The sequence below is a fragment of the Nyctereutes procyonoides genome, unplaced genomic scaffold (assembly GCF_905146905.1).
Source record: "Nyctereutes procyonoides isolate TBG_1078 unplaced genomic scaffold, NYPRO_anot_genome, whole genome shotgun sequence".
Taxonomy (NCBI): Eukaryota; Metazoa; Chordata; class Mammalia; order Carnivora; family Canidae; genus Nyctereutes; species Nyctereutes procyonoides.
In genome coordinates this window covers 13,766,709-13,888,242 of record NW_026575052.1, presented here as the reverse complement: position 1 = coordinate 13,888,242, position 121,534 = coordinate 13,766,709, and the positions used below count along the sequence as shown (strand labels likewise).

Genomic DNA, 121,534 nt, shown 5'->3' with positions numbered 1-121,534 from the left:
CCTGATCAATCCCTACACCAGTAGAGGGCTGGGATCACAATGGATGTTCAGGAAATACTGACTAAATGAATAAAAGTCCCAAGGGGGAATAGAATGGGACAGTATTGGGGTTCCCAAGCTCTAGACTCTGGGGAGATGCTCTTGGCCCTGTGAGTGGCCTTTCACTCACATCACTCTCCAGCTTGAGTCACTCAACTATGTGCAGGGCTCTTTCCCTTTCTCAGAAAGAACAAAGCCAGGATTCCTAAATTCACCCTCCTCTTTGTTCTCTTTGCCTCTCCCAGCTGCTGTCCAAGCCCTTCTACCAGGTACAGCAGACTCCCATCCCCAAGGCTTTCCCACTCAACCATCTAAGGACTCATCAGATAGGCCATTTTTTTAAGGTTACTTTTTTTTTTTTTTTAAGTAAACTCTACACCAACATGGGGCTTGAACACTTGACCTCAAGATCAAGAGTCTCATGCTCTATGGACTGAGCCAGCCAGGTGCCCCCAGATAGGCAATTTTTGTTCTGTGTTTTGTTCACAAGCATTGCCAAAACTCTCCCTTGTCCCAAAGGGCTTGGTACTCTGGTGCCAACAGGCAGAAATTGGGACGAGAAGGAAGAGGGCTACTTTATTAGTGTCCCCCTTTCTACCTCGCCAACAAGCCAAAATTTTTCCTACCTCAGGACTTTTGCACACTCTATTTCTTTCACTTGGAAGGCTCAGCCAATTCTCCAGGCTAAATGCTATCCAACCCTCAAGTTTCAGCTTAAATATTACTTCCCCCACGAAACCTTCACTGACTAGCCCCCATCGACTAGAGTCGGTGCCCCTGTTATTTGTTCTTGTGGCATCATGTACCTCTTCTTTATAGAATATCCACATATTTATTTGTGTGATCATTGGATTTTTGTGTTACACCTTTACAACAGGTCTTGTGTGCTTTTGTACCCCACCTTAGTACAGTCCCTGGTGATCATCGTTACTCGATGATTATTATCATTATTATCATTATCATTATTCAATGAGTAATTGAATAGAAGTCCAAGTCTCAACTTTGGCAAACTCCCATTTTGATGAGGCAAATAGATATTGCTGAACATAGGACCTAGGATCCTTTTAAGTAATGAAACCCTTTGCATACATTCTGCAACCACATCCGATTTGGAACTGAAATACTTACTAGTTGCCAGCTCCTCCACCCCGCCTCCCCTTGGCTTTTGGCTATCACCAAGCAACTCTACCTAACTCCTTGGCATTACACTTGCCCCCCCCCCACCAAGTCTGGTCTCAACCAGGATTTATTGCTGCCATATTCTGACTTCATCCCTATCCCCACCCTAGCCCATACTGGGCTGAAGGGAATTTTTAAAATCTGCATTCCACAATGTTTTTTGAGTTCCTCCCAGGTACAGAAACGCTATGGTGGAAGCAAAAGACAGAGAAAGAGAGAGAGTCCCCTGGGGCTCCTGGATGGCATGGTCGGTTGAGTGTCCGACTCTTGGTTTTGGCTCAGGTAGTGATCTCAGGGTCCTGGGATTGAGCCCTGTGTCAGGCTTTCCACTCAGTGGGGAGTCTGGTTGGGGTTCTCTCTCTCTCTCTTTCTCTCTCTCTCTCTCTCTCTCCCTCTGCCCCTCTCCTGCTCCTGTTCATGCTCTCTCTCTTTCTCAAAAACATAGATCTTAAAAAAAAAAAAAGAGTCCCTTTAACCTCTCTGAGCCTTAGTTCTCTCATCTATAGAGATATAGGATTGGGGTGAGGGTTTGGTGAAACAGCAGATGCTCTGCCAATTGAGAAAGGCTACGTGAGCATGAGTTGCCAAAAGGAGATGAGTAAGACCATTGCTCTCTTAAAGGAGCTCACAACCAAGAAGCTGGAAAGATATGTAAATGACCAAGTGCATGAGCAAAATAATTGCTAGGAAAACGTGTGCTGTTACAGACTGCCCCTTTTAAGAGTTTGCTTGCTGTCTCTGCTCTCTCATGTGAGAATACAAGTCAGCAGTCTGAAACCCAGGAGAGGGTTCTCACCAGAACCCAACCATGGTGACATCCTGATCTCCGACTTCCAGCCTCCAGAACTCTGAGAAATAAATTCCTGTTGTTTATAAGCCACTCTGTCTGAGCAGCTCAATCTAAGATACATGCCAGGTGCACATGAATTGCCCCCATTGAGGACATTGAAATAATGCACGGAAACTTGAAAAACAGCTAAAAGGGTGTCCCCAGTGGCTTCCCAAGGTGATTACTTTGAAGAGATCACTCTTAATTGGATGTGAGCATTATAGTCTATCTTTAAAAGGCAGTCTCATTTCTGTGGCCTCAATTCATAAATACTCCTATCGGCTACCATTTATAGAGAGCTTACTATGTGCCAGGCAGTGGGCCAAGTGCTTTGAGGAGTATCTCATTTAATCTTCAACAACCCTCTAGGTGTGAGGTTCTACTATTAGTGTTCCATTTGCCAGAGACTACGTTAGCCACCCAGGTCAGAGCTGGGATGCCATCCGTGTGACTTCAGCCAGATCCGTGTGACTTCAAAAGCCAGACCCCTGACCACCACACCACACTGCCTCTCAGAGTGAAAACTAGAAACCACCCCCCCCCAAAAAAAAATCCCACAAGAACCCATCACTCCTGTCTCTTCTCAGCAGAATTTCCCCACTGTGGAGGGTGATGAGTCACTCGGAGCTCAGGAAACTCTTGAACCAGACCCTGCTCTTAGAGCAGAGTAGACACAGCCTTCCATGCTTGGGTTACCCAAGGGTTTGGCTCTGCTTGGGGCTTGTCCCCATCCTTGACCTTATGGGAAAACAAAACAAAACAAAAATGGATGGGAAATCCTGAGCCAATCTAGGGCATCAGCAGGCGTCAGCAGTGGAGAAACAGAAACCATTGAAGGAGTCAGAGCAGAAAGGAACTCCCTGGGGAAGCTATTAACAATTTAGTATGTGGGAATGTGGCTCCCACCTGCCAAAGAGACAGATCTGCCTGATGGAAAATACTGTGAGTGAGCGAGTGAGCGAATAAGCGGGCAGCTCCCCTGGGCTGCCTTTCAGCCTGGCTTCATCTGCAAGCCCCAGGAGGGCGATGACCTTAACCATAACCATAAAATAATAACCACTTGCATTTGCAAAGCACTTCTGACTTTCCAAAGCACCTCCAGATTGATGACTTCATCTTAATCTTGACACCATCCAATTACAAGGGGGAGGTCAGGTTTCATTATCTTCCGTTTCTGCTAGGAAGACAGACATCTAGAGAACCTGGGTTAGATACCCAAGGATACGCAGCAGACCAGTGAAGGAACCAGGATTGGCACCATCCATCCAGTTGCCCAAGCCAGAAAGCTGTGAATCCTTCATTCCTCTCTCTCTTTCCCTATAAACCCCACCTCTAAGCAATCACCAAATCCATTCTTCTAGATGACCCATGGAGCCTGCCTTTGTTCTTCATTCTTACTAGCATCTTCCCAGCCGGACGTGTCACAGAAACTACTGAAATGGTTCCTGAAACGGCCTCCCTGTATCCAGGCTTGCCACCTCTGAGCAGTACCATGGCTGTAGGCACCCCATGCCTTCACCTCTATCTCACCAGACCCTTGTACCACCTTCCCCTTCACATGCCATCCTTCAGCCAACAGAAGCTACTGGTGGTTCTTCAAATAACCTGCTTCTCCCACCTCCAGGTTCATCTAAGTAGTGAAGGGGGAGGAGGGCTGCCATTTGGGGTCAGACTGGTTGAAATCCCAGCTCAGCCACTTACTAGTTGTACGACCTTGGGTAAGTCATTTAACTTCTTCCATACGCTTCATAAAATGGGGACAACAGAAGCACCTGCTTTACAGCACCCAGCATGTAGGCAGTGCTCAATATGTGTTAGCTACTGCTGTGATGACGGTTCCTCTGCCTGGAACACTCTACAGCAGGCTCCCCAGCCCCTTTGTCACCTAACCCACTCCTACACCCCCATCATGTCTCAGCCGAGATGTCGTTCCCTTCCTGGCTCCCCCAGATCAGTTTATATCACACGTTGTCTGTTCCCCAGAGGCACATCTCCCTCCTGGAAGCGCAATCAGGTCCTGGGTTCCTAGACGACTACCCCACCCAGATGTTGCTGGAGAGTCCTGGGTGTGTCCAGAGGAAGAGGGAAAGGAGTGGAAGAGGGAGGGTGGCCACAGCAGGAGAGGGCTGGACCCCCTGAGAAGGAGAGGACGGAGGAGGTTGTAGGTTCCCTGAGTAAGGGCTTTGATGGGCGGTAAGTAAAAGCCTGGAAAATTTCTGCCATAAGTTCAGAGTCAAGACAGCAGAGCTAAAGGCTCCTGCTTTCACATGGATGCCTGGACCTTGGACAAAGCTCACCTCAGAGGTGATCCAGATGGACAGAATACCAATGCTTTGCCTCGTGTTTCCTGGATCCTGTAAACCTCAAGGCCTACAGGACCGCTCCTGTCCGACACCGGATTTTCCCACAACCCTGGTGGGTGGTGGCAGGGGTGGGGGTGGAGTTTCTTTTATTTATTTATGTATGTATGTATTTATTTTAATGATTTTATTTATTTGAGAGAAATAGAGGGATTTCAGAGAGAAGTGGAGGGAGGGGCAGAAGGAGAGGGAGAAGAAGCCTCCCCTCTGAGCACAAAGCCAGATGCCGGTCCTGATTCCAGGACTCCCAAGACCATGACCTGAGCAGTGGTCAGACACTTATCTGACTGAGCCACCCAGGTGCCTCTTATCTATTTTTAAAAGCATTTTTGCAGCACTGAATGTCAAGGATGAAAAGCGTATACCTGTTGGAGGAAACATCACGACAAAGGTCAGATGAAAATCACAGTCTTCGGAAGAAGGAAGGTGACAGAGTAAAGCTGCAGAATCTCCCGTCCCCTCCTTGCACCAGGGATCAGACCCCTGTGCAGACACTGCGGGCCACCTGCCCGGCATCCGTGTCTTCTGCTTATTGTGTGCAGCTGAGCTCCGATCAGGGGTAGGTGTGTTCCCTTGATCTGGGGGAAAGGGAGTGCCTGCCCCACCTCAGGGGGTGAACTGACCTAAATAAATTGTAATCTGTGGTAGGCTGCAAAAACGGTCATGATACTTCAGCCCTTTTTGTGTCTATACCCTTGGCCATGTGACTTTACAGCTCTTCCCATCAAGCAGTGGATCCGTTTCCTACTCCTGTACTTGGGCCAGCTTGTGACTTGCTCTGCCCAAAAGACGGGATGGAAATGACAACATGCCAGCTCAGAGTCTGGGATCTCAAGAGACCTTGCATTCTTCCATCTGATCTCTTGGAACTCTACCGCTGCCATGGAAACAAGCTTGGGCTAGCTTGCTGGATGAGGGACTCATCACCCCATCACCCCCTTTGACAACCAGCCAACACTAGGCATGTGAGTGAGACCATCCTAGACCAGGCAACCCCCAACTGACCCTTCAGTGGACCACAGGCACAATAACAAGACCAGCCAAGATCGGGTTGGGGGGCTGACTCAGATCACAGAACTCCTCAGCTACCCACAGACGGCTGATGGATAATAAATGATTGTGGTTTCAAGCCACTAGGTTTGGGGCTGATTTGTTAAGCAGGCGCCATCATAATACATACTTCCCTACATCATCCTGCATTCTAGGGGTGGATGTGTAACCAATGAGATGTAAAAACGAATCTGCCGATAGACTTTCTTTTTCCAGAATTAAAAACCAAAAGCCCATCAGGAGAAAACTGTTTGCCCAAAGCCCTTTGGAATGCTGATATGATGCCTGGAGCTGTAGCAGCCATCGTGCAATCATGAAGCGGTAAACATGACCATGAAAAGCCAATATGGGTGAGATTGTCAGTGGAAAGACAGAACGAGCCTGCATCTTTGGTGATGTTGTTGAACTCTAAGTACACCAGCTCTGGCCTGCCTGCATCAAGACTCCCAGCCATGTCTTTTTGTTACTTAGAGATTAAAGCATTCCTAGAGGATGCACCCATGTGTGGGGAACACACCAAGAAGAAAGACACAGAAATAAATGAACATGGCCTACGGGCATGAATACGTATTTGTTTTGAGTCTGGGAGGTAGAAATCTTGATTGAGAGCAGGGACTTTGCATTTGAACACTGAGTCTGCTACGTGTGAGTTATGGGACTCTGGATAAGTTTACCAACATCACCAAGCCTCCATTTCCTCGTCTATTAAGAGGAATTGATAATATCACATTTTACAGGATTATGAAGAAGATAAGTGGGGCAAGGCAAATACGGAGCTTGTTGCAGTGCCTGACACATTGGAAACGTTTGCTAAGCTCCCATCCTAGGGAGTACTGTTATCACAATAACCGTGTTCACATCAACCTTCCCTTCTCAGTGTGAAGCGGAGGGACCCCAGACTGAGACAGAGCCATCCCTGGGATTTGGCCAACGTCAGGTACACGTACTGAAGAGTGGGCTGGGTCCTGCCTGGAGTTGATTCGCAAGTGTCACACTGCAGGATTTGCTGGGGGGGTGAAGTAGAAGGGACCTTGTGTGAGGGCGGCAGGGAAGGGACAGTGGCTGGGAGGACAGTGAGACAGGCTGAGTTCCCAGCCCAGAGCCAACAAGAGCTGTGTGAATCGAGGCTGGGGTGTTGCAGGCGGCGGACGACGGGCCTCTGAGACATGGGGCTCCGGCAACCCAGGCGGTCAAGTGTGATCTGGTGGGGAGAAAGGCCTTCTGGAGACTTCTTTAAATTTATTTTTTTGGGCAGCCCGGGTGGCTCAGCGATTTGGCACTGCTTTCAGCCCAGGGTGTGATCCTGGGGACTGGGGATCGGGTCCGACATCGGGCTCCCTGCATGGAGACTACTCCTCCCTCTGCCTGTGTCTCTGCCTCTCTCTCTCTCTCTCCCCTCTGTGTATTCTTGTGAATAAATAAATAAAATCTTTTTTTAGGGATCCCTGGGTGGCGCAGCGGTTTAGCGCCTGCCTTTGGCCCAGGGCGCGATCCTGGAGATCCGGGATCGAATCCCACGTCGGGCTCCCTGCATGGAGCCTGTTTCTCCCTCTGCCTATGTCTCTGCCTCTCTGTGTGTGTGTGTGTGTGTGACTATCATAAATTTAAAAAAAAATCTTTTTTTAAAACTATTTTTTAATTTTATTTATTTATTCATGAGAGACAGAGGTGGGGCAGAGACACAGGCAGAAGGAGAAGCAGGCCCCATGCAGGGCGCCCAACATGGGACCCGATCCCAGGTCCCCAGGATCATGCCCTGGACCAAAGGCAGGTGCTAAAGCACTGAGCCACCCACACTGCTCTTTTGGAGACTTCTACTTGGAGAACATGCACGGTGGCTCCGTGGCCTGCCTCCTGGGGGGCAGTGAGGGAAGCACAGGACAGCAGAACAGACAGGTTGCCTGTCTCCTGTTTTTTCTACCAAGCTGTCATTTCCTTCGACAACAAATCAACCCTTGCCTTGCCTTTCTCTACTTTTTTTTTTTTCCTCTGCTCATTCCCTTCAGCTTCCTGCCCCATCCCAAGCTTCCTCCTACCTCCATCTGGAGTTCCCATTCCCTGCTACTGGAATCCCTAATGCCACCTCTGCCTTCCGTCCTCCTCCACCACCCGCAGCATCACCCTCGGGAGCGTGGAGGCTGCCCATGTCTCATCTGCACGCTCTGATGCTGAGAGTATTAATGACTGCTTCCGGGTGACCTTGCAGATCACTACTCCCTACTGGCAAGTCCTAGTCTCCTTCTTCCACAATATCCTTCCCCCTCTTCCCCCATCCATCCCTGACCTCCTTGGCCTCTCTGGCCTCTCCCCACAAAGCCTGAACAAAACCCTGAACCAGGGGGTGCAGGGGAGCCAGATGAGTGCCCACAGCCACAGCCCTCATGGAAAGTCCTACCCTCAGAGGCATCTCTGTCTCCTTAAAGGGCCCTCCGGCACAGGGTGCTGGCCTCCTGGCTAGGCCCCAGAGCCATTCTGGTAGCCAGGCAGGGTGGTGTGCTGAAACAGACAGCTTTAGGGGCCCTGGGACTAGCATCCTGTCACCAGATGTACAGAACTGTAGAACTGGGGAAAAAAAAAAAAAAAGCTTAGGCATCATCTAGTCCAACCCTCCTTGGGTTTAGAGAGAAAGATGCTGAAATCCAAATGATGTAAAGGGACTGACACACAGCAAGTGAGTAGCAGAGTCAAGATCAGAACCCACATCTCCTAGATCTGGTAACAATCCACTTTCGCCCACCTTGGGAGGGGGAACCTTGGGTAACTGCATCATTCATAGGTCAGGCCCTTTGTGAAGCACTTTTATGTATATGATTTGATTTAACCCTTCACATAACTCTCTCCAGGGGTGGGGGGAGGTCACGATTCCTAGTTTTACAGATGAGGAATTCAGGGCTCAGAATAGTTCAGGAGTTTGCTTGCTCGATGTCGTATAGGGGCTGGACTGGAACCCAGGTCTCTCTGAGTCCATAGACCTTCATGGCCAAGGCACAAAATCTCTCAGTGAAACTCCGAACACTCTGGGCCTCAGTTTCCTCACCTGTGAAATGGAGCAATTGGACTCCATGGCCCCCAGACCCACCTGTGAGGCACCGAAAGAAATTCTGAGGAGAGGCAGACTGTTTGCTAGTTGCCCGCATTAGTGGGAAAATTTCTCTGTTTTCCCCATTTGCTTCAAAGCAGCTCGCCCCCAGGTTTACACTGAGAGGAGCCTGGGGAAGGTGCCATGGCAACCACAGAGGCTCCTGAGAGCCGAATTCACCAGATTTGGCCAGACTAGCAAACTGAGTGACCTGAGGCCTATAGTACCCAAGGGGGTCAGGGCAGAGCCCCAAAGGGAGGGGCTGAGCAGCCTGAGATCCTGGCTGAGCAGAGAGAAAATGGGTCTGCAGCCTGAAAACAAGGTTCTGTGGTGCAAACTGTGACATATAAATTCAAGGATCCTGGGCCAATCACTTCCTCTCTCTGAGCTTCAAGGTATTTTTTCGTCACTTAGCACACACAATGTACTCAAGATAAATCGCAGCTGCTATTATTATTACTAATATCCAAATTTTGAAGAGTTGGATGCCCATCAGATAATGAACTTGAAAATGCTTTATAGACTGCAGCACCACACAAGTGCAAGAGATGGTCCCTCAGTAAGAATATTCACACTCCCCTGGCTGTGTTAGAACCCCTGATTTGCACATAAGAATTGAACCAGGGATCCCTGGGTGGCGCAGCGGTTTGGCGCCTGCCTTTGGCTCAGGGTGCGATCCTGGAGACCCAGGATCGAATCCCACGTAGGGCTCCCGGTGCATGGAGCCTGCTTCTCCCTCTGCCTCTCTCTCTCTCTCTCTCTCTCTCTCTCTCTCTCTCTCTCTCTCTGTGACTACCGTAAATAGATTAAAAAAAAAAAAAAAGAAAAAAAAGAATTGAACCAAGCACTTTCTTATACAAAAGACAGGGTTGACACTATGTTTGGGGAGAAATGCAAAGATGAATCATACGGGAATTTTTACAATCTAGAAGGTAACATGTAAGGAAGGGGGGTGGGGGTAAGTGTATGAAAGAGGGTCAAATAAAGTTGAGAGAGACCATCAGTAGACCCCTGCAGCTGAGCCAACTAAGGAGATTCATTTTAAGGGAACAGGGGTGTCTGGGAATTCATGGTCAGGGATGTTGACTGCCTCTGGGAAGACCATGGGACCAAGAATAGAATCCGGGAGCATCTGGGTAGCTCAGTGGTTGTCTGCCTTTGTCTCAGATCATGATTTTGGGGTCCTGGGATCGAGTCCCGACTCAGTCTCCCTGTGGGGAGCCTGTGTCTCCCTCTGCCTATGTCTCTACCTCTCTCTGTATGTCTCTCATGAATAAATAAGTAAAATATTTTTTAAAAATTAAATTTAAATTGGGACGCCTGGGTGGCTCAGTGGTTGAGCGTCTGCCTTCAGGTCACGGCATGATCTCGGATCCCTAGATTGAGTCCCACATCAGGCTCTCTGCAGGGAGCCTGCTTCTCCCTCTGCCTCTGTCTCTACCTCTCTCTCATGAATCAATTAATCAATCAACCAATCTTTTTTAAAAATTAAATTTAAATTTAAATTAAAAAAAGTAGGAATCTGGGACTCACTCTGTGTTTCTCCTCCATTCTTCTCTCTCTGCACACTGGCCTCCTCTGCTGCTCCAGCCACAGGGACAGGTGTGACCACCCCGCAGTTCCTAAATTCTCAGTTTTAACAGTCAGCCTGGCACACAGCAGACAGCGTGACCAACCATCCTGGTTTGCCTGGGACTCTCCTAGTTTTACCACAGAAGCCTCTCAGTCCTGGACAATCGGCATGGTTGGTCACCCTGACCACAGCTGCCAGAGGCAGTTTTATTGAGTTAATAAATGTTCTAGCACCAACCACAAGCAGAGGTAGCACCTGAAGCCCCATTCGGGGGTCCTGGGAGAAGGAAACCTGATTGGGCCTGTTGAAATCAGGTGGTTCCTGGTCCAGTTGGCCTCAGGATTGGCTTGCACGCCACAAACGTGACTGCCAGGGACCAGCAGCCCTCGATGGGGAACGGAGCAGGTGGAGTCATTGACTTATGGTCCAGGTACATCCCCCAAAAGATGCCAGCTATAATTTCTGCCTTGCCACCAAAATAATGAACTCTTCGGAGAAAAGACAGTGTCCTATTGATCCTTACAGGCACATACATTCCTAACACAAATCTGTGTATTTGCTTTCTCTGTTCTTCTAACCCATCAAGCTTGCTCAACCCTACGCCTTGGCACTTGCCTCTACCTAAAACGTTCCTCCCCCAGGCCCCAGGTGGCTGGGGGCTCTCCTTTAACATCAACCCTGAGCTCCAATCTACAAGACATCTCTCCCCCACCCTGGCACTATCTTCCACATCAGCTTGTCGCAACCTGCTATTACTTCCTGGCTTTCTTCCCAGCGCTAATCGCCACCTGGAATCATCTTGTTCATTTACTGGCTTGAATTGTGTCTGTTTTCCCAATACTAGAATGTGAGCTCCGGAGGGGCAGGCACCTTACCTGCCTTGCTCATCACTCTGTGCCCAATGCAAAGAGAGCACCTGCCCCCTTTAGATGCGTGAGAAATCTTTATTGAATAAATAAATAAATGGATGAAATGTAGGGGGAGGTGCATTCCAGGTATGGTAGCAGCACCAGGGGAAACGGGGAGAATTAATTGCAGGGTCTGCCCAGGAAACAGGAAGTAGCTTAATTTGGCCAGAAGGCAAGGAGCACCAAGGGAAGTGGGCAAAAATTTGCTGAATGGGTTAGTGGGTTAGGGCCAGATCTCCACACCACAGTGCCCAGCTCTTTGCTTATTCACTCCTGCTGGAGATTTTAGGTGAGGCTCTCCTTTTTGTAAGATAATAATTTTTTAGTTGCTTCAGGTAACACAGGTGAACGCTTCTATCGAAAGGCCTCCTTGGTGATAATTCTAGACAGGAGTGTTTTGTAATGATGCCAGACATGAGCATAAACCTTTGTGGAATGTCAAGAGCTTGCAGGAGAAAGTCTGTGCTCTGGCAACAGCCCCGGGCACCACACAAGGCTGGCTCTGGTCACTGTTCAGAGAAGCCTTGTAAGCCTTGTTGAGGGGTGGCGAGAACAGCGGCCTGCCTCAAGTATAGAAAACCTGCACCTTCATTTTGCCAGCTGTGTGACTGGGGCAGGACTCTCACCCTCCTTAAGTTCATTCGTTCATTTATTTATTCACTCCGCCACTCATTCAATGAATAGTTATCACATTCCTATTGTGATGGTTGATTTTATGTGTCAACTTGGCTGGGCCACACTGCAAAGATATTTGGTCAAACATTATTCCAGACATTTCCCTGGGGGTGTTTTAGATGAATTAATATTTAAACTGCTGGACTTTGGGGGCGCCTGGGTGGCTCAGTCAGGTAAGCAGCTGTCTTTGGCTCAGGTCATGATCCCAGGGTCCTGGGATTGAGCCCTGCGTCAGGCTCCCTGCTTAGCAAGGAGTCTGTTTCTCCCTATTCCTCTGCCCCTCTGCCTGCTTGTGCTCTCACTCCATCTCTCTTTCTCAAATAAATAAATAAAATCTTTCAATTAATTAATTGTTAGACTTAGGGTAAAGCAGATTGCACTCCAAAATGTGGGTGGCCCCCAACTAATCAGTTAAAGGCTCACATAGAACAAAAGACTTGACCTCCCACAAGCAAGAGGGGATTCTCCAGCTTGACAACCTTCAGACTTGAACCACAACGTCACCTCTTCCCTGAATGTCTAGCTTGCCAGCCCACCCTGTAGACTCTGGACTGCCAACCTCCATAATCACATGAGTTAATTCCTTAAAATGAGTCTTTCTCTCTATAAATACACATCCTAATGACTCTGTTTCTTTGGAGAACCCTGAATATTACAGTCTACTAAAGTGATTAATTCTGAAGACAGAACAGTGAACAGAACGGACCCAGTCTATGACCTCACTGAATTTACATTCTAGTGGGAAGAGTAAACAATAAATAAGAAACACACACAACATTAAACATGCCATTGAGAGGTGTTTGCGAGTGTGTGGAACCCCAGGGCACAGATCTGACTGGCCGGAAGGCATAGCTGGATAAAGATCTGGGCAGAGCTGCTTTCAGGCAAGAGCCAAGGCTTCATTTCAGATCCTCTTTTGTAAAATGGAGGAAAGAAGCTCAGCTCTGTTGTTATAGGGAATGTTTAGAATGAGCTCATTTTTGTTTAAAAAAAAAAAAAAACGACATGTCTAGCAGGATAGAAGGAATTGTCGCCTTAGCAGATGGCAGCAGGCTCCTTAGAGAAAGAGTTGTCTCTCTTTAGGATTATGCTTTGATAAACCACTCGAGGGGATAATGCTATGTACCCAAGGGCATGGCTCTCAGACCAGCCTAGAAGACAGGTACACTTGCACTTGGATGGGAGCTAAAAGGAAGGAGGATGGTGGCACGGGCCCTGACAGAGGACCCAAGGCCTTTTCCCAATAGCAGGTTCATTTTTTTTAATGTAAAGTTTTATTTATTTAAGTAATCTCTACACCCAATGTGGAGCTCAAACTCACAAACCCAAGAGTCACAGGCTCCATTGACTGAGCCAGCCAGGCATCCCAAGTCAATCTCAATTTTATCTGTTTGGTTTTCTGTTTTTGTTTTTGTTTTTAAGAATTTATTTATTTGGGCAGCCCAGGTGGCTCGGCAGTTTAGCGCCACCTTCAGCCCAGGGCCTGATCCTGGGGTCCCAGGAGAGAGTCCCGTGTCAGGCTCCCTGCGTGGAGCCTGCTTCTCCCTCTGCCTGTGTCTCTGTCTCTGTCTCTCTCTCTCTCTCTCTCTCTCTCTCTGTCTCTCATGAATAAATAAATAAAATCTTTTTAAAAAATGTATCTATTTGAAAGAGAGAGTGAGAGAAAGCAGAGGGAGAGGGAGCGATAGGGAGAGGGAGAAGTAGACTCACCACTGAACACAGAGCCCGACTCGGGGCTTGATGGGCTCATGACCTGAGCCAAAGGCAGACACTTAACCAACTGAGCCACTTAACCAACTCTTCTCTGATGAAGAGAAGCCCTTCAACCTCAATTTTAAAAAGTTTGTATTCCTGTGACATAACCTCACTCTTTGTCCTTTTGACCTTAAGAATGTTTAAATTCACACATGGCTTCTTGTGAATGGGATTTTTCTGGAAATGGAAGAAAAGAGCTAAGATTCTGGTCTTAGCTACTCCCAGGCCATATTGCCCCAGGACTTAAGCACCAGACAGCCAAAAGGATGCAGAAACCAAGAATTCAGTGATTGGCAAATAGGAGCCAGAGGGGACTGTACCTACTTATGCCCTCAGAGAAGCTCATTTTTGAGGAGAGAGTGGAATTTCCATTGGGTACAGAATAAAGAGTTCAAACCCATCTTAATTTAATCTTAAGAGCCCAGCTGACTTCTGGGTCATGGATTCATAAGGATACATAAGAAAACAAAACATAGGGCACCTGGGTGACTCAGTGGTTGAATGTCTGCCTTTGGCTCAAGGAGTGATCCTGGGGTCCCGGGAGTGAGTCCCACATCAGGCTCCCAGCAGAGAGCCTGCTTCTCCCTCTGCCTATGTCTCTGCCTCTTTCTGTGTTTCTCATGAATAAATGAATAAAATCTTTAAAAAAGAAAAAAAGAAAGAAAACAAAGCATGGGAAGCTTGACGCCAGATGCCCACAGGGTCTACCTCTGGATGATGGAATGACATGACTTTGTTATATATGTGCAACTGTCTAAACTTTTTTTTAAAATTTTTTTAAATTTTTATTTATTTATGATAGTCACACACACACACACAGAGAGAGAGGCAGAGACACAGGCAGAGGGAGAAGCAGGCTCCATGCACCAGGAGCCCGATGTGGGACTTGATCCCGGGTCTCTAGGATCACGCCCTGGGCCAAAGGCAGGCGCCAAACCGCTGTGCCACCCAGGGATCCCTAAACTTTTTATAAGTAGAAAATATCCAAAGCTATCTTCACTTTTTTTTTTTTTTTTTTACAAATCAATAAATCTCCTCCTGCTGCCAATCCTGCCCAAGTGGACAAGACAGGGGGTCTCTCCTCACCAGGAGGGGACCTGGAGGGAGGCTGGGTCTCCTTTCTCCACTGCATTTGGAAACATGGCTCGCCTTACTCTTGAGGGTTCTATGAAAGTGAAAAGAGCTTCGAGACTTGCAAATTGCTTCTCTCTCTCTCTCTCTTCTCTTTCCACAGTGAGGATAAGAGGAACCCAACTGGCCTGCTCTTATCTCCAGACAGCTAACCCCTGGCATTTGGCTGCCAGGCCAAGCCTCCCCCTTAGCCCTCAAGGCCAAGCAAGGTAACAAGGTAGGAGTTCATTTCTACTCTTTTTTCTCCCAGCTCCATAGCTAGACCTGGGTTCCAGGGAAAACCTCCAGCACCTTCCTGAAGCCTCCCAGAACTTTGCTGCTGATAGGTTCTGATGTCAGAAGGGGCTACAGGCCTCAGAAGCAGCCAGGCCTAGGACCTTCCGCCTCCCTCACAGGGACTCCTTTTCTTCCACAGCCCAGGTTACATAAGATTTCTCCTTACCTGCTTCCACAGGACCAGCCTCCTTCTCAAATTATGGTCCAGGTAAAATTTGGTTACAAAGGGCATTTGGGGGAACCCCTGGCTGGCTCAGTCGATAGAGCATGCATCTCTCTCTCTCTCTCTCTCTCTTAAGATTTTACTTATTTATTTGAGAGAGGCATGAGCAGGGGGAAGGGCAGAGAGAGAGGGAGAGAAGCAGACTCCCCACTGAGCAGGGAGCCCGACTTGGGGCTCAACCCCAGGACACCGAGCCAAAGTCTGACACTTAACCAACTGAGCCATCCAGGTGCCTGAGCATGCAACTCTTCATGTTGGGTTCATGAGTTCAAGCCCTATGTTGGGCATACAGCTTACTCAAAGAAAAAAAAAAAAGACATCTTAAGTCCCCTCCTCTTACCCAACTCCTTGCCACGTTAGCAGGGCCCATCCCAGCTCAGATTAAAGTCATCTGTCCCTGCCCTTTCTTCTTGGTTCCAAACCCATTTCCTGGGTCCCTGGAGGATGGAAACAAAAACAGCATTTATGACCAAACAGAAGCAAAACCTAACCACCCCACCCAAGGGTGCACAGAGCTCAGCTTCTCCCACCTCATTCATTCCAAAACCTGCTTTGCATAACTGAAAGGCCAAGTAGGTATGTTGTCCCAAAAAAGGCAATCTTCCACCAAGATGCCTGGCTTACTCTAGAAAATGCTGCCAAGCAGTTTTGTGTATTTGTGTGGGGCTTTTTTTGTAGTTAAATATACATAACATAAAATTTACCATTCCAGGCAGCTTTTTAAAATAGCATTTTTCAGGGAGCTTGAGTGGCTCAGTGGGTTGGACAGCTGACTCTTGATTTCTGCTCAGGTCTTGGTCTCACTGTGGTGGGTTCAGTTCCCCAATTGGGCTCCATGCTGGGCATGGAGCCTACTTCAAAATTAATTAATTAATTTTAAAAATAGCATTTTTCTTCTTCCCTACAATGTTATGAATAAAATGGGCAAATGAACTCTGAGAAGAACATGAACGACTAGGTGGGGAAGGGTTATCCTTTAGCCAGGCAAGTGGCCCCAAGTGCCCAGTAGGTGACATGCACTTCCCCCTGGGCTCCCCTGAGTCACTGCCTGCCTGCCCAGTGGCCTCACTACTCAGAGTGACCAGTAAGGAGACTGCAAAGTTGGGTTGAAGCCCTGCTGTCAAGGCCTGAAATGCTACATTTTTAATCATAGGGAGCCACTGAAAGTTCTTAAGCATGATCAGAGCCACACTTTACTAAGATTCATCCAGTGTAGGAGTGAAGAATAGCAGAGGGTGTGAGGAACCAGAGGGGAGCCTGGCTGGCTCAGTCAGTAGAGCATGTGACTCTTGATCTCAGGGTCCTGAGCTCAAGCGCTACATTGGGCATAGAGCTTACTCTTAAAAAGAAAAGAAGATAAAAGAATAGCAGGGGAAGATTCTCAGGGAGGGGAGATGAGTCAGGAGATGGCAAAGGGGTGGTCGGTCCAGGTTCTAGATAGGGTAAGGAGATAGAACTGAAACCTTCATATAAACCGGGACCCTCGGGGATCCCTGGGTGGCGCAGTGGTTTGGCGCCTGCCTTTGGCCCAGGGTGCGATCCTGGAGACCCGGGATCGAATCCCACATCGGGCTCCCGGTGCATGGAGCCTCCTTCTCCCTCTGCCTGTGTCTCTGCCTCTCTCTCTCTCTCTCTGTGACTATCATAAATAAATAAATAAATAAATAAATAAATAAATAAATAAATAAATAAAATAAAATAAAATAAAAAAACCGGGACCCTCAAAGGACTATACCCTCAGTAAAAGAGCCGATGAGTAAACTCTCTCCTCCCACACAGGGAAACAAGGAAACTTGCATGTCTCAGCCTGAGTTGGAGTGGGAGGGTGGGTATGTCCCGGGGAATTTATAATCCAAGCTCAGATTTGGAGTTGGATTTTACACTACTCACATGGAATGAATCCAACTAAAGAGTTAACATAACATGTGACCTGGACCACAAGTCTGGTCCAGAGAAACTCGAGTTCAAGCCGGGCCTGTGTAGCCTGGGGGCAGTGCTTGAATTCTCCTCAGAGGTGAAGGGATCCCTAGGGGGACTTGCAAGGAGTAAAAACTGGCTCATTGCCTTCTGTCTGGGTCCTCCTTATTTTCGTGCTTTCCTGCCTGCACTGCCTTGGGGGATGGACTGCACTCGGCACTCTCTGCAGGTCAAGAGGCAGAGCCAGGTGGAGAGCCCTGGGCTCCTGACCTACATGGTGCAGCCTCATGCCGAGCTCTAGACTAGGTTCTGGAAGACACACCAAGGACAAGGCAGTAGGTCTCATTGGAAGACAGCACCAAATGAAGAATTTTAAATGCCCCTTGGAATATGCCCTACAAACTGGATGCATGCAAACCACAGAATAAACCAGTGAAAGGGCTCAGTCAGGGACAGCTTCTCAGAAGAGACAGGGTAGGAGAGAAGAGCCCTGGATCGAGATGAGATGGACTTTGGCTACTGGCTCTGCCTCCCCCTGGCTGTGTCCTTGGCAAGCCCCTGCCCCTCCCCAAGCCTCCACTTTTCCATCTAAGGTCTCCTCAGATGCTAAGATTCTATGTCCTGCTGAGGGAACAGAAGGGAGGAGAGCGTTCCAGAGAGAAAGCTCAGCTCTGAGGCAGGTGTAGCTGAGGAAGGGGATGGGGAACCTGGAAGCAGCTGAGGGCAATGACAGGCCAGGGCAGGAGGTGGAGAGCTTGGACTGGAGTCCCTTGTTCTCATCTACCTGAAACTCCATGTCCTCGGCGCCTATTGAGTCCCTAGCTCTCTGAAAACCCACCCGGCCTCAGCATGCTCTGGAAACTGCTTTTTTTCATGGCTTGACAGTGACCCAGGCCCAAAGCCCTTTCTTGGCCCTCCTTCTCAGTCCGTCAGGAGCAGTTGAAACTGTTGCTCACTATGTCAGCTGGCTGTGGTCCAGGCTTCCTGCTCCACACAGTCCTCTCTCGGGTACCAGCTTATTATTCCTAAAGGACAAATAGAAAAATCTCATCCCTTTGCTCAAAAACAAAAGGCAAAAGGACCCACCGGTCTAAGTACAAACTCATCACCCAGGCATGCAAAGCTCTCCACCAGCCCTCAACCTGCTCTCCCAGCTTTACCTCTTCCCATTGCCTCACCCAAATTGCAAAACCCCAAGCCCTCCCTCACCATCCTTTCCTACCTCCCTGCCTTTGACATGCAGCGATTCCCTCCTGGAATCTCCTTTCTCTACAGGTCAAATCACTTTCTGTCATCCCTGTCCATGCTACTGCTTTCTGGAAAATCTGTCTTGATCATTCCCAAATGTAACTGAAACAGCTAAGCTTCTGAAACAAAAGCTCCCTAAAATAACAGGGGCTCGAGTAAGTTCTCCCTGATTCCTGTCTGTTTTCTCACCCTCGTTCTCCAGTTGTTGTTGTTTTTAATTCTCTGAGCCATTTGATAACCTCCTAATACATTCCTTCTCTGCTTAAGCTATTCAGAATTGGTTTCTGTTGCTTGCAATCAATAATCATGACTGATACCCCTGTCTCCCTCCTGGATTGCTATCGAGTGAGATGCTGTGTACACAGGTGCTTTGTGAAAAGTAAAGCCCAACAGAAAGAAATGTGATTTATCATTCCACTCTGTATTCCCCATCCATAGCCTCCCATCATCCAGCTGCCTCCGACAGAAGAGAACCAGAAAAACAACTTGCAATCACATTACCGAAAGGGAATGAAGGGCCAGAAGAGCTAGCAATGAAGCCCGAAAATAGAACACTCATGTTACACTTGATAATTACCTCCCTGAATATGACTTTTGCAATTATATAATCCTAAACTTTTTTTTTGCATTGTAAACAGATAGCAAATAATCTCCAAAACCACTTAATGATGATTCCTGACTCCATTAAGGTAAGTTTAAGTGCTTTGTTTAGATCCTGTGTTACTGAGCCACCAAGAGAGAGAAAGGGACCATTTCCCCCCCGCAGTTCCTTCTCCAGGCCACGAGGCCTTCACTGTCCACTTAAGCTGGAAGACATCACTCCCGGGGTGCCTGGGCGGCTCAGGCGGTTGAGCAGCCGACTCTTGATTTCAGCTCAGATCATGATCTCCGGGTCCTGGGATCGAGCCCCACATTGGACTCCCTGTTCAAGAGTCTGCTCCAGGATTCTTCCTCTCCCTCTGCCTCTCCACCTGATTGCTTGTGCTCTCTCTAAAATAAATAAATACATCTAAAAAGAAAGAAAGAAAGAGAGAGAGAGAGAGAGAGAGAGAAAGAAAGAAAGAAAGAAAGAAAGAAAGAAAGAAAGAAAGAAAGAAAAAGAAATCACTCCCTTTTCTAAACTCCTCTGGCACAATTTTTTTCAAATATCATTTACATACAGTAAAGTGCACAAATCTTAAGTGTACCTGTGGTTGAATTTTTACATATTTTGTGTATGCCCAGGGTTCCACTACCCAGTTGAAGACACAGAACATTTCCAGAAAGTTCCTTCATGCTTCCTCCCAGCCAGTACCCTAGTAGGAACCCTTCTTCCGACCTTTACCACCATAGATTGTTTTGCCAGTTCCAAAACTTCATAAAAATGGAATCATGTTATATATACTCTCTTACTTCTAGCTCCTTTCATTCAATAAGTTTTTGAGTCTTCTGGCTTTTTTTTTTTAATAAAATTTATCACTTTGCACATGAAATCTTCCTTGCTTATAGACATGTTTTCTCTCCTCTACCAGACTTGGGAGTGTCTAGTGTCAGATGACACCTCTCTCAGCAGCCTCCACAAATTAGATGATAAATAGTTCCCAAATGAATTCACCAATGAAGACCAGAACCATGGGCCGCATTTCTCTGTGTCCCCTACCATCTCTGCCATGATAACATGCACATATATTGGGTATTTACCATGTGCCAGGCTCTGGGCTGAGTCCTTTATACACACTAACTTCATATTAGTGCCCACCACAACCCTATCTGCAGGTATGACTATCCCCATGTTCTACATTAGAAAACTGAGGCTCGGATGTAACATTACTTCCCCCATGGCCAGCTTACTAAGAAGTGACAGAGCCAAAACCCAGACCCTGGTGAATCTGACCAGTACCCAGACTGCTAACCACAAACTTGCACTCATGGGTAGGAGAAAAGCTAACAAGAATGGTCCACATGCAATTCGTGACACCTCGCAAACCCCTCCCATCAGCCTTGCAATGCACGGATCATGATGCCAGTCTTCACAAGGAGGAAGGCTGAGGATCAGAAACGCTGAATGAGGGGATCCCTGGGTGGCTCAGCAGATTGGCGCCTGCCTTTGGCTGGGGCGTGATCTTGGGGTCCTGGGATCGGTCCGTGCTGGGCTCCCTGCAGGGAGCCTGCTTCTCCCTCCTTCTGTGTCTCTGCCTCGCTCTCTCTCTCTCTCTCTCTCTCTCTCATAAATAAATAAATAAATAAATCTTTAAAAAAATAAGATGTCATCCTCAAATATTTTGAAAAAAGCAGATCCAAATGAAAAGGACATGTGCTTTTTTTTTTTAAAGCTTTTATGTATTTATTCATGAGAGACACACAGAGAGAGACAGAGACACAGGCAGAGGGAGAAGCAGGCTCCTTGCCGGGACCCCAATGTGGGACTCAATCCCAGGACCCTAGGATCACGACCTGAGCCAAAGGCAGATGTTCAACCACTGGGCCACCCAGGCATGGGCACCCGGACATGTGCTTTCATTCAAGGAGTATGTACCAAGTTTATGGTATGAGCCCAGCATACAGCCAGGCACCGGTGAATGTGCCCTAGCTTTCTGTCTCCTGGAGCCTCTGGTCCTGCAGGGAAAACAGACATGAGTAATGAAGAACAAGTTCAGGACCATGGGAATCTACAACAGGGATTCCTAACTGAGCCAGAGAGGTCAGGGTAAGCTTCAGAGAAGAAACGACATTCAATTTTGGCCTGAATGATGAACTGGAGCTAGAAGTTGTTAAGGGGAGTAAAGTGTGTGTGTTAGAGAAGGAAGTTTGGGCAGAGGGAGCCACATGGGAGAAGAGCCTAAAACAGGAAGAGAAAACACAGATGCTTCATGAGGACAAAGGTATTCACCTTGTCCACACCCAAGAACCATATCTGGCACAAATGAGGCACTCTATAAAACCTGGTTGCCTGAATGAATGAATGAATGAATGAATGCTTAAATGAAATTCAAACTGGTTGAAGTAGAGTGGAGAAAACAGCAACATGAGATGGAGCCTGAGAGGTGGGTGTCACCCAGATTATGCAGGATCTGGAAGGTCATGGTTAAAGGTCTTGGATTTAATATAAAGGAAATTGGAGAGTATTTGAAGAACTTTGATATATAACATGATCTTATTTGCATTTCTAAAAAGTCACCTTGGCTACTGAGGAGAGAATGGCCCCCAGAAGGGGCAGCTCCAGATAATGGCAGTGGTAGGGATGGAACAGGGTGGAAGGATGGGAGATATTGCGGGGGTGGGATGATCAGGATTTGAGTCAAGGGTGACTCACACAGGCTCCTGGCTGCAGGGATGGGCTGCATGATGCGGCCGTGCACCATGAGAGGGACCCCAGAGGGGGAGCAGGTGGGAAGATGAGGGGTTTTTATACAGTTGAGATTAATATGTCTAAGAAACACCCAAGTGAAAAAGTCAAGTCGACTGTTGGATGTGTGGGCTGTTGCTCAGAGAGAGGGCTCGGGAAGGAGCTCTGAGGACTGTTGACATCTAGATGGTAATTGAAACCTTGGGAAGAATGAGCTCATCCAGGGAGAGGATAAAGCAGAGAAGGCTAGGGCCCAGAACTCAACCTTTAATGCTAGAGAGAGGAGCCAGAGAAGCTGGCAGATGAAACCAAGATGAGGAGGGAGGCAAGTGGCAGACTGAAGAGCACAGGGTCACGCAGGTAGGAAGGAGAATGTCTGGAGAAAGAAGCAGTCCTCTGAATTAAGTAAAAATGAGGGAGGAAATGTTTCTAGTTGATTTAGCAACATGGAAGTGATGGATACATCAGCTATAAAAATATAACTGGTGATTACTGCCATCTAGTCTGAAGGAAGGAGACTATGATCTAGGGACAGGTCTTGGGAATCTTTTATAAGGCTATGGATGCCAGAGAGCTCACAGGCATTGAAAGCTCATTGCAGCCCTTTTACTGACTCCCTTGGGATCAGGATTTCTTATCTTTGGAAGAAAGAAAAGCTGCCCGTGAAGAGCATTGGACACAGAGGGAGACGATCTTGGAAAACAAGCTGATCCTTTAAAGGATCAGTAAGAAGATGTGATTTAGCAAAGAAAACACCCAAAGTTCCATGATTCATTCACTCAACATGTTTATTGAGCCTCTACTATTTACCAGACACATAAACCTCAATCCATTGACTATTTCTTGAGCCTTTACTGTATGTGTTGTTTTAGTTAATCTCATGTCATTTTTTTAAAGATTTTATTTATTCATGAGAGACACAGAGAGAGAGAGAGGCAGAGACACAGGCAGAGGGAGAAGCAGGCTCCACACAGGGAGCCCAATGTGGGACTCGATCCGGGGTCTCCAGGATCAGGCCCTGGGATGAAGGCAGTACTAAACCACTGAGCCACTGGGGCTGCCCCAGAATTTTTTTCTTTACCCGTTTATGTCCCAGCAAACTGGGAAAACCCAGCCATCCTTGTCAATTTGCCATTCTCCCAATTCCCCATGAGTCTATTCCCCATGAGTCTATACCTAGAATGTCCTCCAACTGCATAAATCCTTTCTTTTAAAAATATATATATATATGTATTTTATGTATTTATTTGAGAGAGCATGTGAGTGTGATGAGGGGTGAGGGGCAGAGGCAGAGAATCTCAAGCAGACTCTGCGCAGAGCCCATCACAGGGCTCAGTTTCACAACCCTGAGATCATGACCTGAGCTGAAACCAAGAGTTGGACATTTAACCTACTGAACCCCCCAGGTGCCCCAAAACTCCTCACTTTCAAGACTCAGTTCAGATGTCACTTCCTCTGTGAACCTTCCCCAAATGACTCAAAAAAATTTTAAATGTCCTTCTCAGGGCTCATAAGGGTCAGAATAGCACTTGTCTTCCTATGTAGCATTGATTTCTGTGTGGAGCCTCTATCTCTCTGTTCCAGCTGTACCTCTTTTTACAATCCCTGGTTCCTACCGGAGCACTTCGGAAATTTGTCAAAAATCAGCTACCCCCTCCCTTGGTCAAAACAAGGTTGCGTGTTCCACACTGAAAGGCTCAGGCTGGGGCACCTGGGTGGCTCAGTTAAGTGTCCAACTCTTGGTTTCAGCTAGGGTTGTGACTTCTGGGTTGTACATAGAGCCCCGCATCGGGCTCTGTGCTAAGGGTGGAGCCTCCTTGGGATTCTTGCTCTCCTTCCTCTGTCCCTCCCTGCTTGCTCGCTCGGTGCTCCCTCTTTCGTCTCCCCCCCCCCCCACCCCAATTTAAAAATGAAAGAAAGAGAAGAAAGGAAAAAGGAAAGGAAAGGAAAAGAAAGAAAGAGAAAGAAAGAAAGAAAGAAAGAAAGAAAGAAAGAAGAAAGAAAGAAAGAAAGAAAGAAAGAAAGAAAAGAAAGAAAGAAAGAAAGAAAGAAAGAAAGAAAGAAAGAAAGAAGAGGGCAGCCTGGGTGGCTCAGCGGTTTAGCACCGCCTTCAGCCCCAGGGCCTGATCCTGGAGACCCAGAATCGAATTCTGCGTCGGGCTCCCGGTGCATGGAGCCTGCTTCTCCCTCTGCCTGTGTCTCTGTCTCTCTCTCTGTCTCTCTGCCTCTGTCTCTCTGTCTCTCTCTCTGTTTCTCATGAATAAATAAATAAAATCTTTTTTAAAAAAAGGAAGAAAAGAAAGAAAGAGGCTCAGGCTGTTTAAAAAAAACACTCCTTTAGTGCCACCTGCTGGCTACATGAGGTATGATAGCTCCTGATTCCAGGCTTTCCTAGTTCTTGGGAATCCTCTCAACTTCTATTCTGTCATTCATTCATCTTTTGTCCATTCTGTGCCAGGCTCTGAGTATAGTATACTGGCAAGCAGGACAAGTCAGTTCCTGAGCTCATGGAGTTTAGAATCCAGTGCAGAAGACAGTCTCACAACCGCAGCTGCCAACCCCAGAGGCCATGACTGGGGCATGATCTGAGCAGGATATTGCCCTCTCGTGGCTACCTGGGCTCTCACCTGGAAAGCACATCTGTGCCAAGAAGGTCCTCCACATCCCACCCTCCATATTCTCCCGGTTACTTTATTATTATTATTATTATTATTATTATTATTATTATTAACCTTATTGATCGAAATGAAGAAAAACAGTACACCGCACCACAAACCAGTGTCTCTCTCGGTGCCTCTGAATGGCTGGGTCCTGGAATCCATGTCTTATATTCTTGAAGCCCTAAGGTTGGAACCACAATGTTAGAACTGGAAGAGATCTTCATTCATTCATTCATTCATTCATTCATTTGTTCATTCTGTAAATACTGAGTACAAGTAAGTGCCGGGTATCGTTTTAGTGCTGTGGACATAATAGTGAACATGAAAGATGATGGTATACACTCTCATGACGTTTATATTCTCCTTAGGGAGATAGGAAACAGAGCAAGTACACAACTTTTAAATATTCACTTTTTTTTTCAAAGATTTATTTATTTATTTATTTATTCATGAGAGACACAGAGGGGGGGGGCAGAGACACAGGCAGAGGGAGAAGCAGGCTCCCTGCAGGGAGCCCAACGTGGGCTCAATCCAGGGACCCCAGGATCACACCCTGGGCCAAAGGAGGTGCTAAACCGCTGAGCCACCGGGCTGCCCTAAATATTCACTTATTTTTAATAGGTAGTAATGTATGTGATTCAAAATACAAAAAGATGCACAGTGAAAAGCCTCCCACTCCTCCCCTAGCCTCCTAGTTCCCTCCACTGAGGCAAGCAACGTTAATTTTTTTCTGCACCCATCCAGAGATAACATATGTGTGGACAAGCAAATATATTCTCCCCTCACCCTTATTATACAAATGGTGGTATTCTATAGACTCTCTGTACTGCACCTTGGGCTTTTTTTTTTTCATTTAACAATTTATCTTAAGACATCATTCAATATCAATACATAGATTTCCATCTTTTTTACAATGGTATGGTATCCCACCGTGTGAGTATTGAATGAGTGAAAATAATGTTACATTGTGATAAACGTTAAGATGCAAACAAAATAAGCAGTGAGCTGAACTTTATTTTTTTTTAATTTTTTTATTTATTTATGATAGTCACAGAGAGAGAGAGAGGCAGAGACACAGGCAGAGGGAGAAGCAGGCTCCATGCACCGGGAGCCCGATGTGGGATTCGATCCTGGGTCTCCAGGATCGCGCCCTGGGCCAAAGGCAGGCGCCAAACCGCTGCGCCACCCAGGGATCCCTTGAGCTGAATTTTAAAGTAACAAGAGAGATCTGGCATTAGATAAGATAGTCAGGAAAGGAAGTTCTCACTGAGGAAAAGACATGGAAGCAGAGTCCTAAAACATAAGAGGGAATCCACCAGGGAAACACAAGGGAGGAGCAAGAACAGGGACACAAAACAGAGGACTGTCAAGGCAGGAGTGAGCTGGGCTTATTGACGTGGCTGCAACCGGCTAGAGGAAGCACAGAAACAGAGGCGGAGAGAGCCTTGTAAGCCAGAGCAAGGAGCAAGGGCAGGTGGGATTCCAAGTGCAACAGGAAGCCAATGGAGGGCTCAAGAGAGAAATGGGAATTTATATTTGGAAGAACATTTCACTTAGGCAGCTACGTGAAAGGTGGATTAGAGGGCAAGAGTGAACGGGGAAGATCAGTAAGGAGGCTGAGGCACCATCCGGGGAAGAGCAAAGCAACAGCATGGAGACAGGGAGGTGGCTGCAGAGGATGGGAAATGCTGACAGTGCTGGCAGGAGAGTTCTTGGGATTGGAGATGGGGGGGGGAGCCTTCTAAGTCACTGGGGCCAGTATCTTCCCTTCCCAAACAGACCTAGCCTACTGCCTGGCTTGCCACAGGTCACAGAGCTCCTGTCTCAGTGACAAGTCCAGGCCTAGATTTCAAGATTTCTGGCTCCCTGGTAGGCGCTCTAGGAAAGCAGGAACTGGAATTTAAGCATAGAAATTACATTTTTAAAATTCTGTTAACCAGCAACTACTGATACATTCAATTTTTAAAACTGCTTTGACAACTTTTTATTAGCTTGCTTGCTTGCTTGCTTGATTTCTTTCTTTCTTTCAGAGACAGGCAGTGTAGGAGATGGGGATACCGAATATAAACAGGGTAGTCAGGAGAGACCTTGCTGATAAGATAACCCTGCTGAAAAACCCAAAGGAGGTGAAGGAATGGGTCTTGCAAATATATGAAGAAAGGTATTCCAGGTGGAAGACACAGTTGGGTGAAGCTCCTCTGACAGGAGCCTGGCATGTTTGAAGGGTCTCAGGGAAGCCAAGGTAAGTAGAACAAATGAGAACAGAGCATATGTAAGCCCAGAGAACTGTGAGATGAATGTGGGAATGGAGGTCAGATGGCATAGGCTTCGTGAGCCTCAGAAGGCTTTGGCCTTTACTCTGAATGACATGGGAGCCAGGAGAGGGTGTAAGCTGAGAAATGGCATGATCTGATGTGCATGTTCACAGGAGCTCTGTGCTGCCATGTGGAGGACAGATAGGAAGCAGAAGTGGAAGCGAGACCTGCGACAAGATTGTGGCAATTAAGGTGAGAGGATAGTGACTTGGCCCATAGATGTGGCAAGAAGTGGTCAACCAATAAGATGTGCTGACAAATATGATACAGAATGTGAGAAAGGGAGTCAAACATTACTCCCAGGATTTGGCCTGAGAAACAGAAGAGATGAATTTGTTATTAAATGTGATGGGGCAGATGAGGAAGGAAGGGGTTTGGGTTTGAAAGTGTTGAGTTTGAACTGCTGGTGAGGCATCCCGTGGAGAGGCTGAGCTGGCAGTCTAATACACCAGAGTTCAAGAAGATACATTTGAACTGGTTCTAGTTGGGAGTTGTTGGCACATGGATGGTGTTCAGAGACAGGACTGCATGAAATCTAGTGAGTATAAAGGCTCAAGGACGGAGTCCTGGGTTACTTTGGTGTGGAGAGGACAAAAAAGCAGAGGAGGAACCAGCGAAGAAGACTATGTAGGAACACCCAGTGAAACAGGAGGAAAATCAGAGGAGGTATGCTGTGCTAAACTGCAAGTGAAGGAAGTGTATCAAGGAGGAAACAACATCACATGCTGTTTATAGGTCATGACCTTGACAAGACTAGTCTACTGGGATGAAGAGGATGAAAGCCTGATTGGAGTGGATTAGAGAGAATGGAAGGAGAAGTGAAGCCAGGGAGTAACAGCTTCCTCTTGGGGGTTTTGCTGTAAAGAATAGAGAAATGGATGGTAACCGACAGAAGAAACAGGAGAAACAACAGCATGTTTGTATGCTGACAGGAATGATTCAATAGAATTCAAATTGGGATGTGAAAAGGGAGTGATTTGATGGACCCATGTTCTTGAGTTGGTGAGAGACGAAGGTCTGGTGCATAGCTGGAAGGATTTTCTGGGTAGAAACATGCATAGTCCAAGAGCATTGGTTCTCAGACTAGAAGGTTCATCAGAATCACCTGGAGCACATATTAAAGCACAGCTTACTGGGCCCCATCTCCCGTATTTGTAATTCAGTAGGTCTGAGGTGGGACCCAATAATTTGCCTTTCTGACAAGTTTCCATAGGTCCTGATGCTGCTGGCCTGAGATCAGGCTTCAAGAAACACTGATGTATGATGATGTAGGAGTACATGAAGTGGAGGGAGGCTGTGATGTTTCATTCTGATTGCTTCCGCTTCCTCAGTTAAGTAGGAAATCTTAACTGATGTAAATGTGGCATCTAAAAAAAAAAGTGGCATCTGAGGTGCTGGAGATTTGAAGAAAGGGCGAAGGCACAAAATGGTTCATCTTCTGAGTAGGCAAATGAATAGAAGGGGAAATGTTGGTGATTCCCCTCCTAAGACTGAAGATCATGAATTTAAAATAGGACTCTAGTTGCACATTTCTCTCCAACCACTCTGAATGGCACAGGTGCAACGTTGTATGTAACCCAGATTATGGTTTGTCAGTTAAAGTCAATGAAGTGAAAGAAAGGGGCAAGGAAGTTGATGGTGAATACAAGGTGGGAGGGGGATTATGGTCAACCATGGAATGTAAGCTGGGAAAGGAAAGATGTGAGGCATGGTGAGGTAAAATGCAAAGTGGATATACTTTTGTCAAAAGTGGGTACTTTCTTCTCAAAGTCTTACCCAACTTGTTTTTCCCTCTCACTTCATTGGACTTCTGCTGACATGTCTCTTCCAGCATCAGATGTTTATCTTGTGTTATTTTCTCTGAAGCATTCATCACCTGACAAATTTGTCTCTCCATCAGAATTTAAAGTCCCGTTGAAGGCAGGAGCTTTTCATTTTCTGCTGTTGCCCCAAGTGCCTAGCACTCTGCCTGACATAGAATAGTCCTCCCCACACTACCCTCCCTATTCAACCCTGGCCAGTTTACTCTTCACCCACCTGACCAGAGTATGTCCTATACTTCCTTTGATTTGGAATGTCATTCATTTAAAAATGGAATGCCTAACTCTTCGAGTTGAAAGGCTTTGGGGAAGAAGAAATCTGGAAAAGTTTGAATTCCAATGCTTCAGAGGAACAAGTTTAGGAGGACAGGCTTCTGCCAAGTTGCTTTTGGTGACAGAGACGTAGGCCCTTGGAGTGCTAGTCACCCCAGGATGCTAGAAGGCCATCTTTATTAGATTGTCATAGAAGACCTGTGTCCTTCTTTAGCAGACCAAAATAAAAAATTCATGGAATTGTGACTGGGGGAGGGAGAGCAAAGGAGAACCCTGCAGATGGTTTGGTATTATTCTATTTTTATAAAACATCTTAAAATTATGGGGAATATATATATATTTAGGAATACATACATGCCATATATATGTGTGTGTGTGTGTGTGTGTGTATTTAGGAATATATATATTTAGGAATACATACATGCCATATATATGCCACATACAGACACACACATTTTTATGTCATAAAGCAAAATTTTTTTAAAGTTTAGAAGGGTAAATAGCAAACCGCTATATCAAGATCTACATCTTTTTATTTTATATATGTAACTGAACTGGTTATTTCACTTCTTTCATCAGAAAAGCACTACTAGTTAAAATGAATTTAAATCCCTGCAAAAATCATACATCTATTAGCTTCAGAAGACATTTCCTGTTTTCAACGAGAAAATGTGCACTGAGCAATTCACTGATTTGCTTGACATCACACAGCTCACTGATACTGGAGCAGAGTGCCCACCGAGTGAGAGCTGCTGCTGTGAAACAAGATGAAAAGGCTGGGGCTCATGTGGTTTCCACTAAGAAAAAGGAAGGAAAATCCAGTACAGAAAGGGCAGTCTTGGGGATCCCTGGGTGGCTCAGCGGTTTGGCGCCTGCCTTTGGCCCAGCGCACGATCCTGGAGTCCCGGGATCGAGTCCCGCATCGGGTTCCCAGCATGGAGCTAAATTGAGTGTCTTCAAGGAGCTTCCCCTTAAAGGGCAATTCTTTTTTGGGGGGTGGAGGGCAATTAAGTAACTTTTTTCTTTTTCGAACAGGGGAACAGAGCCTATGGCCAGCAGGTGGGTCTGAAGTAATAGTTTCCAACCGTCAGTTGGCAGCCACACATTTGAGCATTATTTTATTTTTTTAAAGATATTTATTTATTTATTTATTTATTTATTTATTTATTTATTCATTCATTCATTCATTCATTCATTCATAGAGACAGAGAGAGAGAGGCAGAGACACAGGCAGAGGGAGAAGCAGGCTCCATGCACCGGGAGCCTGACGTGGGATTCGATTCCGGGTCTCCAGGATCGCGCCCCGGGCCAAAAGCAGGCGCCAAACCGCTGCGCCACCCAGGGATCCCCTTGAGCATTATTTTAAAAGGTAAAAGAAAACAATAAAACCATGCATGACACTAAAGTCATCTGCACCGTTTGCACTGTTGAGTGAAATCCCTTTTCCCTCAACCCCCAGGCTACCTTGCTCACCACCTGTGAAGGTAATAAGGGGTTTAGCTCAGGGAAACAGAACCCATTTCAAACCCAGTTCCTGAAGCTCTTCGGTCAGGAAGAAGTGTCTACAAAAACGAGGGTATGCAGAGCGGCCCCTCATATTGTTGCAGTGAGCTAGAGCCAGCAAGGTCACAGGAATATGGATTCAGGTTATAACAGAAGTTGTCCCTCCCGCAGGCCATGAAGCTGGGGGCCAGCGCTGAGCACGCACCATTCAGTGTCCTAACCCAGCGGCCGGATGGGGCAGAGTGGGATGACCTGCCCTAAGCTCCCCAGGCAGGCCAGATTGCAGAGCCATTCTCAGAATCCTTGATGCAGAGCCATGAAGGCTGAGAACTTCTCCAACCTACTTAATCTTGCTGTGGATGTTTTACCCCACAATCACGTCAGGTTTCCACATGCAAGCCTACCTATAATAAATATTACCGTTCTAAAGAAAGACTTCTCAAAAGTAAGGAGCCTCACCAGCTGCCCAGAAGCCACTAGCGAGAAGTGACACACAGTCATCTGTGGCATGACTTCCAGGGAGGCGGGGGCAAAGGGGAATCAATTGCAAACTATCAGATCTGAATCCTACATACATGATTACTCTTTATCAGAAGGGTCCTACATTGATGACACAAGCCGCATTTCAAATGCACATATCCTTCAACTTAAGATGGGTTTGGGTCCTAGGACACCTGGGTGGCTCAGCAGTTGATCATCTGCTTTTGACTCAGGTAGTGATCCTGGGATCAAGTCCCACATCAGGGTCTCCATGCGGAGCCTGCTTCTCTCTCTGCCTATGTCTCTGCGGGTCTCTCGTGAATAAATAAAATTCTAAAAACCTGATGAGGTTGGGTCCTGATAAACCCATGAAGTTAAAAATATCCTTAAGTTGAAAATGCATTCAATACACATAACGGGGAACATCTGGCTGGCTCAGGCTGTAGAATATGCAACTCTTGATTTCAGGGTTGTGAGTTCAAGCCCTACACTGGGTTAAGACAGATTACAAAAAAAAAAAAAAAAAAAAAAAAACTTTAAAGATGTATCACACATAATCTACCAAACATCATAGTTTTGACTTGCCTACCTTAAAAGTGCTCAGGACATTTACATTAAACTACAGTTGGGCAATATTATCTAACATCAAGCCTATGTTATAATAAAATACTCACTAAAAAATTAGAAAAACAAAATTTTCACTGAAAGTGAAAAACGAAATGGTTGTGTAGCACTAAATGATTATAAGTGTTGACCCTCCTGATCATGTTGATGGGACTAGCAGTTGCAGTAGTCTTGCTATGTCATGAGAAAATATCTTTGGGCATACAGCTAGCCTGGGAAAATGATCAAAATTCAAAGTTCAGTTTCTACTGAATGCATATCACTTGCACACCAGCATGAAGTTGAAAAATCTTAGATCAAAACATCATAAATCAGGGACTGTCTGTGAAATCATATTTCAAATAAAAGTCAAAAATAATCAGCAATACCCAAATGCCACATTAATTCTAATGAAAAACTGAAAACTTTAGCATATGACCATTTGTTTTCTTGCAGGTTGAAAAACCTCTCAATCCCTAAAAGTTCAGATGGGGTAAAAGCCAGGTCTTCCAACATTTTGGGTCTTATTTATAAAACTAAAAGTAGAAATTCTGGAAGGGCACAAACCAACCCACATTCACTGGGCCTCACTCTAGGTGAAGCATTATGCCAAGTGGAAGTCCTCTCCACAACTCCACAAGATTCATATGACAGGGCTAGAAGTGAAGAGTAAAAGAAATGAAGTGGTTAGGTGTTTGATGGGCTAATTCTCGACCTACATCAGTAATAAAAACTCTAATAATCTTGTGCAATTTAAAGAATTGCTTTAAAAAAAAAATCAAGGGATGGTTTCTAAATACTCTCCAATAAAAGGAATCTTTATTCCTTGGGAAAATGGGGCTGGGGCAGAGAAAATACAAGATTAACTGGGATCTAAGTATATTGAAAGTAAGAAAGTAAGGAAGGGCTCCAAAAAACATTGAGGACATGCCAAAAAGACACAAAAGCCAACTTAAAGCAGCAGCTCCCAATTGCCAAGTCTGGGACAATCTGAACAAGAAAATAAATGATGCACTGACCCATGGAATTATATATCCCTGAGTCCACACTGGTACAATTTTTTTAAAAACGGGAGAAGGCACAGTTCCTCCTTACAGGATTCTAATTTGTGTAAATATAGAATAGACCTACAAATAAACATTTGGCAAACACCACGGTAATACTTGTTGTAGGCAGTAACAATTCAGATGTCAAAATTAGTGAACCAAAGATTGAAGTTTTTAAGTATACCCCTCCACGAGTTACTTATTATAAAGGGAAAATCAGTAACTATACAGTGGAGAAATCTGGCAGACACTACCTAAACACCAAGTGACCAAAGTCAACATCACCACCAGTTAAGACATATGGACACCATGTATCATGATGTAATGCAGTGAGAAGTGTACAGGACTCTTGTGGTAGTCTTGCCAAAAAATAACCTCACTCTAACAGTGAAAAATTTGAGACAAATCCAATTCAAGGGACATTCTATAAAATACTTGGCCAATACTTCTCCAAAAGTGTCAATCATAAAAAGTGAAGACTGAAGAACTCAGTAGTTCTTCTGAGGCTAGAAGAACTAGGCTAGAAGCCTAAAAAAACCAAAATGCAATATGGGATCCTAGATTGGATGCAAGGCCAGAGAAACAAAAGGATATTCCTTGAACAATTGGCACAATTCATAGATTAGTTAGTAGTACTGAATTAGTATTTAGTGTTTTTGATAATTGTACCATGGTTACATAAATGTTGACATTTGGGGAAAGGGAAGTGAACAGTGTATGAGAGAACTCTATACTATTTTCACAAAATGAAATTATTCTAAAGTAAATTTTTAAAAAACATGTAAAAATAAAAACGTTAGGGGAAAATAGCCCATCAAATGCGACTAAGATTAAACTGAGTGACTTAAACATTTTGTTCAAATCTTAAAGGTTTAGAATGATTTGAATTGACAATGATGATATGTGGTAATATTGTTCAGTTTCCCCTCAACAGAGGAGAAAAGTAAACAAACATGGCTATCCAAAGTCTTACATTCACAAAATAAAGAACAAAAGTACAGAGGACAAATAATCAAGTCAGCGGTTTCCACTGGCAAAGCAGTCACTGGCAAATAAGAGAACTAGTTTTATTTATTCATTCATTCATTCATGAGAGCCACAGATTGAGAGGGAGAGAGAGAGAGAGAGGCAGAGACATAGGCAGAGAGAAAAGCAGGCTCCATGCAGGAAGCCCATGCGGGACCCAATCCCAAGACTCCAGGATCACGTCATGGGCCGAAGGCAGGCGCTCAACCACTGAGCCACCCAGGCGTCCCCAAGAGAACTAGTTTTAGCTGCTCTGGGAGATCACCAAACCAACTTTTGAACCAAAAACTTAGGGAGAACATAGCCTAATTTTTTATACTACAAAAATACCTCTCTGTGCGTGTTATTTTTAACACAGAAATTCAACATCCTGACACCCTCAATCTCCCCCTCAAGGGAGAGCTAAGTGAACAGCCTTGTTAGGGGTTCTAAATTCTGTTTGCTCCCAAAGCTATACCAGTATTTTCTGTGACGTGAAAAGAAAAACTGGCAAGCACTGGCTTTAAACTAACATTCCAAATTGCAAAACAAGCATCTTGAATAATCTTCTATCCAACTTAAAATACAAGGTAGAAAAATCTAGGAAAAATTGCTTTTGAATTTGCTTTGCTCAGGATATTTTCCCTTTTGAAGGTGAAATACTGGACAAATTAAGTTCACGGGAGTTCTCTACAAGTCAGAGAAGTTTGACTACAACTGAAAACAGTGAATGTAGATGAGCATCTTCAAACTGATGAAAGTGCAAAGGACTCCCAAATGGGGGGGGGGATGTAATTCAAAATGAGCTTGGGAAATAGGAATATCTAGGTATATTGTACCGTGCCTCAGGCAGAGAAAAGTTCTCCACTCAACCACAAATCAGAATTATTTGATTCAGTAGCCTTGGCTATGTTATGTCAAATAGCCAAATAAAGAAGTCAATTGAGGGCAAAATATCATTAAAATCCATTTTCAGAACTCTTTCTTTAAAAAGTTTTCACAGATTTAACTCTATAAAATTGGGACATCTTCAGAACTAAATATCTCCTGGGGCACCTGGGTGGCTCAGATCATGATCCCAGGGTCCTGGGATTGAGCCCCACCTTTGGGCTTCCTGCTCAGTGGGGAGTCTGTTCCTCTCTCCTTCTCCTCACCCTGCTCATTCTCTCTCTCAAATAAAATAATAGAATCTTAAGGAAAAAAGAGCTAATAACAATCTTTTTAAACTTATTCACCTTATTTTTAAAAAAGATTTTATTTATTCATGAGAGACACAGAGAGAGGCAGACAGGAGAAGCAGGCTCCATGCAGGAGTCTGATGTGGGACTCGACCCTGGAGTTCCAGAGCCTAAGGCAGACACTCAACCACTGAGCCACCCAGGTGTCCCATCACCTTTTTTTTTTTTTTTTAAAGTAATCTCTATACCCAACATGGGGCTCAAACACCACCTTGAGATCAAGAGTCCCATACTTGGGATGCCTGGGTAGCTCAGGTCATGATCTCAGGGTTTTGACTGAGCCTCACGTTGGGCTCCTTACTGGGTGTGGAGCCTGCTTAAGAGTCCCTCTCCCTCTCCACCGCCCCCCCCCACACACATAAAAAAAAAAAAAAAAGGAGTCCATGCTCTACCAACTAAGCCAGCCAGGCACCCCAAAGACAAAAAATCATTAAGGCAGAGAAGCCCCAAACCCTGAAAAGCAAAGGTAAATCAAATACCATTATGGTTATATGGTTAACAAAAACCCAAGCCCCACTGGAATTTATTGTTTCACCTGCACCCACAGGGAATACTCTCTAGATAAGTGGTATTTCAAATTAAACACTTAACATCGTTGATATTGGGCTCTACCTACTTTGCAAATAAAATTATGCACTATCTCGCCAGTTTCTAAAGGGTCAGCACAGTGCCTGGCACCTAGTAAGCAGTCATAATAAAATATTTGCTGAAATGATTTAGCAATGGCTTGACTTTATGAATTCTGGCCCACCTTTTTCTTTATGGAGGTCATGGTTGTCTGGCCCTGGATACAAAAGCAAACCTGAACTATTTCATTTCAGCAAGCTTTCTAAAAACAGTTGTCATCTCACCTCATACAACTCCTTACACTCCAAATTTTTAATAAAACACAGAAGACACAAATCATACTAATAAATGGTACTAGAAGTGATGCTCAACAGGATCTCACGTTTATTGAGAAGTGATTAATGGTAAAAAGAAAGGCAATGCCCTCTCCTCATTGGCTGAACAATAAACTGAAGAAACATTCACTACACGTTTTACAATATTTTTCTCTTCCAAAATGCATTTCTGTAAACAAGTTTTTACCACTGTTCTTAGCTTTGAAATCAAATTAATCCTGACTTAATCAGTATAATGTACAAGAACAGAAAATTTCTTAGGACTCCTAGTACTTTACTTTGAGTAACAAAGGGTCAGAGAAAATGAACCACCCTTAAAGACACAACCTTGGGTAACACTGTTAAATTCTCCAAGACAAAAATTCTTCATAAAAATGTTCTTCCAGTTCGGAAGGGAAAAACCAAATTCCCACTTTCTGGGGTGGAGGCCCAAAATCTTCGAAACTCAAGTGTTCTCCAAGTGCAAATGTCAAAATGGGGAGAGGAAAGGGTTTAAAAATTAGAGAAAACTGTATGCACTTACGGACTTTAAAATCCGAAAAACATAGTAAAAAGACAAAAAAACAAAGCATTATGCTCTGAAATCACAACCAAAGCCAAAATAAAAGGGACATTTTTCACCTAAACTACCTAGAGGGATTTTTTGTTTAGTTTTTTCTTTTTCTTTTTTTTTTCATTTTCCAGTTAAGTCCTATGTCTTTTGTGAAATTCCAATACTTAAACTGCAAGTCTGCAATCGTCTCTGAAGTCAATGAAATTAAGAAAAAAGTCCTAATTCTCTTGAAGGTCATTTTTTTCCTCTTAGGATATGCAGATGCAACCGTTGCTGCAGTCTGTGCAGAACTGCCTTTTATTTGCCACGACCTTGACGTTCCTATAGAAGTTAAAAAAAAAAAATTTGAAATGGTTAGTTAAAACTTATCTGAACATGCATAAGAATTAAAATTTTACAACTCAACAGAAACTTCGTTATTTGTGCTAAGTAGAATATTCCTCACAAATATTTACTTCCTATATTTAAACCAAGGTAGTAATAAACACTCAATCATCCCAATTAATACAAAATTATTTTCCTTTGACTTTAAAATTTCTTACATGACTTAAACAGATCTGTTTTCCAATTATAGTTGGTTTAGGCTAATACTTATCAGTCCCCCCAAATAATGGGCCTAATGGAAGTAACCCAAACATACATCAAAAGCCTAAAGAAGGGAAGCAGCATAAAGTATACTAAACAAAAACAAAAACCTAACACTACTAGAGTCATCCCATACTAGTCCTAAGGCCTTAGGCATATTCACAGGCCTCAATTTCCTTTTTTTTTTTTTGTTTTGTAAAGTGAGGATATATATCTCACAGGGTTGTGTGAGAATGGGCTGACATACAGAAAGCTCTTTATCCATAGCCAAAAAGAAAATTATCCTTTTCCCCTAGGGACAGTTTAAAATCCACTTAGAGATGGATTTTGAAAACTGACCTCAATACTTAAGTTTTCCCTGAAATAAATCTAAATGCTCATTTCTTAGTAAAAATCATTCTTCATGTGCCTTTTAGAAGCTTATCCTAAACAGCCTTCCATTTCACACACTACCTCATGTACTGGAATCTTTTAAACTATGACTCAATCCATGTGCCCTTTCTTTCTTTCTTTTTTTTTTTTTAAGAGAAGGAGGGGCAGAGGGAGAAGGAGAGCGTCTTTAGCAGGCTCCAAGCCCAGCACAGACCCCATGCAGGGCTCTGTCTCATGACCCTGAGATCATGACCCGGACTAAAATCAAGAATCAGCTGTTTAACCAACTGAGCTACCCAGGCACCCCTCAATCCACGTTCCTTTTATTTTTTTTTATTTATTTTTTTTTAAGATTTATTTATTTATGATAGAGAGAGAGAGAGAGAGAGAGAGAGAAAGAGAGAGAGAGAGAGGCAGAGACACAGGAGGAGGGAGAAGAGGCTCCATGCCGGGAGCCTGACGTGGGACTCGATCCCAGGACTCCAGGATCATACCCTGGGCCAAAGGCAGGCGCTAAACCGCTGAGCCACCCAGGGATCCCCCCACGTTCCTTTTAAAAGCAAAAACATTAAGTAGTTAGGAGCACACAAGCCTGAACTTATACTTGATTCATCAATCTGCTTGAGTAGAGTCATCTGCTCCCATTTACCCCATGGTAACTATGATTCTGAAGTAAAATAGGACTCCTACTAAAAGGAATAGCAACTACTACTTATGGGTTTCCGTGTTCCAGACACCATATATAATAATGATCTTCATAACTATTCTGCAGGGACTGTATTACTTCTGAGATAGGAAAACTAAAGCTCAAAAAAGCTACTTGACTAGTATTACCTAATAACCAAGATTCAAACGTAAGGTCACACACTATATAGGCTCTTTCTGAACACCAGTTATTACAAATACTTATGTGAAAGTCAACAAACTGAAGCTTTGTGATGAACTACCCTTACTACTAAATTAATCCATAGGTATAAAAACAGTATTCAGAAAGAAGTTATCTTTTTCCTTTTTTTTTTTTTATTTTTTTATCTTTTTCCTTTTTAAAAGATTTTATTCATTTGAGAGTGAGAAGGACCTCACGAGTGGGGGGAAGGGGCGGGGGGGGGGAGAGACAGAGAGGGACCAGCATACTCTATGATAAGCACAGAGCCCCACACAGGGCTCAATCCCACAGCTCAATCCCATGACCCCGAGATCACAACCTGAGCCAAAATGAAGAGTTGGGACACTCAACCAACTGAGCCATCCAGGCACCCTGAGCAGTTATCTTTTCCTAAGATTTTATTTATTTATTCAAGAAAGACACAGAGAGTGGGAAAGAAGCAGAGACACAGGCAGAGGGAGAAGGAGGCTCCATGCAGGGAGCCCGACGTGGGACTCGATCCCGGGATCCCAGGACCACGCCCTGGGCTGAAGGCAGACACTCAACCACTGTGCCACCCAGGCATTCCAATAACAGCATTTTTAATTCAAAAGAAACTCACTGAGGGGGGCACTTGACAGGATGAGCACTGGGTATTATTCTGTATGTTAGTAAATTGAACACCAATAAAAAATAAATTTATTATTAAAAAAAAAGAAGTCAAAAAAAAAAAAAAAAAGAAACTAACCAGCATTTTGCAATTATACTGCATCATCTGACTTTTAAAACACCAAATTCTTGGGATCCCTGGGTGGCGCAGCGGTTTGGCGCTTGCCTTTGGCCCAGGGCGCAATCCTGGAGACCCGGGATCGAATCCCACATCGGGCTCCCGGTGCATGGAGCCTGCTTCTCCCTCTGCCTGTGTCTTTGCCTCTTTCTCTCTGTGACTATCATAAATAAATTTAAAAAAAAAAAAAAAACACCAAATTCCTCTTTATAATGTGCTAAGTTCCACAATTACCTGTTCAAATTTTGCCCCAAACATAAAGCTATTCTTGAATCTTCACTACACAATGATACAAGAAGGTAAGTATACAACCTGTGTCCTAACTTAAACCTATATGCCAGAAGGTTTAAGATTTTTATTTAAGATTTTATTTTTTCAAAACAACAACAACAACAAAGATTTTATTTTCTCATGGGAGACACAGAGACAGTGGCAGAGAGAAATACAGGCAGAGGGAGAAGCAGGCTCCCCATTAGGGAGCCGGATGTGGGACTCGATCTAGGACTCTAGGATCATGTCCTGAGCCGAAGGCAGACACTCAACCGTTGAGCTACCCAGGCATCCCTAAGATTTTATTTTTAAGTAATTTCTACACCTACAGTGGGTCTCAAACTCATAACCCCGAAATTGAGTCAAATGCTCTTCCAGCTGAGGCAGCCAGGCACCCCACAGGTTTATCTTAAATTATGCAAATTACATACAAATAAATAGCATTCACAATCTTAAATCTTTTTTTAAGATTTATTGATTTATTCATAGAGACAGAGGCAGAGACACAGGCAGCGGGAGAAGCAGGCATACAGAGAGCCTGACGTGGGACTCGATCCAGGGTCTTCAGGATCACGGCCTGGGCTGCAGGCGGCGCCAAACCGCTGCACCACCGGGGCTGCCCGGCATTCACAATCTTAATCTCCTGATCTACATCAAGAAAACATCATACACAATTCAGCAAGCTCAATTAACTGCTGTCCTATTTCCAAATAGTTTTGATGTGTATACAAAAATAAATTTATAAATTATAAATAAGGAGAACCTCCATCTTCTCGGAGATTATAGAAAATATTCACAAGGCTGTTTTTTTTTTTAAAAGATTTTATTTATTTATTCATGAGAGACACACAGAAAGAGGCAGACACAGGCAGAGGGAGAAGCAGGCTCCATGCAGGGAGCCGGATGTGGGACTCGATTCCAGGACCCCAGGATCACGCTCTGAGCCAAAGGCAGATGCTCAACCACTGAGTCACCCAGGCATCCCTTGTTTTGTTTTTAAAAGATTTTATTTATTCATTCATGAGAGGCAGAGGGAAAAGCAGGCTGCATGCAAGGAGCCTAATGCAGGACTCGATCCCAGGACTCCAAGATCATGCCCTGGGCCAAAGGCAGGGGCCAAACCGCTGAGCCACCCAGGGATCTTTTTGTTTTTGTTTTTTTTAAAGTAGGTTCTGCCCAGCATGGAGACCAACAAAGGCCTGAACTCACAAACCCAAGATCAGAACCCAAGCTGAGATGAAAATTCAGATGCACTTAACTGACTGAGCCACCCCCAGGTGCCCCCAAGCAAGATTTTACATACTAGATTGAATTTTTAAAATATTTTCATCAGGGTGCCTGGCTGGCTCAGTCCATAGAGCATGCAACTCTTGATCTTGGAGTTGTGAGTTTTGAGCCACACAGTGGATGTAAAGATTACTTAAAATTTATTTTAAAAACTAAAAATTAAGGGGCACCTAGCAGGCTCAGGTCATGATCCCAGGCTCCTGGGATCGAGTCCTGCATCAGGCTTTCCACAGAGAGCCTGCTTCTTCCTCTGCCTACTGTCTCTGCCTCTCTTATGAATAAATAAATAACATCTTTAAAAAAATAATTTTCATTAAAAAAAAATATAGGACAGTCCCGGTGGCACAAAGGTTTAGCGCCGCCCGCAGCCCAGGGTGTGATCCTGGAGACCCGGGATCGAGTCCCACGTCGGGCTTCCTGCATGGAGCCTGCTTCTCCCTCTGCCTGTGTCTCTGCCTCTTCTCTGTCTCTATGAATAAATAAATAAGTAAAAAATCTTTTTTTTTTTTGTAAAAAATCTTAAAAAAAATTATAGGTTGGAAACAGGAATCAGTAGGATCTTGCTTGAAGGGTCCTCCCACTGCTCAAATCTGTGACAACTTAAGCATTACATAACCGCAGTAAGTAAACCATTATCACGGGGTGTCTGGGTAGCTCAGTTAAGCATCTGCCTTTCGGCTCAGGTCGAAAGGGTCCTGGGATGGGCCCCCACATTAGGCTGCCTGCTGAGTGGGAAGCCTGTGTCTCCCTCTCCCTCTGCTGTTCCCCATGCTTATGCTCTCTGGCTGTCAAATAAATAATTTTTTTTTAAAAAAAGAATTATTATAGTGTTATCCGAATTAAGGCAAGAAAACAATGCATGCAAAAACTAAAAGGTGAAAATTTGGTAAGGAACAAGGTATTTTTTACAGTCTCAAACTATTTTCCCACTTATTGAAAGGAAAATTGCTTTACAATGGAGAATTTGGTGAACACTTTGATCAAAATAACATTCCCAATAATGACATAAAACAGCCTCCTAATGTGAAGCACTGAAGACACAGTCACTTATGTGGTATTCCTCCTAGAGAAACACAATCACAATGTACATGATGAGGAAACCTTAGACAAACTGAGGGGGCATTCTACAAAAACAAACACCATATACTCTTCAGAAAGGCAATGTCATAAAACAGCTGAGTGGGTGGGGTATGGTATTCATATGTAATCGCTGCAGATTAAAAGAAAAAAAAAGACATGAAAACTAAAAGATCCTGGACTAGAACCTGGATTATTAAAAAATGGCTATCAAGGACATTAAGACTTACTGTAAAACATAAATAAGATCTATAGATAATAGTGTTGTGTGTCAAAGTTAAATTTCCTGATGTTGGTAAATATACTGTGGTTATAAGCCAATGTTCTTATTTTCAGGAATTAACAGCAAAATATTGAGGAGAAAGAACCTATCTGAAACTTACTTTTAAATGGTCAGAAAATTACACACACATATCAAAAAGAATAAAGTAAATGAGCCAAAACGGTACACTGACAAATCTGGGTGAGAAGTATATAGGCATTCATGTACTATTCTTGAAATTTCTTGAAGTTTGAAATTATTTCAAAATAAATGGGGAGAAAGTGAATGTTCATTTAACTCTTCTGCAAATACTGGTCACACTAAAAGTCATGTACAACAATTCATAAACCTTTGAATTAAGTTTATTTCTGGAGCACCTGGATGGCTCAGTTTAAGTATCTGACTCGATTTTGGCTCAGGTCTTGATCTCAGAGTTGAGCCTCATGCTCAGCAGGGAGTCTGCTGGAGATTCTCTCCCTCCCTCTACCCCTCCACCCTAAGAAAAGTAAATAAATAAAATAATGAAATGAGTTTATTTCCTCAGACCTACACTAAAAGTCCCTAAACACAGAGTATTTTAGTAAAAAAAGAAAACAGGAGCCCCTGGCTAGCTGAGTTGGCAGAGTATGCAACTCTTGATCTCTGGGTTGTAAGTTCCAACCCCACACTGGATGTACATTACTTAAATAAATTTTTTAAAATTCTGTTTAAGTGTAAAAAAAGAAAAAAAAGTCTACTTAGCAGCTTTTTACAAGTCTTTTAGAATGAGAAAAGAGAACAGAGAATGTTCTAAGACAAGGACCATTATTTTTAGACACTTATGGACATTAAAACCTTTTAATTTTTTTTTAAGATTTTATGTATTTATTCATGAGAGATAGAGGCAGAGACCCAATGTGGGACTCGATTCTGGGGCCCAGGGATCACATGCTGAGCCACCCAGGCGTCCCTAAACTTCTTAGGTATCTTTTTTCTTTTCTTTTTTTTTTTTTACCTTTTAGGTTTCTTTTTTTTTCTTTTTTAAAAGATTTTATTTATTTATTCATAGAGACACACACAGAGAGAGAGAGGCAGAGACACAGGCAGAGGGAGAAGCAGGCTCCATGCTGAGAGCCCGACGTGGAACTTGATCCAGGGTCTCCAGGATCACACCCTGGGCTGCAGGAGGCGCTAAACTGCTGCGCCACTGCTGCGCCACCGGGGCTGCCCAACCTTTTAGGTTTCTATAGATGACTTCTCTTACAGCAGCATTCTTTCACTTTTGTGACTATCTCCTATTACCACTGAGAACAATTTCACTAAATGCTTTGACAACTTATGGCCAAAGGGTTTTGCTTGTAGGTTGGCTGTATCTGCTGACATTCCTAATCAACCAGTCCTACCCTAGTAATATTTAATAAATAAAAAGCAAGGAGATGGGGGAACCAGAAGAATGATGATGGATATATAATAAAGGGAGGAGAGAAGAGCATATAAAAGCAAAATTGGATTTCCAATGGGTCCAAGTCCCAGTCAGAATTGCCATGAGAAAAACATACATCTATGTTTCGTTGGACACGCCAGCTTCTTTTTTTAAGATTTATTTATTCATGAGACACAGAGAGGCAGAGACAGACAGTGAAGCAGACTCCCTGCAGGGAGCCCAATGCGGGACTTGATCCCAGGATCACAACCTGAGCCAAAGGCTCAACCACTGAGCCACTGGACACTCCAGCTTTTATTATACACGAAGACACTGCTGACTCATCATAGCAGTGCAAGTGGTATGTCAAGTTGTTTCTCCCCATGGTACTGTCATGTGGAACTGATCTACCAACCCCCCCCACCCCCTTTTTTTAACTTAGTACTTCTAGAGCCACAGTCTGGACAGTTACAATGAGAGCTGTGGTAAGAATAGGCTGAAATGGTCAGTCAAGGTTAAGCTCTTGCCATGATTTACTGTCTGCAGAAAGGTAAACCTAAGATCCTCAAGCACAAACACAAAATCATAAAGTCCCAGTTAACCAGAAAACAACCCAAACACTAGAAGTTAGAGAAGATGCATGCATTTCTAGAGCTTAAGAATATTGTACTGATAATAAATAGAAGATCACAGAGCCAAGATCTTACTGATTTCACACCCCTTCCTCAAAATTCTAATTAGGACACATTCATCCTATCTTCAATCAATTCACAATCTCAACAAAAACAGCAAGACTAAAGAAACAATCTTAGAAATAAAGATAGGGCAACCCCAGTGGCTCAGCGATTTAGCGCAGCCTTCAGCCCAGGGTGTGATCCTGGAGACCTGGGATCGAGTCCCACACGTCAGGCTCCCTACATGGAGCCTGCTTCTCCCTCTGCCTGTCTCTCTCTCTCTCTCTGCATCTCTCATGAATAAATAAAATCTAAAAAAAAAAGAAAGAAAGAAAGAAAGAAAGATAATTTAAAGACAGTAAGAAAGCGTAAAAAGGGAAAAAATTTCTAGCCCTCAGCATCTGTTCTGCTACTTAAATAACTAGAGGTAATACCCATATTAATCATGCATCCCACCTGAGCCCCTCCCCACTTTACATCTATGATTATAAAATACAAAACTTCATCTCTAGAAAATATCCTAAAAACCACAAGGTGGCAATGTTACTTAAAATGTGCACATCTAGGGACGCCTGAGTGGCTCCGTGGTTGAGTGTCTGCCTTTGGCTTAGGGCGTGATCCTGGAGTCCTGGGATGGAGTCCCACATCAGGCTCCCTACATGGAGCCTGCTTCTCTCTCTGCCTATGTCTCTGCCTCTGTGTGTCTCATGAATAAATAAAATCTTTTAAAAAAAAATGTGGACATCTGAAACCTCTTCCTGTAATACATATAGAACTCTCTACGGATTTATTTTTCCTCTATTTAGCTTAATATCCTCTTGTTTCTACTAGCATACCACTCCCTCCACTTTTAAGAAGCCACAAAACACAAGTGAGGCATATATTTATTTACCGGCTATAAACTTAACCATAAAAACAGATATTCACCCCCAAATTAAATTTATTTACATAGCCCTCAACTAATTTTTCCTATGTCCCCATGGGCCTTGAGAGAAAGAACAGAAATTTCGCTGTCCCTGGCTGAAAGAGAATGCTAAGATGGGCTAGCATGGAAAAAAAAAAAAAAAACAAAAAAAGTGATCATACTAAAATCACTTTCAGAGACAAATACCATATTATTTCATTTATACGTGAAATAAAAAAAAAAACCCAGATGAATAAACAAAAAGCAGTAACAGACCCATAAATACAGAGAACAAACTAATGGTTGCCAGAGGGGAGTTGAAATCCGTGAAGGGAGGGTGGGAGATAGTCTTCCAGGTATGGAATGAGTAAGAAGATAAAACATAAAAGCAAAGGGAATATAGTCAATGGTATCATATGGTGACATAGCCTTGTATGGTAGCAGATGGTAGCTACATTTGTGGTGAGCAGAGTATAACATATAGACTTGTCCAGTCAAATCACTATGTTGTACTTATTTAGGCACCTGGTTGGCTCAGTCGGCTGGATGTCTGACTCTTGATTTTGACTCTAGTCATGGTCTCAGGGTCATGGGAATGAGCCCTGTGTGGGACTCCCTGCTAAGCACAGAATTTGCCTTAAGACCCTCTCTCCCTCTCTTTCCCACTTCCTTTCTAAAGTAAATATATCTTAAAACCTATCTATTCTGCGGGGGGCACCTGGGTGGCTTGACTGGTTAAGCGTCTGACTTAGGCTCACATCATGATCTCAGGGTCCTGAGACTGAGCCCTGTCACAGGACCTTCACTCAGCAGGGAGTCTGCTTGTCTCTCTCCCTCTGCCCCTCCCCCCACTCATGCTAGCTCTCTCTCAAATCTTTAAAAAAAAATCTTCTACCCGCTCATCCCCTTTTAAGCTTTTCTAGGTGCAGAAATGGACATTTAGTTAGAATGAATTTCTGGGAATTAAAGTAGGAAGAACAAAATGAAGCTAATGCATTAACTAGTAACATTTCATACTACCAGTTATTTTCCAAAATTACTAATTAGAAGCTGAACTCCTATACACATTTTGCCAAATGGGTTAGAAGTAAAAAGCCTGAATAAGCCACTATTTTCAGGACCTGAATAATAAATCTGACTAGCGACAGAACAAAGGGTAAGATAATTTATATATTAACAAAGGGTAAGATAATTTATACATTAACATTTTTTAGCTTAACTAAAAGTAAAATGAGGAAACACTAGCTCTAAATCAAATGAAATGGTCTGACAGGCTTAGCTATTGTCTAAATCATTCCCTGGCTTTCCAATAAAAACTGCATTTGAACCAAACCTGACTTCACAATAAAATCAATTTCTCAAAACACTTCAGAATACAGTTTAGCAAATAAGGTTTGTTTTTGGTTTTGTTTTTATTTATTCATGAGAGAGAGAGAGAGAGAGAGAGAGGCAGGCAGAGGGAGAAGCAGGTTCCTCACAGGGAGCCCAATGCAGTACTCGATCCCCAGAACCGGGATTCATGGCCTGAGCTGAAGAAAGACACTCAACAGCTGAGCCAGCCAGGCGTCCCAACAAATAAGGTTTTAATACCTTCTCAAATCCCCCCCATTCCCAGTATAAGCATTATTTTGCTTTTGACAGATAAATTCAGAATGAAGTAATCATTAGAATATGCTTTCCAATTATCTGATAATACTCTCCAGCTCTACCTCCAAAACTTTCCAGTAGAATCATTAATACCTCTCTAGTCCAAGCTACTATTATCTCTCATCTGGAATTTGCCAGACTCTTAAATAGATCTTTTATTCTTATGCCCTCTTCAGTGTATTCCAAGGGTTGGACCTCAAAATGGAAACTCAGCAGCACTATTAATTACCATGCCAAAGGTTACCGAAGAATTTAATGAATGATTCAAAATAAACAAGTGTGTATTTGTGTGTGCCTATTATAGATAGCAATCATTCATAAAAGACCTGTATGCAAAGAACTTCTATATAATTTAATCCTAACAGCACAATAAGGTATTTTTCTGATTTTTAAAAATATACTAAAGCTCAGAGAAGTTAACTTGCTCCAATCAGTCATAGTGGCAGATATGGTATCAGGTCTTCTAGAGCCTTTAGCCTTTCTGCTATTATAAATATGATATGTTAACAAGACCACAGAATCTAAAATTAATGCTCTCTATAAATAATATCAACCATTATACATACCTAAATAAAGGCCCATTTAGTTAACATATTTTACTGAATCCTCTCCATCCAAAAAAACGGGTTACCTTTAAAGATCAGCGTTTAAATATCTTAGTTTGGGCAACTTCAAAATGGCTAGTGACCACTAAATATTATAGTCTAAGATTAACAACTTTCTAAAAAAATTAACCTGCTCACAAAAGTAGAGATACAATAAAAGGAACACTAAATAATGAAAAACTTAGGGGTGCCTGGGTGGTGCAGGTGCTTAAGCGTCTCTCAGTTTCAGCTCAAGTCATGATCTCAAGGTTCTGGGATCGAGCACAGAGTAGGGCTCTGTTGAGCAAGGAGCCTGCTTGAGTTCTCTTCCTCTCCCTCTTCCACTCATGTGCTCTAAGATAAATAAATCTTCAAATAATGTAAAACTGAAAACCATTAATGTCTCTGAGAAACAGCCATAATGCCTCTAAAAAGTATATTATAACATCAAGTTACAGGGGTGCCTGGGTGGCTTGGTCAATTAAGCGTCCAACTCTTGATTTTGGCTGAGGTCATGATCTCAGGGTCGTGAGATCCGGCCCCATGTTGGGTTCCACACTGGGCATGGAGCCTGCTTAAGATTCTCTCTCTCGGGACGCCTGGGTGGGTCAGTGGTTGAGCATCTGCCTTCGGCTCAGGTCATGATTCTGGGGTCCTGGGATCGAGTCCCACGTCTGGCTCCCCACAGGGGGCCTGCTTCTCCCTCTGCCTGTGTCTCTGCCCCTCTCTATCTCTCATGAATGAATAAATAAAATATTAAAAAAAAAAAAAGATTCTCTCTCCCCCTCTGGCCTTCCCCTCACTAAAAAAAAAAATAAAAATAAAAAATAAAACAAGTAACATCAAGTTACAATTGTAGGATATTAAGCCAAAGAGACTGTCAGCTTTTAATAGACAAGAATTATTGGCAACATACTAGAGACTCATAATATTAGTAGCTGATTAAAAATGGACTAACTGCTCAAAATACCACAGTACTAAAAAGTACAGCCAGGTTTATCAGATATATGTGAATTCTAACACTGCTTTTAAAGGTGAAGTCTTGAGACGAACAGGTAATAGAGACTTTTTTTGTGGGGGGAGGGTAGGACTACATTACAAAGAAAAACTTTAGAAACCAAATTTGCAGGAAAAATAAGCATGAAGAATTTGAGGTAAAAGGCATACAAAACACTAATGATATACATAATCCAGGAGTTCTCAAACTTGAAAAATATAAAAGTCACCTATAGATTAAGAGCTGATAAAATGCAGATTCCAAGACTGTCTCCAAAGATGCTCCTTCAGTAGGTGAGAGAATAGAATCTGCAGTTTAAATACTCAGAGATGGTAATTTATGTAAACTGAAAAACTTCTCATCAATTTCTAATCCCATAAAAATACCTGGGGAGTTTCCTAAATTAACTTTCTTCTTTAAAAAGTCTGAGTATAGAACCTAGTTACCAGTATTTCTGTAAATACTTTTCAGATGACTCAAAGTTTATTTTATATCATTGTTACCATCTTTCTGTTTATATTCTAAAACACTCACCTAGGTCCACCCGGCTCCCCTCCCCATCCCCATCCGTCTGCAGGCTTATGGATTCCAAGTAAAGTAACATTTGCCATAAATAATATCAGTTACCCAAGAACTTGTCTGGGTTCTAGTTCTGGCTCTGCCACTAAACAAAAGTAAACTTGCAACTCTGTGTACAAATGAGAGTGGGATACACTAAAACCTTTCCATTCAATTTTATAACCTTTTCAGAGTACATTATATCTAGAGCCATTTGTGTTCCCCCTTATTCCTGCTGCCTGTCATTAGGCAGCAACTTTCACAAGGTTAGGTAAAGTAGATCCAATTAGCTCCATTTTGATGTTGGTGATGAGGGGAGTATATAACCAGAGTAGTTAAAGGTTTAAATTTCAATTAATTATGCTCTCCTCATATACCCTCAAAGAGGTGAATGGCATCTGCAGATAACAGAACACCGTTGTTAAACTGTTTTGAATGATAAATGTGGGGGCACCTGGCTGGCTCAGTCAGTAAAGCATGTGACTCAATCTCAGGGTTATGAGCTGGAGCCCACATTGGGTATAGAGATTACTTAAAGATAAAATCTTAAAAAAAAAAAAAAAAAAGATAAATGTGAAGATGCAGCAAAGCATTAAGAACAAAAAAAAAAAAAAAAAAAAAGCTTTGGGGCAAAACAAATTCCAGCTCATCTACAATTTAGCTAGTGATTTTGAGGAAGTTATACCTTCCAAATCACAGTTCCCTAACTGTAAACTGAAGATAATCTTATAAAGAATATTAAAAGGGATCAGAAACAAGCATGAAAAGTGTCTAATACATAGATGCCCTCCAAAATGGCTAAATATGGATATACACCTAAAGTACTAAGAGAAAAAAAAAAAAGATCAAAATACTATGTAGAATATGATTAGGGACCCCTGGGTGGCTCAGTGGTTGAGCGTCTGTCTTCAGCCCAGGGCGTGATCCAGGATCCTCTGTATGTGGGGAGCCTGCTTCTCTCTCTGCCCCCCTCTCTCTCTTGTGAATAAATAAATCTTTTAAAAAAATATGATTATTACCATATAAACCACTTGTGTTAAGTAAAGACAAGCAAACATGCCAAAATGATGAGTGGTTTGTCAGAGTAAAGAAATCAGGTGTGATTTTTCATTTTCTATACTTTTTATAATTTGATTTCACAAAAAAAAAGATAAATTCAAAGGCAAAATTTGCAACTACTACTATAAAATTTGCACACTGAAAATTTTTCACACACACTTTAAAATTCTATACACTACCCACACCCTGATTACCAAAAAAAGTTCACATAAAGTCAAAAGCTTATATAAATCTACCTTTCTAAATGGCTTTGTGTATTACCTAAGTGATATGGCCAAATTTTTAATGTTGACAAATATAGGAAAGTACTAAGTATCTCATAAGAACTACCAGATCTTTTAATAGCACAAAAGAGTTGGAAAGATTAACTGCCTGCTTCTTCCTTCCCCTCCTCCTCTATACCCAACAGCTCAAACTTGGCCAGTTTAGTCATTTTCTTCATCTTTCCACTATTTTTCCTATCCATCCTTCCAGAGTCAACTCAAATACAGTCTTCCATTGTCTTGACTCTAACCCTAACTGGTCTTACTATTCTTTTCTTTTACACTTGGTCTCATACTATAAAATTAGCATTTTAAAATACACTGTCCTGTACTTTCATTTATGATATTTTCTCCTTATGATTAATTGTAGTTAAATCAGTTCAATCAGGAATTGTTATTTGGCAGGAGATGAAAACTATTAGGGCACTATTTAATGAGCTAGTTGTTGTATCTAGAAGAATTTGGTCCAGAGAAGGTGACAGCATGCAAATTTAAACTGAATTATTTGCTTCTGTGGAGGAGAAAGGCAGAAGGGATGATATAAGTTACCATGCTCTGAGCTTTTCTCCTTGCTCATTTGTAGACTTGCAGGATTCAATGAGGAAGAAAGAGATCACTTTTGTTTGCCCTAATTCAGGGAATAAAGCTATTTCCTCCTCTACATGAAACTCCTGAACAGCTATAGCTAACAGTCCTTTGTCATTTGAGGACAGTCAAAACCAATGCTGTAGCCTCCCTCCCCACCTCTTATGATAGGTGTGGTCTTCCTCACAACCCCTCTTCCCCACAGACTAAATAAACTAACACACTTAGATGAAATGAAGCTGCAGAACCTTACATTTCTTTAGTTACAACATAGATCCACCACAATAGAACTTCCCTGTACCATTCTTTCATTTAAAAAAAATTGTATCATCCAATGGGGTCCAAATTATCCTTCACAGGGGAGATGCTTTGGAGACCTCCGAGTGGGGGTTGGAGGGTGCTGAGTACCTAAGGTTAGCAATTCATGGGGTTCTGAGTAAGGTTTTGTTTGAGAGAAAAAGAATTCACTGCTAAAAAGTTTGAAAATGGTTATGGGACTAATCTTTACTTCTGGTAAGCACAAAGTCTCCCATCTGAGTAATTCTGTTTCAACTATTCAGAATAGATACTAATAGTAAATGGTTCTAGAGTTACTAACTATCCTTATCCCAAAATGGGGATTTTTTGGAAACACAACAGTCCCCTCTCTATCAATCTTCAGCCGTGTGTGTGTGTATACACACACATATACATATATATACACACACACACATATACATACACACACAATGTGTTACTTGCTCAGAGTAACAACTGCCATTTTTTTTTAATTTTTATTTATTTATGATAGTCACACAGAGAGAGAGGCAGAGACACAGGCAGAGGGAGAAGCAGGCTCCACGCACCAGGAGCCCGACGTGGGATTCGATCCCGGGTCTCCAGGATCGCGCCCCGGGCCAAAGGCAGGCGCCAAACCGCTGTGCCACCCAGGGATCCCAACAACTGCCATTTCTTAATACTCATTGTATTTCAGACATTTTTATATGGTCTACATTACCAAAACAACCCATATTAACTAGATAATAACTGGTCTTACTTCCAGCAGTTCAAACTTCACTAAATCTCTTTAAGGTTTGGAACAACACCTTGTGGGTGAGGAGGTATTGGAACAATATAGAAAAAAACAAATGCAAAGTCTGTTGAATAACGTATGGACACCAAAACCTTCAAATACCTAACAACAAAGCCCCCTCATGTTACTTTTACTCAACAGATAGCCATTACCATTTCCCATTATCAGCTACCTCTCTGTACAAGTTGATTATAACTTCACCGCCCTCTTTAACCCATCCCCCCCCCTTTTTTTTTAAGATTTATTTACTCATGAGAGAGAGAGAGAGAGAGAGAGAGAGAGAGAGAGAGAGAGAGAGGCAGAGACACAGGCAGAGGGAGAAGCAGGCTCCATACAGGAAGCCTGACATGGGACTCAATCCCGGGTCTCCAGGATCACACCCGGCTGCAGGCGGCGCTAAACCGCGGCGCTAAACCACTGCGCCACCAGGGCTGCCCTAATTTTGTCACTTAATAATGACTTTTTAAAATAATGTTTAACAGCCAGCTTGCTAAAATTCTTAAAAGCTCAACAGCTAACAATTAGCCAGCTTCACATCATTGACTTAACTGAAATACCAATTCTACCACTTATTAAGCAATGAGTCCTTATACAAATAACCTCTTTGGGCCTGCTTCCTCATCCAAAATGAGAATATACTGAACTTTTGTGTACACTATGTGCCAGGCACTGTGCTTACTACTAATTCTATTTGACATGGTTCAAATGTTATTTCTTCCACAAAGCCTTCCTTAATTTCCCCAAATTTATCACTCTTCTTCAGAAAACCATTTCTTGGGACGCCTGGGTGGCTCAGCGGTTGAACCTTTGGCTCAGGGTGTGATCCCGGAGTCCTGGGATCAAGTCCCACATGGAACCTGCCTCTCCCTCTCCCTGGGTCTCTGCCTCACTGTGTCTCTCGTGAATACATAAAATCTTAGAAAGAAAGAAAGAAATAAAGAAATAAAGAAAGAAAGAAAGAAAGAAAGAAAGAAAGAAAGAAAGAAAGAAAGAAAGAAAGAAAGAAAGAAAGAAGAAAGAAAGAAAGAAAGAAAGAAAGAAAGAAAGAAAGAAAGAAAGAAAGAAAGAAAGAAAGAAAGAAAGAAAGAAAGAAAGAAAGAAAGAAAGAAAGAAAACCATTTCTTCATTCCTCTATTACAGTTCTTATCCTGTATTTTATCATTTTGTACCTTATCAATTAACAAACACTTGTTCAAATATGGATACAAAAGGCATGGCTGAAAGAGATGCAAATTCAGTTTCATCTATTCTCTTCTAGTCCTCTTCTAAGGAGGCTGCAGAAAGGCATTTTATCTATCCATGAAGGAAAGTGATGAGTAACACAAGTAGAATTTCCTCAACCCTTTTGGCAGAGAGACAAGTAATCTTATCTTCAAGACAGAAGTAGACATAAACAGCCTTAGAATTAAAAAAAAAAAAAAAAAGTCCAGATTTGCCATCTCAATTAAAACAGGATACCCAGGGGGACACCTAGGTGGCTCAGTGGTTGGGTGTCTGCCTTTGGCTCAGGGTGTGATCTCAGTCTGGGGATGAACTCCCACTTCAGGCTCCCTGTGAGGAGCCTGCTTCTCCCTCTCCTTGTGTCTCTGCCTCTGTGTGTCTCTCTGAATAAATAAACAACAACAACAAAAAACAGGATAGCCAAGGACACCTGGTGCCTCAGCGGTTGAGCGTCTGCCTGCCTTTGGCTCAGGGCTTGATCCCTGGGTCTGGGGATTGAGTCCCACATCGGGCTCCATGTGGGGATCCTGCTTCTCCCTCAGCCTATGTCTCTGCCTGTGTCTCTCATGAATAAATAAAATCTTAAAACAGGGTACCAGCATTCCATTAGTTCTAAAGAGGCAATTTAAACCAGTGGCGGAAGGAGAAATACCAAATGGAAAGGAACAATATCCCACAGTTATTTATTCCCTAAGGACTTAATAAGAAAACATTATTTGGCTTTTAAAGTGATATTTTCTAAAAAAAAAAAAAAAATAATAAGATAAAAAATAAAAAAAAATAAAGTGATATTTTCTAACTTTTGTATCACAAACTTTACTTGGATATTTTTAATTTTTTTCTAAAGTTGAAAATAGAATGAGGGCACCTGGCTGGCTCAGTCAGTGGAGCATGTGACTCTTGATCTTGGGCTCATGAGTTAAAGCCCCACACTGGGCACAGTATTTAAAAAGAAAGGAAGAAAGAAAGAAAATGGAGCCAGTGTTGATTGCTTCAAATATTTCCCAACAAAAGATTAAATGCACAAATCAAAGGGTTAGGAGGAAGATGGACCAAAAAAAAAAATTTTTTTTTTAAACAAACAAACAAAAAAACCCCCAAACTTCCTTATAAAGAGAAACACTAGGGCGCCTGGGTGACTCAGTCAATTGTCTAACTCTTGATTTCTGCTCAGGTCAGGATTTCAGGGTCATGAGATCAGGCTCCATGATCTTTCCCTCTGCCTCTCCCTCCCCTGCTTTCTTTAAAAAAAAAAAAAAGAGAGAAAGAGACTGAAATATTACTTGCACCAACACCATAGGCAAACTGGATTTAAAGAAAAAGGAAATATTTTTCTTAAATAATGATTTATATGATCCTTTAAATAAGTTTTTTAAATTTTTTAAAATTGTATTTGAGAAAGCACACACATGCAAGCTGGGCAAGGAGCAAAGAGAAGAGAAATAGACACCACCACCCACACCCCACCGTGCTGAGCAGGGAGCCCAATGTGGGGCTGGATCCCAGGATACCTCAATCATGACCTGAGCCAAAGGCACCTGCCTACTACATTAGAATTAATGAAAAATTAATACCTGAGCCACCCAGGTAACCCCTCTTCGGTATGTTTCAGATAACAAATTTTTCATTAATACTAATGTAGTAAATGTTTTAAAAATAACTATCCAGGGGATCCCTGGGTGGCGCAGCGGTTTGGCGCCTGCCTTTGGCCCGGGGCGCGATCCTGGAGACCTGGGATCGAGTCCCACGTCAGGTTCCCGGTGCATGGAGTCTGCTTCTCCCTCTGCCTGTGTCTCTGCCTCTCTCTCTCTCTCCCCCTCTCTCTCTATCATAAGTTAATAAAAAAAAATAAAAATAAAAATAAAAATAACTATCCATATGCCTTATCTGTACTAAGATTTACTGGGAATCTACCAATCCTTTCTGTTATCCATATCCTTCTAGCCTCAAGTCCTTTATATGTAATAATTAGGTCAAAAATTATAAAACAGAAATAACCTTCCTATAAAGCTCTGTTAAGTAACATCAATTCCTCTCCAAGAATTTCAAATGTCATCTTGCGCTGGATAACTCTTTTATCCTTTGTTTCTCTGATCTACTTGACTATTCCACCTATAAATCTTCCCTACAACGTATCTAATAAAAGTTGTTTTGGTCTCTTCTTGAAACCCTCTTGTGACTAAGAACTTTAAAAAGTTCTCCCTTTTAAAATCTTCCTCCCTATAACCTCTATCCTTTGGTTCTGGTGCTGTCTTTTGGCATGGAGAATAAACCCACCAGTCTTTTTTTTTTTTTTTTTTAAGTGAACTCTACACCCAACACGAAACTTGAACTCAGACCCTGAGATCTAGAATCACACGCTCTACTGACTGAGCTAGTCAGGTGCCCCTAAACCTACCACTCTTAAAGGCATTTGATAACAGCTATCCTATTCCCCTTCTAAATCATTTCTTCTAAACACTCTGATATACACTAAGGCATAAGAGGAAAAACAAGTAATGGGTATCAAACACAACACTGGTGGGCACCTGGATGGCTCAGTGGTTGAGCATCTGCCTTTGGCTCAGGTCACGATCCCGGGGTCCTGGGATCGAGTCCCGCATTGGGCTCCCCGCGGGGAGCTTGGTTCTTCCTCTGCCTATGTCTCTGCCTCTGCCCGTTTCTCTGTGTCTCTCTCATGAATACATACATAAAATCTTTTTTTTTTTAATTTTTTTTTTAATTTATGATAGTCACACAGATAGAGAGAGGCAGAGACACAGGCAGAGGGAGAAACAGGCTCCATGCACCGGGAGCCCGACGTGGGATTCGATCCCGGGTCTCCAGGATCGCGCCCTGGGCCAAAGGCAGGCGCCAAACCGCTGCGCCACCCAGGGATCCCCATAAAATCTTTAAACACACACACATCACTGGAAGAAGTGAGCTGACAGGTATTCAGTGATGGTATCTATTATTACCATATAATGGGGTTCACTTTTACTTCTACAAGCTTCCCATTGCCTTCCATGCAAAGGTAACAAGGAGACCACCACATGATTTATGGAATTGTTGAATCACTACTATACTGTACACTGTATGTACTAAAACTAATATAACACTATATACTATATGTTAAGTGGAATTAAACTAGTATAACTATGTTATATACATAAGCTAATATAACATTGTATGTTAACTAGAATTAAAATAAAAACTTACTAAGAAAAAATTAACATCAAGGAGCTCCTCTATCCTGATTCAAATTAGACCTTAATGGTTTCTTTTAAACTCTAGAATTTTTTTAAACCAACTGTGCCTTTCTCAGTTTCCTTGTATCCCAAACTAACCGCATAAACGTTTCTTTCAACTCTCCTAATCTCCAACAAGCTTCCATTGTGGAGAAATCCATTCTACAAATACCAATTAGACTTGCTCTTAAACTGTACAGGACTTCTAGTTCCAAATTATCATCTATATGGTGTCACAGATGTGGGCTGTCCTGAACCTAGGTTCAGTCTTCCCCAAACACCTCTGGCTACCTTCTATACATCTTTAAAGGCTCATCTCAAAGATCATGTCCTCCTCCAGGATTTCTTCCGTGACCAATCCACCCACACTCCAAGCACGGAAGTTCTCACTTCCAAATTGGCACCCTGTGCATATCTTGAGAAAATACTTTCTCTTTTGTATGCCTACCGGTCGCTAGTGTAAGGCTCCCTGACAATACACTCCAGCTTTCTCTGTAGTACCTAGCACACAGCAAAGAACAGATATATAGCTTCACTGCAATTCTCAAGCAGCATAATAAATCTTATGTATATCCAAGCACACTCCAAGTCATCACTATTTTTAGGTCTTCTGCTTGAAGAGTACTTTTAGAGGTATTTAAGAAATCCTGATATTTTCCCTTAATAGCAATTAAATTTTTAAAAATATACACCTCAAGCCATTGTCACAATAGTCACATCTTCTCTAGCTGTCTCTTTCCCATTAGCTTTCCAGTTATTCAGAAAAATCAGTGACCCAAGTCCCTGACTGAATCTTATTTATTTATTTATTTATTTATTTATTTATTTATTTATTTACGATAGTCATACAGAGAGAGAGAGAGGCAGAGACACAGGCAGAGGGAGAAGCAAGCTCCATGCACCGGGAGCCTGATGTGGGATTCGATCCCGTGTCTCCAGGATCGCGCCCTGGGCCAAAGGCAGGAGCCAAACCGCTGCGCCACCCAGGGATCCCCCCCTGACTGAATCTAACACTGGGATAGGCTTTAAGAAAATTATGCAGTCCCTGGTCCCCTCTACTATTTTTACTTTTACCTACAGTTAAAAGGCTGGAAACATAAGACAAAAATTAAACTATTAACGAAGTTTATGAAAAACATATCACATCATTTATGTAGGGAATAACTCTCCCTTTACGCCATACTACTCTAAAGTTTAAACAAAAGAAGTTCCATATGGCAATATACAGCACAGCCAAAACCTTCAAAAAGCCTATACCCTTTCAGGCAGCAATAACATTGAAGGACAGGTGTGAATCAGTATTTTTATCAACGGATGTTCACTGGAGTGTCATTTTAGCTGTAAAAAAATATAAAGAAGCTGACAAAAATAAATAAAAATTAAAAAAATTTAAAAAGCTGACATATCTAAGATTGGTAAATTATAATTAATCTATGATAGAATACAATGAAGCAATCAAAAGTGATGTCATAGAAGAATATTTAACAATTAGGGAAAGGTTCTAAATAAATGCAGAAAGCAGGTTACAAAATAGTATCTGAAGTATACAACAGAGAAAACCACATATGGAAAATGACCCTAAAGTTCGTTGAAGTTTCAAGCCACATAGATCCAATGCTTGAAGTTCTATGATAATGAATTACATCATGGAACAGAGCAAGTCAGTAACAGTAGGCAAAAATGGCTATAGTTCTGCTTAGCGTGTTCTGCCAAGATACATGCCCAATCATGGAATTTTAGAATAGCTGTGACATCATTTCCAGGATGAAGCTTAAGTATTTCCCTACTTACTGAGTTACCATGCCCATTTGGCACGATTTTATAATCTTGTAAATAATACAAAAGTGCATATAACACCCAACCTAAAAGGGTATGCTGCCTCAATGAATTATCAGTTCAACTCTCATGAAACTTGTTTTCTTTGGGAGTCTGATCAAGTCCTAGGGTCTGGGATCAAGTCCCACATATCCTTAAGGGGAGCCTACTTCTCCCTCTGCTGATGTCTCTGCCCCTCTTTCTCTCTAGGTCTCTCCAATGAATAAATAAAATCTTAAAAAAAAAAAAAAAAAGGACTGGCTTTACAGTTATGTAAGGATGTTAAGGATAACAGTGGGCAAGTAAGGCAATACTAACTGAAAAGGTAACTGGGTTTAGAAGCAATCATAGGGACCTTCCTGAAAAACCGCAGCTATCTCTTCTCACAAAAGATAAACTGAAAAGTAATCTCACACAAGTATAATCAAAGCTTTTATTTTTTTTATTTTTGGTGGTTTGTTCACCAGCCTGAGAACAATCGGTATACTCATTCATCAAAAGTCTTTATGGAATGGTTTTAAGAAAGATCCGTTAGCTGTCTTAACAAAGACCCTAAACTTTGATTATTATTACTCAGTATTAAAACACCACAAAGCTGGTCAATTCCAAAATGTGAATCTTACACCTCCTTATGAAATTGAATTATTATTCACTGAACCACTCAAGTGAAAAGCAAATTTGATTTTTTTTTTGCCTTCCTATTTTTAATCACAAAGTGTAAGACAACTTTGCAGATGAAAACAAGCAGATTCACAACATGGGATTGATTTTATGCATGTTTCAAGTGGTTAAACTAAGCACCTGGATGCCCCTTACACATTAATAATCTGCTATGAAACTGATTTCATACATGATGCTTAAAAAGTCCTTTCCTTGAGTTTCTCTAAATATAGGAGCCTGTTAAAACATCTTTAGAGCCTTTCAAATAATCAATAAACTATTTCTTCAAGATTATGGCAGATTTTAAATTAAACTTAAAGGAAAAGGGGAACTTAAAGGACAAAAAAAGGAGGATTTAAAAAAAATGATTTTTTGACTGAAGTTTTTCAGTAATGTGGCTCTGTACTTTTAGCATCACTGACAAGCAGATCTCCATTTTTATTCATCTGCACACACTAGAAGGTAAGATGGCAACCATCCTAATTTAGTTGGACAACTATGCACCTCTAATTCTATGTTATGGAGATGGAGAGTCTAACCAAAGAGCCCTCCTCCTTCCACTGCTCAAAAAATAAGCTTTTACAGAGGCTTCTTTTAACAAGTGCCTCTTAGAGGCACTCCTAGATCAAATATATAAAATCTATGAATTCGGGGATCCCTGGGTGGTGCAGTGGTTTAGCGCCTGCCTTTGGCCCAGGGCGCGATCCTGGAGACCCGGGATCGAATCCCACGTCAGGCTCCTGGTGCGTGGAGCCTGCTTCTCCCTCTGCCTGTGTCTCTGCCTCTCTCTCTGTGTGTGTGTGTGACTATCATAAATAAATAAAAATTTAAAAAAAATTAAAATCTATGAATTCATGACAAATATTTATATGAACTTAATAGGCTATTTTACATTTGAAGCTAACCACTTAGGATTCTATCACTAATATGTAATCTCTTAAAAAAAAAAAAAGTCTCCTTGCCCATAATAATCTCTTCACCTACTTCCTACATTTAAATGTCTAAGTCCTAGGTAATACATGCTCTGCCCCCCAATCAGTATTTTACCATTCTCTACGGCCGTAAAAGTTTACATTCACTCAACACACACAGACCAAGCATTCCCAACACTTTCCAATAAATTCCAATTCTTTCATTTGGACCTAATTCTCCATCGTCACTTGTGACAAAGAGGAAACAAGATACAGTTACTCTTCAGGAATACAACAGCATTCTAAGAGCAAGAGATTAAGCTTTTTCTGATTATCTGTTTTGCAAGTTTTATGTAATAAACGTTACCTTTTCAAATGACAAAAGAGTTTTAGAAAAAGTAACTAAGAATAGGAAGAAAAAAGTTCTGAAAAATACCAAATACTGCCAATTGTCAAAGGCAGGCAGAAAGCAATGTCAGGCCTTGGTGACACACCAACTCCTGACTCAACCACCATACCCGACTTAGGCCAAAAGTTCATTATAACAGAACTTTTGCCTTTTCTCTGCCATATTACAGTCTCAACTTTTTCTTATTTGAATTTCTATGGTTCTATCACTTCAATTACTCCCTTTGCATTTCTTTTGGCCTTGTTCTTCACCTCTGTTGCATCACTTAAATTCAGTTTCTCTACAGTTTCTGCTTTCCGTTAATTTAAGCCCACATTTCTACACACTAAGTCAAACAGTAACACCAATTATACTTCCATAAAGGCTTGAACTGTTAAGTGATATGTTATTTACAGAGCTTTTACTAACCATTCAGAATACCTCTCCTGTTCTAATTCCTTCTCCTTCCCTAAAAGTCTTTAAGAATGGTAAACTGATTACCTTTTTAACACTTTCTTCTTCCTCTTGGCGTTTCTCATAGTGTGAGAAGTCATCAAAAATCGAAGTGGTGTGCTTGTAGCTGGCTATGATTTTCAACACCTGCTTAGCCTTTTCCAGAGGCACTTCCTGAGTGTCCCTGGAGTTGGTCACTGGTTTATTCTCGTTGTTCTCTAGGCGAATGTGTCGCAGTTGGCTATTGGGAACGTCCTTCACAAAAATCCACCTGACATCAAAACGACCCTTCCATTTGTCCTGGGACCACACACCTGCACATGTGTTGTAGTCCACAGCAGATTTCATTTCTGCAACGCCACAGAAGTGTCCACTGCCGTTGACACTGAAAAGTAAGTAAACGGGGCCTTTCCCGTTCATGGAGCGATAAGCAGCATCCAGTCTCTTGTTACCGTGCTCTGTGCTGCACCAGATATTATACTTAATGGAACGGTGGATATCGTCCTCAGAGTAGCTCTTAATGATGAAAACCCGGCCATGTTTCAGATTCCAGTCAAAATCCTTGGGGTTATAGTTATTAATGGACCGCAGCTTCTCCAACACTGGGTGAGGTTCTGAAGGAGTAGATCCAGATCCAGCCTGAGACTGTCCTACTCCATTACCATCCACCCCATTATGACCGAACCCACTGCCACGGTTCCGAGGTGCTACCCAGCGGGTTGGCTGAGTTGCCTGTTGCTGGACTGAGAGCTGCGCAGGCTGTGGTGGAGGTGGGGGCAATGGCTGTGTCTGTTGCCCCACTGATGCCTGAGCCACTGGTGGGCTATTGTTGGCCTGCTGACCTACAGGCTGGGGAGACCCCTGGGTTGGCTGCTGACCTATATTCTGAACCAAAGCCTGTGAGGGGGCTTTTGCAACAGGACCCTTGTTATCCCAAGTTCCAATATCCATATTATGCTTTATTGGGGGTGGTGGAAGACTTGACCCTGCAATGCCATTCTTGGTCTTCAACTTAGGTTGCTGTTTCGCAGGCTTGCTAGCAATATCAGCCCAAGACGCTGGTTTTGGAGGAGCAATAGTAGCTGGAGGCAAACTATTGGAAGCCACGATGTTACCAGTAATGGACCCACTACCAACTGCAGAACCTACAACTTTTGGAACATTGCTTGCAACTTCTGTGCTACCCAACTTCAGTGCTGCCATCCCTTGGTCTATTGTATTCATGCCAGGAGCCTTATTGAGGGTCTCACTGGCAAAAGCTGACTGTCCATCGATCATGGCTCCACCTAAGGAGCTAGGTGCATAAGCATAATTGCTACTATATCCAGAGCTCTGAGTAGACTGTCCCTGAGAACTGTTATTTCCCCAAGCTGAGAAGTCAATCCCACTGGGAAAGAAATTAAAACCATGCTGACCAAGAAATGGAGTGCTACCTAGGGCTCCTGGTTGTCCAAACATTGCATCTGGTAGGAAATGAGGCTCTCCGTTGCTCAGCTGTCCATAAGAAGTTAGATAGGGCATGGCTGTATCACCCCCAGTAGACCAAGCAGCTTCACCCAAAGAATAGGAGAAGCCAATGGAGGGACTGTAGTAACTGGGTAAATAGGAATCTGACATGGCAGTATATGCATTATTCTGTGGAAAAGAAAAAAAAGACAAATCAAAACTAAACACAAAAATTAATAAAATAACAATCAGGACATTCCCTCCCCCAACTATTCACTCAATTCAAATCCAATTAAAAAAGCAAGTGACCATTTCAAGTGGTCTCTTTCCATAAACCTGCTACAATTCTTACAAGAGATTTTGGTTTCATAATTGCAATATTTAAACATTTCAAATTAAACTGACATATAATGATATATGCCTTAACCTTAGCACTATAATTCAGAAAAGGGAAAACCCAGCATCTCTATAGAAGTGTTGAGATGATGCTTTTATTAAAACCAGTTCTCCCTGGATTTAAGGAGTGCAAATTTTGGCAGATTGGAGGAGTGTTCCTAAAAGCTTCCTATCAAAACGATACTATGATAGATAAAACAAAACTAAAAAACTGATTATGTCAAGTTCTAGCCCCAAAATCTGTGCAGCCGTTCCTCAACCATAAATCACTACACCTCGTTTACATCATTAGCCTCTTGGCCAACCACTTGGGAACATCAATAGATGCCACTATTTAATTATAACCTGGAAGGAAATGGCACAATAGCTCCCAGAGTTTAAAACTAGAAAAACGTTGCTACCTGTTCTACTTTACCTATAATTTTAATTATAAAATTAATGGCTGTAGGTTTAAATGCACACCTGATTTTTCCATTAAAAGAATTCCAAAAACACTGTAAACTCTGTATCTTTAAAAAAAAAAAACTGTATCTTTAAGAATTATCCTACAGAATAACCAAAAATATAAACTTACACTCAACTAGTCTACACATTAGGAAACAGATTCCATTGCAAAAACCTCAGTCATTCTTGACCTTAGTTTGTGAACAGTATTTGAACTTTTTTTGTATTTGAACTTTTTTATAAATGCTGTAACTAACTCACAGAATAGTCCCTTCAATAAGAAGCTGGAGATATAAAAAGTTGGTCTGTATAAGTACAGATATGGCTCAAGTCAAAATAGAGTACTTTACCCTATCTTCAAAATAGCTCTGGTACAAGAGGAAATTTTCTTGATGGGCATAGAGGGACACATGAAATTGTTGAATCACTACTACACTGTACCCCTGAAACTAATATAACTGTGTATTAAGTACACTGGAATTAAAATAATAGCTCTGGTACGTAAAAATCCATTAACTAGTGAATAAAGAATTTTAAGAAACTTGGATGTGCATAAGTATGTCAGGCCATAAGTTTGTTTTACCAAAGCTAACAGTACTTCTCCCTAGCCAAACATGCTCTTGAAAATTAAATGTTTCAACTAATGTGGTTTGATAAAATGGTGCTTTTCCCTGCCAAAATTTCCTTACCAAAAAAAAAAAAAGCTAAGTCCTTTCACACATACCTTCAAGTTTAAAAGAAGTCTATTTCTTGAAGGTAGTGTTAAAACTTTAACAGATTCAAATCCATTATGAATAAGAAATTTAGTCTAGAATCAATGGATTAACCCTGAAGGATTATTCCAACATAGGGCGATGAATAATGGTTAAAAAGTAGGTGAATTACCCTTGACAATAAACTACAAAGGACAAAGATTCTCAAGTTACCCATCTATTCAACCAAGATTTCTACTCCCCAACCTCCCAAATTTTTAAGATATTTAAGCTTTAGCTCATTTGAGAAGTAAAAAACATGGACTTAATATCACAGGTTATGCCACTATATAGCTGAATGCCTACACCTGAACTGGCAGGTTCCCACATGCCCCTGAGCTCAAAAATCTGAATTACACAATGTTTCACAAGAACTACCTAGAATTATGTTTCTAAATGCTCCCACTCTCCCTGTTATAATGATTATGTAAGCAAACTACTTCAATAGCAGGAACCTATTAATAGTTCATTCCTCTACTTCCTTCCTACTTTTCCTGATTAACTGGTTGACTTCTCTGAAAACTTTTCCCAATCACTTGCTTAAGTGGTTTCTACACTCTCAATGGAGAAAATTTCATGAGGGATCTAAAAGTTTTATTCAAGAATTAGGTCCAAATATGAGCATGCACCAATATGTCAAGTTTTAAAACTATATTATCTATTGCATGGCATCTGTTCACGTTTAAATGTTTCATAAGCTTTTTTTTTTAAGATTTTATTTATTAATCCACAAGAGACGGGGCGGGGGGGGGGGGGGGGGGGGGCAGAGACACAGGCAGAGGGAGAAGCAGGCTCCATACAGGGAGCCTGACGTGGGACTCCATCCGGGGTCTCCAGGATCACGCCCTGGGCCAAAGGTGGCGCTAAACTGCTGAGCTACCTGGGCTGCCCTGCTTTTTCATTTTTTAGGATATCTTGAGTTACTGTATTTCTTTTTGTTTATTAACCTTGGATTTTTATTAGCTACAACCCTGAGTGTTATGTGTTTGGGACCCAAGATATTAATGCAAAAGAACTGACAAAGTAGTTTCTACATGCACAGATCATGTTAACATACGAGGCTCCAGAGCTAGAAGAAATTAGAATAGGTTACATGGCAAAAACCTCAATCATTCTTGAGCTTAGTTTGTGCTAAACAGTATTTTATCTTCCTTTAACTCCATTTTACGAATCCTATAGCTCCCGTAAGTGAGAAGCCCGAAGTGTACAAAGTTGGTGCCTACAGATACAGCTCAGCTTGAAAAAGGAATACCTAAGTCCAAAATTTAGGGTAACCTAAGAACCCACTAACTAGTGACCAGATGAAAAGGAAGAATCCAGTTCTGCAGTACTGAATAAAGTTCAGGTGATTTTTTATTACTTTTCTCCCCATCACATTTGCATCCAGTTTTCCTAAAAGAAAAAGGGTTGTGGGGTAAAAACAATACTGAAGCTAAAAAGTGTTCTTCAGTTCTTTTGCACTGTTACATTCTTGGTAAAGAGAATTACTAACACATGCGGTTAGTATACTATAAAATGCTATCACCTCTAATCTCAGAATATGTTTGCTGTCAACAGAGATGGGAGTCTTAACAGCCTGTATCATTTGTAGTAACTCCTGTTACAACACATGGACGGGTATTAAGTCACCCCCTGATAATGAGATTTATTGATAGGACAGAGAAAAAAATACGGTATCCTACACCCTTTGATCAGGCATGTAAATGGTTAACTACTCACGGGCCTTGCCTGTGGACTCAAGTAAGGTTCAAAATCATCATCATTTAATCCATCCTTTTGATGTACAGATCCATTTTGTACTGAAGGGAAAAAATTCAAATAAATTAGCAGCGCCTTAATTGTACCATCTACCTCCCAAAGTAAGCAAAATACATTCTAGCCACGGGGACCTTACTCAACAAAGCAAATAAGTTTGAATTTCAAACGGATTAAGAGGCAAGTGAACGCTGAGCAACGTTCGTCAATGAAAATGTCTCCCTCTACCCGGAGCAAGTTGATCTAAAAAAGGTCATTTTATTGGCTCCTCTAGATTTCAATTCCCTCCCGCTTCCCCTCCCCCCACCCCCATCACATGTGAGTACTTCCAGAGTGTGATCCACGAGGATGAAAAACAAAGGCCTCCTAAGACCTACAGGAAACTAAGGACCTGGGACATTTCAAAACCGAATCCACCCCCACCCCTGATGAATTACTCCTTGTTCACTGGAAAGCTGCTCGCCAGCTGCAGGAACACACCGAAAGGGTCAAACACTTAAGTGTGAGGCACCTGCGAACTAAGCGGCTTCCGAAAGGTCCTCTCCCCGGGGCGCTTCCCGGAGACCCCGCCCCCACCACTCGGCGTCCCCTCCCGGCCCGGGGCCACCGGCGGAGCTGGGCTCACCTTTGTTTCCTTGACCTTTTGGTCTCTGCGGGCGAAGAAAAACGTCGCCGAGCAGCAAGCCGTCCGAGGGAGAAAGGAAAAGGAAAGACGAATTAAAGCCGGGCCCGAGCAGGGAATAAAGGAGCAGGCCTGACGGGAGGCGCCAGGAATGGTGGTGAGGGGGAGGCTGAAAATGGGAGGCGGGGAAAGGCGCAGGCCGGCGGGGCCCGCGGAGAAAAAGCGGGGGACGCGCCAGCAACCCCGCCAGCGGACCAGGGCTTCAAGGAAGGGGAAGGAAACAAGGAAGAAAACGAGGCCGGCTGAGAGGAGGGCGCGCAGCGCGGCCCGTGGGCTCCGAGGCCCGGGGCGAAGCGGGAGAGCGGGCTGAGGGCGAGGCGCTGGGCGCGGCCGGCCTGAGAGGCCCGAAACCCGGCCCGCGAGAGGCGCCGCCTCGGCCCGGCCCGACCGGGGGCGGCGGGCCCGGGCCTAGTCGGGCTCCCTCTCGCCTCACACAATGGCCGAGGCATGCGGGCCGGGCCTGTACCTGCTCCAAGAGGCTGCTGGCCGACATGGCTCTCGGATCCTCACGGGTGGCGACGGCGGCGGACTCTCGTCAGGGCGGCGGCGGCGGCGGATGAGCCCTGGCGGCGGGAGCAGGCGGCGCGGCGGCGGCTTTTGTCCCTGACACTCGGGGGCCTCGGCGGACGCAGCGGAGACACAGCGCGCGGCTCGGGCTCCGGCTCCGACTCGGCGACGCTCTAGCCCGAGAGCTCAACGCCCGTCTCTATGCCTTTACGCGCGCGCCCGCCCCTCGCAGCCGAAATAAGGGCGCCGAGCGGCGGAGGCGGACGGCGCGCGCGGCGCGACGCTGACTCTCACATTCACTCACCCTCGCGGAAGGGGCCCGGCGCGAAGCACTCCGGGAAGGAAGAGGCGAGGCCGCAGGGCCCTCTGGTGGGCTGGAGGAGCGGAAGCGGCGAGCGCGGCCTCCCCGCCCCCACCGCCTCGGGATTGGGGCCTGTAGGAAGGTGGGGGCGGTCAGGGTCGCGCCACGAGGTTTTGACGAACACCTCACGGGAGTAGCTTTGGCTTAAGAAAACCCACAAAAGCCAGAGTTTCTCAAGGAAGAATTGACACCCCCCCCCCCCGGAGCGCGAGAGACCTCAAATTAAACCTGCCTCCCAGCTGCAAATGGCACCCCACCCCCCCCATCCGGGAGGGAACCCTGAGAGGGGTCACAGCCCCCAGGGAAAGTTCATGGGGGCACTGCCCGGAGACATACACAGCATCATCACTACCACGGGGACCTGTTTATATTCCTCTGTTGGGCTGCAAAAAGACCGCCCAGAGAACAGAATCATCCACAAAAAAATCCGGTCCCCTGCAAGAGGGATTTGGCATTGCAGGGAGGACAATCGACAGCTCTGTTTTAGGGGGGAAATTTTTTTATAAGATTATTTATTGATTTAATCATGAGAGACCTAGAGAGAGAGGCAGAGACACAGGCAGAGGGCGAAGCAGGCTCCATGCAAGGAGCCGGATGTGGGACTTGATCCTGGATCCTGGGATCGTGCCCTGAGCCAAAGGCAGATGCTCAACCACTGAGAGAAGTTGTTGGCCACTACGATAATCTGTTAAACTGTGGCCTTTATTTCCAAGAAAAACACACCTTACACACCTACACAAAATATCCCATGTACTTCTGACAAGTCCCGAGAATCTATAAATCTATGGACCTCACGAGAGAATATCCTTACCTGTGAAAGGAGAGAAATTAACTCTATTTGAACACCTGCTAGGTGGGTTAGGTGGGTTAGGTTTTGTTGATAGGTGCTTTCAAACATTTAAAAGCTAGCAGCATCTTCCAAATAATCTTCAGTCTCTGTTTTACAACTGGGGAAACAGACTAAGCAATGTCCCCAAAGTCACAAGTCTATTAAATAGTCATGTGTATAGCTGACATATTTCTAGGAGAAATATAATAGTGACCCTCCACCCCCCAAAAAATATCCTGTATTCAGGAATCAAAATCCAGATGAGATCCATAATATGTGCAAAACCATTTTTAATCAGCAGCAAACCCAAACTCATGAGGGGATATTTGATCCTAGGACAGCCTATCTCCTATTAGCTTCTGTTATTGCAAATAATAGTAAACAGATAAATAATGCACTGTTAAGTTGTCAACCTGATACCATCCACTCTCTGGAAACAGGTTTGGTGGACTCAGTGGTAAAATAAATGACAACATAGCATCTTGGATTTTGCATTATAATTTTGCTCAGAGTGCTCAAGGCATCTTTATCTGCCCATAATCACATTTATGTTTGGAATGAATAAGGTCAGACACCAATGTGTGATGGACTTCTGTAGAGACAGTAAAATGTCAAGTCTCAGAGCATAGATCCCAACAAGGGAATGAAAGAAACCTAGTAAGCCTTTTTTTTTTTTAAAGATACTTAGCCAGTTAACTCCATAACTCTGATTTTTGTATAAACAGTTGCTTACACTTACTCTTGAAAGCAACATGATTTGATAAGAAAAGGACTGACCAAGAGTCATGTCCTGCGGAGGGGAGGGACTAAATATTGGCCTCATCACCAGATTTGTAACAGGTAACATACTAGACCTTTCAGAGATTCACTCATTTGAAAAACGGAATAATAATATTTACCTAACAGGTTTGTTGTGAAGATAAAGGTTAAAAAAACAACACAGAAGCAGTCTGGTACATTGCAGATTCCTTTCCTATAATCCCATTAAGGGATAATAGTGAAAATTCCCTCCTTCCAATGACATTTGCAGGGCCTGAAAGTTTTCTTACAATAGTTCTCCCTTATCTGAGGTTTTATTTTCCTTTTTTTTAAATTTTTATTTATTTACGATAGTCACACAGAGAGAGAGAAGAGGCAGAGGCATAGGCAGAGGGAGAAGCAGGCTCCATGCACCGGGAGCCTGACACAGGATTCGATCCGGGGTCTCCAGGATCGCACCCTGAGCCAAAGTCAGGCGCTAAACCGCTGCGCCACCCAGGGATCCCTGAGGTTTTATTTTCCATGGTTTCAGTTACCCATGGCCAACTGTGGTCCAGACCAGATGATTCTTCTGACGTGTGGTCAGAAAATCAACGGTAGTTTTGTGCTTGGTTATAATGCCTATGCCGTTCATTTCACATCATTGCATCATGTAGGCATTTTATCATCTCACATCATCACAAGAAGAGTGAGTATATTACAATATTTTTTGGGGGGGTTGCTATTTATTTATGACAAATATCCCACATCCGCAATCCTCTCCTGTCAGAAGTTCTTTGAAATGATGCTGTCAGCCTTGGTCAGTCAGAGGATTCTATCCTTTGACTCACCTAACCTATGAATGGCCCCCACAGATAGCATAGATTTTAAACTGGCCATTTGAAACCACCTGTCACCTTGTCAACCTTGGCCATGTTCATCTGGATGGGCATGTGTGGTCCTTAGCACCCATGTTGCAGTAGCTGGCAGAGCATTTCTGCAACAGGTACAGGTCCACAAACTTGCTGGCATCCTATTGCATGTCCAGGGTGTGCCTGCTGCCACCACCACAAGGACGAGTACAGAAAGCTACAATAAGATATATTTGATAGGGATCCCTGGGTGGCTCAGCCGTTTAGCACCTGCCTCTGGCCCAGGGCGTGATCCTGGAGTCTTGGGATCAAGTCCCACATTGGGCTCCCTGCTTGGAGCCTGCTTCTCCCTCTGCCTGTGTCTCTGCATCTCTCCGTGTCTCTTGTGAATAAATAAATAAAATCTTTAAAAAATAAAAAAAAATTTAAAAAAGATATTTTTGATAGACCCCATTCATATAACCTTTATTCCAGTATATCATTATAGTTGTTTTATTGTTGTTGTTAACCTTTTTTTTTTAATTTTATCTACTTATGATAGTCATACAGAGAGAGAGAGAGAGGCAGAGACATAGGCAGAGGGAGAAGCAGGCTCCATGCACCGGGAGCCCGATGTGGGATTTGATCCCAGGTCTCGAGGATTGCACCCTGGGCCAAAGGCAGGCGCCAAACCGCTGCGCCACCCAGGGATCCCTGTTGTTAACCTTCTTTTTTTTTTTTTGTACCTAAATAATAAATTAAACTTTATTTTAGGTAGGTACATATAGAAAAAAAAACAGTATATATAAGGTTCAGTACTATCTGCAGTTTCAAGTGTCCACTGGGAGATCTTGAAACATATGCCTTGTAGATAAAATGGGACTACTGTAGTTTCTTTGGGGTTCCTTTCTGCCCTCCAGGAGTTCCCAGAAGTTAAAATGCAAATATCCTTGAAGTAAGGGTAATCTCTAAACCCCTATTAATTCTCCAGATCAGCTGTAACAGACCCCTGAATAGAACACACAAGACAGATCACTTACAACTGGGAAAAGGGAAAGGAAGTCTGGAGTGTGGAGTATCATATTACCAGGATAGACCTCTCACGATTTAAGAAAGGAATAATGTACTAGAAATAGGCTTGGGTTCTAGTTTCAGCTCTGCTTCTGGGTGGATAAAGCACTCAATACCCCTTTTAACAGGGATTTATTGAGTGTCAGGCAATGTGCTAGAGAGAAAATTTTAAGAGTTCACTTACTCATGAAGCTTATAGACTAGTCAGGGAAAATGACAGTAAGTAAATAGTTATTCAATTACAGTTGTGCAAAGTGCAATGAGAAAGCACAGATGGATCTAATCTAATCAGGGGGCAAGGAAGCTTTCCCTGAGGGCATAAGCTTCAGCTAAAACCTGAAGGATAAAATAAAAAAATTAAAATAAAAAATAAAACCTGAAGGATGACCAGAAATTAACCAGACAAGGAGAGAAGGGAAGTACGGAAACAATATGTGCAAAGGCCCTATGTGGGGAAGGAGCTTGGCACTGACTGATAAGGAACGGAAAGAAGGCCAGCATGACGGGCGCATAATGAGAGGGAGGGTGGCACCAGACGAGACTGGAGAAAGAAGAAAAACAGGGACGTTAGTCATTAGCTGCAAATGATGATCAACTAGTAGGGAGTTAATGGGAGTATAGCATTCTCAGGTTTATGTTTTAAGAAGTTCCTTTTGATTGCAGTGTGGGAAGTAGACCTATCTAGGAAGAAGAGAGTTGATTAGGAGTTAGAAGAGACATGTAGTAAATCTAGGCAAAAGATAATGGTCTAACGTAGTGGCCGTGAAGACAGTTAGAAATGGACAAAACGAACATTTTGGGAGGTAAGATAAGAGGTCTTGGTGATGGATTAGACTGGGAGAAGGGTTCTAAAGGAATAGTTATCAAAGATGATACCTGATTTGATTTGAGCAATTGAGTGGATGAGGTGGCATGTTTTAATGTGGGGAGATAATGGAAAAAGACCATACATTTATCTTTGGACATGCTGGGTCTCAGGAAAACATAAAGCATCAGATAGAAATGTTCTATAAACAAAGGGCGGGGGACAGAGAGAGAAAAACATAGCTGGGACTACAAATCTTGGAGCCTTTGGTATAAAGATATTAGTGGAAGTGAAAGGCATCCATACAATTCACTCAGAAGAGAGGGAAAAGAGCAAAAGACCCCACAGCAAACCAGAGAGACAGAAGGGAAGACAAGAAGAGTAAATCATTCCCTCAGAATCTATTCCCAAAGCTGTAAAATTAGGAAGTTGAACCAAAATAAATTCTAAAGTCCATTCTGGTTCCATCGTTTTAGACCTCTGGAAGGTAGAAACCAAAGCAGTCCTTAGAGATACATGAAGTGAGGAGTAGGGCTAAGGGAGAGAAAAGAAGTAGCAAAGAGGACAGATTTCATATACTCTTTAGAATGTCATAGGCCGGGGTGGTAGAAGGGGAGGTGGGCGGGGGGTGGGGGTGACTGGGTGATGGGCACTGAGAGGGGCACTTGATGGGATGAGCACTGGGTGTTATTCTATATGTTGGCAAATTGAACACCAATAAAAAAAAAAAAGATAGGGAGAGAGAATGTCATAGGCCAGGGGTGGGTCCTCAAGCTCTAGTTCTCAAAGTTTTCCAGCCTTCAGAAGTAATAGACCTCATGGCCCAAGTCACCCCCTTAGTAAGGTAAGAATAGAGAAATGTTTATATTCTTCACACAACTGACAGTGTAAAACCCTATTTTTAAAGATTTCTGCTGGTTCTCTGTAGTCTACACAATGTACAAAAGCTTGCCACTCTCTCTGGTCTCTCTGGTATTTCTCACCATGTACTTATGCCCCAATCACACTGAACTTTTCCCTCCACACACATTTTTTCTGGAACCTGAAGTAATGCACATGCAATTCTTTCTGCGTCAAATGCCTGGTCATTTCACCTGCCCAGCTCCTATCTGTCTTTGAGACCCTCATCAAATGATGCCTTATTTCTTCCCCCAAGCAGAAACGTGCTTTATTCTTTGTTCACTCATAATGTTAGTCATATTTCCTTATTGTAACATTTTACTGTATTAAAATTCTCTGTTTACATCAGTGTTCATTTTTCTTTTGGAAGTTTTGCATTTAGTTGATAATCTAATGGGAGAAATTAATTTTCTCCTTAGAAAAAGGTACATGCATCAAAATTTTTGCCAGCAATCGCATTGAGCAGTCCCTTCCCAAGCCCATCTATCCCATGGACCCCAGGTTAAAAGAACCAAGCCTTGAGCTTACATATTGCTTCTCCCGTAAGTCTAAGACTGCCTATAGAACAAGGAACATTTATCGGGACACCCAGGTGGCTCAGCAGTTGAGTGCCTGCCTTCGACCCAGGGCAGGGAGTCCCGGGATCAAGTACCGCATTGCCCTCCCTGCATGGAGCCTGCTTCTTTCTCTGCCTGTGTCTCTGCCTCTGTGTGTGTGTGTGTCTCTCTCATGAATAAATAAATAAAAATCTTTAAAAAGAATAAGGAGGGACGCCTGGGTGGCTCAGCAGTTTAAGTATCTGCCTTCAGCCCAGAGCGTGATCCTGGAGACCCAGGATCGAGTCCCACATCGGGCTCCCTGTATGGAGCCTGCTTCTCCCTCTGCCTGTGTCTCTGCCTCTCTCTGTATGTCTCTCATGAATAAATAAAAAAAAATTTAAGAAAAAGAATAAGGAACATTTTTATTATTGATCTTTATATTCCAAAGCTTAGTAAATATTTGTTGAATTAATTTATCTCATTCATTTCAAAATTCTCCCTAGTAATGTCAATTCTCATTTTAGTAATGAAAATCTGGTGGGGCCAACATATATGTTAAAAAGTTAAATGTAAGGGGTGACTGGGTGGCTCAGTCAGTTAAACATCTGCCTTCAGCTTAGATCATGATCCCAGGGTCTTGGGATCCAGCCCTGCATCAGGCTCCCTGCTCAGCCGGGAGCCTGTTTCTCCCTCTCCCTCTGTTGCTCCACCTGCTTGTGCCCTATCAAATAAATAAGATCTTAAAAAAAAAAAAAAAAGCTAAATGTGCAGAGCACCTGGCTGGCTCAATCAGAAGAACATGTGATTCTTGATCTCTATATCATGAGTTCAAGCCCCACATTGGGTGTAGAGATTACTAAAAATATAAACTTTAGGGATCCCTGGGTGGCGCAGCGGTTTGGCGCCTGCCTTTGGCCCAGGGCGCGATCCTGGAGACCCGGGATCGAATCCCACGTCGGGCTCCCGGTGCATGGAGCCTGCTTCTCCCTCTGCCTATGTCTCTGCGCCTCTCTCTCTCTCTCTCTCTCTGTAACTATCATAAATAAATAAAAATTTAAAAAATTTATTAAAAAAATTATAAACTTTAAAAAAAGTTAAATGTGCAGAGACTTAACCAGTTTAATTGAATGTTAAAAAGAAAGGCTCTGTGGAAATCCCAAGGTAAGTGGGTGATTGGCTTTGTAATGTGCAGGTGTATTTCATGATGGGTTGAATGGAAGCATAAAAAGAGCAATATGAGAACGAGGCTAAAGGAAGAAAAGACCTGCAGCTGAGCCAGGTGACCTTTAGACACTAGTAATTCACAGCTGTGCAAATCCAAAGGCAGCTGTTAGAGATATTGAGGGCAGAGAAGAACAGCACCAAGAAAGGACCAGCAGTAAAGGAGTCTTGAAGATTCAACTTAGAGTCTAGAGGTTAAGAGTAGAAATTTTCACCAGTCCTCCAGGAAGTAAGAACGATAATGATAATGTAATGAGTTTTCATAAAGCTAAATGTATTCAATGTACAGGGATTTTTTATTATTATTAAATTAATAATATGAGGGGATCCTTGGGCGGCTCAGCAGTTTAGTACCTGCCTTCCGCCCAGGGCGTAATCCTTGAGTCCCAGAATGGAGTCCCACATCAAGCTCCCTGAATAGAGCCTGCTTCTCTCTCTGTCTGTGTCTCTGCCTGTGTGTGTGTCTCATGAATAAATAGTCTTTTTTAAAAATAACATAATTAATTAATCAATATGAGATTATTTATCTTTTTTATGTAAAATGCCCTTTCTTTTCAAATGATGACAGTAAGAGGGGCCATTTTTAAAACATCCTTATTTGGTAAAATATGTCTGGAACCCCATGTTGGCTCCAAAGACTTTTTTTTTAATCTTTTATTGATACATAGAAGCTAGAAGTCCAAGTAGCAGTGTGCTAGGGATCAATTTATAGTCTCAATCTAAGACAATCAGACAGAGAAAAATGGAGGGCAAACAAGATTTCTGGAGATAAGGCCAAAGGGAAATGAAGCCAGGGATGTCCTGGAAGGGCTGGTTCAATTTTAAAAGTGTGCTAAGAAAGAATAATGAAACCAATAAATGTGTGTCTGAACGATTTGTGACAATGTTTTACAAATAAATCCTTCCCTGGTCCTTGGCTAGAAACTACAGAGAACTCAAACAAGGCAACTATATAAGAAGTTGGGTCTAGGGACATCTGGGTTGCTCAGTGGTTGAGCGTCTGCCTTTGGCTCAGGTCATGGTCCTGGGATCGAGTCCCACATCAGGCTCCCTGCAGGGAGCCTGCTTTCCCCTCTGCCCATGTCTCTACGTCTCTCTGTGTGTCTCATGAATAAATAAATAAAATATTTACCAAAAAAAATTGGGTCCAATCAGCTCAGAAAGGCTAACTAGAGTGTTTCAGTCAATAGCAGTGTGAACCCAGCATTTCTGTAGCAGAGTAGTTCCAGTAGTTCCTGGAGCAAGGGAATATTGGCTTTTTCAGTTAGTAAAGGTTTTATAGTTCTATTAATGTTCTATGGAGTAGGGTCTCCATGTAGCAACTAGCACATGGAGTTGTGTTCTGCACAGTAGGTTCTTAACAAAGAAATGAAGGAGTTCTAAGCAAGGACCCTGACACCAGCATCATTTCAAACAGGGCCATTAACAAAGCAATAAATCGGGGGCACTTGGTTGGCTCAGTCAGTAGAGTGTACAATTTGATCTTGGGATCATGAGTTTGAGCCCCATATTGAGTATAGAGATTACTCACAAAAAATTAAAAGTAAAAAATAATAATAAATCAGTACTTCCTATGATGGACAGATGATCTAGGTTCTAAAATCCTTCATCCAGGGGATCCCTGGGTGGCGCAGCGGTTTGGCGCCTGCCTTTGGCCCAAGGCGCAATCCTGGAGACCCGGGATCGAATCCCACGTCGGGCTCCCGATGCATGGAGCCTGCTTCTCCCTCTGCCTGTGTCTCTGCCTCTCTGTCTCTGTGACTATCATAAATTAAAATAAAAATAAAAAAAAGATGAAGATCGAATCAAAGCGTTTTTAAAAAATAAAAAAATAAAATCCTTCATCCAGGGGTGCCTGGGTGGCTCAGTGGTTGAGCATCTGCCTTCGGCTCAGGGTGTGATCTCGGGTCCTGGGACTGAGTCCCACATGGGACTCCCTGCAGGGAGCCTGCTTCTCCCTCTGTCTGTGTCTCTGACTCTGTGTCTTTCATGAATTTATAAATAAATAAATAAATAAATAAATAAATAAATAAATAAATAAATAAATAAATAAATCCTTAATCCAGGGTGCCTGTGTGGCTCAGTTGGTTAAGCATCTGCCTTGGGCTCAGGTCATGATCCCAAGGTCCTGGGATGGAGCCCCACATTGGGCTCTCTGCTTAGCAGAGAGCCTGCTTTTCCCTCCTCCCGGCACCCTGCCCCTTGTTCTCACTCTTCTTGGCACTCTATCTCAAATAAATAAATAAATCTTTAAAATAAAATAAAATAAAATAAAATCCTTCATCCAGTAAGTGAACTTTTCCTTCGTCTAGTACTTCTCCAGAACTCTGGAGAGACGGGGAACTGGACTTGCTGCCCAGCATAGATCACAAAATTTTATCAGCTACTATACCACTGCTCCAGATCTTCACAATCCTATCTACGCTGCAGCTGATCAAGGCCCAATCCCACAACTGAAAATTTTAACTTAAGTGCTAACTAAACACATTATCAAATAAAACACATTATATGATGATCCATTGAAGGGCTCCTTTTAAAAGGTATTAGGCTTCTCTGGTAGTTTAAAGACTGTTTAATAAATTTGATGAGTTAAATGATTCAAATGTATCTATTGTTTACGGTAGAATATAAATGTTTCTTCATTGTAAAATGAAGCAAGTAATGTTACCCACCACATAGGATTGTTGTGAAGACCAAATGGGTTAACATATGTAAAGTGCTTAGAACAGTGTTTGATACATAGTTCCCCTTCAAAGAGTATTGGCCATTTAGTATTCATATATCAAATACACGTTCAGTTTCTACTACAAGCCACCTGGGCCTAGAAACAGCAGTGACAGAGAGACAAATATGCTCTGTTCTCATGGAGCTTCCATTCTAGTTAGGGGAAGAAAAAAAAATATGTCACATGCATAAAATGGAGGAAAATAAAACAGGGTAAAGACAACTAGAAAACATTGTGCAGAGGAAGTTGCCATTTTTTATAGTGTGGGTGGTCAGGGAAGTCTTCTCTGATAACTCTGATAAGGCAACATGTGACCAGAGACTTGAAGGAAGTGAGGAAATAAGCTTTGCAGTTATCTGGGGGAAGAGTGTCCTAAGAGATCACAGAGTCAAAAAAAAACCAGGCTACCAAATAAGAAAGTCTAGGTCTGTAACAGGGAGTGACAGGGTCATGTGATATGGAAACCATGCTCCACCAGAGATAGGCCTCAGTTCCATTCAAGGGTTGCTATGAGGGGATGTGCACCCAGTGTTGTCAGATCTTCTAGACTGTTTTTGTTTCTTAAGAAAAACTGTACCTTGAATTTTTAATGTGAACTGTCCAAAGTTTGAAAGTCTGTGTGGGCATAAATGCATATATATGCACATCAAAAGCCTGTACAAGAATGTGCAGACACACAATTTCTAATAGCCCCAAACTGGAAATTACCTAAGCACCATCATTAGGATGGATCAGCTATGGCACAGTTAGTTTCTGCACTGCAGTGAGAAGAAGCCAACTACAATTTCACACATCATGGGTGAATCTCACATCATAATGTTGAATGAGATAATGCTAGGGGCGCCTAGGTGGCTCAGTCAGTTGTGTTGGACCCTTGATTTTGGTTTGGGTCATGATCTCAAGGTCCTGAGATGAAGCCCTATATCATGCTCGCTGCTCAGCAGAGTTTGCATCTCCTTCTCCCTCTATTGCTCCCCCTGCTTGTGTTCTAATAAATAAAATCTTAAAAAAAAGAAAAACAGGTATAACTGAGCTGTGTGGTGGTAGCTAGATAGTGGTTATCCTGGTTGGGTGAAGTGCTAATTTTTTTTCTTGATCTGGTAGCTGATTTAATGAGTGTGTTCAGTTTAACTTTACCAAACTGTACAGTCATTTGTGCACTTTCCTGTATGCATTTATATTTCGTAAAAAGTTAAGACAAAAATGTGGACCAAAGTCTCAGGAGGATCAAAGCTCTGGGCTTCTAGTTTGCTCTATCATGCATAGATAGACATCTTTAGAGAAAACAGAATTTTTTTTTTGAAAACAGAATTTTTAAAAAATAAATTTATACTTCAGAATGCAAATAAGCCCTCTCTGTGTATGCTTTCTTTAGAAGCCTCTACAAAGTCCATTGAGGAACTTGTCTTTCCTTCTGGGTCATTATCAGCCTCCATTTACCCTTACATGTGATCCAATACTATTTTTCATTCGTGCTCTCAAACTAGAAAAATAAATCCCTATATACCATAGTACTTGCCATAACTATCAGTAAAAGCACATAATTAGAAACCATAGATGCAAGAGGAGAACCCAGAGGCAATTTCAAGTAGGTTGTAGTGTACTATAGGCTGAGAGGCTCAAAAAACATAACAGAAATTTCAGGTAATTGTGAAGAGGCGGTAGGAATCACACCGGGCTGAAATAATCTACCCAGGAAACAGGCATCTCTTAGCCTGGACCATGGGCCATGGGTAGAGAATCAATTGGATATAAAAGATAGATTTTAGGGGCACCTGGTTGGTTGGCTTAGTCAGTGGAGCATGCAACTCTTGATCTCGGGGTTGTGGGTTCAGGACCCAAGATGGATATAGAGATTACTTAAAAATAAAAATCTTATTTAAAAAAAAGATTTTATTTGAGAGAGAAAGAGCATGAGCAGGGGGAGCAGCAGGCAGAGGGAGAGCGAGAGGGAGAAGCAGGCTCCCCACTGAGTAGGGGGGGCCTGATGTGGGACTCAATTCCAGGACCCTAGGAACATGACCTGAGCTGAAGGCAGCTGCTTAACCAACTGAACCACCCAGGCGCCCCCTCCCCACCACCCTGACAGGTTTTAGATAGTCATTGCACAAGCACATCCCCAAGGTCCTTCAATTCAGGTGATTGATAGAGTTGGGCAAACTTTTTAAGTAGTGAAGACTGCAGACTATGCATGTATGCTGAGGTTTGGGTCTTGGGGTACCTGAGAAAAATGATTGTCTCAAGAGTTACTGACGTAGAATCACTGATACGGCAGACTTTAGGAACCAAATCAACTTTGCCTCCCAAGAACAAGGGCTAAGGAAGTAGGAATATGGGTAAGGAAGTTAGAGGAAAGTATAACTTTCTAGAGAAAGTCAAACTGTATATATACATCAGGACAAAGAAAGTTGTTCCTGGATTGGGAAGGAATCCTCAGAAGGACTCAATTAGGGCTGCTTAAGAGAAATTCCAGGGCAAAGAGTCTAAATCTAACAGAACTGACAGCTTGTCTAGCGCAACAACTTTGGTATTATTATAATACCTTAGACCATGTAAGAATTTCCCCAAGAGGTATCCTAGGGGTGAGGGAATCTGTGAGCAACGGTGCTAGTTAAATTGTCTGAAAATGCAAGGCCTAGACTAGTTTGTGACTTTCTTCTCAGAGATGACTCCTCAGGAGCATTGCCCAAAGTGAATCAAAACCTTTTGCCTATTTTCAGAATTCAACCTTTTGTTTATCTCTTCCGCCTAATAGTACCAAAACCTGGACCAGTTATAATTCGGTGAACTAGTAATTACGTATTTCATGCTTGATTATATGATCTTTATACTCAGATATTACCAATACCAGTATTTCAGTATTTTCCACCACATAGACTTACCTTAGTACCTTTCACGAAATGCGGTAAAACACCACCTCTAAAGAGTGTCAGACCATCTGAGCTGAATATCAATTTCTAAGGCATTCGTATTAACATTGGTCTTCCTTCCCTACTGTGGAGAGGCATGAGAGAAACTTCACGTGAAGTGGCTTTGAATCTTGAATATTCATGTATATTGTTCATTTTTTACTTTAGAATAACTGTGTACAGTTGACTCCAAGGCTTTTGTGGAAACCACATGACAGGAAGGTTGGGGCATTTACCTTCTACCAGCTAAACTCTCATCAGGCACTGGAGTTCTCTAATGGAAACTCAGAGAAGCTGACGCATAACTCGGCTTTTTCCAGGAGGGTACTCTCCAGAGACTGCCCATGCTGCTGACTTTGCCTAGCTCCGGAGTCAGAAGCAGAAAGACTAAGGATTTTCCCCGCTCCTACATAAATGAGCCCCACTACTTGAAAATGGAGTACAAAAAACTAGCCAAAAGTGATCTCTCCTAAATTAGCTCGAGTATACACCTTCTCCAGGAAGTACTCCTGTATTTGCTGACACACACACACCCTCCCCAAGCCAAGTTAGGTGCCTGATGCCTTGTTCCTCTGCTCCCAGGCAGCAGCTCCATCACTGCACTTGCCCCAGTATGACGATATTTCAATATTTCACTAGAAAAGGCTTAACTTTTTTTTATGACTTTTGTAGTCTGTTGAAACCTATAGACTAATTTTCAGAATGTTTTTCAATGCACAAAATAAAATACATAGGATAACAAAAGAAACCAATTATATTGAAATATAGTTCTTCACTCTAGACAACCTCTGAAGTATGAAGTCCTTGAGTGCAGAACTCTGTCTTCATCTCTGTACTGGCGGTGCCTAGCACAAAGCCTGGCACAAAGATGGTACTTATAAATGTTTATTTAATGAATGAACAGAAATATAGATGGCTACTGCCAAGTCAGCCCGAGGAATGATTCATTGCAACTGCTTGTGCATATACCGACGGCTTGCATATTTCTCACACTGTCTGAGATCATTTAGACCAGGGCTCTGAGGAAACCCCCACTCAACAACAGGTACCACAGCAGCTAGCAATAACAACAGGCTATTGGAAGACCAAAAAAACAACAAAGCTCATGTATTTCCACCAGCCAGACTATTCAGAGAGTGAAAGTAAACAGGTTCTGTCTTCAGGAGGAGACCTCTTGACTTTGGAAGCATGATGGTCACACTGCCTTAAAACACTACAGACAGCTGGAGGAGGAAAGAAAGGAACCTGAGCTAGTGTGTGGGGGTTCTCCAGAGCTCCTCCTCTGTCCTGAATTGGACCTCCATCTCTGGGAAAGAGAATAGTGTCCCTAAAAACCACCATAGGCACATAACATGTGCCATTTTAGGTTCGAGTTTCAGTTTCAGGCTGAGATAGAAATTTTGTTTTTGCTTATGTACCATCAGAAAACCTAAAGAAGCAATAATGAAAGCCAATTCCCTCACTAAAGGGCCAAAGGTTTGTTCTAAGCTGATTGCTACATCTATTAAACATTTTGAAGAGAAAAGTAAAACCCCAGACAATTTTAAAGCTCAAAGCCACAACTATATGGGGTTCAGAAATCTCACCCTTAAGGCTTTTAAGATTGACCCTCCCAAGCTGAGGGCTTCTCTAGCTATTAAAGCCATCCGAGGGATGGGAGAACGTAGTTTTCACTTCCTTGACAACAGGGTTTCCAACATCTGTTGGAAGAAACATGGCTTCAGGTGGGTGCCTTCTTTCAAAAAAAAAAAAAAAAAAAAAGGAAACTACAGGTCAAAGTTTTGCTTTTAATTAAAAACAAAACAAAACAAAACAAAAAAACAAAACCAAAAACCTCCCACTCCTAAGGTTGTGTGCTCTCTTTTTTGACCTCTTTTTCCTTTAAATTGTCTGCAATTTCCCTATATTTGTCCTAGTGCAGTAAACAATGTAATCAAAGAAATAAAAACCAGGGTCCATTCTTGCCCCAAACACTGAAGATGTTCAAAGAGCAGGAATCACAGCACAGAAAATAGCCCAGCTCTAAATATACATACAACATAAAAAACAAAACAAAACAACAACAAAAAAACCCAACCCTCCCCCCAAGATATTATTATTGACATTCCTGGTACATTTCCTATAATATAATGTTGCAGACAATGCTTCTTTCCCAGGGAGTCAAGCTCGCTCAGGAGGAGACATCTACTCGGTGCCTCAGGATAGGCTGGGGCTGTTGAGTCTTCCCTGCCAAGCATAAGGTTTGTTTTTTTTTTGTTTTTGTTTTTTTTTTATGAGCTTAATATCTCACAGAAACATCTGTGGTATAAATGGTATAAATGAATCTAAAAGAGGATGATGGCAGGCAGGCACCTGTCACTGTTCTCCAAATCAGCCAAAAAGCTGAAGACCGCGGGATCCAGGAGACAGATGCTATTAACAGTTGAGGGATGGAGGGCAGAACAAGAGGAAGCACCAAATGAGTGGCTGCTTTTGGTTCCAAAGCCAAAAAAGGGCCCCACCAAAAAGGGCAGCTGGTCTGGATGAGGAACTCCCCTGCACCTGGAGTCATGCAATAAAAATGATGGCCTTGGAGCCCCACCCCCATGATAGCCACAGTCCAAGAACCAGAAAAATTCACACCACATCACAGAGTTTGCAAATGAATAGACTGTTCCTAGTTTAAGAGGGTTAAGTGCTTTGACAAAGTTGGGGAAGGGAGGGAAGGTGAGCTTGAATCACAAAGCACAGCTGTGACAACCAGGATTTCTATTTTTGCCAAGCCACAGGCCCCTAGGCTACTGATGCCACTTGGTCCATGGAGATGTACCCTTCCACTTATTACTGGCCTCTTCTCAAAATGGCACCCATGGTAATAACCCTTAGAGATGTCAAGAGGCATCAGTTGCACTTCTGGAACAAAGATAATTTCCTTGCCCCATCCTGGCCAAAGCATTTCCCTTTTTAAGCTGCTGCTGGTATGCCACCTTCCCTCCAAGCATAGTTCAACCTTCTCTCATTTCAGAGTTTTGCACCTGCCTCTGAGGGCCCTTTCCAGGATACAAAATAAAGTATCCTTCTGCATCCATGTGTGGGTGGGTTGCCATCCAGTGTCAGATCTATATTCCAAAGTTTGGTCAATGCATCTTTACAAAAATAAAACCACATGCATACATAGACAGACTAGCCTGGAAAGGGCTTTCTGAACAGGGTTTCTGATTATCTTTGATGCCTCCTCTAAAGGAAATAACTTTCTTGGTGCAAAAGGATTAGGACATTGAGTGACCTACTCTCAACTTCTGGAAGGACAACTTGTTTTTGTCCATTTTTCAATGAGGGGGTGGGAGGAACCCAACATTTTAAGTTACAACAATGAAATTTTGTTTAAAAAAAGGATCCTATGTGGAAATGAGTGGGACAATGATAAAAATAAACAAATAATTAAAATTCCAAACCAAAACATATCTCCTGGCCCCAAGATTCCCAGTTAATCCTCTAAGACCACAATCTCCACATTGTGGACTTGATGCTGGTGGTCTTCCATCTCAGCCACAACTTTCTCCTCAGTCCTCAGCTCTGTCTCCAAAATGACTGCTTTGCCCTCAGTATCCTCAGCCTCTGGGTCTGGGGCTGGGTCAATCTCAATGATGGTTTGCCCATCCTCCGAGGTGCTTTCAACAGCCTGGATTGCCGAGGTCAGGCCAGACTCCATGGCCACCAGCTCCACGGGGCTTACCATGGTGGTCATGTTGCCCAGGGTACTCCCATCCTGCATGGCAGTAGAGCTTAGCAGTGCCAAGCTAGATGAAGGGTGGATGGTCACTGTGTCTGGTGAGCTGCTCTTGGCAGAGGAGACCACTGTGGCATAGCGGAAGAGCTGAGGGCCAGAAGGCAGTGTATGAACAGTCACAGGACTGGAGCCCTGGCTGAGGGTGGCCACCGGAATATTGCCCATGGAAAATGACTGGCCCACTGGGGTGATGGTGATGGGTGAGATGACTGTGAATTGAGGCTGCTGGACGGGAGGAGAAGGGCTCAGGACTGTGGTAGAAGCTGGCCGCTGGAGCCGGGGCCTTTTTGGAGGCTTAGGAGTGCTCACAGGCATCAGTACCACATTTTGAACCGTCTGGGATTTCAGCCTGTGATCCTGAGCTTGCTTCTTCTGCTCTTCCAACTGGCGTTCCAACTCTGTGGAAAAAAAGACAGACTTTGTGTGGAGAGAAGCATATTCTTGCCAACAGTAAACAGAGTCAGGAAACCTGAGATCTTGTCCTGATTTTGCTATTATATAGCTTCATTGTTTTCTTTTCTTTTTTTTTTTTAAGATTTTATTTATTTATTCATGAGAGACAGAGAGAGGCAGAAACACAAGCAGAAGGAGAAGCAGGCTCCATGCAGGGAGGCTGACATGGGACTCGATCCCAGGTCTCCAGGATCACGCCCTGGGCTAAAGGCAGCGCTAAACCACTGAGCCACCTGGGCTGCCTGCTTCATTGTTTTCTTTTTTTTTTTTTTAATTATTCTTTTTTTTTTTTTTTTTTTTTTAATTTATGATAGTCACAGAGAGAGAGAGAGAGAGAGAGAGAGAGAGAGAGAGAGAGAGAGAGGCAGAGACATAGGCAGAGGGAGAAGCAGGCTCCATGTACCGGGAGCCCGACGTGGGATTCGATCCCGGGTCTCCAGGATCGCGCCCTGGGCCAAAGGCAGGCGCCAAACCGCTGCGCCACCCAGGGATCCCTGCTTCATTGTTTTCAAAACAAGAAACCAAACTGGATGATCTTAAAAATCCCTCCAGGAAAAAAAAAAAAAAAAAATCCCTCCAGCAATTACATTCCATTATGTGATTATAGGCAGGGCAAAAATTAAGGATCTTTTTCAGGCTGTGATCCTACTATAGCTCAACCCTAGAAGCTCCTGTGGCATTTTGTCACCTGTCACCAAAATGCAAACCAACAAAGCCTGCAGTTGATCTTGAAGCTTACAGATGCCTTGCCTGGATCTACAGATGAAAATAAGGTATATAAGCACAATTCCTTTGGAACTAATATGGACCTACAGAAGACCTACAATGGCTGCTCCAAAAAACAGTGATTCCCAAACTGTCCTTTAAGGCATGATCACCTTGCTGGTGACCTTAGTCTACCAAATGGCCTTAGTCTACCATTACCACCCAGAGAAGTCTACAGAAAGTTATACAGGAAGTCCTTAAGAATAATTAGAGAACTAAAAGAGGTCTTAGAGTTCTAACACATTCATTTTAACTGGGATCCAGAGAGGTAAAGTAACTTAAAGTCTCAGAGCTTGGACAAAATTCTGATGGCCAACTTCGTGGCTTTTCCACCGTATTACATCTATCAGTATCCCTCTCCCAGTGTATAATCCAACCCTGGTGACCACTGATGAGTCTGGTTCTACACTTTAACTCCTTTATGGCTTAATACCCGAGGAACAGTCAATAAATAATCCGTTACATCTGTGGAGCTCTTTGCTCCTATGGAATACCATGAGTGAGTCAATTCCTTGCCTGGAATAAAAGGAGTAGGTAAGGATCAAGAACATATTTAAAAAAATATTTTTGGTGGGCAGCCCCGGTGGCTCAGTGGTTTAGCACCACCTTTGGCCCAGGGCATGATCCTGGAGACCTGGGATCGAGTCCCACGTCAGGCTCCCTGCAAGGAGCCTGCTTCTCCCTCTCCCTGTGTCTCTGCCTCTCTCTCTCTCTCTCTCTCTCTCTCATGAATAAATAAAATCTTTAAAAAATATAAAAAATTAAAAAATATTTTTTCATTAAAAAAATTTTAAATACTGCCTCATAAGTTATAAAATACTACATTTTTTTCCATTTTCAGTAGTAACCAAAGAAATGTGAACCTCAAGAGGATTAACAATTACATCTCTAATTTAAAAAAAATTTAAACCAGAGAATATTATAAATAACAACATTTAATGCTGGTGTGTTCAAAATGGTGACATAATTTTGGAAATTTGGCAACATGTCATAAAAATCCATAAAACAATTATTTAGTACCATTTAACCTGAAACTTAGTTCTGGGAAGTAGTTTAAAAGGATATAAAAAGAAAAAGTTATATTCATATAAGTTCACTGCAACAAAATAAACTACTGAAGAAAAGTCTGAAAATTTAAATGTCATTCCTAGAAGAATGTCTAGGTAAAGTACTATGTAGCAACTTGGGAAAGTATTAATATGTCACAGTGAAAAAAGCAGAAAACAAATCTTTACGTATACTATGATTAAACCTATCTTTAAAAAAAAAATACAAAGAACCAGAAGCCCAGATTCTTAAGAAAAAACATTTTTTGGATGGTGTGAAGTTTCAAGGTGAAAGCACTGGATTAGGAGTAAGAAAGCCAAATTCTATTCCAGGCTTCATTGCCAAGTACTGATGTGGCCCCAAGGCAAATCATTTATCCTCCTTGTCCCTCTACTGGGTCATCTATAAAAGAGGGATAATAGCCTATAACATTCTTAGGAGGATTAAATAAAAAGGGTCTCAGAGTGCTCTGTAAAACGAGTTTAAAATATATATTGAAAAAATAAATAAATATAATATATATTGAGGGACCCCTGAGTGGCGCAGCGGTTTGGCGCCTGCCTTTGGCCCAGGGCGCGATCCTGGAGACCCGGGATTGAATCCCACGTTGGGCTCCCGGTGCATGGAGCCTGCTTCTCCCTCTGCCTATGTCTCTGCCTCTCTCTCTCTCTCTCTGTGTGACTATCATAAATAAATAAAAATAAAAATAAAAATAAAAATAAAAATAAAAATAAAAATAAAAATAAAAATAAAAATAAAATATATATTGAGTATAAAAATGAGTTTAAGACAACATAACTTATTTTTCCCTTAACCAAATAATCTTGTCTTTTGCCTTCATGACTAACTATAATATATTCTACATTATTCAAAGATGATAATCTGAGTTGTTTTCTTTGACCTGCTTTACCCAAAACCTTTTCTTGATTCTCTTTGGATGTAAGTGACAATTTCTTTTGTTCTTCCACTATCCATACCCACTATATGCCCCAGTTACAAAACTGACTACTTTTTGCACTTATTTCTATGTCTGCTTTCTCTTGAGCTCCTTAAAGACCATGTAGAGAGTGAGGCTATCTTAGTCAACATTATATTTCTACAACCTAGTTTGGAGACAGTGCAAATTAAGTACTTGATAAAAGGAGTTAAATTATTCATCTGCTCATAATTTCTGATTATCACAAATAATGGAGAAGGTGCTAAATTTATCAAAAGATAACAATGTAATGTAACAAAGACAAGGGCCAATTTGTTTCTTCTGCCACTGATATTACTGGATTAATGGAGCAACTGAGTAGACATCTTAACCTTCTAAAAGATACAGAAGGAGGACCATGATGAGGAAGGAAGGAAGTTAGAGAGGGAAGAATCAAGTCCACAAAGAAATGGCAAGACTCAAGGATATTACTATAATATCACCTAGGAAGAAACAGAAGTTATACACACCTGTCAGAGTATAGAGAAACTGCTCTTCTCCCTGTTCTACTTGGTTCCTTCTGTTGTCCAAAACCTTCTTCACCGTGTCCATTAGGCCAAATGTATGTGCTACATTGTTGAGAACAGCAGCGTCTATTTAAAACAAAGATATGCCTGTCAAGTTAAAACAGAAGTGTTCCCCCAGCCCTGTGTTGTGCTGTTTATTAAATATGAAACAACTCAGAAATGACAGTATTATTCAATTGCATTTTTAGAAATTTTGGCAAAGATGTACCACATGTATAATTAACTTTGATTTAATTGTTATAACTTTTTTTTAATTGTTACAACTTTATCATCTTTCGATATAAATAAATACAAAAATAAAAAAATATTGCATCTGGTTATAAGTTCTGACTTCTGATTTAGAAAACATGGTCATTGTGCCAGATAGAGCTAAGTTTGAATCTCGGTTTTATGGTTTCCTATCTATGTAAACTTAGTTAAGTCATTTCACTCCTCAGTTTTCTCATCTGAAAAAAAGGGCCTAATAATACTTACTTGGCAAGACAGATATGAAGATTAGAAGTAACATATTTTAGAGGCACCTGAGTGGCTCAGTTGGTTAAGTGTCAAACCCTTGATTTTGGCTCAGGTCATGTTCTCAGGGTTGTGAGATCAAGCTCCACATTGGGCTCTGCACTCAGCAAAAAGTCTGCTTGTCCCTCTTTCTCTATTCTTCCCCCTGCTCACTCTCTCTCTCTCTCTCTCTCTCTCTCAAATAAATAAATATAATATTTTTTTAAAAAGTATCATATTTTAAGTGTCAGACATGAGAACTGGTTTGCAATGTTATTAATAGCATTATCTCTGTTCCTCTTTATACAAAACTTTTTGAAAGCATTGTCAGTAGTTGTGGTCATTACTTCCTTAACTCAGACCACTTCTCCACCCATAACTCTCTTCCCTAGTCATCTCATCTAGTCCCATGCTTTTATTTTTAATTTTTTTTTAAGATTTATTTATTTTATTCAGAGACAGAGAGAGACTGAGAGGCAGAGACACAGGCAGAGGGAGAAGTAGGCTCCATGCAGGAAGCCTGACATGGGACTCGATCCCGGGTCTCCAGGATCACACCCCGGGCTGCAGGCGGTGCCAAACCGCTGTGCCACCGGGGCTGCCCAATTTTTTTAAAGATTTTATTTATTATGAGAGAGAGAGAGAGAGAGAGAGAGAGAGAGAGAGAGAGAGAGGCAGAGACAAGGCAGAGGGAGAAGCAGGCTCCATGCAGGGAGCCTGATGTGGGACTCAATGAGTGGGACTCCAGGATTAAGCCCTGGGCCGAAGGCAGGTGCCAAACCACTGAGCCACCCAGGGATCCCAGTCTCATGCTTTTAAATAACATGTACCTGCTGAGAACTCCCACATGCAGATCTCCAACCCTAAACCCTTTCCTGTGTGCCAGACTCATACTTCCATCTAGCTGAGTGACATCTCCATTTGAAAGCCACATAAGCATTTAGCAAGTCAAAACTAATTATTTTCTTTTTTCTTTTCTTTCCTTTTTTTTTTTTTTAAAGTAAGCTCTACACCTAACGTGGGGCTTGAACTCACAACCCTGAGATCACAAATCACATGCTCCACCCACTGAGCCAGCCAGGTGCCCCAAGTCCAAACTAACTTTGAGGGGTGCCTGGCGGGCTCAGTCAGAAGAGTGTGTGTCTCTTGATCTCAGGGTCATGAGTTTAAGCCCTATATACTGGCTATGGAGCCTACTTTATTATTTTTTTATTTTTATTTTTTTTAAAGATTTATTTATTTATTTATTCATGACAGAGAGAGGCACAGGCAGAGGGAGGCGCAGGCTCCATGCAGGGAGCCTGACGTGGGACTCAGTCCCGGGTCTCCAGGATCACACCCCGGGCTGAAGGCAGCGATAAACTGCTGTGCCACTGGGGCTGCCCTGGAGCCTACTTTAAAAACAACAAAAATCTAACTACTGGGATGCCTGGGTGGCTCAGTGGTTGAGTGTCTGCCTTCGGCTCAGGGTGTGATTCTGGTCCTGGGATTGAGTCCGTATCAGGATCCCTGCATGGAGCCTGCTTCTCCCTCTGCCTGTGTCTCTGCCTCTCTTTGTGTGTCTCTTATGAATAAATAAAATATTTTAAACAAAAAAATAAAAATCCAACTACTAACTTTGATGTCCTCTCCCAGTGATCTTCATCTCAGGAAATGGTGTCACTATTCATGGCTCAGGCCAAAAATGTAGGAGTTATCCTGGATTTCTGTCTTTTTCTTTTACTCTACAACCAATTCATCAGTAGGACTTATCAGTTTCACATTCAAGTTATATCCCCAATATGATAACTTCTTCCCAGGTTTTACCTCTATCACCTCTAAGCCATGCCACCATCATCTCTTGTCTGGAGTAATTCTTTCAAGAGTCTCCTAACTGATTTCTTCTCATTTCTTTTTTTTTTTCCTTTTAAGATTTTATTCATTTATTCATGAGAGACACACACACGGGGAGAGAGAGAGAGAGAGAGAGAGAGAGAGAGAGAGAGAGAGAGGCAGAGACACAGGCAGAGGGAGAAGCAGGCTGGCTCCATGCAGGGAGCCCGACATGGGACTGGATCCTGGGTCTCTAGGATCACACCCTGGGCTGAAGGCAGTGCTAAACCACTGAGCCACCAGGGCTGCCCTCATGTCTTTTTTTTAAGTAGGCTCCAGGCCTAATGTCGGGCTCAAACTAACAACCCTGAGAGCAAGAGTTGCACTCTCCACCAACTGAGCTAGCCAGGAACCCCTCCCAACTGATTTCTTGCCCCATACAGTATATTCTCCATAGAGCAACCAAAGTGATCTTTTAAAAATATAAAAAATATATAATTATATAAAAAATATAAAAATATAAATAAATGTTATCACTTTACTCCCCTGCTCAAAAGCACTATGATAGCTTACCATCACCTTAAAATAAAACCAAAGTTTAGGGACACCTGGGTGGCTCAGCGATTGAGCATCTGCCTTTGGCACAGGGCATGATCCCGGAGTCTTGGGATCAAGTCCCACATGGGCTCCTTGCATGGAGCCTGCTTCTCCCTCTACCTGTATCTCTGCCCTCTCTCTGTGTGCCTCTCATGAATAAAAATAAAATCTTAAAAAAAAAAATTCTAACCAAAGCTTATCTAAAATATCCTCTTTATTGCCCTTCAACCTCGTCACCTATCACTCTCCCATACCCTATTCCACTGTGGCTGCCTCCATGCTTCTCTAATTCTTTGAACCCATCAGGCCCATTGCAACTTCAAGGTCTTTGTTCCTTCTCCCTGAAATGTTCCTTCTCCCAGTTCATCACATGGCTAGCTTCTTCAGTTCAAATGCCACCTTTAGAGAGGCCTTCCTTGACCACCCTATCTGAAAGTCATCCCTGCTTTCTATGTTACTTGCTTTTTTTATTCCACCAAGCACATAAAAAAAAAAAAAAGACTTTACTGTAAAGTTTAAGTGTATTTATATAATGTAGGAATTATAAAGAGGTAATAAGACACAAGTAACAAATCTAGAAACTCACTGACACACAAGCTTATGAGATATTATTATGACTTTTTTTTAAATACACTCTACCCCCAATGTGGGGCTCAAACTCATGACCCCAAGATTAAGAGTCACATGCTCCACCAACTGAGCCAACCAGGCGCCCCATTATCATGACCCTTTTGTATCAGATGATTAGAATATCCTTTTACATTATGCATAGCAGGAAGTACCCAAAGGGTATTCAGACACAGCTGTAAGTGCAAATAACAGTTCTGGAAACCCTAAACTGACAGAATATGAGACTTGTCTAAAACCAGGTAGCTTTCTCCAATTTTCAGACTCTATCTATATATATGTAACAGAGAGAGAAAGCCTGCTTTCTGGCACCATTTATAAAAGTAAAAATTACCTGTGGAAAAAGTATGACCAGACTTGAGTTCAAAACCTTCTTATGAGCTCTGGACAAGTAACTTAACTTGTACGAACCTGTGCTCGCTTCGGCAGCACATAACACTAAAAAAAAAAACAACTTGTACGAACCTTCGTTTCCTAATCTGTAAAATGGGGATAATAATACCCCAGTGTTTTCATGAGGCTAACAGGATCTGCTTACAGTTGTTAGTGTTCAATAATGACCACTGTTGTTAGAATTAAGGCACTTACCTGTTACCTGGAAGGGAGCCTGAATGAGCCGCTGCTGAACTCCCCTGAGTAGCTCCTCTATTTCCTTCTGTATATTGCAGACAACCTCTTCCATCAGCCCTACATCAGCTATTCCTTTCCAGAACATCAAAGTGTCCTCTGACACAAGAGAGATAAGACAGAAGGTAAATAAGTGCCTACGGTACTTAGGCACATCTCTACAAGTTAAACTTGAAATTATTTTAATCTGAAATGATTTCTTGTTGAGCCATTTCTGGGAAAAAGGAAGAAGCTTTTGGAATACTAGCTGCCCCTCTAAGTTGGTACCCAATTATTTGGCCTCTTTAGCATCATAGGGACTTGAGGTAATTGCCTCAATTTGTCATGGCTTTGGCTACAGGGAGTGGGTTATCTTCCTCCAAAAAAGATATTAAATAAGGGCAGCCTGTGTGGTTCAGCGGTTTAGTGCTGCCTTTGGCCCAGGGCCTGATCCTGAAGACCTGGGATCAAGTCCCACGTCGGGTTCCCTGCATGGAGCCTGCTTTTCCTTCTGCCTGTGTCTCTGCCTCTCTCTCTCTGTGTGTCTCTCATGAATAAATAAATAAAATCTTTAAAAAATATATTAAATAAATACTAAGTATTATTTATTTAAATAATTTAATTTAAAATTAAATAGTATTTAATATCTTAAAAGTTAAATAATAAATACATTAAGTTAGAGATATACAGGTAAGCCTTGTACAACATAGTGTGAACTGTGAAGGTCCACTTATATATAGATTTTTTTCAATAAATACAGTCTAGTGATGTAAATTTATCTTATGACTTTCTTTTTTCTTTTTTTTTTTTTTTTAAGATTTTATTTATTTATTCATGAGAAACACAAAGAGAGAAGCCAGAGACACAGGCAAGGGAGAAGCAGGCTCCATGCAGGAAACCCGACGTGGGACTCGATCCCAGGTCTCCAGGATCACGCCCTGGGCTGAAGGCGGCACTAAACCGCTGAGCCACCTGGGCTGCCCATATCTTATGACTTTCTTATTAACATTTTCTTTTGTCTAGTTTACTTTATTGTAAGACTACAGTATATAATACATATAACATACAAAGTATGTTAATCGACTATGTTATCGATAAGGCTTGTACTTAAGTTTTGTGGGACGGCAGGGGGGTCAAGTTACACTCGGATTTTCTTTTTTCCTTTTTTTTTTTTTAAGATTTTATTTATTTATTCATGAGAGACACAGAGAGAGAGAGAGAGAGAGAGAGAGAGAGAGAGAGAGAGAGACAGAGGCATAGGCAGAGGGGGAAGCAGGCTCCATGCAGGGAACCCGATTTTGTGGGACTCAATCCCAGGACCACGGGATCACAACCTGAGCCAAAGGCAGATGCTCAATTGCACCCAAGCATCCCACACTCGGATTTTCAACTGCACAGGAGGTTGGTGCCCCAAACCATCATATTGTTCAAGGATCAACCATACTCTCTCTAGTCTTATACTTACAAGATAAAGTAAAACAGTTGAATAGGTGGGATTATAAGCTCCCTAAGGGCAGAGGCTGTCTTTTCATCTATGTTGACAACAGTGCCAACTAAAAATAGGCAGCAATAAATATTTTTCAAGTGAATTAATGAATGGAGGATAATGTGAAACCTTTCCTGGTCCCCTCTAAGTGAATCATCATGAATCACCATCCTCTACACCACCTGCTACCTAATTTTTTTCTTTTAACATCTTGCAGCTTGGTTTATCTAAGAAATGTTCCAAAGTTGGAGGCAGTTTGACAGGATGAAAAGCACTGACTACAGAGTCAAACAGCTGAATTTGGCTCTGACACTATTGGTTGGGTGACTGGTCTTAGGCAAGCTGCTGAACCGTTTCGAATCTCAATTTTTTCCTATGTAAAATGTGACTGTGCATGGCTGTTGTGGTATGGATTATAATAAAATGTTTGTAGCTACAATTAATATCAATATGCATGAGAAAAATCAGCAAAAGTAATTAAGAGACCTATTGTGTCCCTAATCATAATGGTGAGAAGAGTAACAAAACCCTGCAAGATATCTGAGCCACATAGAAAAGTACCTGAAATTTCCTCTGAGTCTTTCTTCACACCCTCCTCTGTAGCCATGGTGACAGCAGCAGTGAGAGCAGAGTTCCATTCCAGCCCTGCCTCTTCCATGCTCTCTTCCGAGATGGCAATCTGTGTGATACTACCTAAAAGCAGTCCATCAGAGGTAAAGCCAGTGAATTTCATGAAAAAGTCATAGCGATCCTTTTTCTCATACAGCTAAAGAGACCCTATTATTTTAACATTCTGGCCTTTTTGCCTTGAGGTCCATATAGTAAAAACTAGAATCTTTGGTAAGCTAGGACGAATATCGGATTTTCTAAAGAAAACCTTCTTTCAAAGGAAAATGCTTTCTTCTTACTCTTAATAGAAAGTGAAAGATAACTTATAAAATCACAAAAGAGCAATCTGCTTCCTGAGCAGGCGTTTTTTAAAAAAAAACTGAAGGTGAGCATGATTGCCAGGCTATCTGCCCAGACTTAGTGAGGATGAAGAGGGCCTGAAATAATTTAAGAGAAAAGTATGGTGCTTAGCCAACAGCCCTACTACAAGCATATTTGATACTAACCATCTAGACTTCAGAAGTTGCTATATAGCTTATTTATCAGGCTATGTAAGAGAAAGCAAGAGAAATGAGACCTAAAAAAATCATATAAGAGACCCAAGAATAATAGATTCACAGAAGAAAAGGACTTTTCCTATTAATATTGTGTATTGGGATGCCTGGGTAGTTCAGTGGTTGAGTGTCTGTCTGCCTTTGGCTCAGGGTGCCATCCTGGGGTCCCCAGATCAAGTCCCACATCAGGCTCCCCACAGGGAGCCTGCTTCTCCCTCTGTCTATGTCTCTGCCTCTCTCTGTGTCTCTCATGAATAAATAAAATCTTTTTTAAAAAGTGTATTAAGATTTTAGTTTATTAATTTTTTTAAGTAATCTTTCCACTCAACATGAGGCTCAAACTCATGACCCTGAGATCAGAAGTCATGTGCTCTTTTGACTGAGCCAGCCAGGCACCCCTCATACATTAAGATTTTAAACAAAGAGAATCGAGAAATATCAAACTGATCCAGATAGATATATAGATGAGTGTGGACTCCACATTCTGGAGGATATTAATAATCAAGCAAAAAAATAATACTGATAATCAACTAAAGGAGTTTCAGCAAATAAAAGAAGTAAAAAATTTCACAGCATTTCTTACTTTTTAAGTGAAAGACTCACAAAAATTCAATCTGCTAGATATTTAATACTCTCCTGAAGGGAACTTAGGTTCCAGGAGATTAGGCTTCTTCTCACCCAGTGGTTACTTATAGAATATTAGGGCTGACCAAAAGAAACCTTGAGACGTCATTTTTAAAACATGTTATTTCCCTTACATCTGTTAGTATCCTTGTGACCATCAGGCATAGTTATAAGCCTTCTGGAAGTAGTTGAGATAAGAATCTTAACTGTGTTAAGTCTTCAGCTGGACTAACTGAATCTTTATTTTTTTTAATTTTTTTTAATTTATTTATGATAGTTACACACACACACACAGAGAGAGAGAGAGAGAGAGAGAGAGAGGCAGAGAGAGAAGCAGGCTCCATGCACCGGGAGCCCGACGTGGGATTCGATCCTGGGTCTCCAGGATCGCGCCCTGGGCCAAAGGCAGGCGCCAAACCGCTGCGCCACCCAGGGATCCCTGAATCTTTATTTAAAGTTTATTTACTTATTTATGTAACCTCTACACCCAATATGGGACTTGAACTCATGACCTTGAGATCAAGAGTTGCACATTCTTCCAATTGAGCCAACTGGGTGCCCCTGGACTAACTGAATCCTTAATAATTATCCCATGTAGCTCCATCTTTCCTAGAGCAGGGCAGAGAGCTTAGTCCCAAGGTCAACAATACTGAAATTAAGCGTATGCCCATCCTGCCTCATTTGTGAGGAAGCCTCAACTTGGTTATATGGATCCCTTCCAAGCAGAGCTCTTTGAGCCTTACCGCAGTCTCCAGAGGCTAGTCCAGCCAGCCATACATTATCTTTGATACATCTCAGCTCAACAGTTGAAAACCATTCACCATTCTAATCTACCCTCCTGCCTTGACCACCAGCAGAACAAAGGATTTTCTTTTTTTTTTTAAGATTTTATTTATTTATTTATGAGAGACAGAGAGAGAGAGAGAGAGAGAGAGAGAGAGATACAAACAGAGGGAAAGCAGGCTCCATGCAGAGAGCCCGATGTGGGACTCGATCCTGGGGAGTCCAGGATCACGCCCTGGGCCAAAGGCAGGCCCTAAACCGCTGAGCCACCCAGGGATCCCAGAACAAAGGATTTTCAAAACAATCTAATTTCAAAGGTATGCCAAGTAGCACCAAAATGAGACCACTGAATAAACATAATAACCACTGAACCATCTTTCTTTCTTTTGAGAGGCAGAGAGAATGCATGTGTACACACACACACACACACACACACACACACACGCAGGGAAGGGGCAGGAGAAAGAGAAAGAGAGAGAGAGAGAGAGAGAGAGAGAGAGAGAGAGAGAGAGAATCTTAAGCAGCCTCCACACCCAGCACAGGGCCTGACATGGAGGTTGATCTCACAACGCTGAGATTATGACCCGAGCTAAAATCAAGAGTCGGACGTTTAACTGACTGAGCCACCCAAGCATCTCTGAACCATCTTTCTTATGTTTATCATGCATAGTTAGAAAGAAACAAGTAAGGAAGTACGACCAATAGGAATCATCTGGGATAAAACAAAGAGATCTGTTTCTAAAGTATGGAATTGCACCCAAGATTAGCATACCTTACAGGGACATCAGTGCTCATGAGAATTAAAATTAAGAAACACAAAAGAGAAGGGGAAATGTGTTACTAAAAAACACTCGGGTTTCAGGTGGTTTCCTACCCCCTACCATCGGCCGAAGTGGGTGTCTGCACCACACTTGTCTGCTGTCCTGGCACTGGAGCTCTTGCACTGCTGATCAGAAGGTCAAATTTGGTGCTTCTGCAGGTATTGGAGCAAACCTTGTCATGTTGGTAAAAGTCAATCTGTCCAGAGTCCATCATTTTCCTGTGTAAAGGAGACAAAAAGTACTCGTTCAGTCTGCACTACATCTAGATGGAACTAGGCCTCTAGGACAAATAAAAACAAAGTTACTGCATCTACTCCATAGATTAGTGAAACCTAATGTCATTAGGTTGTAAAAATTCTAATCGGGATTATAAAATTTTGATCCTGCCCACATTTATATGTACTCCTCTATCCTCCCTAGTGTGTTCATAATGAGTATTCTCTCATTTCCCATTATCACCAAGCTTTAGTTAGGGACACACTCCTGACAATATCTGAGTGTCCCTGTAGAATCTCACTGAAACCAAACTCAAAATGGGAAAAAACTAATTCATATATCCCAGCACAACTGAGAAATGCTACATGGGAATAAGAATTTTATGATGGGATTCTGAGGTATTAGTATTCCTAGACCAGCAATATCTGTTGCTGCTACTGAAGACATAAAACTTGAGCACATTCCTTTCCTTAATTAAAAAAAATAAAATAATAAAAATAAAAAAATATAAAACAACTCTATAAATACATAGCAAGTTGATTATACTATACCCCCACTATAAAATGCCCTTATAACTAGATTCACAAGACATTGTTATTATAGGCCATGAGCAAAACCAAGGGGTATTTTCATTATAGTAAACTCTATGCTATGTTACTTGGCTTTCACTAAAGACCTTTCAGGCATTGATTCCTTCTTACATTTGGGGAAAGTTGGCATGTGCTTGTTTTCCTGGGAAAAAGAACAGGCCAAGAATAACAACAATGAAAGTTAAAAGTACTCCTTACCAATCTTATTCAACTACTGATTTCTACATACATGTCATCTAAAATAATTTTTAATGTGTCTATTAAAATATGTGAAGAAAAATTAATGGTTTCTGTGAAAAATACAGAAAACTATAAAGAAAACTGCTGCCCTTTAAAAAAATCCAACAGAGATAACAATATTTTGGTGTATTTTCTTCCATTAAATCTTAAGTATATACATGTGTGTCTACAGTCTAAAATCACACTGTAGGGGATCCCTGGGTAGCTCAGCAGTTTAGAGCCTGCCTTTGTCCCAGGGCATGATCCTGGAGTCCCGGGATCAAGTTTCATGTCGGGCTCCCTGCATGGAGTCTGCTTCTCCCTCTGCCTGTCTCTGCCTCTCTCTCTCTGTGTCTCTTGTGAATAAATAAATAAAAATTTTTTTAAATAATAAAAATAAAAATAAATAAATAAAAATTAAAAAAATAATAAAAATAAAATAAAATAAAATTATACTGTAATACATATATACAGTATATATGTAATATATAATATATACAAATATTATATATTTTGAACTCACGTAAACTCATGACCCTGAGATCAAGACCCAAGCTGAAAGCAGGAGTCAGACACTTAACCAATGGAGCCATCCAGGTGCCCCTTTGGATATGTGTGTGTGCATATGTGTGTGTGTGTGTGTGTGTGTGTGTGTGTGTGTGTGTGTATATTAAGATTTTTAAAAAATTTTTTTAAAATTTTTATTTATTTATGATAGTCACAGAGAGAGAAAGAGAGAGAGGCAGAGACATAGGCAGAGGGAGAAGCAGGCTCCATGCACCGGGAGCCCAATGTGGGATTTGATCCCGGGTCTCCAGGATCGCGCCCTGGGCCAAAGGCAGGCGCCAAATCGCTGCGCCACCCAGGGATCCCCTTTTTTAAGATTTTTTACTTATTTCTTCATAGAGACAGAGAGAGAGAGAAGCAGAGATACAGGCAGAGGAAGAAGCAGGCACCGTACAGAGAGCCCAGCGTGGGACTCGATCCAGGGTCTCCAGGATCATGCCCTGGGCTGCAGGCAGTGCTAAACCGCTGTGTCACCGGGGCTGCCCTTTTTTTTTTTTTTTAAGATTTTATATATATATATATATATATATATATATATATATATATATATATATATATATGGAACTATATAAGTGAGATCTACACCCAGCATGGGGGGGGTTAACTCACAAACCCCAAATTAAGAGTTGCATGCTCTACGAAGCCACCAGGTACCCCCAATTTTATAGTTTTTTTCTTTCTTTCTTTACATCATAAGCATTTTTCCATGTAAAATCTCTTTAGAAATGACATCATATATATTTAGATAAGCCATAAATTTATTTTTTTGAAAGATTTTATTTGACAAAGAGAGTAAGAGAGAGAGAAAGCGCACACCCACAAGCAGGGGGAGCAGCAGAGGGAGAGGCAGAAGTGGGCATTTTACCAAGCAGGAAGCCTGATGTGGGATTTGATCCCAGGGCCTTAGGATCGTGACCTTAGCCAAAGGCAGACACTTAACTGACTGAGCCACCCAGGCACCCCATCTTTTCTTTTTCTAAAATATTTTATTTAGGGGGATCCCTGGGTGGCTCAGCGGTTTGGCAATTCTGGAGTCCCAGGATTGAGTCCCGCGTCGGGCTCCCGGCATGGAGCCTGCTTCTCCCTCTGCGCCTCTCTCTCTCTCTCTCTCTCTCTCTCTCTCTCTCTCATGAATAAATAAATAAAATCTTAAAAAAATGTTTAAAAAATATTTTATTTATTTGAGAGAGAGAGAAAAAAAATCAAGCACAAATAGGGGGAGGGACGGAGAGAGAGGTAGAAGCAGGCTCCCTACCGATACCCTGGCATCACAACCTATGCCAAAGGCAGATGCTTAACTGATTTAGCCACTCAGGTGTCCCTAAAGCAGACCATAATTTTCAACAATGTTGCAATGAACTTTCTTTTTTTTTTTAAGATTTTATTTATTTATTTGAGAGAGAGAGCAGGAGCGGAGTGAGGGGCAGAGGGAAAAGTAGACAACCAGCTGAGCAGGGAGCCTAATATGGGGCTCCATCCCAGAACCCAATCCCAGGACCCTGGGTTCATGACCTGAGTTGAAGGCCAAGTGCTTAACAACTGGGCCACCCAGGCACCCCTGCAATTAACACCTCTATGTCTGAATCTCTATAAGCACTACAGATTTTTCTTAGGACAGATTCCTTAAAAAGAATTAAAGACAAAGGGTAGGATGCTCTTATGGCTGTTGATACATGTTCTGTGGGCAACTTTCCATTCCTGGCCACATTTAAAAATTTCTTTCTTTTTTTTTTTTTTTTTAAATTTCTATCAATAGGTGAGTGCTCAAAGAATACTAATTAATGTTAATCTTCACCAGAGGGGGGAAAGTTACAATAAACTTGTTGCATAAAGAGATGGGGATGAGGGTATTACACATTCTGAAGTTTATTTCTGTGGTACAATGAAGGCAAGGATTGCATTCACTGAGTATGAGTTACTTATCAATAGCACTCTCTATTTTACCAGATTATCACAGAACTTGTCGGTCAGCCCACACTTCATGGTTGGCACACTTACTCAGCAGCAGGTTTAGCCCTGCCTATGCTTGGTGATCTCAAGTAGGACTGTCATCTATTCCTGAACTTCTCCACCCAGAAAGAATCCTAACATCCTGACATCAGAAAAATTTGCCCTACGTGCTGGGAAGAGTTAATTTAATTTAATCTTCCTTTTCTAATAAGAATTTTAAGAACTAAAAAATAAAAATAAAAAATAAAAAAAAGAATTTTAAGAACTAGTTGATGAAGGTCAATAGACAGATTGCCAAGCCAATTCTTCAGAGGCAATAAAATTTTCAAATTAAAGAAAAAATATGGAATTATTTGTATTCTACCATGATTAAATCCCCCAAAGTTAGTTGAAAGGTATATGCTGAGGGGCACCTGGGTGGTGCAGTTGGTTAAGCATTTGACTCTTGGTTTCAGCTTGGTTTCGGCTCAGGTGGAGATCTCAGGGTAGTGATATCGAACCCTGCATCTGGCTCCATGCTCCCCGCAGAGTCTACTTAAGACTCTTTCCAGGAGTGCCTGGGTGGCAAAAGCATCTGACTCTTGGTTTAAACTCAGGTCGTTGATCATAAGATCAAGCCCTGGGACCAGCTCCACTCAGCATGGAGTCTGCTTGAGATTTTTTTTCTCCCTCTGTCCATCCTGCTCCTGTGCTCTCTTTCTCTAAAATAAATAAATAAGGGATGCCTGGTGGCTCAGTAGTTGAGCATCTGCCTTTGGCTCAGGGAGTGACCCCGGGTATGGGGATTGAGTCCGATATCAGGCTTCCCACAGAGAGCCTGCTTCTCCCTCTGCCTGTGTCTCTGCCTCTCTCTCTCTCTCATGAATAAATATATAAAATATTTTAAATAAAATAAAATAAACAAATAAATCTTAATAAAGAAAAAAAGATTCTTTTTCTCTCCCCACCCCATGCTCTCCCTTCTAAACAAGTAAATCTTTAAAAAAACAAAAAACAGAAAAGGTATGTGCTTGTTGTTTTTTAAATTTATTTATTTTTGGCAAACTCTACACTCAGTGTGGGGCTCTGAGATCAAGAGTTGCATACTCTTCCGACTGAACCAGGCAGGCACCCTGGTGAGTGCTTGTTACTAAAGCTCACCTGAGCATGATTCCACCCAGACGAATGGCTCTCTTCCAGTCCTTTAGGGTGGACTTGCCAGCCAGATGAACAAAATGCTTGGGACTGATCAACTGATCATTGAACTAAGGTAAAAGGGAAAGTCCAAATTAACCCAAGGTCAACTTAGGCAGGCCAAGAGGGAAAGAAAGGTAACTCTACTTGTTACGTACAAAAAATACCCAGATGACATCTTAAGTCATAGCCTTGTATCTTCCAGCCTCCTGCCCTGCTGTGCCAGAGAAGATGATCCTTCTCTGGGCACAGTGCCCTGTCCTGGTACATAGCTACATATGACAGGAGGAAGATCAGAGATTAATACACTGATTAGCATCTGAATCCATTTATGCCCTAAATCAGGCACTTGGGTCCAACATTGCAGAGGCTGTTTAAATCAACTGAAGTAATCTACCCAGCCCTGATGACAAGATGTGGTGGAAAGAATAAGTACCATAGACACCACTATCAATGCAGAGCCTCAAAACTCTATAATTCTTAATGATTCTAGGATGATGCCACTGATGGTACAGTGGCTACCAACAGAGACAGAATAAACAATTATTTCTACTTTGTGCTCTCATGAAAATTTGTTTTTATTAGTAATAATTTTCAATAAACTCTACTATAATGTACACTTCTATTAGGCATTTTACATATGTTCTCTCATTTCATCTGCTAGCAACCTTACAGTGTATGTGACTGCATATTTTAACATGAGCCTCTGAAATATTATCTTGTTCAAGGTCACCCAGTTATACAGATGGGACTCCATTTATTCATTCAACAAACATTTATTGATAAATATGCCAAGCATCATTCTAAGTGCTGGGGATATGGCAGTGAGCAAGACAAACAAGTTCTCAGCTCTCAAAAAACCTGTATTCTGCATGGGACTTGAACCCAGGTCAATTTCACTCCAAAGTCCTTATGTTTTTCTGTGACACCATGGGATTATAGCCACAAAACTGAAAACATTGATATGATAGATAAGAGAGAAGAGGCAGTTAAACTATACTCTTTGAAAATAAGAAGCCCCCAAATAGACCCCAATAAGGAGAAAAGACAATTACCTTGACACATTTCACATTTATTCCTGGACATACAAACTTCTTCCAGAGGAGAATGGCTTTGCTCTCCCCACAAGTTATGGGGTAAGCAATTTCCATATCCTCATTTGCTTCTATAGTGCTTGCATCTGAAAATAGAAAAAAAAATTTTAGTTATTTATTGAACACTTTTCCTCAAAAGCTTAATTCAAAATCTCTTATCTCTTGGTTCCTCTGAGGAGCTAACAGTTTACATTGGCTGAGAATGTTTTGGAATCTTCTGGAAAAATTTGACAAAACAACTCTCTTACCAAGCTCACACACTATGTGCCAGACACAGTCCTATGTACTTTTACATGCTTAATTTTATTTTATTCTTACAACAATCCTGTGAGGCAATGACTGTTTTCAACGTACATAGGTGGGACTCAGAAAGGTGAAGTGACTTTCCCAAGGACACACAGAAAGTAGGATTTAAACTCAGGTTTATAGGGCATCCCCAGAGTCTCAGCGGTTTAGCGCCGCCTTCAGCCCAGGGTGTGATCCTGGAGACCGGGGATGGAGTCCCACATCAGGCTCCCTACATGAAGCCTGCTTCTCCCTCTGCCTGTGTCTTCTGTACCTCTCTCTCTCTGTGTCTCTCATGAATAAATACATCTTTAAAAAAAATAAATAAATAAACCCAGGTTTGTCTAATTTCAAAGTTTTTTTTTTTTTTTCAGTTTCTTTACACTGACTGCTTTCCAATCAACACATTCTAAGTTCTCATCAACAACTTCCCTAATGACAGGATCAACCTTGAGGTTCCAATTTCTTTGTGGAATTTTTGTAGATGAAGATCTTTTCAGCACCCTAGCAAACTGATGTTAAACAATCAACTGACAGCTCTAGCATCTTAGTAGTGTCTCTAGATGCACTACTGTCAAATTGATGACTGCATTATTATTAGTAGGGCATATGGGGTAGGGGGGAAAAACTGTAAGGCACAAAAGGGATGAAATCTCAAGTAAGAAAGCTAAAGTCAAAGACACTGGAGTAACAAAAAGACTTACCAATCCCTTCCTCAATTTTGTGAATTGTGTGAGTTTCTACTGCTACAACTGCCGTGTTGTTCTCGGACCCAGGTTCATAAATCCTGTTGTAAAAGTGTCCATCGATAAACAAACTATATAAATCATGAAAAAATTAATATTCACAGCATGGGGTTAAGAAATTTGTTATAATCTATCTCAAAAGGAATAAAATAAATATACTTTACAACTATGTTAGTGCTTTGACTAAGTCCCCATTGTATTTAAACTCCAAACTTCCCAGGACTGCTTAGCAGCTACTGCCATGGACATGAATCCAACAACTTTCCTCATTTCAAAGGAAAGTTCCTCTTGCTACTGTCTTTACATCACCACTTGTTACTGTTTACAACAGACTTTTGCCTTCATAACTTTAAATGCTTGTGACATAAAATGTTGCTTCAAGTATAAGATTAAGTTATATTATAGAATTAACCAAACAAGACTTAAAAGTAATACTGTTGGATACTTCAAGACAGGAAGAACCCACTGGCCATAGAAGCTGATGTCCTTTGTTGGAATCTAGACACTTTAGTCTTTTTTAGCACTTTAGTATTTTTTAAAGCATCATAACCAAACTATTGACATGAGCAAAGCCTAGTTGAAAAGAGAGAGAGTGGAGATCCCTGGGTGGCTCAGTGGTTTAGCGCCTGCCTTTGGCCCAGGTCCTGATCCTGGAGTCCCGGGATTGGGTTCCACGTTGGGCTCCCTGCATGGAGCCTGCTTTTCCCTCTGCCAATGTCTCTGCCAGTCTCTCTCTCTCTCATGAATAAATAAATAAAATCTTTAAAAATAAATAAATAAATAAATAAATAAATAAATAAATAAAATATCACTTAGGGAAAGTCTCTCTAAAATGTTTCTATCTTCTGTGGTGCCTGGGTGGCTCAGCTGGTTAAGTGTCAGACTCTTGACTGTTACTCAGGTCATGATATCAGAGTCGTGAGATCAAGCTCCACATCAGTCTCTGCACTGGGCATGGAGCCTGCTTAAGATTCTCTTACTTTCCCTCTCCTCATCCCCATCTATCCCTCTATAAGTAAGTAAGTAAGTAAGTAAATAAATAAATAAATAAATAAATAAATAAATATTTCTACCTTCTAAGAAATGGGCTCAGATAACCTAATACACTAACAACCTATGTTTAATTTCTATAATAAAGTTAATGTATTAACCATTGCATCTTGTTATTTGAAAGCACTGCCTGAATAAATATCTCTTGTATCAGTGATCACTCACTCCCATGGTGACATCCCTAGCACAGACCTCTTCTCTGAATTTCACACCAGGATACAGTTAACTGCTAAATAAATAAATGCATTTGGATGTCCCAAAGGACTTTGCTGAATTCATTATGTCTAAAATGACCAAGTTCTTGGGATGCCTGGGTGGCTCAGTGGATGAGTGTCTTTCTTTGGCTCAGGGTCCCTGGATTGAGTCCCACCTCAGGCTCCCAACAGGGAGCCTGCTTCTCCTTCTGCCTATGTCTGCCTCTCTCTGTGTGTCTCTCATGAATAAATAAAATCTTTAAAAAATTAAAAATTAAAATAAAATGACCAAGTTCTCTTCCCTCTCCTAAACCATTCTTCTATTTCCTATGCTTGTTAGTGGCACCACCAGTACTTTACAGCCTAAGACAGAAGCCTGGGAATTACATCAGACTTCTCCCTCTTCCTCCTCCTCAACTCCCACATACTCAGCCACCAAATCCTACCAGATGTATCTCCTTAACACCAGCCAGCCTCCTTGTCTCTTTTTCCACTGCTACTGCCTTAATTCAGGCTGCATCATCTCTAGTCTGAACTAGTCTCCTTGCATCTACGGATCTTCTGTATTCCTACCAGAGTAATCACATAAATCCCTCCTTAAAACCTTCCAAGAACCCTCTACTTGCTGTAACAATAAAGCCCCAAATCCTTAATAAGATATTTAAGTTGCTCCAAGATCTGGTCCCTGGTTTCAACTCTCCTTAAACCTCACTTTATAATCCAAGCCCCAGTCATACCAAATTATCTGTGGCTCCCAGAATTATCATCTTCTTTTACACCTTCTATCTTTGATCTCACTTCCTGCTTTCCCCAGAACATCCTTTCCTATTTGTTTGTTTGTTCTTAAGATTTTATTTTTAAGTCATCTTTACACCTAATGTGGGCCTTGAACTTATAACCACAAAGAGTTGCATGCTCTACTGACCGAGCCAAGCAGGTGCCCCTCTATTTATTTTTTAATGAGTGGCCTCTATGATGCTTTTCCTTCCTGATATTCCACCAGTATAATCACCTACATCCTCTTTTGTGATCCAATTGTACTTTACACTTTGTCACAACACATATAACACTTAATATTATATGTTTGTTTAGCTGTTTGCCTCCCCTTGGATATAGTCTAAGAGGCCCCTGAGAGCAGAGATTATGTCTTATTTATTTACTCAATTTTGTATGTCTAGTGTATCGAATATAACTAAAACATAGCAAAGCACCCAATAAGGGCTAGTCAGTGAATGAGTGTTATGATAAACATGAGAATCGCTGCTTTAAGTAAGTTCTGTAAACTCATTCTAAATTGACCAATATGGGGACGCCTGGGTGGCTCAGCAGTTGAGCATCTGCCTTTGGCTCAAGGCATGATCCCGGGGTCCTGGGATAGAGTCCCACAGCGGGTTCCCTACAAGGAGTCTGCTTCTCCCTCTGCCTATGTCTCTGCCTCTCTCTGTGTGTCTCATGAAGAAATAAATAAAATCTTTAAAAAATAGAAAAAATAAATTGACCAATATGTGCAAATCCTTTAAAAGAAGAAATTCTTATTTATATATAAGTTCAACAGCCAGTAAATTGCACTTGTGGTGGGAAGTGGGGTACAGTCTATATTTTTGTAAGTAAACAGGGTTTTATCAAGAAAAAATTTCCTGGGGTGCCTGGGTGGCTCAGTTAGTTAAGTGTCTGACCATGATTTCAGCTCAGGTCATGATCTCAGGGTCTCAAGATTGAGCCCCGTATCAGGCTCCACACTCAGTGTGCAGCCTGCTTGGGATTCTCTCTCTCTTTCCCTCTGTGCCCCGCCCCCCCAAACACACACCTGCATGGGCAAGTACACATACATGTTCTCTCTCTCAAAAAAATAAATAAGTATGGGGGATCCCTGCGTAGCTCAGTTTAGCACCTGCCTTTGGCCCAGGGCGTGATCCTGGAGCCCCAGGATCAAGTCCCACATCAGGCTCCCTGCATGGAGCCTGTTTCTCCCTCTGCCTGTGTCTCTACTCTCTCCCTCTCTGTATCTCTCATGAATAAATAAATAAAATCTTAAAATAAATAAATAAAATAAGTAAATAAGTAAAATAAAATAAAATATAACTAGAGAAATCAGCTGAGCATTGATTGGCAGCCATCTCAAAACTCAGGACCTGAAAATGTATTCATTAGTTCATATGGCAAATTTTTTTTTTAATTTTTTTTAAAGATTTTATTTATTTATTTATGAGAGACAGAGAGAGGCGCAGAGACACAGGCAGAGGGAGAAGCAGGCTCCATGCAGGAAGCCTGATGTGGGACTCGATCCCCGAACTCCAGGATCACGCCCTGAGCCAAAGGCCAGCACTTAACCGCTGAGCCACCCAGGCGTCCCTCATATGGTAAATTTAGAGTAAACAGTAGATTGCGGAGTCAAAGTATTGTACAAAGATGTCTATAATCTAATCAAGCAATGAGACTTTTCCAAAAAAAGCAGTATTATTTGGAAAATAAAAAAGACACACAAAACAAGTGGAACTGATCTTCAAAATAATTAAGTCTCTAAGTGTTTTCTGTCTCTAGGAGGACTAGGATTAAGTGACAATTAGAGCACTTTAGGAAAAATAGAAGAAACAATGACTCCAAGAGAAAATAAAGCTGCCATGCACAAAAGAATCTTCTGCTAATTCTTCCTCATTACCCTTTCTCAAAGGGTAACAACTATGAATATGTGTGTAGGTAACAAATAAAATTCCCAAACAAGTGAATTTAAATAAGCAGGCATAATCTTTAGGTGCCAATAATAATTCTAAACACTGTATTCACTATATGTCAGTAATTATTTTTTCTTAAGCTTTTATTTTTTTTAAGCCATTTCTCCACCCAATGTAGGGCTTGAATTCACAACCCTGAGATCAAGCATTATACAGTCCAAATGAGCCAGCCAGGCACCCCATCAGTACTTAAGTCAACTTTCCCTTACATATCTTAGAATATTTCCTTCAATATTCAGAAATGTCAGCAAACTATGGTTATATTTTAAAAACTAAAAAATCCTTACTTTTACAAGACACATACTAATGTCTAGGATTTGCTTCAAAAAACTTAGGGGTAGGCAGATGTAGAGATGAAATAAGACTGGCCATGTGTTGATAACTGTTGAAGTTGGGTGATGGGTGTGTACACAGGGGTTCATTATAGTATTTTTTAAATTTTAGGGTATATTTCAAATTTCCTATACTAAAACAAACAAACAAACAAACAAACAAAAAAACAAGGTATATTACTTAGTAGATTGAGATTGAATTATGTGTTTGCCCAAGGATATTTTCTCTCTCTCTCTCTCTCTCTTTTGTTGTTTTTTGTTTGTTTAAAGTAAGCTCCACACTGGGTATGGAGCCCAATGTAGGGCTTGAACTCATAACCCTGAGATCAAGACCTGAGCTGAAATCAAGACTCCGGATGCTTAGCCAACTGAGTCACCCAGGCACCTCTCTTCATTCTTTCTTTAAGTAATCTCTATACCCAACATGGGGCTCAAACTCACAACCCCAGGATCAAGAGTCACATGCTCTACTGGCTGAGTCAGCCAGGAACCCCAAGATCATTTCTAACTGTATAAAGAATCTTTCATACATTGAAGATAAAATACCCCTCCCTCCTCTCTGTAGATCTAAATTTTTTTTTAAGATTTTATTTATTTATTCATGAGAGACACAGAGAGAGAGAGAGGCAGAGACACAGGCAAAGGGAGAAGCAGGCTCCACACAGGGAGTCCACCGTAGGACTCGATCCCGATCCCAGGTCTCCAGGATCACGACAGCTGAGCCATCCAGGCTGCCCTGTAGATCTAATTCTTATTTAAACTTCAATACCATTTAAAAGATCCTATCTCGGGATGCCTGGGAGGCTCAGCGGATGAGCCTCTGCCTTAGGCTCAGTGCGTGATCCAGGAGTCCTGGGATGGAGTCCCATATTGGGCTCCTTGCGTTGAGCCTGCTTCTCCTGTCTCTCCCTCTCTCTGTGTCTCTCATGAATAAGTAAATAAAATCTTAAAATAACTAAATAAATAAAAGATCCTATCTCTTCTTTCAAATTCATAATGATCCTCTGAATTCAAGCTACTTGCTAACCATAATACTTGGCACTTTTTAGATTTTTGCGAAGTAAGTGACCTCTTTATTTATATATATGTATTTTGGTTTGCACTAGACTGCAGGCTCCATGATGGTGGGAACCATGTGCTATATTTATATTTCTTCCAATGCTTTGTAATACCCTAGATAATAGTAGGGTCATTAATATATATTTTTTGATAAGCTAAGCTTGATTAATTTGCCCATCTCGGGCAGCCCTGGTGGCTTGGCGGTTTGGTGCCGTCTTCAGCCCAGGGTGGGATACTGGGGACCCAGGATGGAGTCCCGCGTTAGGCTCCCTGCATGGAGCCTGCTTCTCCCTCTGCCTGTGTCTCTAACTCTCTCTGTGTGTGTCTCTCATGAATGAATGAATGAATGAATGAATGAATGAATGAACGAATAAATAAATAAATAAAATCTTAAAAAAAAATTTTGCCCATCTCTTAGAGTCCAGACTGCTTCTGATAGGAAAACTTTTGTAATTGCCTTGCCTAACCTCCTCTGACTAACTACACTGTCTTTTGGTAAACATGTACCAAGACCCTGTGCTAGACAGTGTGGATAAATAAGAGGAGGGAGCCATGTAACTTATCCTCAAAGAGCTTACAGTAGACAAGAGGGAGAGAGACAAGGACACGATTCACTGTTGTATTACAATGACAAATATAGCACATAATACTTAATAAAGATGTTAGCCAGCTCTGAGAGACTGATGTTGAATGTTCCCTCATGCTAAGCAATCATACAGTTATAATTTCCCCACTCTTTAAACCTCCCAAATTTTTCACAATATCCAAATCTCTAGTAACTTACCCTTGCTGCACAGGCTGTAACTGCAGGATCACTTGGGTTTTAGTGTCTTCAGGGTTCTCTCCTTCATTTCCTTCAGTGGGTACCACAACCACATCCCCCACTGGAACACTCACTTCTGCATTAGCCATCTTTCACATGAAGTCAGATAGCTGGACTGCTGTCAGAAACAAGAAGCACCAATGACTTTGGTATGAAAAGATGGCTACCATAGGAAAGCAACACCAAGATAATTATGACTACCAATTCCAAGATCGTGGTCCTTTGAAAGGATGGGAACTGTGAGAAGAAGGTGACCTAGGCTCTGATCTTTCCAGAAATGCCTTAGTACTCACTTGTTGATTTAGGGCTTCTTAGTATATATGATTCACCCAGTGCTGTACTGGAGCTTGCTCTCTGCTCTCTCTCTCTCTCTCTCTCTTTTAAGATTTCATTTATTTATTTGAAAGAGAGAGAGGGAGACCACAAAGGGAAAGGGAAAAGCAGACTCCCCACTGAGCAGAGACCCCAATGTGGGACTCAATCCCAGGACCCTGAGATCATGACTAGAGCCAAAAGCAGTTACTTAACTGAACGAGCCACCCAGGCACCCTGGAGCCTGCTCTTGAGAACCAATAGTGCACATCTCTTCTCAACTCCAAGTTTGGGGACATCGAATTAGTAGCTTGAAATCAGTGATGCTGGGAGTTTATACACCACAGAAATTGGCAAGCACTACAAATCAAGATTGTTGTTGTTGTTGTTTTTCTGGAAAACTGATTTACAGCACACTACTAGTTCCATCCCAAATAAACCCCAAGAAAGTAGGAATCATCTATTTTCTATGCAACCAGCCATTACACCTCATTAAGTGCTCTGTACTTTGTGAATTACTTAATAAGTACCTGCTAACTGAAATAAACTGTGTAGGAAGAAGAATGACTTGCATTACATGATTGTTTAATAAATACTGAATCCAATTGCACGACCTCTAGGAACTTCTTACTACCTCTTTGCCTCAGACTGAATGGAGGGATGATTTTGCCTGACATCTCCCTTGCAGACTTGTTGGGGATACCAGTGTCCAGCACCATATGCTCCTTGACTCTAATGTAATTCAAAGCATTATCCCAATTTTAATGAAAACTCAGAGGGCCCCAGGACATTCTGCAGCAGTTAGTCCTCACAGTTGCAAAGAAAGGAGTCACTTAAGAGAGTATAGGTAGGAGCCACTGTGTTTACTTAGATACGAGAGATGATTAGGACATGTTGAACAGAGTAGGCACATGGTGGATGCATGTTTGAGTATGTGATTGGTAGTCAAACAACTGAATCCACATCTCAGCTCTGCCACAGCACTTGTTTGCCTATAATATGCATACTTAAGCACAGCCCTCAAAACTCCCTCATCTAGCCCCCAAATAGTTTTCCAGTTTCATCTACAACTGTAATTCTCAAAGAATCTTAATTGCCAGCCATACCAGCCTCCCCCTGTACTCTGCACATACAATATGTACATTCAGGTTTCTATACCTTTGTTATTCCTTAAGCCCAAACTCTCTTCTTGTCTCCTTCTCCCTTCAAGGCTCAGTTCAAAGCTCACTCCTCCACAAAGCCCCTGCCAAAACATTTTTTTGTCTTCAGTCCCCTAACACTTGGTTTGTAGCTCTCCTCTAATGATTATCACACTGTGCTTTGTATTATAGTTGACTGAACAGACCTCTATCTCCATAACTGCACTATACTCTCCATGAGGTGCTTTTCTTTGTTTTTTAATTTTTGGGGCATTTTTAATTCTATAAGGGCAGGCGCTGCTTCTTTAAAAAGCTTGTCTCCCACAGCACTGTTTATCATGGCACTGACACATTGATTCAATCAACTTTTGTTTTCGACTAAATTCCTCATATCAGAGGTATGCTTCTGCCTTTTATGATTCTCACATTCAACTTTGTTATACCTCCTGCTATATGCTATACCTCCTGCACCCAAAAGCCTCTTAACATTTATTTTGTAGGCACCTTTTTTTTTTAATTTTTTTTTAAATTTTCATTTATTTTATGATAGTCACACAGAGAGAGAGAGAGAGAGAAAGAGGCAGAGACATAGGCAGAGGGAGAAGCAGGCTCCACGCACCGGGAGCCCGACGTGGGACTCGATCCGGGGTCTCCAGAATCACGTCCTGGGCCAAAGGCAGGCGCCAAACCGCTGCGCCACCCAGGGATCCCTTGTAGGCACCTTAAACTCATTTTCTCTCATAAACCTGCTGTTTCCTGCCTCTGTAAATGGCACTATCCTCTACCCATTTTCTCAAGTCAGAAACTAAAGACTTGAGAAACCCCAAGAAACTTGGGAGTTTCATTCTTTCATTTTCATTCTTTTCTTTCTAAATCCAATCCACTACCAAATCCTATCCATTCTTTTTTTTTAATCCTATCCATTCTATCATCTATATTTCTCTTTTAACCACCCCCCATTTTCCATCTGTGCTGCAACCACCATATCCTAAGATGCCACACTGTTACTTGAATTTTTCCAGCTGCTTCTCATCTATATCCTAATATCTGGTCTTGTTTTCCACTCCATTATCTACAGAATCGAAAAAGTCATCTTACTAAAGGCCACAGGCCATTTCCCCATTTCAGAATCCTTCAGTGGACTCTCTTTGCTATTAAAGTGTAAGCATTTAACAGTGCTTACAGAATCCTCCAAAACTATCCCCTGTCCACCGTGCTAGCTTGATTTCTCATAGTTCTTCCTCTCACACTGTGGGCTCCTGTCACTAAATTGTTTTCAGTTTCTCAATATTTCCTCACCTGAGCCTTCACAGTTGTTTCCTCTACCTAGAATTCTCTTCCTCTTTGGCTAGTCACTGCTAAACTTTTATAACTTATTTAAAACATCACTTCCTGGGATGCCTGGCTAGCTCAGTTGGTAGAACATGCAACTCCCAATCTCAGGGTCATGAGTTCAAGCCCCATGTTGGGCATAGAGTTTACTTAAAAAGTGGTGGTGTGGGGGGGTGTCTGGGTGGCTCACTCAATTGAGCATCTGCCTTCAGCTCAGGTCATGATCCTGGGATCCTGGGATGGAGCCCCACATTGGGCTTCCTGATCAGTGGGGAGCCTGTCTCTCCCTCTCCCTCTGCCACTCCCCCTGCTTATCCCCTCTGTCAAATAAATAAATAAATAAATAAATAAATAAATAAATAAATAAATAAATAAATAAATAAATAAAATATTTAAAAAGACATACCAAACACACACACACACACACACACACACACACACACACACACAATGTTCATTCACAGGGAGGCCTGTGACTTCCTGGACTAGATGTAACCTTGTGTTCTTGCTCCCTTGGAACCTGCTGCAGAACTCCTCTCATAACCATTACCCCACTTTGTCAGCCTCTCCCCACGCAGAGTACATCCTGGGAGAGCAAAGATTGCTTTTCTTCTTCATGCCTAGCTTAGTACCCAGGACACAGAAGTAAATAAAATTTTTAAATATCAGAGTTTAATTTACAAAACTCTCCACCTAAAACTTTCTAAGGAAATCTGGCACATAACAGTATGTAATAAATTTTTGTGCAGTGAATTACTCGTCTTGCCCTCAAAGACGTCCAGAATTTTCCACTTTTCTAAATTAAGGGATATAAATTTGTTAAGTTAGGCTAAACTTATTGCCTGTCATTATGGCCAGTTCAACAAATATTTACTGAGTTTCTACTACACGTCAGGCACAGAGTTACTGGGCTTGATGGATATGAAAAGGGACAGGACAAGATCTGCTCTTACAGAACTAAAGAAGGGAAAGATATGCATGACATACTAGAGAAAAAAATTAACTGTAAGATATTACAGTACACTATCTGAACTTCTGTAAATTAAAGGTTTAAAACTAGGGGATGGGGAGCACCTAGGCAGCTCAGTCAATTAAGCAGACGACTCTGGATTTTGGCTCAGGTCATGATATCAGGGCCCTGGGATCAAGCCCTGCAGCACTCTGAGCTCATGGGGGAGTCTGCTTCAGAATACTCTCTCCCTCTGCCCCTCCCCCCTCTCTCTAATAAATAAACCTTTAAAAAAAATAAAACTAGGGGGGATCCCTGGGTGGCTCAGCTGTTTAGCACCTGCCTTTGGCCCAGGGCATGATCCTGGAGTCCTAGGATGGAGTCCCACGTCAGGCTCCCTGCATGGAGCCTGCTTCTCCCTCCTCCTGTGTCCCTGCCTCTCTCTCTCTCTCTCTCTCTCTCTCATAAATAAATACATAAATCTTTAAAAAATAAAAAAATAAAACTAGCGATAAAAGAGAGAATCAATGGACTGGTTCAGCTGGCTGCCAGCAGAACCAAAACAATTAGGACCTTGGAGTATAGAAAAAGACAAAAAAGGATATGACGAAGCATACAAATGCTATCAAATCCTAGAATAACTGAACCAATGGATATCTTTCAAAGTTTGAACCATAAAAATGTAGCTTGAATGAAAATAATCACAGCTAATATTTGTAAGACACTAGTCAAGCACTACTATTACATACTTAATGAATTTAAAAGGTACAAACTTTAGCGAAAAAGGTACAAACTTTATGGAATTTATTATTTTAAAACAGTGGTTTACAGTTTTAATAGCTTAAGTAAATTAATGGATTAGAGGAGAATTAGAAGGATGTTTCTAGTTTTATTTATTTATTTATTTTTAAATTGTTTTATTTTTTCTTAAAGAACTATTTTTTAATTTTTATTTATTTATGATAGTCACAGAGAGAGAGAGGCAGAGACACAGGCAGAGAGAGAAGCAGGCTCCATGCAACGGGAGCCCGACGTGGGATTCGATCCCGGGTCTCCGGGATCGCGCCCTGGGCCAAAGGCAGGCGCCAAACCGCTGCGCCATCCAGGGATCCCAGATGTTTCTAGTTTTAACCTTCTACTCTAAGGTTGAGTCCTCTCTACAACACTCTGAATAAGTGGTTGACTAACTACTTGATTAATACTTTCCTCAATGGGAACTCATATTTTACTCCTTAGCCCTTCCACACCTTGGAACCCAAGAGGAATGTTCTCTAACCTTCTGAGTTTACCTGAGAAGGTAATTATAATCATCCACAATATGTCTCTTAGTGTCAGTCAGTAAGAGACACAAGTCTGATCCAACATGGCAATTCTTACATTCTTTAGAGAAGCAAGTGTAGGTTGAATATCTATTACCCTAAGTACCACATTCCTAACAAGTAACCCGAAACCAGCTCTACAGACTACACTGGCTAAATGCAAGGTCATCGTTTTGAGGTGAGTATAAACTGAAAAGTAGCTCTTGTTTATAGCAACAAAAACTCCTGAGGCAAGATGACCCAGTTGTTCCTTTGGGTATTTCAGGGATGGGACCTTAGAGTATTCATTGTGTAATCACACAACACCCTGTAATTCTAGGGGAAGACACATAAGGGAAAGATGTCAAATTTATGTGAAAAGAATTATTTTTGGGCAGCCTGGGTGGCTCAGAGGTTTAGCACCGCCTTCAGCTCAGGGCCTGATCCTGGGGATCAGCAATCGATTCCCACGTCCGGCTCCCTGCATGGAGCCTGCTTCTCCCCCTGCCTCTGCCTCTCTGTCTCTCATGAATAAATAAATAAAATATTTAAAAAAATTGTGTAGTCATTTTCAAAGCCAAAAAAGACATCTTGAAAGTAGGCACGTGACGACTCACATAAGCTACTGAAAAACAAATGACATCTGACCTACTCTGGATTAAATTCATGACTTACGTTCTGAAAACTAATGTTTTTTTTTTTTTTTTTGCTGTTTTTTTTTTTTTTAAAGTAATCTCTATGCCCAACATGAGGCTCAAACTCATGACCCCAAGTCGAGTCCCACACTCCATTGACTAAGGCAGCCAGGCACCCCTGAACACTGATATTTAAAATGTGGCAGGAGGGACGCCTGGGTGGCTCAGCAGTTGAGCATCTGCCTTTGGCCCAGGGCGTGATCCCAGGATCCAGGATCAAGTCCCACATCGGGCTCCTTGTGGAGAGCCTGCTTCTCTCTCTGTCTGTGTCTCTGCCTCTGTGTGTCTGTCATGAATAAATAAATAAAATCTTAAAAAATAAAAATAAAACATGGCAGGAACATGAGTGTCACATGACTGGAGGGACATCAGAGTTGGTAGTTGAAAAGGAATAAAAGAAATAGCACATATCCTGAAATTTTGTAACCCCAAAATGCATTTATTTATTCCACATTGTATTGTAATGTGTAGATTATGTTACCTATTCTTTTTTCTTTTTAAAGATTTTTATTTGAGGGCAGCCTGATCCTGGAGACCGGGGATCAGGTCCCATGTCAGGCTCCTTGCATGGAGCCTGCTTCTCCCTCTGCTTGTGCATCTCTAATAAATAAATAAATAAATAAATAAATAAATAAAATCTTTAAAGATAAAAACATCCATTTACCAAAAAATAAATAAATAAATAAATAAATAAATAAAGATTTTATTTGAGAAAGCATACATAAGTGAAGTTGGGGCAGAAAGAGGGACAAGCAGGCTCCCCATTGAAAGGGAGCCTGAGCTGAAGTCAGACACTTAATGGACTGAGCCATCCAGGTACCCTAACTGTAGAGTCTATTCTTAAGAAATTTCCAAGTTAAAACTTTATTATTACTTGAGGCCAAAACTCCTGGATTTTTTTTTTTTTTTTTTTTTTTTTTGTCTCTTTCATTCCTTCCCATACATTCAGTAAGTGATCCAGGGCACCACTATAAGATGTAATAAAGCCAACAAGAAAGCTACACAGGACCACTGTGAGGGACACAGCCAAAACAAATGAAGTGTGGGATAAGGCATATATTGGAGACTACTGCGTAAGTGTTTGGGGAAGTAACCGGATGAAAGTGTTCTTTGAAGGGTCATCACACTGGAATCTAGGGGCCTTCTGCTTAGGACAAGACCAATTTGGGGCCCAAGGTAACCCAATGAAGTTGAATACAAATTAGCTATTTAATATATGTTTGTTGAAGTAAATGTGAATAAATGGTTGACTAATGACTAACGAAAAAGTTATCAAGTCAGTAGATATTAAATATTCTGAATTGTTAAAGGCTCATAAATTAGGGACCATTTAACGAAAAAGTCCCCCCAAAGCACTTTGGTAGCCATTAGCAGAGGCAAAGGAGAAAAGGATCACTCCGTGAGTCTAGAATGATCTGACCCCTCGGTTTCCCTAATCCTCCAGGTTAAGGAGGAATCCCATTTCTTGGTTCTCCTAGATAAGACCCCAAACAAGGCCCCTTCTGTGTCTGGTAGGAAGTCCTTCTGAGATTTCTCTCATCTTAAGAGCATTCAGACCTTCTCCTGTTCCTTGGATGGTGGAGCCTTCCCCCGATCCCCAGGTCAAGGCTTGACAGGCGTTAGTCTGGTGGGTCACTCTCCAGGACCCTCAGGTAAGATTCTGTCATCGTCCCTGCCTCTCAGGGTACACTTGGCCAATTCCCCTGCCACTTCAGGAAGTAGGGGTCACTCAAACGATCTTCTCCCTGGTACTTAAAACACATGGGCTTTCCCATCCCCTGACACCCAGGCTGCCTGGTTCTCTACCTATGTATCAGAAAGTACGCGCTCCCTCACAGGTCTGGACCCTTCCCAGTCCTACTTGAGGAGGCTCTGAGGCGCCTTCCTACCGCCCCCTCACCTCTGGGGAGGCAGGGGCTCTGGAGCTCTTCTTCCTCGTCCCCTGCTCCCACCACCCACCCGGTCGCCACGCCTTCCGAACAGCACCTGCTTCTTTTCCCCCGGACTGAATGGCCGAGGCCTCTAACGCGCCCCTCGGGTGAAGCCCGGGCCTCCTTCCCTCAGCAGAACGCACTCTCTGCTCCTGCCCTCCCGCCACGCTTCCTGAGGGTCTCCTTCCCGGCGGGCATTCCGGCTTCCTTCACCTTTCGTCCCACCCTCCCTCTCCAGCCGCCCCCCGCCCCCCGCCCCCAACCAAGCGCGACCCAGGCCCCTCCCCAGCTCTGCGTCTAAGGGCCTACTGCTCCCGGGCCCCGCCTCTGGGGATACCCAGGGATCCCCGGACCCCTCGCCGGGGTCCTGGACGTCCGGGCCTCTCAGTCCGGAGTCACTCCGGCCCCTCCGGGCCCCTCAGACTAGGACTTCCGGGGCCCCCGGTGCGGGGGCGCGGGGCCCTCCGGCGCCCCGCTCGCCCGCGCCCGCCGCCCTCGGCCAGGGGCCGAGCCCGGGCGGCGCGGCCGGCCGCGCTGGGGGCGGCCCGGCTGCTCGGGCGGACCCAGCGGCAGCGTCCCCCCACCCCCCCGCGGCGCCGCGACGTCCGCTCGCTCCCCGGCGGCGGCGGCGGCACGCACAGGGCGTGGGGAGGCGCCCGCGGAGGCAGCAGCCCCCCGCCCCCTGCGCGCCCGCCCGCCCTCGCCGGCCGCCGCGCGGCCCCCGCGCCCGCCCCCCCGCCCCCACCCCACCCCGCGCCCGCGCCCGCGCGCCCACCCCTCCCCCTCCTCACCGTCTCCGTCGGGCGGGCGGGCGGCGAGCGGCCAGGGCGGGCGGGCGACGGAGCATGCGCAGAGGCCGCCACGGCCGCTACTGCCACCGCCGCCGCCAGGCCGGGCTTCAACACTTCCGGCCGCCGCCGCCGGCGAGCTGGCGCCTTAAAGGGGACGCGTCCCTATTGCGGGCCCCGCGGAGGATGAACCTCAGCCGGAGGGATTTGAGTGAGCCTTTACCTGAGCCGGGTCTTCTGTTCTGTAGAGTCAGTATTGGGAAGGGCTCTGGGAACCCTAATGACTCTTCTTCCCCCAATTGACGGTGAGGAAAAAGAGGTCTAAGCTAAAGATTCGCCTCATCCACAATCAGGGGCCGAAGCCGGTCTCTCGACTCCTCTGGAGGACTGCCCATTCCTTTTCCCCAAATCCAGTTTTATGGAGCTTACGTGTTGCAGACCTTCAGAAGTTATGCCCAACTATCAATTCGGAATCAAAGATCTGGTTGAGTATAGAGTCAATAACCGGTCACGAGTCCTTGAGCAAGCTGCTTGCATTCTCTGAGCCACGCGTGTTTGCCAAGCCTTGGCTGGTCATGAGGTTACGGGTTCAAGTCTTGACTTATGGGGGGGGGGGCGCGTTATTAACAGCTGCAAGGCTGTATGTCGCCGAAGGCATAGGTTGTTGTGAGTGTTAAAAGAGGTGAGAGTTGAAAAATGCTGAAGATTCCTGGGGCCAGTAATACTAATTAGCAAGTATTAAGACCTTTGTTGGGGAAGATGCTTTGTCTCCTATAGTAAATATTCCCGGCAATCCTACTTAAGTAACTTCTTTTGACTGCCGTTTTATGGATCAAAAACAAACAAAATAAAAACAAAGACCCAAACAAAGGCCAAGGAAGTTAACTAATTCCTAGAAGTCATATAACCTGTAAATAGTAGAGATGGGCAGGCTTTCACTTCAGGCACTCTTTCTGCAGAGTCTAAGGGTCTAATCGCTGAGATGGTTGCTCTCCTTAGTAGGAACAAATGAGGTGGGGGGCACTTTTTTGAGGGGGAAGGAGAATTGCTTCCCCATCTTGCCTCCTCCTGTGAGTTATCTCTCTGTTGGATGCCTCCTCCACCATGAAGAGGTGAACAGGAAGTCTTACAAGTTCTTGATTTGAGGACAGGTGAGGAGACCCAGGAGTCAACAATGGAACTGAATTTGGGATGAGATGTTGGCCAAGTCTCATCTAACTTAAGCCTTGATTTACTCATCTGTAAAATAGGGATGATTTTCCTACTGCGACCACTCCTCGGGGCTGTTTCCAGGATCAAATGAGATGTACTGCCCACATTAGTATCTGTTCTTATGATCAAGGACTTACACATTATCAGGTGATTTTGAATATAACAGGCTGGTCAAGACTGGACTCTTGACCTATATGAATTATTCCATAGTGGGACCATGTATATCTTTTGATAGATATTATCCTAGAGATATAACCTAAGCCCTAAAAGAAGTTCAAAGGGCCCTCCCTGGAGAATTCCTGAAAAGCTTTAGGAAGGAGGGGGTATTTGAGCCTGGTCTCAGGGATAAATCAAAGGGAAAGTGGGGAAGAGCATTGCAGAAAGTACAACATGTGCAAATACAAAGAAGAAATGATGGGAGATGGGCTGAAGAGGGAAGCAAGAACCAAATGCTCGTCCCAAGGAGTATGGAGCTAGCAAGCAGGACTTGGGGACCCAAGGAAGGTTTAGGTCCTCTCCAATTGCACTGCTAACTCCCAGCCCAACCCACAGGACTTGCCTGACCACTGCAATAATTTCCTAGCATTCAGACACACTATCCACCTCACCCTCAGATGTTCTCCAACCTATGCACCTGGAGGGAGTAATCTATTGAAGAGATAAAGTCAAATGTGACTTCTTTAAAAACTCTTTACTTTTTAATTTTTAAGAAGATTTTATTTATCTATTTGACACAGAGAGAGCATAAGCAGGGGAGCAGCAGAGGGAGAGGGAGAAGCAGGCTCCTCCCCACTGAGCAGGAAGCCTGACTCAGGGCTTGATCTCAGGCTTCTGGGATCACAACCCCAACTGAAGGCAGATGCCCAACAAACTGAGCCACCCAGGTGCCTCTAAAAACTCGTTAGTAGCTTCCCATGGCATTCAGAATAAAACCTAGCCTTACCACCACCATCAGGGCTACCAGGCATGATCTTTCTGCCCCTCACTCACTGTGCTCCAGACATCCTGGGCTCCTTTGTGTGCCAGGAACCCTGTGGGGCCTTATCACTAACTCTTCCCTCTACCTGGAAAGCATCTCCTTCAGGTCTTCAGAGCTCATTCTCATCCTTCATTACTAACAGGCCTTTCCTGGCTCCCAACCTAAAGTGGGGTCCCCAGGCACATTCTTTGCTATCATCACTGCCCCCAATTCCATCAGGGCAACTATTAAGTTCATCTGGGGGACTATTCCAGGGCAAAGACCACCTCTGAGAAAACCCCTCCTCCCCATGCCCTACTTTCTCTCTATCTCCCTGCTTACTTTGATAGCACTCCCCACAATTTAAAATCCCCTAGATTATTTATATACCTATTTGGGGTCAATCTGTATTGTTTATTCCTCATAGTATATATTTTTTTAATTTATTCATGAGAGACACAGGGAGGCAGAGACATAGGCAGAGGGAGAAGCAGGCCCCATACAGGGAGCCTGATGTGGGACTCTATCCTTAGACTCCAGGATCATGCCCTGAGGCAAAGGCAGGCACTCAACCACTGAGCCACCCAGGCGTCCCACTCCTCATAGTATTTGGAGCAGAGTTTGTGCGTGGCAAATGTTTGTTGATTGAAGGAATGAAAAATCAGAAAAATGTTAAGGTATGGATGGGGAGGAGAAAGGAGAAAGCATAGAGGATGCTATGTCAGAGAGACTGCTATGATCGTCCAGGTGGGGAGGCTCCTGCAGAGCAGGGCCAGAACAAATCCTCAGGGAGCTGATGTGCTCCAGACAGTTTCAAATTGGAACCAATAGGTGTTAGTGACCACCTGCATGTGGGGGGTGAGAGAAAGAATGAGACAATGATGACTTCCCAGGGAAGAAACAAAGGAGGAAAAGTTGGTGGGGGTTGAGAGAAAGTAGAAATGATGAGTCCGTTTGGACCTTTGGGTGTAAAGTGTTTGAGGGACATCCAAATGAAGGTGTTCAAAAGGAAGTTGGATTGACTTGTCCCATACAAGAGGCCAGGGCTGGGATCTAGGAGCTGGCATGTGGATGGGATCATACAGGCCAAGAGTGGGTAAGGCCACTCAAGAGTATGCAGAGAGGGAGGGGCTAGCTGCCCAAAGCTAGGGAACATTAAGCTGAGAGGAACCTGCAGGGACCAACCAGAAATGGTCAGAAAAGTTAGGTCCCTGGACAAAGGGGAGAAAGGAAGCCCAGAGAACAGGCAGGAAGCTTACAGGAAGAGGAAAGCACCAACCATATCTGATACTGCAGAAAGCTCTGACAAGGAAAAAGGAGAAGCCACTGAATTTGGCAACTAAGACTTCACTGTTGATCCTTCCAGGGTGGGGTCACCTCTGAGGTTGGGAAGGAGGCCAGATTGTAGTGGATCAAGTAGTAAATGGGAGGGGAAGTAACAGTACCAACCAGTGGAGACAGTTTTTTTTTTTTAATTTTTCTATAAGGGCGTCTGGGTGGTATAGTTGGTTTAAGTATCCAACTCTTGGTTTTAGCTCAGGTCATGATCTCAGGGCCGTGATATCAAGCCCCAAGTCAGGCTCCACACGGTGTGGAGTGTGCTTAAGACCCTCTCTCTCTCTCTCTCTCTCTCTCTCTCTCTAATTAATTAATTAATTAATTAATTCTTTAGAGGGGTACCTGGCTGGCTCATTTGGTAAGAGCATGTGACTCTTGACCTCAGGGTTATAAGTTCAAGCCCTGTTTTGGGTGTAGAGATTACTTAAAAATTAAAAACTAAAAAATAATAAAATATTATTTTTTAAAGTTTTATTTATCCATTCATGAGAGACACAGAGAGGCAGAGACACAGGTAGAGGGAGAAGGAGGCTCCCCATGGAGAACCCAACGTGGGACTCGATCCTGGGACTCCAGGATCATACCCTGAGCCGAAAGCAGATGCCCAACCACTGAGCCACCCAGGCGTCCCAATAATAAAATCTTTAAATAAAATAAGTAAAAATTTAAAGAAATGTTTTTGATAGAAATGAGAGACTAAGGTACAAAGCAGTAAGATGATTAAGAGGAAATAAAGTCATGTGAAGGCTTTCCTTTTTTTCACTTGTTTTCCCTGTGAATTACTTACTCACTATAGAAAATTGAGGGATCCCTGGGTGGCCTAGCAATTTGGCGCCTGCCTTTGGCCCAGGGCACGATCCTGGAGTCCCAGGATCGAGTCCCTCATTAGGCTCCCGGCATGGAGCCTGCTTCTCCCTCCTCCTGTGTCTCTGCCTCTCTTTCTCTATGTCTATCATAAATAAAAATAAAATAAATCTTTTTAAAAAAAAATTGTAGAGTGCAGGGCAGCCCCAGCAGCTCAGCGGTTTAGCGCTGCCTTGAGCCCAGGGCCTGATCCTGGTGATCCAGGATCGAGTCCCATGTCAGGCTCCCTGCATGGAGCCTGCTTCTCTCTCTGCCTATGTGTCTGCCTCTCTCTCTGTGTCTCTCATGAGTAAATAAATAAAATCTTAAAAAAAAAAAA

General features: G+C 42.6%; 2 protein-coding genes and 1 pseudogene across 6 annotated transcripts; all 3 read right to left on the bottom strand.

Moving 5' to 3' along the window:
• Positions 1-35,438: 35,438 nt before the first annotated feature.
• YTHDF2 (YTH N6-methyladenosine RNA binding protein F2) lies at positions 35,439-66,151 on the bottom strand. Its single transcript, XM_055332781.1, has 5 exons — positions 65,832-66,151; positions 65,309-65,333; positions 64,648-64,727; positions 59,939-61,525; positions 35,439-36,286 (listed from the first exon to the last, which is right to left on the bottom strand). Exons 1-5 carry the CDS (start codon positions 65,856-65,858, stop codon positions 36,263-36,265), a joined length of 1,743 nt encoding a protein of 580 aa, XP_055188756.1. The 5' UTR covers positions 65,859-66,151; the 3' UTR covers positions 35,439-36,262.
• Positions 66,152-68,586: 2,435 nt separating this feature from the next.
• On the bottom strand, positions 68,587-68,842 carry LOC129513355 (40S ribosomal protein S21-like; annotated as a pseudogene).
• Positions 68,843-80,588: 11,746 nt separating this feature from the next.
• GMEB1 (glucocorticoid modulatory element binding protein 1) lies at positions 80,589-116,921 on the bottom strand. 5 transcript variants are annotated; one of them, XM_055332694.1, is made up of 10 exons: positions 116,847-116,921; positions 108,361-108,517; positions 102,168-102,280; positions 101,140-101,264; positions 100,052-100,155; positions 95,430-95,587; positions 92,540-92,671; positions 90,475-90,612; positions 86,302-86,424; positions 80,589-82,988 (listed from the first exon to the last, which is right to left on the bottom strand). In XM_055332694.1, the coding sequence occupies exons 2-10, from the start codon at positions 108,486-108,488 to the stop codon at positions 82,288-82,290; spliced, it is 1,722 nt and encodes a 573-aa protein (XP_055188669.1). In that variant the 5' UTR covers positions 108,489-108,517; positions 116,847-116,921; the 3' UTR covers positions 80,589-82,287. The 5 variants fall into 5 exon arrangements, with proteins under 5 accessions (XP_055188669.1, XP_055188673.1, XP_055188671.1 ...); XM_055332698.1 differs by having other exon boundaries at positions 102,168-102,250; XM_055332696.1 differs by having other exon boundaries at positions 108,361-108,514; positions 116,847-116,920.
• Positions 116,922-121,534: the final 4,613 nt, after the last annotated feature.

Coding starts and splice junctions, on each gene's coding strand:
- YTHDF2 (XM_055332781.1), bottom strand. CDS start 65,858: ATGTCGGCCAGCAGCCTCTTGGAGCAG. Junction 65,334..65,831: donor CCAGCAGCCTCTTGGAGCAG/GTACAGGCCCGG, acceptor CTTCGCCCGCAG/AGACCAAAAGGTCAAGGAAA. Junction 36,287..59,938: donor AAGAAGAAAGTGTTAAAAAG/GTAATCAGTTTA, acceptor TAACTTCTATAG/GAACGTCAAGGTCGTGGCAA.
- GMEB1 (XM_055332694.1), bottom strand. CDS start 108,488: ATGGCTAATGCAGAAGTGAGTGTTCCAGTGGGGGATGTGGTTGTGGTA. Junction 92,672..95,429: donor GACACCCACTTCGGCCGATG/GTAGGGGGTAGG, acceptor GACTGCTTTTAG/GTAGTATCACACAGATTGCC. Junction 82,989..86,301: donor GTTTCTCTATACTCTGACAG/GTGTGTATAACT, acceptor TTTTTTCCACAG/AGTTGGAACGCCAGTTGGAA.